Source organism: Mobula birostris, chromosome 32, assembly GCF_030028105.1.
Source record: "Mobula birostris isolate sMobBir1 chromosome 32, sMobBir1.hap1, whole genome shotgun sequence".
Classification (NCBI taxonomy): Eukaryota; Metazoa; Chordata; class Chondrichthyes; order Myliobatiformes; family Myliobatidae; genus Mobula; species Mobula birostris.
The window spans coordinates 5,891,159-6,015,523 of record NC_092401.1 but is presented as its reverse complement, the minus strand read 5'-3'; the positions used below and the strand labels follow the sequence as shown (position 1 = coordinate 6,015,523).

The following is a 124,365-nucleotide window of genomic DNA, read 5'->3' as shown; positions in this document are numbered from 1 at the left end:
AAATGGTGTATCTGTCTTCCAGAGGGCAATGGACCGGATGGTGGACCAGTGCCAACTAAAGGCCACGTTCCCATATCTGGATAACATCACCACCTGCGGCCACAACCGGCAGGATCACAACAACAACCTCCGAAAATTTCTCCAAACGGCGAAAGCTTTCAATCTCACTTATAACAAGGACAAGTGTGTGTTCGGAACCACCTGACTTGCTATCCTTGGGTGTGTCGTGGAGAATGGAGTCATTGGCCCTGACCCCGACCGTATGCGCCCCCTGTTGGAACTCCCTCTTCCCAACACCCTCAGAGCCCTCAAAAGGTGCCTGGGCTTCTTTTCATATTATGCCCAATGGGTCTCTAACTACACAGACAAGGCTCGCCCCTGGTCAAGTCCGCCACATTCCCCCTCTCAGCTGAGACCCGCGCAGCCTTCAGCCGCATAAAAGGGGACATTGCCAAGGCAGCAATGCATGCGGTGGATGAGGCCATTCCCTTCCAAGCAGAGAGTGATGCCTCCGACTTTGCGCTGGCTGCTACCCTCAACCAGGCGGGAAGACCGGTGGCGTTCTTCTCCCGTACCCTTCAAGGCCCTGAAATACGGCATTCCGCAGTAGAGAAAGAGGCCCAGGCTATAGTGGAAGCTATTAGGCACTGGAGGCACTATCTCGCCGGCAAAAAGTTCACCCTGCTGAGTGACCAGCGCTCAGTCGCATTCATGTTTAGCAACCAACAGCGAGGCCAAATCAAAAATGATAAAATTCTGAGGTGGAGAATCGAACTCTCCACCTACAACTATGACATCATGTACAGGCCTGGGAAGCTCAACGAGCCCTCCAATGCCCTATCCCGGGGAACGTGCATCAGCGCGCAGGTCGACTGGCTATACGCCCTACATGTAGATCTTTGCCACCCAGCTTTTCCACTTCGTGAAAGCCCGGAACCTGCCTTACTCCCTTGAGGAGATCAGGACGATGACCAGGGACTGCCAAGTCTGCACAGAGTGCAAACCGCACTTCTACTGACCTGAAAAGGCACAACTAATCAAAGCCACCCGCCCTTTAGAGCGACTGAGCGTCGACTTTAATGGCCCCCTTCCCTCTACCGACCGCAATGTATACTTTCTTAACATTATCGACGAGTACTCGCAGTTCCTCTTCGCCATCCCCTGCCCCGACACCACTACCACTTTGGATACCCATGCTATATCCACAGTGACAGAGGGTCCTCGTTTATGAGTGACGAGCTGTGCCAATACCTGCTGGCTAGGGGAATTGCAACTAGTAGGACCACGAGCTATAGTCCCCGGGGGAATGGACAGGTAGGGAAGGAGAATGGCACGGTGTGGAAAGCCACACTCTTAGCCCTCAGGTCAAAGGGTCTGCTGGTCTCCCGCTGGCAGGAGGTCCTTCCCGAGGCACTCCACTCCATCCGCTCCCTGTTATGCACGGCCACCAATGCCACCCCTCATGAGCGGCTCTTTCTTTTCCCAGAAAGTCGACCACTGGGACCACCCTACCAACTTGGCTGACGTCCCTGGGGCCAGTGCTGCTCCAGAAACATGCGAGGAGCAATAAATACTCCCCGATAGTCAAGAGGGTTCACTTACTTCATGCGAACCCTCAGTATACCTATGTAGTTTTACCTGATGGGCGGGAGGACACGGTCTCCATCTGCGACCTGGCGCCCGCAGGAGCTCCGGGCCCCTACCCTGAACACTCCGTGGTGACTATTAACCCCGTACCCACCAATGTATGTACCCGCGAGACACCGCGCACTCCAAACCCCACACAGACACCACACGACACTCCCATACCGGGCGCGACGCACACGCACGAGGGATTACCGACGCCTAATGTGCTGGCACCTGAAGTCAGGCCGGAGCCAGCACAACCACCATCGCCGGTGCAATCACCGCCGGTGCTACGTAGATCACAGCGACGGACTCAACCGCCTCATAGACTTGACCTGTAAATATACTTGTTTTTAAATATTGTCAGTCACTTCACCCAGCGGGACTCTTTTTTTAGAAAAGGAGGGGTGAATGTGGTAAACCATGTATATAGGTTGTAACTCGGTTACCTGTCTGGACACGCCCCTCTGCTTACTGCCCCTGTGGCTCCTCCCACAGACCCCTGAATAAAGGCAATTGTGTCACTGCTCCTCCCTCAGTCCAGGACAGACATACAACATGGACGTGGATCCATTTTACTGTTAATAAAAGCCTTTCAGTATTTACCCTACTTCCAGTCTTTTGGAGTAATTGATAGTGCATCAATTTCCTCGAAGAATTCCAACAGATTTGTCAGGCCAGATTTTCCCTTGAGGAAACCATGCTGACTTTGGCCTATTTTATCAAGCACCTCCAAGTATCCTGAGACTTCATCCTTAACAATGGACTCCAATATCTACCCAAACACTGAAATCCGGCTGACTGGTTTATAATTTCCTTTTGTCTGCCTCCCTCCCTTCTTAAAGAGTGGAGTGACATTTGCAATTTTCCAGTCCTCTGGAACTAGTGTAGAAATTAGTGATACTTGAAAGATCATTTCTAATGCGTCCACAATCCCTTGTGCTCTTTCAGAACCCCTGGGTGTAGTCCATCTGGTCCAGGTGACTTACCTACCTTCAGACTTTTCATCTTCCCAAGAACTCTCTCATTAGTAATAGCAACTTCACTCACTCCTGCCCCCTGACACTCTTGAATTTCTGGTGTAAGGGTTGCTTCTTTTATGTTACTGCTAAGGTGAATAAAATGGCTTCTCTGTACTGTTAACTGCTGAGACAGTGGTTCTCTATAGCAGTATGTTTGGATTATAATTAGTGATAACGGGACTTGTATTCATTTGTGAACCAATTGGGATAGATGTTATTCTTTCTGTCTGTGTGAAAGCTGTTAGTTCACAGGGGCTTCAGGGGAGAAGAGAATGAAGAGAGGAAACATGGCTCGAGTAGACGGTTGCCGGACCGTCTGGGCCTGGCCTCAGGGCGGGAGCCCAGGGGTCGACGACGAGCGAAGGAGGATCAGCGAAAGGGACTCCATGAGCTCCAACGTTTGTGCACTGGACATGTTTATGAGATTATCGGCGCCTTTTATTTGTTTTCCTTTTCTTCTGTTCTCTACTAACCCCATACTTAAATATAAAATCTTAAATCATTTAACCACACATTGTGGCCTGAATGTTATTTCGGGCTACTCATGTTACACAGGGGACACAACACACAGCATCCACCCAAACTTGATTACCCAGTTTGGCGGGGCCGAAGGCTGCTCCCCCCAGACGGAAGCGAGCTGAGCGAGCCTGAGGCTTACCAGGGGGCTACGCTGGCATAACTGCTCGTGTCTTCCACAGTGAAGACTGACACAAAATACTTGTTAAGTTTGTCCCCCAATACTACCTCTCCAACATCATTTTCCAGTGGTCTGACATCCACTCTCGCCTCTCTTATCCTTATAGAATACAAAGCATCACAGCAGAGTAGAGGCCCTCCGCCTCACGATGTTGCACTGACCTTTGACCCTAATTCATGATCTGAACAGCCTGTGCTGTTCTATAAACACCCAAGTAGCGTTGTAAAGGTGGTGAGGGTATCTGCTGATATTACCCTTCCAGGCAGTGAAAACCAGATGTCTGGTTGCAAACAAAGGTTTCTCAGTCCTTCCCACCCTCCCCCTTGTTTCTTCCACCAATAACATCAAAGCCCCCCTTCCCCCAGCCCACCCCACCCTGTTATTTGAATCCTCTGTGTAATGCAGTAGCTTGTTCACAGTTCAAAATCTTGAAGTGAATTTATGATCAAAGTATGTGTGTGTCACCCTATGCTACCCCGAGATCCACTTTCTTGTGGGCATTCACAGGAGAACAGGGAAGTGCGACAGGATCTATGAAAAATTGATGGCCAAAGACTGATAAACAACTGATCATGCAGCAGAAGGCAAGCTATGGAAGTACAAAAAGTAAATAAATAATACTGGGAAGATGAGTTGTAGTGTCGTTGAAAGTGAGTCGGTTCAGAGTCGAGGTGAGTGAAGTTGTCCATGCGTCCCTGTCAACCTCGCCAATGTCTCTCACAAAGTCTCCCTTCAGGCTCCTTTCCTCACAATTACAATTTTCCAACCCTTCACCCTTACCAGTGCAGTCCCGACTTTGACCAGAACCGTGTGGCCTGTCTGGTGCTATTTCCTGTTCTAATTTATCCTCCCAGTTTCTGTGTACGTTGCCTCATCTAACAAAATAAAACCTCACACATGACTTTTAAACCACTTACCAATCTGTTCTGTTAAACTGAAGGTGCTCTGGAAAAATGCTCCAAGCTCTCTCCATTTCTCCACATCTCTCAATATCCTGCTGTTTAATTTGGAAACCCCCAGAAAGTGTGACCTTGTGCTTTATAAGCACAAGAGATTCTGGAAATGCTGGAAGTCTTGAGCAACATACATAAAATCAGCAAGTCAGGTAGCATCTATGGAGGGGTAGACGTTTTGGGTCGAGACCCTTCGTCTCTTTTGTCTGGATTAAGTTCCCTTTCCCCAGACCTTCTTCCTGTTCACTGTCTCTTTTCTTCTCACTGCCAGCTCCGTGCCCAATTGCTATCTCACCTGCAAACTTACAGTGCCTGTAAAAAGTATTCAACCCTCTTCCCGCCTCCCACCCCAGAAGTTTTCATGTTTTATTATTTTACAACATTGAATCTCAGTGGATTTAACTTGGCTTTTTTGACACTGATCAACAGAAAATGATTCTTTCATGTCAAAGTGAAAACAGATCTCTAAATTAATTACAAATATAAAACACAAAATAATTGATTACATAAGTATTCAACCCCACATGAAATCTTCACTGGTGCAGCCAATTGGTTTTAGAAGTCACATAATTAGTCAAATGGAGATGACCTGTATGCAGTCAAGGTGTTTCAATTGATTGTACCAAAAGGTAGATAGATATACTTTATTGATCCCGAGGGAAATTGGGTTTCGTTACAGCCGCACCAACCAAGAATAGAGCGTAAATATAGCAATACAAAAACCACAAACAATCAATCAACAAAATGCAAACTATGCCAGATGGAAATAAGTCCAGGACCAGTCTATTGGCTCAGGGTGTCTGACCCTCCACGGGAGGAGCTGCAAAGTTCGATGGTCACAGGCAGGAACAACCTCCCGTGACGCCCAGTGTTGTATCTCGGTGGAATATGGCCGGAGTCCAACAGTAAAAAGTTCAATATCCGGTCTACAAACACGTTCCTCGATCGTAATATGACCAGGGTTGCACCATCCGTTGTTAACCAGAACAGTAAGCACCCAACTCCTTTACGCTTACCGCTCTCAGTGCACTTCCGGTCAGCCAGAACGGTCTGGAAACCGTCCATGGAGAAGTTTTGATTGGGTATGTCCTCGTGCAGCCCTGTTTCAGTAAAACACATAACCCTGCACTCCCGAAATGTTCTCTGACGCCTGGCTAGCACCGTCAACTCGTCCATTTTATTACCCACCAAACTCCTCTTCTCCATAAGTCTCTGTTGTCTCGACCCGGTCCTATGACAACTCTGTAGGAGTTAGAAACTTCAGTGGCTGAGATGGGAGAGTGTGCATTCAACAACTGTTGCCCGGGTGCTTCACCAGTCACAGCTTTATGGGAGAGTGGCAAAGAGAAAGCCACTGTTGAAAAATTCACATGAAATCTCAGCTAGAGTTTGCCAGAGGACATGTGAGAGACTCTGAAATCAGCTGGAAAAGGTTCTATGGTCCTTTTTGGCCATCAGACCAAACACCGCACATCATCGAAAATACACGATCCGTACCGTGAAGCATGGTGGTGGCTGCATCATGCTGTGGGGGTGTTTCACTGCAGCAGACCCTGGAGGGCTTGTGAAGGTAGACGGTAAAATGAATGCAGCAAAATACAGGGAAATCCTGGAAGAAAACCTGATGCAGTCTGCAAGAGAACTGTGACTTGGGAGAAGATTTGTTCTCCAGCAAGACAATGACCCCCAGCATAAAGCCAAAACTACACAGGAAAGGCTTAAAAACAACAAAGTTAATGTCCTGGAGTAGCCAAGCAGAGTCTAGACCTTAATTCAACTGAGAATTTGTGGTCAGACTTGAAAAGGGCTGTTCACTCACGATCCCAATGCAGTCTGACAGAGCTTGAGCAGTTTTGTAAAGAATGGGGAAAAATTGCAGTGTCCAGATGTGCAAAGCTGATAGAGACCGTAATTGCTGCCAAATACTGACTTGAAGAGGGTGAATACTTATGAAATCAATTATTTGTGTTTTATATTTGTAATTAATTTAGATCATTTTGTAGAGATCTGTTTTCACTTTGACACGAAAGGGTCTTTTTCTATTAATTAGTGTCAAAAAATTCAATATTGTAAAACAATAAAACATGAAAACTTCCAAGAGGAGTGAATACTGTTTATAGGGACCGTATAATTATAAAAATCTGAATTATTCACATGTACCACAAAAGTCGGGGGCTGAGCTCTGAGCCCAGTCAAACCTCGTTGGTTACAACCTTACTGTTCTGAGACATTCTTCTGAATACTTAGCCTGACTGCTTGAACGGGCTTACATAAGAAACAGGAGCAGGAGTCGGCCATCTGGCCCATCGAACCTGCTCTGCCATTCAATAAGATCGTGGCTGATCTGACCATGGACTCATTTCTGATCATGGCTTCTATTGGTGCACATTGCTCTGGCTTTGAGAAGGCACTGTACGCATCTCGTTAATATAGAACATAGAAGAATACAGCACAGGAACAGGCCATTCAGCCCACAATGTTGTGCTGAACCAGCTAAAAAGAAAATCAAAAGCACTTCACACCTACACAGTGTCCGTATCTCTCCATCTTCCTCACATCCATATGCCTATCCAAACGTCTCTTAAAAGCCTCGAACACCAGACCAGGCATCTATCACTCTGAGTAAAATAACTTACCCGTCACATCCCCCTTGATCCTGTCTCTCTTACCTTTAATGCATGCCCACTGGTATTAGACATTTTAACCCTGGAAAACAGATACTCTGCCTCTCACAGTCTGATAAACCTCTACCAGATCTCCCCTTGGCCCTCGGCGCTCCAGAAAAAGCAACCCAGGTTTACCTAGCCTCCTCATGATAGTACCTGCCCGCTAAACCAGGCAGTATCCTGGTAAACCTCTTCTGCCCCCTCTCCAAAGCCTCAACATCCTTCCTATAGTGGGGCAGCCAGAACTGTATGCACTACTGCAGATGTAGCCTAACCAGAGTCAGAATCAGAATCAGGTTTATTATCACCGGCATGTGAAATTTGTTAACTTAGCAGCCGCAGTTCAATGCAATACATAATCCAGCAGAGAGAGAAAAAAAAGTAATAGAATAAAACATAATAATAAATAAACAAGTAAATCAATTACATGTATTGAATAGATTATTAAAAATGTGCAAAAACAGAAATACTGTATATTAAATAAAGTGAGGTAGTGTCCAAAGATTCAATGTCCATTTAGGGATCGGATGGCAGAGGGGATGAATCTGTTCCTGAATCACTGAGTGTGTGCCTTCAGGCTTCTGTACCTCCTGCCTGATGGTAACAGTGAGAAAAGGGCATGCCCTGGGTGCTGGAGGTCCTTAATAATGGACGCTGCCTTTCTGAGACACCGCTCCCTAAAGATGTCCTGGGTACTTTGTAGGCTAGTGCCCAAGATGGAGCTGACTAGATTTACAACCTTCTACAGCTTCTTTCGGTCCTGTGCAGTAGCCCCTCCATACCAAACAGTGATGCAGTCTGTCAGAATGCTCTCCACAGTACAACTATAGAAGTTTTTGAGTGTATTTGTTGACATGCCAAATCGCTTCAAACTCCTAATAAAGTACAGCAGCTGTCTTACCTTCTTTATGACTAGATCGATATGTTGGGACCAGGTTAGATCCTCAGAGAACTTGACACCCAGGAACCTGAAGCTGCTCACTCTCTCAACTTCTGATCCCTCTATGAGGATTGGTATGTGTTCCTTCGTCTTACCCTTCCTGAGTTTTATAAAGTTGCAACATAACTCCTTGACTTTTGAACTCACTGCCTTAGCTAATAAAAGATGGTATTCCATAAACCTTATTGACCTGAGTAGCCACTTTCAAGAAACTATGAACTTGGATCCCAAAATCTCTCTGCTCAGCAACATTATTAAGGATCTTGCACGTAACAGTGTACTGCCTCCTTGCATTTGCCCCGCTAAGATGCAACTCCTCACAATTATCTAGGTTAAACTCTAGCTGACTTCCTTTGCCCATATCTGCAACTGATCTGTAATGCACTGTATTCTTTGCGGTTCTTCTGCACTATCTATAACTCTACCATTCTTTGTGCCATTCTTGGTTCGGGCTGACCAGAAATGCACTTAGAGCGGTAAGTGTCAAGGAGTTGGGCGTTTGCAGTTCTGGTTAACAACAGATGGTACAATCCAGGTCATATTACGATCGAGGAATGTGTTTGTAGCCCGGATATTGAACTTTTTGCTGTTGGACTCCGGCCATATTCCACCGAGATACAACACTGGGCGTCATGGGAGGTTGTTCCTGCCTGTGGCCATCGAACTTTGCAGCTCCTCCCGTGGAGGGTCAGACACCCTGAGCCAATAGGCTGGTCCTGGACTTATTTGCATCTGGCATAGTTTGCATATTGTTGTTTGATTGTTTGTAGTTTTTGTATTTCTATATTTATGCTCTATTCTCAGTTGGTGCAGCTGTAACGAAACTCAATTTCCCTCGGGATCAATAAAGTATGTCTATGTCTATGTCATTCACAATCTCACTAATCCACCCATCTACATTTTCATCTAGGTCATTTATATACATCAGAAGCAGCAAAGGTGCCAGCTCAGATCCCTGCGAAACATCACTAATTATAGACCTCCAGTTCGAATAAGTCCCCTGAGCCACTACTTCTATGTACAAGCAACACACATCAAAGTTGCTGGTGAACGCAGCAGGCCAGGCAGCACCTCTAGGAAGAGGTACAGTTGACGTTTCGGACCGAGACCCTTCGTCAGGACTAACTGAAGGAAGAGCTAGTAAGAGATTTGAGAGTGGGAGGGGGAGGGGAGATCCAAAATGATAGAAGAAGACAGGAGGGGGAGGGATGGAGCCAAGAGCTGGAAAGTTGATTGGCAAAAGGGATATGAGATGATCATGGGATGGACGGGAGGCCTAGGGAGAAAGAAAGGGGGAGGGGGGAAGCCCAGAGGATGGACAAGGAGTGTAGTGAGAGGGACAGAGGGAGAAAAAGGAGAGAGAGAAAAGAATTTCCTAAAAACAAGCCAGGCCCCCATTTCCCAACTTGTACAACTAATCTCTCAGGAACAGGGAAGACATCACACAATGGTTGGATTATTTCACGAATGAGAAGATAGACTGCAGTATCTCTATGTGTCTGTGACTCTTTGAAATGTTCTCTTGAGAGAACTGATATCATGTGGAAGATTAAGGATCCCCACCACCCAGGACGTGCCCTCTTCTCATTGCTACCATCAAGGACGGGGTACAGCAGCCTGAAGACAAACACCCAGTGATTCAGGAACAGCTTCTTCCCCTCTACCATCAGATTTCTGAATGGCCCATGAAACCATGAACACTACTTCAGGTATTTTTTAATTCCTCTCTTTTTGCACTACTTAAATTTATTTTTATACCAATTGATTGTAACTTACAGTTTTCCTTATTATGTCTTGCAATATACTGCTCCTACAAAACAAAACATTTCATGGAATTTGCCAGTGATATTAAACCTGATTCTGAAAATCATGAGGGGCATAGACAGAGTGAATGCACACAGCCCTTTTCCCAGGACTGGGGAATCAAACAGTAGAGAGCATGGGCTTAGGACGGGAGGGGAAGATTTAATGGGAATGGGAGGGGATATCCTTTTCACCCACAGAGTGGTCAGCATATGGAATGAGCCACCACAGAAGGTGCTGGAGGAAGATACACAACGTTTAAAAGGCACTTGGAAGGATATATCAGTAGGAAAGGTTTAGAGGGATATGGGCCAAACGTGGTGAATAGGCTAGCTTAGATTGGAGCCTTGGCTGATGCACCAGTTGGGCTGATGGGTGTGTTTCTGTTCTGCGTGACTCAGTGACTCTCTCACTCTCCTGAAAGATAGCGCCTCTGATTGAGAAGTCTGGTTTAAGAGCTGAGCGCAGAGATACAAGCAATGGCGAAAAGAAAATGGAATTGGAACGCGAATCAAGTAAGACACGCAAAATGCTGGTGGGACCTTTCTGGCTGAGGCCCTTCATCGGGACTGAAAAGGAAGGGGGGGAGAAGCCAGAATAAGAAGCTGGGGAGGGGAGAAGAAGCTGGCAGGTGACAGGTGAGACCAGATGAGGGATAAGGTAGGTGTGGGTGGGGGAGGGATGGAGGATGAAGCTGGGAACTGATAGGTGGAAATGGTAAAGGGCTGAAAAAGAAGCAATGTGATAGAAACATAGAAAACCTACAGCACAATACAGGCTCTTCGGCCCACAAAGTTGTGCCGAACATGTCCCTACCTTAGAAATTACTGGGGTTACCCGTAGCCCTCTATTTTCCTAAGCTCCATGTACCTATGCAAAAGTCTCTTAAAAGACCCTATCATATCCACCTCCACCACTGTTGCCGGCAGCTCATTCCACGCACTCACCACTCTCTGAGTAAAAAACTTACCCTTGACGTCTCCTCTGTACCTACTTCCAAGCACCTTAAAACTGTGCCCTCTCGTGCTAGCCACTTCAGCCCTGGGAAAAAGCCTCTGACTATCCACACGATCAATGCCTCTCATCATCTTATACACCTCTATCAGGTCACCTCTCATCCTCTGTCACTCCAAGGAGAAAAGGCCGAGTTCACTCAACCTATTCTCATAAGACATGCTCCCCAATCCAGGCAACATCCTTGTAAATCTCCTTTTTATGGTTTCCACATCCTTCCTGTAGTGAGGCGACCAGAACTGAGCACAGTACTCCAAGTGGGGTCTGACCAGGGTCCTACTTAGCTGCAACATTACCTCTCGGCTCCTAAATTCAATTCCACGATTGATGAAGGCCAATACATCGTATGCCTTCTTAACCACAGAGTCAATCTGCATAGCACATTTGAGTGTCCTATGGATTCGGACCCCAAGATCCCTCTGATCCTCCACACTGCCAAGAGTCTTACCATTAATACTATATTCTGCCATCATATTTGACCTACCAAAATGAACCACTTCATTGAACTCCATCTACCACTTCCCAGCCCAGTTTTGCATCCTATCAATGTCCCGCTGTAACCTCTGACAGCCCTCCAGACTATCCACAGCACCCCAAATCTTTGCGTCATCAGCAAATTTACTAAACCATCCCTCCACTTCCTCATCCAGGTCATTTATAAAAATCACGAAGAGTAGGGGTCCCAGAACAGATCCCTGAGGCATACCACTAGTCATCGACTTCCATGCAGAATATGACCCATCTACAACCACTCTTTGCCTTCTGTCGGCAAGCCAGTTCTGGATCCACAAAGCAATGTCCCCTTGGATCCCATGTCTCCTTACATGCTTCCTGAGGTTCTGATCCTTATTCCCATTTTGTATTTTCCCCACATCACATGGGCCAAAGACCTGTTTCTGCAGTAGGTGAGAAGAGTGGACCATGGGAGAAAGGGAAGGAAGTGGGGCACCAGAGGGAGGTGATAGACAGGTGAGGAGAAGAGGAGGGACAAGACGGGAGCCAGAATTAGATTAGATTAGATTAGATTCAACTTTATTGTCATTGTGCCGAGTATAGATACAAAGCCAATGAAATGCATCTGACCAGAAATACAAAGAATAGTGTTATTTACAAAATAACTGCAGAATGAGGAATTAAGAAAGAGAGAAGGTGGAGGGGGAAGAAATTATGAAAAGTTAGTGAAACCGATATTCATACCATCAAGTTGGAGGTGCTGGAGATGGAATCAAATAAAGTATTGAAAGATCATTATGACGTGGAACCTGATCTTGCAAAGCTGAGAGTCAGTGAGGATTTTGGGAAGATAATTGGATGATACTTGAACCAAAATACTAGCTGATCTGTCAGGAAATTGGTTTACAACAAGCTGGCATGGACACAATTAGCTCCTTTAATCATTCTAAGTTTTCAGCACAACATTTGGGGCAGTGTATGCTTCCATATGTTAGATTAAAAGCACCAGGTTCACCACTTTCTTGCTACCAGGTGAAAAGAATCGATTTGGCTCAGAATCCTCAGCTATCAAAATCAGAATCAGGTTTAATATCACTGGCGTATGTCGTAAAATCTGTTAACATTGCAGCAGCAGTACAATGAAGAGGGGAAGAAGCTGTTCCTGAATTGCTGAGTGTGTGCCTTCAGGCTTCTGTACCTCTTCCTGATGGTAGCAATGAGAAGAGGGCATGTCTTGGGTGATGGGAGTCCTTAATCATGGGCATTGCCTTTCTGAGGCACCGCTCCTTAAAGATGTCTTGGATACTACGGAGGCTATTACCCACGATGGAGCTAATTTTACAACTCTTTGCTGCTTCCTTCAATCCTGTCCATTACTCCCTCCACCCCATACCAGATGGTGATGCAGCCAGTTAGAATGCTCTCCACGGCACATCTATTGAAACTTGTGAGTGTTTTGGAGACATACCAAATCTCGTCAAACTCTTAATGAACTACAACCGCTGTCTTACCTTCTTTGTAGCTGTTTCAGTATGTTGAGTCCAAGTTACGTCCTCAGTGATATTGACACCCAGGAACTTAAAACTGCTCACTCTCTCCACTTCTGATTCCTCGGTGAAGACTGGTAGCTCGTGTCTGGATCTCCAGGAGAAGCTAAGGTGGATCATCTACTCACTTGGCTGGCTGAAGATGGCTGCCAGCGTTCCAGCCTGAACACTGATACTTACTTTAGCCACACTGACAAGGGGGGATGTTCTCAGAGACTCCTCTATCCCCCTTCTGCCTTAACCAGGTGTGGCTGCACTGCAGAGCTTTGATTCGATCGACGGTTGTGGATTCTGCCTACGATGCATGTGGACCTGTGTTGAAACTACGCCATGTTGTCCTTATCCCAGTGCTTCTCCCTCCATCCCTGCAGCTGCCTCAGGCATCCGCCTGCACTCGTCTCTGAGCTGAGGTTGATCCTCTGGTCTGAGGGTAAGGATAGAGGGAGGGATATGGATTGTGATTGTGTACATTTTTACTGCTCTGCACCATAGACAGAACAGTCCCGTAGAAGTTTCTCAGCCTGAGACGTTGACCGTCTATTCATTTCCATAGATGCTGCCTGACCTGCTGAGTCCCTCCAGCATTTTGTGTGTGTTTCTTTGCAACTGGAATTGCTTTATTATTGTCACATGTACCGAGATATAGTGAAAAGCTGGTCTTGCAAGCTGTCCCTACAGATCAAATCGCTACACCTCGCATTGAGCTAGATAACAAGGCAGAATAAAGTCAGACATCCCACCTCTCCCGGAAGTTCTTGGAGTCTCCTGCATATTGATAGCGGCTCCCTGACACCCGCAAATTATATACAATATCCCGGAAATCGATTTTTTTGAGAGGGGGAGTGGGAGCGAGAGTGCAAGCGAGCATCCTGATTGGTCTCTCTTTGTGCTAAGTAGACCTATCCGTTTTCTCTGTGGGCGGGCTTTACAGTCGACCTCTGTCTCTCTTTCATTGTCCATCAGTTCAGTTTAGTGTCCTGCACCGCCAAGGCAGAGTGTTTCAAAAAAAGGAACTATAAAACGCACTTCATCCCAGACTATACTAAAGTGTACCCCTGTCTAATAGGGGTCAAAAATAATGACAGTGTTGCTCGCTGCACTGTTTGCAACAGTGACTTTTCTATTGCTCATGGTGGGTTAAATGACTGTAAAAGACATGTTGAGGTGAGTCCTGGATTATGTCTCAACTAACCTTGAAGGACTGGTGCCAAACTACAAAAGTTTGCCAGTTGATGAGTTCTGGGGGAAGCTGTGCAAAGTAAAATCTGTGAGCACAGGCCAATTGAGATTCATAGAGTTCTGTCAGTTGATGAAGCTGCTTTCGGTGCTGCCAAATTCTAATTGTGATGTAGCAAGGGCATTCAGCATGGTGCGTCACATCAAGATAGAATTCAGAGGTCAGCTGTCTCACAAAACACTTGCGAATCTGATGTCTTGCGAAATTAACAAATTCATTGACGCAGACTGCTATGGGGTTGAGACTTCCGGTTGAGACCTCCTTGAAATGAGTTTTTGCAGGGTGGGATGTCTGTGAAGTGTAAAAGCTCCCGATAACGAGGTGGATTGTGAGGTCAAGAGTCCATTTTGTGATACAAGAGGTCTGTTCAAGGATCTGAAAACAGTGGGTTAATTGGCTGCTGTAAGTGTATAGGAGAAGGATAGAATCAGTAGAGTTGAGGGCAGTTGATAGGAATAGAGCCATAGAGGAGTACAGCACAGAAACAGGTCTTGGCCAATGCGATGTGGGGAAAATACAAAATGGGATGTAGGATCGGAACCTCAAGAAGCATGTAAATACTCAAGAATCTTTCATTAGTCTGAAATCTCAACCCTATTTCTCCCTCCACACACTTGAAATGATTAGTATTTCCAGTATTTTCTTGTTTGACAGTTCATATTTCTGTCTTCAAGAGTTGACTCCATCCTTTAAGAAAACTTTGGTTAGGTACATGGATGGTAGGGGTATGGAGGGCTATGGTCGATGGGAGAAGGCCAGTTAAATGGCTTGGCGTGGACTAGATGGGCTGAAGGGCCTGTTTTTGTGCTGTACTTTTCTATGACTCTATGACTCTTTCGGTTTTTTGGTTGCCGGAAGAACCGAGTCTCCGCATTTTCTCCTACATTTGCGGGTAGCGCTGTTAAGCCGGATCACTTGATCCTCCCCGCGGGGCGCTGTATCCCTCGGTCCTCCAAGTTTGAGGGCGCTGTATAACTCGGTGTTGTAAGCCTTCCTTTCAACGAGGGGGCGCTGTATCCCTCGGTCCTCCCGTTTTGCGGCGGCGCTGTATCCCTCGGACCTCCCGGCTTGCGGCGGCGCTGTATCCTTCGGTCCTCCCGGCTTGCGGCGGCGCTCTATCCCTCGGTCCTCCCGGCTTGCGGCGGCGCTCTATCCCTCGGTCCTCCCGGTTTGCGGTGGCGCTGTAGTCGGCAGCCTGCCCTCTCTGTCCTGGACCAGCGGTGGTACCGGGTGTGTGTGGCGGCCGGACTGCCGTTGTTGGATGCCGCCAATGGATTTTGAGTGAGTGCTGTGGTCTGGGAAGGCGGGCCAGGGGTTCGATTTGCCCTGGCTTCACTAACGGCTGCCCCTTTTTTCTTCTTCTTCGCAGCTCGAAGCCCAGCTGGGCCGATCAAGTGGAGGAGGAGGGAGACGAGGGTAAGGAGCAGGCCGCAGGCCGGGGCCTGGCCCGGCACATGGGACCCGGAGGGTGGGGGTGGCAGGGGAGGGCCTGAGCCGGCAGCACTCCCGGCCGCTCTACTTTGAACACGCTTACCCTACCTGCCAGCTGCTAATTTGTTTAAATATGGCATCTCCCCATCGCTTCCCCAGAGAGGGCTACCGCCATCATCCCCCATCCCCCGGGTTTGTATCGCCCATTTCTGTTAAACTGGGTGTATTACTGGCCAGGAATTGAATCTAGAGGCACCTTGTACTTCAATAAATTAGTCACGTTGGTGGGTTTAAGTTTTCTCAACGAAAACACTGTCTGCATCTGTACAGCTCCAACAGGGAAAGGGTTTTTAATTGCTTCGATGGTTTATTATCAGAAGGAGTTGTATAGATTTTGGAGAATTTTAAAATCTTGTTTCAATTTCTCCTCCCTCTGCCATCTCCTGCGGTTGTGATGTCTGGAAGTTTTATGGATGAATTGAGAGCACGTAAAAGTAGGATGGATAACATGTCATCATGGATTGAGAGACTGCAGGTGCTGAATGGAAGCAACAGTCTGCTGGAGGAACTGAAGCAGCATCAGTTCCTGATGCAGGGTTTCATCTGAAATACTGACAGTTTCTTTCCTCACGTAGATGTTGCTTACTCACCAAGCCCTGCCAGCAGATTGGAATCAAAAAATCGGAATAAGTGGGCTGGCAGGCTGATTTGCTGATCAAATTCTGCAGGGACCAGTGCCCCAACTATTCTCAGTCTATCATGATGATTTCACTGAGGGACCAAGTATATTATTTCTAAGTTTGCTAATTATACAAAGCAGCAGGAATGTGAGTTATTTAGGATATAAAGAGTTTAAAAGCTAGAAACAAGGTGAGTGGGTAGAGATGTAGATAGTGCACAACTTTAAGATAAGTGACATTTCGAGGGGGTTTGAAATCTGGAGTGCACTGGCTAAGTGATTGGTGGATGTGGTTTCTCATGTTTATGATGGGGGGACTTGTCACATGAGGTCATATTGAGTAGGGTGGGCTTCTATTCTCTGAGATTTGGGAGAATAGCTGACTGCATTGAAGCATACATGGAGAGCTCGACGGATATGTTCCCTGTGGCTAAGGAGTCTAGAACTAGGGATCATGGTCTCAGAATAAGAAGTAGATCATTCAGAAAAGAAAATGGTGGTGATCTGTCTTGAACTACAGAAAGTCACCCCTCTGGGAGGAGCTGATATGTTTCATCACCAGCCTGTCAAAAGACTTTGTCACTGAGGATGTAAATTCAACTGGGTGACATCTGTAACTTCGGTGAACATCTATAGATGTGTAGTAGAGAGTGTATTAGACTGGCTGCATCATGTCCTGGTATGGGAACACCAACGCCTTTGAATGGAAAATCCTACACAAGGTAGTGGACTCGTCCCAATCCATCACGGGTAAAGCCCTCCCAACCATAGAGCACATCGACATGAAACACTGTCGTAGAAAAGCAGCATCCATCATCAAAAATCCCCACCCCTCAGCTCATGTTCTCTTCTCACTGCCGCCGTCAGGTAGAAGGTACAAGAGTCTCATGACTCGCACCACCAGGTTCAGGAATAGTTATTACCCCTCAACCATCAGGCTGGTGAATAAAAGGGGATAACTATACGCACTTACAACATCATTAAGGTGTTCTCACAACCAGTGATCTCACTTGTAAGGGCTCTTTGTCTCATTATCTTGTGTTCTTGCTATTTATTACTATTTATTTATATTTGCTTTTTCACAGCTTGTTGCCTTCTGCACTCTGGCTGATCTTTGATCCTGTTATAGTTACTATTTTTAGATTTGCTGTGTATGCCTGCAGGAAAATGAATCTCAGAGTTGTATATGGTGATGTATATGTACTTAACTAATGAAGTGAGCGAAAGTGCTTTAACAGTGCTGGTTAGGAGGGAGTTGCACAATTCCAATGTAGCTACAATGAAGGAATGGCTTTATTAATCGGGGGGGGGAATTACACACATGTTTTTAGGCTTGTGTATCTTGGTGGTAGAGGTCAATGATTTGAGAGGGTTGTTGAAACTATTCTAACTGGCTGCATCACCCTCCGCACAGGATCAAAATAAGCTGTAGGAAGTTGTAAAATTAGTCAGCTCCATCATGACAATAGCCTCGTAGTATCCTCCACGGTGCCTCAGAAGGGCAGCGTCCATCATTAAGGACCCCCACCACCCAGGACATGCCCTTTTCTGATTGCTACCATCAGGAAGGATGTACAGGAGCCTGAAGGCACACACTCAGTGATTCAGGAGCAGCTTCCTCTCTGCCATCTGATTTCTGAATGGATATTGAACCATGAACACTACCTCACTACTTTAATTTCTACTTTTGCACTAATTTAATTTTACTGTATAATATGTTTACTGTAATTCATGTTTTCCCCTTCTGTTACTATGGGTTTCATTGTACTGCGGCTGCAAAGTTAACAAATTTCACAACACATGCTAGTGATATTAAATCTGATTCCGATTACACTGCAGTCAGTCGGTGAAGACCGTAAACGTTTGAGCTGACGAATGGAGTGTGGGCTGGTGGACTGCTCTATCCTAATGGCGATGAACTAAAATAACTGTTGCAGCTAGGCAGGAGGCGAGAGATTCCAGTGCAGTTCCTACCTTCTGTAGAAGTTGCAGAGGCTTTGTGGAGAGCGAAGAGAAGTGACTTGGCTCAGTAAATAAAGCTATTGAGCTGTTCTTATAGCTGCAACATTTCTGAGGTCCAGTTCAGCTTTGCACTCCTGCGTTCAGACTGTCCCATATTTCCCTACAGCTTGGGAGCAGGTCATTTCAATACATTGTGACTGTGCTGGCCCACAGAACATTACCATTCTCCACTCATTTCTCTGTAAGCTAGTCTCCGCAAATTCCCATCAACTCCCTCAGAATTATAACACTTGTCAATGCAGTTAAACTACCAACTCACACATCTTGGAATATGATAGGAAAGCAGAGGACTCAAGAAATCCATGCATTCCCAGGGAGAACAAAAAGGAGAGGTCAGAGTTGGGACTGTGAGGCAAAAGCACTAACATTGCCACTGTATTACCCTTTTCAGTGGTGGTCATGGCCTGGCATATACATGGTATTAATATAACTTACCAGGCTGTACCTGGATGGCAAACGAGAAAATCTGCAGATGCTGGAAATCCAAGTAACACACACACAAAATGCTGGAGGAACTCAGCAGACCAGGCAGCATCTGTGGAAAAGAGTACAGTCGCCATTTTGGACTGAGACCCTTCAGCAGGGTGTGAAGGAGTTGAGAGATGCTATGCTCCATCCTCCACTTGCACTGGAGTCATACTGATATACCAGGGTGAAGGCTAGCCCTTCTCGTGCGTACCGACCTGAGTTAGTTCCTTTGGGCAAGCACGAGCTACTACAAGGAGAAGCTCAGACAAAAGACAAGGGGCCGTGATCGATTACATTTCTCCCTGATTAAAGCATCAAGGAAGATTGAAACATCAAGGCATATGCTGAGGAGAGTGAGAGGTTCTCAAAGAGACTGCTGGGTTTGAGTCGCTTCCCTTGAGGCTACTGGGTTCATGACCCTTCTGTGGGGCCTCTGGTTCGTGACCCTTCCCTCGGTGGGGCCTCTGGTTCGTGACCCTTCCCTCGGTGGGGCCTCTGGTTCGTGACCCTTCCCTCGGTGGGGCCGCCGGTTCGTGACCCTTCCCTCGGAGGGGCCGCCGGTTCGTGACCCTTCCCTCGGTGGGGCCGCCGGTTCGTGACCCTTCCCTCGGTGGGGCCGCTGGTTCGTGACCCTTCCCTCGGTGGGGCCGCCGGTTCGTGACCCTTCCCTCGGTGGGGCCGCCGGTTTGTGACCCTTTCCTCGGTGGGGCCGCCGCTTCGTGACCCTTCCCTCGGTGGGGCCGCCGCTTCGTGACCCTTCCCTCGGTGGGGCCTCCGGTTCGTGACCCTTCCCTTGGTGGGGGCGCCGGTCGTGACCCTTCCCTCGGTGGGGCCGCTGGTTCGTGACCCTTCCCTCGGTGGGGCCGCCGGTTCGTGACCCTTCCCTCGGTGGGGCCTCCGGTTCGTGACCCTTCCCTTGGTGGGGCCTCCGGTTCGTGACCCTTCCCTCGGTGGGGGCGCCTGTCGTGACCCTTCCCTCGGTGGGGCCGCCGGTTCGTGACCCTTCCCTCGGTGGGGCCGCCGCTTCGTGACCCTTCCCTCGGTGGGGCCTCCGGTTCGTGACCCTTTCCTTGGTGGGGGCGCCGGTCGTGACCCTTCCCTCGGTGGGGCCGCTGGTTCGTGACCCTTCCCTCGGTGGGGCCGCCGGTTCGTGACCCTTCCCTCGGTGGGGCCTCCGGTTCGTGACCCTTCCCTTGGTGGGGCCTCCGGTTCGTGACCCTTCCCTCGGTGGGGGCGCCTGTCGTGACCCTTCCCTCAGTGGGGCCGCCGGTTCGTGACCCTTTCCTCAGAGGGGCCGCCGGTTCGTGACCCTTTCCTCGGAGGGGCCGCCGGTTCGTGACCCTTCCCTCGGTGGGGCCTCCGGTTCGTGACCCTTCCCTCGGTGGGGCCTCCGGTTCGTGACCCTTCCCTCAGTGGGGCCGCCGGTTCGTGACCCTTTCCTCGGAGGGGCCGCCGGTTCGTGACCCTTTCCTCGGAGGGGCCGCCGCTTCGTGACCCTTCCCTCGGAGGGGCCGCCGGTTCCTGTCTCTGCTGTCAGAGATGTTATTGAAACTTTGGTATTTTTGGATTAGACTGTACTGCATATCAGTCTCTTTCAGTTCTATGTTTTTTTTTGTGTCTCGCCCATTGCCGATTGGCAGGCTGTGGGTTTGATGTTCTTGCTGTTGTTTCTAATCTGTTTTTGTGCGAGAGGGGTTGGGGCGGGTTTGAGGTTTGCGAGTTTTTACTTCTTTTTCTTTTCATGCGAGGTGGGGTCGATTACAACTAAAGGGTGAGGGGGTAGTGATGTCTTTCAACTTCTCTGGTTTTCTGTATTTTAAGGCTATCTGGAGAAGATAAATCTGAGTTGTATTCTGCATACATACTTTGAGAATAAAATGAACCTTTGGGCTTCTGTAAGCTTTTGGTGCCTGTCCTTGAAGTTCTCAGTGTTAGAGTGAATGTTGCTTTGCTAGCTTGAATGTTCTTGAACCAGAGATTTTCTGGAATCACTGGCGATAGTTGCACTTTATTCAAGGAAATTTTGGGAAGATCTTTTTCTCAGCCAGATTACCAGGGCTTGGAAAAGGGTGTGATGTTGGGAGTGTGTGATTGGGCCTGCCCAGTGAAACAGACTATATAATCAGGGCTTCAGTGTAGAGATGTTGGCCTGAGAGAGGCTGGAGACATTGGTTTGCTTACTCTCTTAGAGGATGTGGAGGGTTCTGCAGAAACAGCTTTCCTGTGTGGTGATCACTAGAAAATAGAAGCAGAAGTTGATCCACTTGGCTCCTCATTCTTGGTTGTAAATTGCTGGTCCATTATTTTGAATCTCTGTTCCCTTGTTAGTGACTCTCCTAACAGTGCTAGCTGTAGGTAATTCAAGTCGCCGCGGCATTTGGAAGGCAGGGAACGCGATGGTCAGTGGACCACAGAGTCTGGTGATCTGACCACTCAAAGACTACACTGGTTCACTAAAGAGAGGTAAAGAAATGGCTTGGTAGGTCACACTTAGCCAGCCATCAGGGTTCAGTTCCCGTCTCTGTAAGGTATGTTTTCGTGATGAGTACGTTTTCTCTCAGTGTGGTTTCCCTCACAGTCCAAAGACGTATGAGTAAGGTTAGTAAGTTGGAGGCGTGTTGCTGCCGGAAGCATGGTGTCCCCACTACGTCCTTAGATTGTTGGTCATTGATACAAACGACACGTTTCACTGTATGTGTAACAAATAAACCTAATCTTTAATCTTTGGAATTAATCATCAGTATCTGCCTCTGAGTGCTGTATCCTGTGATATAGAAAGTGGCAACAGACATCAAAGTTGCTGGTGAACGCAGCAGGCCAGGCAGCATCTCTAGGAAGAGGTGCAGTTGACGTTTCAGGCCGAGACCCCTCGTCAGGACTCCTATATAGAAAGTGGTCACTTTTTCCAGAATCTTGTGGACCGTTGGCATTAAACAGGATGTTGACTCACACGGAGTTTGGAAGAGGATATGGATTATAAGGCCTGTGTTCATGTACACGTTGGTGAAGGTAGTGGAATTCGGCCTCTAAAACTGCACAAATGCAAGTGGTGTCAGCGTAATGTAGAGAGGTTGTTCATTTTGGGTGACCTTGGTTCCGGACTGCATGCGGTGGAAGAGGTTGCCATTAGTTTTGTAGATCAGGTTCACTCCAACTGGTATCATCGAGGTGTACCATTGCAGGGGGAAAGAAGGAAATATTGGACTTGCCTGATGCTGGGCTGCACTGAGATTGGGTGTGTTGTGGATCCAGTGTTTAAGGTTACAGCTTAAAGAGATGAAGTCTGTGGGCAATGAACAGTGTGGGTTTCCCTCATATTTGTCATATTGCTTAAAATCATAAAGATAATGATTAGCTTTATTGTCACATACATCAAAACATACAGTGAAATTCTTCATTTTGTGTCAACGACTGACACAGTTTGAGGTTTGCTAGGGGCAGTCACACTTCTGGTGCCAACATAGCATGCCCACAACTCACTAACTGTAACAGTTACTGTACGTCTTTGGAATGTGGGAGGAAACTGGAGCACCCGGATGAAAGCCCAGATGATCACGGGGAGAATGTGCAAACTCGTTACAGACTGTGGCGAGGATCGACCACTGTGCTGCAATGCCACAATGCCTCCAGTTGAACAGCATCCACCCTTCAATTTGGGTCCTAACTGCTCCTCATTAGTTTGATCGAGGCATGCAGATCTGGACAGTCGTTGGCCACCTTGGATTTGTCCCGGGTTCTGCAAACTCACCACCCTGGTCATTGCTTGTGGCTTATCCACTCAACACTGCTAGTTGAAGATGTTGCATACTTAGTGTTGTATGTGAACAAAATCACTGGAGAGACACAGCTGGTAGATCTAAAGTAGTCTTTTATTCAACAAAATGAGACTGTAAATGTAACTTTGCTGGATCAAATAATGACAGCACAAAAAGATCGTTACTTATCTTTTCACCCATTTATTTCTTTGAGCTCAGCTGGCGAGTGAACTTGGACCCGACATCAGGGAGAGACTCTTTCTGATCTCCCCAGCGGTTCTACAAGTTCCCTGCCGATGTCAGAGTCGTCAGAAGTTATAAGGCCACCGATACAAAAGAACAATCAGTTTGATAACCATTCCAGTCAAGTCAATGGATTATTGATACAGAGAACATCAGTTTGATAACCATTCCGGTCAAGTCAATGGACTATTGATTCAGAGAACAATCAGTTTGAGATAACTATTCCGGCCAAGTCAATGGACTATTGATACAAAAGTACAATCAATTTGATAGACTTTTCCAGCCACCTTAATTAAAGAAAAGAATGTCCTACCTGGTTTGCTGGAGCCACAACTTAATTACAAAGACAAGAACATCTGACAAATTTATGCTTGAATTAAGAAAGGAATGTTCTGTCTAAATTCCATCAGGTACTGCTTTTTGTCAAAATCAAAAGGTGTGAAAAGCCCAGCGACATCTATGTGGATCTGGGCGAACTTCAATCATCTTACTCCAAAGGAAGCAGCTGTGAGACATTATTCAAGCACACTGCAGTCACAGACATAGTCAGTACTTAATCCATTGTTTACAGGAATCTGAGAATCCCCCATTCCCTTAAACTTTATCAGACAAACTCTAGAGGAAGAGGCCTGTTCAACCCAATATTACATGGCAATTTATATGCCAAAAATCAAAGGATAATTCTATATTTACAATGTATCTACCGTGCTTCCTTTGAATTGGATATAATTTCCACACCTTTTTCGCACCCACACTCCAGACACCCGAAATAAATATTAATGAGCATTGTCTGGTTTTTCAATTAACTGCTGTCCACAGCTCCAGGAATTTATTTTCAGGGCTGCATTTTAAATTTAATCTACAATCTACGTTCAGGCCTGAAGATTGGTTGCTGAAGTTAATGTTTTGTCATATGTCAACACTTAGTCCTTGGCATTTGTACAGTGGGTATTATCACCATGGAGAGTGCTGATGGTTTTGGAACTCGCTGTCTCCGTGTGGTCCTGGCTGTGACTTTTCATGGTCGGCAGATCACTTTCAGATGCATCTGGTGGTACTCCCCACTTCCCAAAGCTGGTGCTGGTTCTACACGGGTGTGGTAGGCCACTGGGTTCCAGTTTAATTCCTGTAGTTACAGAGTTTAAAAACCACTACAGCACAAAACAGGCCTGTTGGTCTATCTAGTCCACGCTAGTCTGTTTTTGTACCTAGTCCATCTACCTGCACCTGGACCTTTGTTCTCCAGGATTGGAGGGTTGCAGATGTTGTTCCCTTATTCAAGGAGATAGCCCAGGAAATTATAGACCAGTGAGTCTTACTTCAGTGGTTGGTAAATTGATGGAGAAGATCCTGAGGGGCAGGATTTATGAACATTTGGAGAGGCATAATATCATTAGGAATAGTCAGCATGGCTTTGTGAAAGGCAGGTTGTGCCTTACGAGCCTGATTGAATTTTTTGAGGATGTGGCTAAACACATTGATGAAGGAAGAGTAGTAGATGTAGTGTATATGGATTTCAGCAAGGCATTTGATAAGGTACCCTATGCAAGGCTTATTGAGAAAGTAAGGAGGCATGGGATCCAAGGGGACATTGCTTTGTGGATCCAGAACTGTCTTGCTCACAGAAGGGAAAGAGTGGTTGTAGACGGGTCATATTCTGCATGAAGGTTGGTGGGCAGTGGTGTGCCTTAGGGATCTTTTTTAGGATGCAAAACTAGGCTGAGAAGTGGCAGATGGAGTTCAACCCATATAAGAGTGAGGTGGTTCATTTTGGTAGGTCAAATATGATGGCAGAATATAGTATTAATGGTAAGACTCTTGGCAGTGTGGAGGATCAGAGGGACCTTGGGATCCGAGTCCATAAGACACTCAAAGCTGCTGCGCAGGTTGACTGTGGTTAAGAAAGCATACAGTGGATTGGCCTTTATTGGGATTGAATTTATGAGCCGAGAGCTCATGTTGCCACTATATAGGACCCTGGTCAGACCTCACTTTGTGTACTATGTTTAGTTCTGGTCGCCTCACTAAGGATATGGAAACCATAGAAAGGGTGCAGGGTAGATTTACAAGGATGTTACCTGGATTGGGGAGCATGCCTTATGAGGATAGGTTGAGTGAACTTGGCCTTTTTTCCTTGGAGCGATGGAGAATGAGAGGTGACCTGATAGAGGCGTATAAGATGATGAGAGGCATTGATCGTGTGGATAGTCAGAGGCTTTTTCCCAGGGCTGAAATGGCTATCATGAGAGGGCACAGTTTTAAGGTGCTTGGAAGTAGGTACAGAGGAGATGTCGGGGGTAAGTTTTTTACGCAGGGAGTGGTGAGTGTGTGGAATGGGCTGCTGGCAACGGTGGTGGAGGCGGATATGATAGGGTCTTTTAAGAGAATCCTGGACAGGTACGTGGAGCTTAAGAAAAATAGAGGGCTATGGGTAACCCTAGATACTTTCTAAGGTAAGGACATGTTTGGCACTGCTTTGTGGGCCGAAGGGCCTGTATTGTGCTGTAAGTTTTCTATGTTTCTGTAGCCCTCCTGTGCATGTGCTAATGTAATTGAGCCTGTATCCATCACTTCCACTGGCAGCTCATTCCACACTCACGCCACCCTCGGGTTCCCCTTAAATATTTCACCCTTCACCCTTCACCCTTAATCCATGACCTCTAATTCTAGTCTCACCCAGTCTCAGTGGAAAAAGCTTGCTTGCATTCACCATATCTTTACCCCTCATAATTTTGTACACCCCTGTCAAATCTCCAGGGAATATTCTCCTACGTTCCAGGGAATAAAGTCCAAACATATTCAACCTTTCCCTTTAACTCTGGCCCTCGAGTTCCAGCAACATCCCAGTAAGTTTTCTCTGCACTAGTTGTGGCACGGGTGGTGTGTGGTAATCTCATGGTTTGGAGAACAGATTGAAGGAGCCTGGCCCAGAGTGTGTTGGAATGGTTGAGGGTTTTGAAATAAATTGACACCAAGTGGGTGGAGTTGGCTGATAAAACAGAACATAGCTGTTTAAGTGATGGTATGGAATCGTAGTCTGAAGCTTATTGAGGAGGTGAGACGTAAAGGATGAGAGCAGCCTGGTTTACTCTTAGTTGCAGAACAAGGGGGATGGACCTGTGGCAGAGACTTCATTCTTCCCCGTTTCTTTGGGGAAGGTGGTTGGGATTTTAACAGAAGGTAAAGGTTCCTCTGTGTTTTAAGTCTGGCTGAAGTGGCAAGCGGGAACAGGATTTGATTCACATGGTTTTGAATTGTTACATTGAAATACAGTGGTTGTGTGCTTCAATAAAATAGCAGGGAACTTCTCCAAAAGTTGATCTGTTTTAGTAGCACCACTTATCAATCTCTATTCCTATATGTATTGTGGGATCATTGGAAAAGAGGTTGGGAGAGAATGTTGCAGACTTCACTGAGCACTGATTTGCTGTAATAATAGAGCCTTGTGGTGGGTATGCTGAGTTATGTGCACTATGCTTCATGCTCCAAATGATAAATTAGCCTCACTTTTTTTTCTTTCCAAGTAGCTAGTGACATTGGTAAGGCCATCATAACAACTGGTGAAGTAGTGATAGTGTGTGTTTATAATTAATATGCTCTCATTCATTTGGGGTTATTTTAATGTTAGACTTATTTCTTCCAGTAATAACTGTAATAATGGGCAGTGTATCAATAGTTTAACTACTGTGGGAGTTTACTTTCACTTCAAACAATTGTTGCTGTTGAACCTGCCCTGTACAGTGTGATGCGCGGTCCCATCCTGCAGTTCTTTAACCACTTTGCTGTTCCAGATAAAAATACTGAAAGTACGTTTGAAGGAGATAACGATGGATCAAGGCAGAAAGGTAGGCAGCAAAGATATACAATAGTTAATTAAATCAGTTAAGGTGGTTCACACTTCTACCAATCTTGCAACCATGCACATCTTTATCATGGATAGGTTTTAAACCCCTGGATTGAGTGGCTGGTCTGATTGTAGAACTTGGGTGTATTCTGTCAGCAGATCGAGCTAAACTAATTTAGGAATGTTTCTGGTGGTTGATCAGCTGTGGGTAGGGTGGAAGCATCCTCTGCACAGCCCTGCATTCACCTGTGAAGGCTAGGTGGGGATCAGTGGTTTGCATTGTATATCTCATTGAGAAGGTTGTGGATTCGATCCTCACAGCTTTGTACTAGTTAATTCTATAGTGCAGAAACAAGGAGGTACTTGTTTTTTTTTTGAGTTGACTGAAGACCTCGTTGCCTGGTACTTCTGTTGTGTGAATATTGCTAGCTGTGTATCAGCTACACATGAACGTTGTCTAAGGCGACACGGTAGTGTAGTGGCTAGCACAACACTGTACAGTTAGGCAACCTAGGTTCATTTCCCAATGCTGTCTGTAAGAGATTTGTACATTCTCGCCGTGACCATGTGGGTCTCCTCCCGCAGTTCAAGGGCGTACTGGTTGGTAGGTTAATCGGTCTTTGTAATTGTTCTGTGATTAGGCTCAGATTAGATTGGGGGTTGCTGGTTGGTGTGACTCAGAGGGCCTACTCTGTGCTCTGTCTCAATAAATAAATCCTGCTGAATGCAGCTGTGGTCTGGCTCATTTCAATGGACTCAGGAGTTGTAACTGGACTTGGTTGTAACAAGTATCTTCATTTCTGACCTTATGGGTGGAAGGTCATTAACAGAAGCAGCTGGAGATGGATGGGAATAGGACACTGCCCTGACAAAATCCTTGGCTTGGAGAATTTAGCTCCAACAGCTGAAATAATGTTTCTTTTATGGATGTGACTCCAACCATTTCACCTTGGACCTTAGTATCTACCCATTCATTTTGCTTGTCCTCCTTGATGTACTAGTCATTCAGATGTTATCTTGATATCAAGGAAATAACTCTTGCCTCTGGAATTTAGCTCTTTGATCCATGTTAGCCCCAAAGCACGGTGGCCCTTATAGGACCCACACTTAGCAGCCTGTTGTTGAGTAAGTGTGTCTTTATACACTGACAATTCCATCGCTCGCTGCTTATTGAAATAGTGCATGGTCTGATTGGATATGCCCTGCTTTATTTTGTGTGGATATAACACACATAGCCAAGCATGTGTGAACAGCTTGAATTGGAGATGCAGCTGGTTCTGCAGGTCTAGAACTCTGTACTGAAGCCAGAATGTTATCTGGTTCCATGGTCTTTGCTACATCCAGCACCCAGAGTTGTATGGGACAGAAACATTCCTTCAACCCGCCATCTCCATGTCAGCTTTATTGCCTGTCAATCTAATTCCAGGTGCCAGCACATGGTGTTCTGTTCCTTGACTATTAGTACCTGTTTAGATGTGTCTTTAATATAGAGATTATATTTGATTCCACTACTACCTCTGGCAGTGAACTCAAGCTATTACTCACTCTGTTTTAAAAAAAAACTTTCCTTCAAGAGGCATAAATAGAGTGGACAGTGAGTATCTGTTTCCCAGGGGTGAAATGTCTAATACCAGAGGGCATGCATTGAAAGTGAGAGAGGGTGGGTACAAAGGAGATGTGTGTGGTGGATGCCTGGGATGTGCTGTCCGGTATGGTGGTAGAGGCAAACACGTTAGAGGCTTTTAAGAGATATTTAGAAAGGCACATGGATGTAAAGGAGATGGAGAAGTGGACATTGTAGGTAGGAGAGATTACTTCTTAGCTGGTTCGTTACAACATTGTGGGCCATAGGGCATCTTCCTATGCTGTACAGTTCATATTCTGTGTTCTAAATCTCATTTAAAACTCCTTCCTCTCTCTTTAAAATAAATCCGTCTCCTTGCATTTGTTGGGAGAAAATTTCAAAGTGCCAACACCTTTTGGATCAGCCATCCAGTTGGGATCTTGTTAAATGCCTTAATAAAGTCCATACGGACAGCTTCTACTACTTTGCCGCCTTTAATCTTCTTATCTTCCTCCTCAACAAAATGAACCAAATCAGTAAAACAAGATTTCCCCTGCACAAAGCCATGCTGACAATCTCTGATCAGCCCCTTCCTTTCCACAAGTACATAAATGCTATACCTTAGTATTTTGCCCAGTGAGTTACCTGCCTTAACCCTGCTGCCCTTCTTAAATAAAGGAACGCCATGCAGCAGCAAAGGGTCTCGATGCAGAGCGTTGGACTGGCCATCTCCCTAAATAGGCTGTGCCTGACCTGCGGAGTCCCTTTAGCATTTTGTGTATTGTTTCAGATTTCCAGTCTCTGCAGTGTTTTTTCTGACATTAACTATCCTTTAGTTTTTCTGGCACCTCAGCTGTGGCTGAAGAAAATGCAAAAATCTATCAGGGCCACAGCTTATCAAACCTTGTGTCTCATGACCTAATACTTCCTCCTTCCTAATATCGATTTGCATCAGATTATTGCATTACTCCTCCATGAATGCATCGTCTTCCACGTCTTAACCCTTGCTGATACACAATATATTTAGGAACTCGTCCGTATTGACTGACTCCAATGCAGATTATCCTTGTGTCCTTGAGGGGACCCACTCTTTCCCTGTATACCATTTTACTCTCAGCTGTCTTTTGCTGTGACATGGAGTGATTTGAATTGGCTGCAAGTTGATTGAGGTAGAAAGCTGAGATGGACTACCTGTTTGACACTTCTGCCTGAACATGGTTATAAATGCCTCAGCCTTGCCTCCCACGCTAAACCCTGTGTTTCTGAGGTGTCCTTGGAGTTGCCTCCTCTTGTGAGATGTTTAAGTGTCTCGTACCGTTCACCACCGTTGGTGATGAGTTTGCTTATCTCTCTCTATGGAGCTTAATCCTGTATTGTATATTCATAAGGCTGGAGTGTCATGTTGCTCCCAGCAAGCTGTCCTGTACTCTGAGCCAGGGTTGATCCCCTTACCGTTGAAATGATGGTAAATGGCTTGACCAATATTATGTCCGTGTTCAGAAATGTGCCTCATAAGTGCCCAATTCAGAGCTGCTCTGATGCCATCAAATGAACACAATGACAGCAATGGGTTTCCTCAGTATGAAGTTGGGACTTTGTGTCCTCGTGGACTGTATAATGATTATCTTTCCCACTGCTGTACCTGGTACAGCTGGATTGATGAGGGTGAGGTCCAGTTGGCATAACACACAGCCAGTCTAGTAACTATGCTGTTTGGGTCCTGACCAACTTGGGACAAAAAGAAGTCACTCTTGGTGATGGACAGTAAAATTCCCCGCCATGAGTACTTTTTATGCCCGTGTTATCAGTGCTGCTTCTGCTTGTTGTTCAAAATGGAGGAGTGCTGTTTCATCAGCTGAGGGAGGACAGTGAGCACTGTGATCAGGTTTCTTATTTGTGTTTGAATTCTTGCCGTGGTATTTCACGGGGAGCGGAGTCTCTGAAGACTTCACCTGGGACTAACCCAGAGATTGTGATGGAGGAGCTGGCACGTTTTCAGTAAGGTATGATTCTCTGAACAAATCCATATCTGGATGTGGGAGACAACTCTCCTGGTTTAGGTGCCGGGGATGTGAGGACGACTTCACAATGTTGATTGGGCTGGGGAAAAGACTTTTCCATGTCCCAGATGTGGCATTGTGGTTGACCGATCTGGATTTGTTGTTCCTCTGTTTGAACACAGAAGAAATCTGAATCCCTTGCTGTGCCAGGTCAGGAGTGTTTGAGAGTTGCGTATAGTTTAGACTAGGTAAGGATGGTCGATTTCCTTCCCCGAAGGATGTTAGAGAACCAGATGCTGTTGTGGCTATCTTTATAGAGAGTTTTTCCTAATTCTCAATTATATTGGGACATAGAACATTACCAACTAAATTTAAATTCCACTAGTGTCTTGTTAGAAATTGAACTCTGGTTTCTCAGTTACCTCTGGGTGGATAACAGTACCGGATTAGTATTGGGGAAAGGATAGAATCTGAGACTGAAAACTACCAGGAGACATTGCTTTTCTTAGCAAGTGTGTGTGTTTGTGTTTGTAGCAGGTTCTGTCAAACCTTCGGTGAAGCAGGGCAGGGAAAAGCACGGGCTGTGTTACTGGTCTGAGATTAAAACAGGGTGAGGTGGGAAGGGCAGGATTCACACTGAACAATGATTTAATAAGGTGGGCACTAGGTTGGTACAGGGACATGGGAGGGAACAGAACTATGAGGTACACAGGGCTGTAAGAATTAACAGGGTGTGATTACTTGGGTATCCATACAAAACTGTGGGTTTAATTAGATACTGTACATATCTTTGGAGAGAGTGGGGCAGTGATGTTGGTTCAGTAATTTTACAAAGCTATGGGCAGAGGGTGGGATTAGTTTAGGATTGGCACTGTGCTGTTGGGAGAAAATGGAGCAGTGGGATTAGATTGGGATGGATACATAGCTGTGGAATGAGTGTGGAGCAGGGGGGAGAGTTAGTTAAGGATTAATAGTAGTGGAGAGAGAGTGGAGCACGGGGATTAATTGGGCATTGGTACCTGGATATGAGGGAGGCAGTGAAATGAGTTTGGGCTCAGTACAGAGCTGAAGGGTGAGTGCAGAAGGGGGTTTAGTTTTATGTTTCTCTGGAGAAAGGCGTGGATATGTTTTGTGTTGAAAGGCTTGTGAGTTGTGTGTAAATGTGCTGAGTTGCTGAGTATGGAATTGAGATAAAGAAGGCCTCTTTGTTTTGACACTGCCAGCTTTACCTTAATCTCTTCACAGCAGTGCAACAATATGGTTTTGTTAATTTTGATCTTTTCTCAATCTTTAGGTCCTCTGCCTTCACCCAAGGAATTGATCAAAGGAAATATTAAAACTGTCATCGAGTACAAAATTGATGAGGACGGGAAGAAATTTAAGGTGAGGTTCCTCCTGCCTTGGAGATCGAGTCCAGGAAAACCTCCCTTTAACTTGCCCTTTGTACGTTCATTAACCGGTTGGCATTGTGATCAGACTAAGGGGGCTCCAGGTTGAGACTAACTCCTGTACGTACGTGCAAATCATCTGCCACACTCCTGTTTTGCAATATGTCTGACAGAAGGAAGGCAGTTGTTTAAATCTTTTACTTACACCTGGAAACGGTTCGTAATTTTCTCCCATTGTACTGGCTGGACCCGTAACTTGAAATCAGACTTGCCTTTCAGTCGGTGTTGTCAAACCATGAAACCTCGGGTTTTGTGTTGAAGCTGCTTGACCAGTGCCCGTGCCCGTAGGAGAAGGAATCCTGCAGTCATTCCGCACCAGAATGGCCCGTGAGGCTTACCACTATTTTCTTGGTGTTAATATTGATAGGAAATGCAGGCAAAGATCACACTTTGAGAATTAATTTTCTTAAACTGTTCCTTCCCGTCAGTGGAGAAGCAGAAATTGTGTGTCTCTATTGACTTGGATTCAGGTACATGGGTAGGATACCCTTTTGGCTGCAGAGTAATACTGTGTATAAGGTATAACATAGCAAAATCCTATCTAACAGCAGCTCAGACAGTTCCTCAGTGATAGGCCTGTCATTCTGCTGGGCTTTTGCTTCCACCACACTTAGGAGAGTTGATCTCTGTTCAGCTGTTGATATAGCTCTGTCCTGTTAGTCTCCAGGGTTTACTCCTGTGATCGTACCCCTGGGTTTAGATTAGATTAGATTATGAGGACACTCAGTCCTCGTTTATTGTCATTTACAAATGCATGCATTAAAAAAATGATACAATGTTCGTCCGGTGTGATATCACAGAAACACAAGACAGACCAAGACTAAAACTGACAAAAACCACATAATTATAACATATAGTTACAACAGTGCAAAGCAATACTATAATTTGATAAGAGCAGACCATGGGCATGGTAAAAAAAAAGTCTCGAAGTCCCGATAGCCCCAACATCTCACGCAGACGGTAGAAGGGAGAAACTCTCCCTGCCATGAGCTTCCAGCGCCGCAAACTTGCTGATGCAGCATCCTGGAAGCATCCCACCACAGTCCGACTCTGAGTCCATCCGAAAACTCCGAGCCTCCAACCAGCCCTCCGACACCAAGCACTGAGCACCATCTCTACCGAGCGCTTTGACCCCGGCCCTGGCCGCCAAACAACAGGCAAAGCCGAGGATTTGGGGCCTTCCTGTCTGCAGATTTCGGATCACACAGTAGCAGCGGCAGCGAAGCAGGCAATTCAGAAGTTTCACCAGATGTTCCTCCGTACTCTCACGTCTGCCTCCATCAAATCAGAATTGTGCACAGCCTCCTACTTGACGGATATTCATCACTGGAGAGGCCGTGCGCGATGTGTCGCATCGCCATCTTCTCCTCCATCCGACAACAGTTCCAGTAATAGGCTGGCTGGCTGTCCATTTCCCTGCTTGCTGATTGCAGAAAGCAGTGAGTCTGGATAGAGAGCACCCATTCTTCTGTAGATCTTGCTGTATAGATTGTTTGTCTAAACTGGTCCTCCCACCGCTCTTCCACGGATCTGTTTTTTTCTCTGTCCTGTTTGTTCGGCCCCTCTTGGACTATTTAATGCATATGCAGGCCCTTCAGCCCACTGAGTGTGTGCCAGCTGTCAAACACTCATTTACACCAATCCTGCATTAATCTCAGTCTTCATCCTCCCCACGCTGTCATTAAATTCCACCCCCCGCCACTCACCTACATACTAGAGACAGCTTTCAGCAGGCAGTTAACCTACCAACCCTGGTTCTTTGGGATGTTGGGGAAAACTCACCTGGTCACAGGGAGAATGTGGAAACTCCTCACCGACAGCAACAGAAGTTAGGATTCAACGTGCTTACTCAAGTGAAATAAAATGGTTTGTTGAAAAAGACAAATTTTGATCTTTCTGCAGATTATCCGTACATTCCGAATTGAAACCAGGAAGGCTTCCAAAGCTGTGGCCAGGAGAAAAGTGAGTATCTTTTTGAGCCAACATCCTTGCAGAATAATTGCATTAAACAAGGAGTTTTAAAATTTGTGTTCTTTGCAGTGAGCTGTTGTTAAAGGGTTTGCTTGACGAGAACAGATAAAGTTATTTTGTGTGCGTGTTTATATACACACTTTTCCTTTGTATGCATTCACACCCATACTTCTGTAACTCCTGGACGAGTTATTCCTGCTGTCTTCCCTCACTTCTCTCTGAGGTCCCCTGAAATTCTGCTGTGCACTAATGAGCACCAGGATCCACCCTCTGCTTGGCAATGCATACTGGCTTCTGGTTAATCAGCACTCTTAACATTAGCATCATTGTTTTAAATCCTTCCACGCCTCGTGTTTCTGATTTTCTCCAGCCCTCCAGCTGTCCGAGAGTCTTTGTGCTGAAGCTTTGGGAGTGGGACTTGGACTCTGAGAGTGTGGTCGAGTGAGCCATGACTCTCACTGCAGGAGAAGGGTGTGTCCAATCGCACTCAAACTCAGACTGGCTTTTATCTGTTTGCAGAACTGGAAGAAATTTGGAACGTCGGAGTATGACCCACCTGGTCCTAACGTTGCCACAACAACGGTCAGTGATGACGTGTATATGACCTTCATCACCAACAAAGAGGTGAGACAGGAAGTATCGTGTGACTAGTACTTGGCAAGTTAAAGACCAGTGATTACTTGCCAGAGCTTAAGGCTACTTAGCTAATCTTTGTGTATTAGCCTGTAGAAAACCTATTCTTACATGAGGTGTTTTCAGGTAGTGTCCTAAATCACAATTCACAGTGTTGAAACATTTCCTTCATATTCCCCATGGTTCTTTTGACCAAAACCTAAAATCCAGCTTCTTAACCCTTTAGATTTTCTTATCAAATTTGTAAACAATTTTTGTATGTATTCAATCTCCCCCTCCCCCCCCCCACCCCAGTCTTATTTCTAAAGCAGAATATCCAGTGTTCCCCTCATCACTTTAGTCCCATTACTGGGATTATTTCTGGTAAACCTCTGCACCCTCTTCAATACCATAATACATAGGAATGGAATTAGGCCATTCGGACCATCAAATCTCTCTACCATTCCATCGTGGCTGGTTTATTTTCCCATTCTGTGCCTTGTCCCTGTAGCCTTTGAATCACTTATTAATGACGAACCTATTAACATCCACTTTAAATATACCCTAAGACATGACCTCCACAGCCGTCTGTGGCAACGAATTGCACAGATTCACCATCCTCTGGCTAATCTCTATCTTGAATGGGCCTCCTCCTGTTATGAGGCTGTGCCCTCTAGTCGGAGACATCCCCACTGTAGAAAACATCCTCTCCATCTCCAGTCTCTCGAGGCCTTTCAGTATTCGACAAGTTTCAATGCGATTCCCCCCCCCCCCCATTCTTCTAAACTTCAGTGAGTACAGACTGAGAGCCATCAAACACTCCTCGTAAATAAACTCTTTCATCCCTGGGATCATTCTCATAAACCTCCTCTGGAACCCTGTCCAATGCCAGCACGCCTTTTCTTTGGCACGTGGCTCAAAGCTGCTCTCCAGATGTGGTCTGACCAGTGTCTTATGAAGCTCGTCCTTGCCCTGCTGTGGATGCAGCCTGCAGCTGAGAGGTGACATTGCAGCAAAGCACTTCTTCTGTGGGCAGCATTTCCTGTGTCCGACCTGACCTCCTGTGATGGGCTGTAAATGCCCACCGACAACGTATCATCTCTGTGCTGCTCCCTTCAGTGTGTTGGTTCAAAAGACTCAAGCATCTGTAGGAAGTAGCCAGCATAGTTAAAGACCCCACTCACCCGGACACTCTCTCTTCTTTCCTCTTCCTTTGGGCAGAAAATACAAAAGTCTGAATGCACATTCCAACAAGATCAAGGACAGTTCTATCCTGCTGTTATAAAACTATTGAAATGTACCCCATTGTCTATTGATCTTATTACCTACCCCGTTATGGTCTTGCATCTTCTCCCTGCACTGCGCTTCCTCTGGAGCTGTTGGACTTTATTCTGTTAGTGTTTTACCTTGTACTACCTCAGTGCGCTTGTGTAATGATTTGATCTGTGTGAACAGTATGCACGGCAAACTTCAGAGTACCCCGGTACATGTGACAATAAAACCAATTTCAGTTCCAATAACAACAACATGCATTCAGGAGTTTAATACCCCAGGCTGATTCACAGGAGTAGCATCAGTGAATGCAGAAACTGCAGCATGGAGCTATTGGGCTGGGTGGCCAGAGTTTGGTCAGGGAGGTAGGGCTTAAGGAGGAAAAAATAAATAATCCCCCAGTGAACTCAGTGGTTGAGCTGTATCTGTGGGATAAGGGGTGCGGGGAGGAATTGTTGATGTTTGGGGTTGGAACCCTACATTTTCAAAGATTGAATTTACATTTATTATCAAAGTGAATACAGTATACAACCCTGAGATTCTTACCCACAGACGCCATGAAACAGAAAACTGTGGAACCTGTTTACAGGAAAATATCAAACCCCTCCCAACCCCCATGTGCCAAAACAAAACAAATCGCACAAACAGACCAGATACAAGTTCTCCAGGTTTCAGCATCTGTCTCTCTGTTTTAAGGAGCAGGGAAAGGGTTGAGAAGGGGCTGAGAGGGGCTCAGCAGCAGCAGAATTAATTTGAGGAGTAGAGTGCTCTTCAGGGGTTGAGGACTGATTGTAGAGAAGGAACGAGGTCAGAGGAATTTGGAAATAAATGCACTCTTAAAGTCAAGGCTTTATGTGAAACCACCTGGTTTCCCTGGCTGTTTAAGTCTAGGGAATACACACTCTGGTCCTGCCGAACCTGTGAGACTGCGACAGCTCTCCCACCCAAAACCCCGGTTTATGTGGATGCTGTGCCAATTCAGTGCCAAGAAATAACAGACAGCACACTGCGTACGATTAAAGGAATTATATTTATGACTCTTACTTAACTAAAGGATTAGTAAAGAAAAGAAGGAAAAAAACACAAAGGGCCCGTTATAATTAAACAGTCAAATGTGCACAAGTTGGATCTCAGCTTGAACTTCTCTATCACTCACGCGCTGGGCCCTCGGTCAACGTGAAAGCACCCACCACCCTCCGAACATCGCTCACAATCCATCTCAGACTGGTCTCCCACCAGGTCGTATCCTACAACCGGTTCTCCCCAGTGTCTCCCACCAAACAAAAAGGACCCAGCTCGCACCGGTGTCAGGCACACAACACAAAAACACTCTCCCCTCATTGAATGGCACTCCTAATCTCTAACTATAACCCAAGCACTGCTTCTGCAGAAAGACCATTACTTTAGCAGTGAAATCTTTCCCAGGGTGTTACATAACTGGGAGCTGGTGATAGTGTAGGGATTACATTAAGCTTCAAACATCCTCCAGAAGCATAGTCATTGGGAGAGGATGTCCGTCCGGTGTGGCGGTATGTCATGTGGTACATGGGGCACCGCCGTGGGTGATTTGAGGTGAAGATGAACGATGTCGGCTCACGGTCATAGGACAGACTCTGGGGTAAGATGACTGTGTGGTCTCTTGTTCCAGGAAATAAGTTACAGGTGAAGCTGATAATTTCAAATTTGTGGAGTGGTTTTCTCAGGCTCTGTCTAATTGAGGGTTTGATTCTGTCAGTGCTGGGGTACCTCTGATCGATCAACTGACCCTTTGAAACCTCTCTATAGGACCTAAATAACACAGAGGAGGATGACCCAATGGCCAAACTCAAAGGCCAGAAGATCGTGTCGTGCCGAATCTGTAAAGGCGACCACTGGACCACACGCTGTCCGTATAAAGACACCCTGGGACCCATGCAGAAGGAGCTGGCTGAGCAGCTGGGCCTTACAACAGCCGAGAAGGAAAAGGGTTCAGGTACTGTGGCTCTTGTGTGCACATCACATGCAGGGAGCTGTACTAAATATCCTGAGACCTGACCATCCCCACCTTGGCAACCACAGCCGTTTGTGGCAACAAATCCCACAGATTCACCACTCTTTGGCTAAGAAAACTCCTTCTCATCTCCATTCTAAAGGAGGCCTCTCTATTCTGAGGCTGTGTCCTCTGGTCATGGGAAGCATTGTCTCCACATCCACTGTATCTATCAAGGCCTTTGAGCATTCGATAAGTTTCAATTAGGTCACCCCTCATTCTTCTGAATTCCCGTGAATGCAGGCCCAGAGCCATCTTTATATGACAAGCCTTTTAATCACAGAATCACTTTTGTGAACTTCCTTTGAACCCTCTCTAATGTCAGCACATCCTTTCTTAGATAAGGAGCCCAAATCTGATCACAATTCTCCAAGTGAGGTCTCACCAGTTTTTTATAAAGCCTCAATGTGACATCTTTGCTTTTATGTTTAGTCCTCTCAAAATGAATGCTAACATTGCATTTGCCTTCCTCACCACTGACTCAGCCTGCAATTTAACCTTTAGTGAGGATTCCCAAGTTCCTTTGCATCTCAGATTTTCTCACCATTTAAATAAATAGTCTACTCTATCATTAATAAAAAATGATCTAGATTATTAATGTCCAGTAAGGAAAAAAATCTGCTGACCTATTTGTGACAGCAGACTTCTAATGTAAGAAGTAGGAGCAGGAGTAGGCCATCTGGCTCATCGAGCCTGCCCCGCCATTCAGTAAGAACATGGCTGATCTGTCCGTAAACTCAGCTCCATCTACCTGCCTTTTCCCCATAACCCTTAATTCCCCTACTATGTAAAAATCTATCTAACTGTATCTTAAATATATTTAGTGAAGAAGCCTCAACTGCTTCCACGGGCAGAGATTCACCACTCTCTGGGAAAAACAGTTTCTCCTCATCTCCGTCCTAAATCTTCTTCCCTGAATCTTGAGGCAATGCCCCCTAGTTCTAGTCTCACTTAGCAATGGAAGCAATTTTCCTACTTCTATCATTTCTATCCCCTTCAAAATATTGTATGTTTCTATAAGATCCCCTCTCATTCTTCTAAATTTCAGAGAGTATAGTCCCAGACGACTCAATCGCTCCTCATAGGTTACCCCCTTCATCCTTGCAATCAACCTGGTGAACCTCCTCTGCACCGTCTCCAAAGCCAATATATCCTTCCTCAAGTATGGAGACCAGAACTGCACACAGTACTCCAGATGCGGCCTCACCAGTACCCTGTATAGTTGCAGCATGACCTCCCTACTCTTGAATTCAATCCCTCTAGCAATAAAGGCCAACATTCCGTTTGCCTTCTTAATAACCTGTTGTACCTGCAAGCCAACTTTCTGTGATTCATGAACAAGCACTCCCAAGTCCCTCTGCACAACAGCATGCTGCAATCTTTCACCAATTAAATTATAATCTGCTCTTCTATTATTCCTTCCAAAGTGGATGATCTCGCATTTACCAATGTTGTATTCCATCTGCCAGACCTTTGCCCACTCACTTAACCTATCTATAGCCCTCTGCAGACTCTCCACATCTTCTCTACAATTTGCTTTTCCATTCAGTTTAGTGTCATCAGCAAATTTTGCTACGCTACACTCAGTCCCCTCTTCCAAATCATCAATGTAAATGGTAAACAGCTGCGGGCCCAGCACCGACCCCTGTAGCACCCCACTCACCACAGACTGCCAACCGGAGAAACACTTCTATTGGTTAACCAGTCCACTATCCATGCCAATACACTTCCTCGGACTCCATGCATCTGTATCTTATTTATAAGTCTCTTGTGTGGCACGTTATCGAATGCCTTCTGGGAAGTCAAGTATATGACATCCACCTGTTCCCCTCTATCCAATGCACTCATTATGTCCTCAAAGAACTCCAGTAAGTAAGTTTGTCAAACAGGACCTGCCCTTTCTGAATCCATGCTGCGTCTGTCTAATGGAACCACTCCTTTCTAAATGTTTCGCTATTTCTTCCTTAATGACGGCTTCAAACATTTTCCCGACTACAGATGTTAAGCTAACTGACTTATAGTTGCCTATCTTTTGCCTACATCCTTTTTTAAAAAAAGTAGCATGACATTTGCTGTTTTCCAGTCCACCGAGACCTGCCCAGAGTCTAGAGAGTTTTGATAAATGATTACCAACACGTCTACTATAACCTCTGCCAATTCCCTCAGCACCCTGGGATGCATCCCATCAGGACCAGGGGACTTATCTACCTTCAGGCCCCCTAGTTTGCTCATCACTATCTCTTTAGTGACACTGATTTTATCGAGGTCCTCACCTCCTATTTCGTCCATAACATCCTTCTTTGGCATATTAGACGTGTCCTCCACCGTGGAGACCGACACAAAATAGTCGTTCAATGCCTCAGCCATTTCCTTATCACCCAATATCAATTTCCCCTTATCGTCTTCCAAGGGACCTACGCTGACTTTAGCCACCCTCTTCCGTTTTATATATTTATAAAAACTTCTGTTTTTATATTTTGTGCTAATTTACTTTCATACTCTATCTTCCCTTATTTCTTGTCTAGTTGTTCTTTGTTGCTTTTTAAATTGTTCTCAATCCTCCAGTCTTTGCAACCTTGTACACATGAGCTTTTAATTTGATGCTATCTTTTATTTCCTTAGTTATCCAAGGCTGGCTCTCCCCACACATACTGTCCGTACTTTTGACTGGAATATACTTTTGTTGAGCACTGTGAAAAATCTCTTTGGAAGTTCCTCAACTGTCCTACCAAATAGCCTGTGCTCCCAATCCACATTAGCCAACTCCTTCCTCTTCCCATTGTAGTCTCCCTTGTTCAAGCATAATATACTAGTTTTAGATCCAACTATTTCATCCTCCATATGTACGCAAAATTCAATCATACTATGATCACTCTTTCCAAGAGGATCCCTGACTATAAGATGGTTAATCTTACCTGTCTCACTGCACATGACTAGATCTAAGATAGTATTTTCCCTTGTAGGTTCACTAACATGCTGCTCAAGAAAGCTATCACAGATGCATTCTATGAAGTCCTCAAGATTTCCTTGACCAATCTGATTCACCCAATCTATGTGGAAGTTAAAATCTCCCATGACAACTGCCATTCTGTTCTTTACAAGCTTCAGTTATTTCCTGGTTAATCGCCTCTGCCACTGCAGTATTTTTATTAGGTGGCCTATAGACCACTCCCACCAGTGATTTTTCCCCTTACTATTCTTAATCTCTACCCAGATGGACTCAACATTCTGCTCCGTAGATCTTATATCGTCTCTCACAATCGTCCTGATCTCATCCCTAATCAAGAGCACCACCCCACCTCCTCTGCCTTCCGGCCTATATTTCCGTATTACCTGATACCCTTGGATATTTAATTCCCAGTCATCTCCACCTTGCAACCAGGTTTCTGTAATGGCCACTAAATCATATGCCTTGGTACTGATCTGTGCTACAAGTTCACTAACCTTGTTTCTAATACTATGGGCGTTTAGATAAAGTGCTCTTGTCCTTTTAGAATCTAGTGACCTATGCGATTTTTGCTTTTTACTTTTATGCACTCTACTCTTACTTTTTTCTTCACTAACTCTAGCTTTGGTCTCTGCATCACTTCATCCTTCTTCTCTGTGTGGGTTCCCATCCCCCTGCCATATTAGCTTAAAACTCCCCAACAGCACTAACAACAATCTCCCTAGGACATTGATCCCAGCCCTGCCCAGATGTAGACTGTCCGGCTGGTACTGGTCCCACCTACCCCAGAAGCGGTTCCAATGCCCCAAGAATCTGAAACCCTCCCTCCTGCACCACCACTCAAGCCACATATTCATTCTAGCTATCCTGCTATTCCAACTCTGGCTAGCACGTGGCACCGGTAATAATCCTGAGATTATTACCTTTGAGGTCCTACTCTTTAATTTATCTCCTGGCTCCCTAAATTCAGCTTGTAGGGCCTCATCCAGCTTTCTTCCTATATTGTTAGTACCTACATGCACCACGACAGCTGGCTGCTCACCCTCCCCTTTCAGAATGCCCTACAGCCTCTCCGAGACATCTCTGACCCTTGCACCCGGGAGGCAACACACCATACGGGAGTCCCGTTTGCAGCCACAGAAGCCCCTCTCTATTCCCCTTACCATGGAATCCCCTACCACAACAGCTCCGCCACTCTTTTTCTTGCCCTCTTGTGGAGCAGAGCCACCCACGGTGCCATGATCCTGGCTACTGCTGCCCTCACCTGATGAGCCATCGACCGACCGCAGGAGACTCCTGCACTATCCTACTACTACTCTTCCGGTTGGTCACCCATTCCTTATCTTCCCTTAGATCCTTAAACTGCGGTGTGACCAACTCACTAAATGTGCTATCTACAACATTCTCAGCATCTCTGATGCTCCAAAGTGAGTCCATGCGCAGCTCCAGTGCCGCCATGCGGTCTATCAGGAGCTGCATCTGGACACACTTCCTGCACACGTAGTCTTCAGGGACACTGTCAGCCTCCCTGAGTTCCCACATGTCGCAGGAGGAACATGGCACGGGTCTAAGCTCACTTGCCGTGTCGGATGTTAGCAGAAGAGGACCACAGGGGAAAGGGAAGAGCCTGCTGGGGAAGTCGAAGGCTGTTATCTGTGAATCAGTTCTTCGCCTTGACCCTTCTGCACCAAAGCCCCATTTGAGCCAAAGTCCTCTCACTCTGCTTCCCGCTCTCTACTGGCTGATGTCATGCCTCTGTGCAGTCTTGCCTCTCTTTACCCAGAGTGGTAAAACGCCTTCTCTCCAAAAATCCTTTCAGACGTTCCACTCGCAGCCTTCTTGCTTCTAGTTTCATAGAAGCAGGCCCTTTAGCCCTGAGTCGGTACTGTCCCATCATCGATCCATTTATGCTGGATAGATAGCATACCTAGTTTCATTGTGCCACTGACTCAGCAGCTCACCCATATTTTGCTATTCATCTGCACTCTAGGAGCAGTTTTCAGCAGCCTGTTACCGTGTCAGTGGGATGTGGGAGGACACTGAGCACCCAAGGGAAACCTAACGGGTTACAGGAATGTTGAGACTCCAGGTTGGAGATGAGCATTGAACCTGGGTCTCTGGCGGTGAGATGCAGTGGCTCTAGCTCTGCCAGCTGCTTTCCTGTTATCTGATCAGTCAGGTTTCACTGATGCCTAGATTCTGCGGATGAGTATGAAGATTTTCTCCTTCTGTAACTACATCACAACATCAATTACGTTGATGGGTGATTTAGTTCTCTCGAGTTTACTCTCATACTATAGTTGGTTCCTTGGTGACACAACAGGGTGTTCTTCCATTTTTGGGTTTTAGGCAAAGGAGGCTTTGCTGGACAAATCATTGTCCTTGGAGACCTTGGCCAACTTCCTCTATTTGTCTCCAGGGGAATTAAATCATCACCTTTGTTTGACCATATTCCCAGCTTCATCACTGACAGCTAAATCCCTCGTTCTGAGCATAATCCACTGTGTTTAAGTCCATGTCATTTCATATGCTTTCCTACTGTTCTCAGTCTGTGAGCCCAGAGTTGACTTACATTCCCATAACATCTCTGGACCTGTCAGTCACAGGAAAGCTTTCCCTGCAGCATTCGGTGCAGTACTACCAGCAACCAAGAGATGGTAGCAGTGCCCCATGGTGCACATTGAACTTTTATTCCTTTTGCTAGAGTAGCTGTGAGGTGACTGAGGGATACATTTTTGTCAGGAAGAGGACCCCACCCCTCAACTTGCCTTCATACTAATGCCATGAATATTTCTGTGCCCATATGAGAGCAAATGGGATTTAGGTATATGGTCATGCAGTTTGGGAAAGAAAGTGGAAAGGCAGTCAATTATCTGAGTGCTGAGAGATTTCTAAGGAATGGGATGTACAGGGGTCAAGACATTCTCGTGCATGAAATTTGCAGACAGGTGCAGTAATAGGTCAAATGGCATTTACTGTAAGGCATTTGGAGTTTCCTAACAGAAAGACTGTTAAAATTGTACAGGGTGTTGGTTGGGCCACACCTGGAGTACTGTGCAGTTTTAGTTCCCTTCCTCAAAGAACAAACTAGCATTGGAGGCAGTCTAAAAGAGGTTCACTTAGTATCTCAGGATGATGACACAAAAGTTGTGGGTGTTGTGGATAGTCTGGACGTTTGTCAGAGGTTACAGCGCAACATTGATAGGATGCAGAGCAGGGCTGAGAAGTGGCAGATGGAGTTCAGCCCAAATAAGTGCAAAGTGGTTCATATCGGTAGGTCAAATTTGAAGACAAATTTGACCTACTGATATGAACCACTTACTCTCACTATATGAACTCTTACTCTCACCTAGTCCCATCTACCATATTTTGTAGCTGGGACTAGGTGAGAGTAAGAGTTCGGCACGGACTAGAAGGGCAGAGATGGCCTGTTTCCGTGCTGTAATTGTTATATGGTTATAATATTCATTAAGACTCTTGGCAGTATGGAGGATCAGCGAGATCTTGGAGTTCATGTCCACAGTGTTGTTAAGAAGGCTTATGGTGTGTAGGCCTTCATCAACCGTGGGATTGAGTTCAAGAGGTAATGTTACAGCTATGTTAGACCCCATTTGGAGTACTGTGTTCAATTCTGGTCAACTCGTTACAGGAAGGATGTGGATATTACAGAGAGAGTGCAGAGGAGATTTACAAGGATGTTGCCTGGATTAGAAAGCATGCCTTATAAGAATAGGTTGAGTGAACTCGGCCTTTTCTCCTTGGAGCGACGGAGGATGAGAGGTGACCTGATAGAGCTGTACAAGACAATGAGAGGCATTGATTGTGTGGATAGCCAGAGGCTTTTTCCCAGTGCTGAACTGGCTAACACATGGGGGTATAGTTTTAAGGTGCTTGGAAGTAGGTACAAGGGGGATGTCAGAGGTTAAGTTTTTCACACACAGAATGGTGGGTGTGTGGAATACACTGCCAGTGAAGGTGGTGGAGGTGGATACAATAGGGTATTTTAAGAGACTATTAGATAGGTACATGGAGCTTGGAAAATAGAAGGCTGTGCAGTAAGGAAATTCTAGGCCGTTTCTAGAGTAAGTTACAGGGTTGGCACAACATTGTGGGCTGAAGGGCCTGTACAGTACTGCAGGTTTCAATAGTTGCCCTATCATAGTCAGGTAAAGACATTAGATTCATGCCTGTCACGTTTTGAACAAGTGAGGATCCCATGGAAACGCTCCATAGTAGGAAGCGTAGCAGTTAGTGTGACGCTGTTACAACTCTGAGCGGAGTTCAGTTCCGATGCCGCCTGTAAGGATTCTCTGTATGTTTTTCCTGGGTGCTCTGGTTTCATCCCCATCCACAGACATAGGTTAATTGGTCATTGTAAATTTTCCCATGAGTAAGTTAAGGTCGATTGATGTTGCTGGGCAGCGTGGCTCAGAGGGCCAGTGGGGCCATTTTCATGCTGTATTGCTAAATAAATAAGAGAGCAAGACAGGGTGGACATTAAGATGTTTTCATCAGGTCCAAATAAGGAGGTATAATTGCTAGATAAAGTGTTTTCTTGCAGAGGGCAGTGAATCTCCGGAATTCTGTACCTCGAAAGTCTAGATCACTGGATGGTTTTACTGAGGTGGATAAACTTTTGAAAGGTTGATGAATTGAAGATTATGGAGAACTGGCACTGAGAAGGAGTGGACAGCAGATCAAGCACGATCGTACTTAGAAGGGCTGAGTTCAAAGCAATTTATTTCAAAGTATGTACATGTCCCCATATATGTACACCTTGCGATTAAATTTTACAGTAAGATATAGAAATTCAATAGAATTTGAAAAAAAGTACTTATTAGTTAAAAGTAAATAATGTTGAGTTGAAGAATGCTCGAAAGTGAGTCTCTAGCTTGTGAAGTTGTGAGGTGAGTGAACTGGTCCACACTGGTTCAGGAGCTTGCTGGTTGTAGGGTAATAACAGTTCTTGAACCTGATGATGTGGGACTTCAGGCTCTTGTAGCTTCTTCCTGATGGTTATAACGAGAACATAACTTGGATGATGGAAGTGCTTGACGATGTTTGTTGTAAGTGTCTTAACCTCTTGCACATGAGGCGGCACCTTCTGGAGTGCAGCGCTCCCCCAGTTCCCTCAGCCTGGGTTTCTGTGCTCAGGAATGTAACTTGAATCCTGAACCTCCCAACACATTGAGGTGTGTGCCCCAACCGCTTCAAGACAGTTTCCTGTGATAAAGCTAGTGGTCTCTGTGAGTCTTTTTAAAGTTTTGTTCCTTGTCTCCAGATCCTGAACCAGTCCAACCAGCACAGAGTAAAACTGGGAAGTATGTGCCACCCAGTCTACGAGATGGAGCCAATCGACGGGGAGAGTCCATGCAGACAAACCGCAGAGGTGAGAGAGCTCTGTCGGACGGGGTTAAAACATTGCACTGTGTTTCAAATATTACACACCCACAAGATTTGCTATGTTTACCCCATGCTGCCCCATATCACAGAGAACATTGAGACCCCTGACATGGTGAGCTTTGTCCACTGAAAAGCCCTTGGCTCACCCATGCCATGCAATAAATCAGGAGGGTGAGCAAGTTCGATTTTCTTTAACCCGAGTCTGACTCCCAGAGACTTTTGGGTGTAGTTCTGACACTGCTGTCTTGTTCCCCAGCGGATGACAATGCCACAATCCGTGTCACCAACCTCTCAGAGGACACACGAGAGACTGACCTGCAGGAACTCTTCAGACCTTTTGGTTCCATTTCTAGGATCTACCTGGCTAAGGATAAGAACACGGGTCAATCCAAGGTAATGCTGCTAATGTCTTCACTTGGGTTAGCCTTGTGTTCGCCTTGAGGTTTGAAGTGCTGGTTTGTATTCAGAGCGATTTGTTTTTTTCCCTCCCCCATCTTCAGGGTTTTGCCTTCATCAGTTTCCATCGGCGTGAAGATGCTGCCAGAGCCATTGCTGGCGTGTCTGGATTTGGTTATGATCATTTAATCCTGAACGTGGAATGGGCCAAGTAAGTGTTTATAATTTGCTTTGCTACAAAGGTCTCCTGGCAGTTGCTGCTGGTGACTGGTCAGACTTCAGTCTTTGTTGGAGGTCAATCGTCCATGTACAAATATGTGCAACTTCGTATAATGAGACCCAGTAGGACACATCAGATGATTTATTAATAGCACATAAACCCATTGACCACCATGTGGAAATCTTTGGCAATTCACACAAGGTGGAATAATAGATATGGAAATAGTTTAAAATTAATTGTAGCATTCAATACCAGTTAACAAAAAAAAGCGCAAACACTGTTTGGTTATTTTCTTATGCTTTTCCTTCTATACTTGGGGATTGTTCTGACCAGTTTAAGAATCCTAGGAAGGTTTTTTATCATTTTGACTTATACAAGCTTTCTGTTTTTTTTAGGCCATCAAACAACTAAAGGTCATGTCAGCTGAGCAAATCAATTTCAAACTCGAGTCGGTTATTAACATCAAATAAAGTATCTGGATCAGACATTTACTATGCCTGATGCAAGTCACTGAAAATGAATCCTGGAGTGTCAAGTTGTTCTTCATACTCAAACGACTTCTCACCGAAATTCATTCCAGCATTGCAGATTAGCGTCACAACAGGTTGTTCTACTGCCTTGTTTATGCACTAACTGACCCCTGTACCAGTAGTTTAATGCTACTGTAAAACTACCTTTGTAGGTAAGTAGCAAAAATAAAAGGAGTAAGTGATTCTACTCTTTTCCCTAATTTCCACCCACTACGTTCCTTCATCTTATTTTTTTTGGTGCAGTGGAAATGGAGTGGTGAGATTGCCTACAAGGGAGTCAGCCTAAACCCGATGGCTTCTGAATTTGTATTACAAGTAGTTTTTTTGCACTAAGCGTGACTGAATGCAAAATTAATGAGGATTTTTCATTGGATGGTGTAAGGAGTCAGTCCTCAGGTACTGTGTGACCTGAGTATTTCAGTCCCTTATTTTACAGTTCAGAATCTTGGATGCTTATTTCTTTAAGTCTACGTTCAGCTCCTAGATTCCTAATTTTGTTGTCACAAGACAGTGTTCAAAAGACACTACAATTTTTAGCCTTTAGCAGTAGAAGTTAGAAGCAGTCAAATTGCAGATACTAAAGTGCCATTTAAATTTCTTAGTCACTAATCTGGAATGAAAATAGTGACCACAATTTTGTTATTGAAAACAAGTGGTTTACTGTCTTCCAGGAAATCAGCCACCCTTAAACTTAGTTTCCTGATCCATTGTGGCTAATTTCTCAGCTGTTTCCCTGCAAGTCACTAAGAGGCATTTAGAGATGTTTAAATATTTGCATCATAAATAACTAGATAATTACTTCTGTGCAATTGCTATTTGAGACCAAAGGGGGAACAAAAAGAACAATCAAACTGAATAGGTATTCAGCACATCATTCCACTCAAGATATTTATTGAAATATTACAACATATAAAACTACAAGTTTATTAAACATATGAATTACCACTGCAGAAAGTGGGCAATTATTCAAATACTGTGCATTTAAAAACCACATTAAAATCCACAATGCATGACAGCACTGCACAATCAAGAGAAAATATTCATGAACTAAAAACAATATTACATCTTCAGTGGCTGCTTCACATCAGCCAGTTAAAAAGGGACATTGGTTCATCGAACAGTCACAGGAATCCCATCTTTCCTTCCTCCTGCCCTCGAATGTAGTGCACGAAGATCTCAAGTTGAAGATCTATCAGTCGCTTGTGTCCATAGTCTCGAGTTTGATGGTCTCTGTTGGAAGAGTAGCAGGGTATTGAATTTTGTAACTAATCCAGCATTATGCCCCAATCAAAACAACTGGTCACTTCACACTGGAAAATCTTGTTCAGTATTCAAATGAGAAATCCAGTTTCAAAAGTACAACTTCTGACATGACACACATTTATAGAAGATATTTCTGAATAGCAAGGAATACTGAAGGGAAGTAGGATCAGTTTCCCCTGGCACTGTAGAGACAAAGGCAACATCCGTGAAACTTTTGGGTATATTTGTAGAAGTGTGTACAGTTACTTTGTTATTGACAGTCCTAAAATGTCGATAATGCAAAAACTCAAAAGTCCAGAGTGGTTGTTGAGTTAGCACCTAAGCACAAGATTCCACATGAATTCCTCTAGATTACATTGATTAACCAATGCCATTAGACAAATAACATCCACGCATCACCAAAATGGAGCTGAATGTTTAATACTGGAGTTCTAAGTACCTGATTCAGAAGTCAGAACTTGAGATAGAAATTATTCCTCCCTAGTTGCACACAACTTCACTTCAACTAGAGCTATATCCATAAATCCTACTCCCAGCCCTGGCCAAAGATTCATTGCAAAACTACAAGGGTTCAAGAGATCTCACCACAATCCTCTTGGCAATAAATGCCTCATCTCATGACAATGGTACATAATGTATTTTTCGAATGATACTAAAGGATGTGATGAACCAGAAATGGACAGAAAACCTCTTCCACTTATCATAGGTAAAAATTCAACCCATGAAACCTTGCTGGAGATCTATACAGCTGTTACCATAACAATTTTTAAAAATTTTTTCTTATGGGGCAGTAGTCCAATTTTAACATAACTGATTAGCACCCCAAACACCATCCTGATTCAGAAGTATATACTGGTCCTAGATTATTGCTGCATTTCAAGTCCTGGACCACCCTATTCAGCAAGCAGACAGCTCACATTCACTTCCACAATGGCAGTCATGACTACGAAATAAATGCTGGGCTTGCCAGCAGCAATTTCCAAATAATTAATAAATAGAGAATAGAAGCCCAAAAGGATTTGAAGGCAAGTTATAAAATAGTTGTACATTTTCAAATTCCACCTCATTTACCTGTGTTCCCTTTCTTCCTTTCAAGTGCACAGATTTTAATTTCCAGTCCGATAGCTTTAGCCAGAGGAGGTGGTACTGCATTGCCAACCTGTCAATTTTAAAAACAGTAATTATATAGGACCTTGGTGAGGAAGTTTCTGAAAGAGGTGTCAGTAAAACTAGACTCTTAAGTAAACAGTATTTCAACAGATCTGCCAGGCGAAGAATGTCTTGGTTATTTAACACATCCACCTTTTGGTTCACCAATGAACCAAAGGCCGGTCAAAAGGGCAACGTTATGGGAGATTTTAACATGCAGGTCGATTGGGAAAATCAGGTTGGTAATGGATCGCAAGAGAGTGAGTTTGTTGAATGCTTAAGAGATGGCTTTTTAGAAAAGATTGTCGTTGAGCCTACTAGGGGATCTGCTATACTGGATTGGGTGTTATGTATTGAACTGGAGGTAATTAGGGAGCTTGCAGGGCAGCAATGGCATGCGTTTCTGGGAAAAATGAGGAAGGTGCAGGATATGTGTATTCCAAAAATGAAGAAATACTCAAGTGGTAAAAATAGTATAACTGTGGCTGACAAGCTAAGTCAAAGCAATTGTAAAAGCAAGAGAAAGGGCATACAACAAAGCAAAAATTAGTGGGAAGACAGAGGATTGGGACGATTTTAAAAAACTACAGAGAACAACTTTAAAAAAATCATTAGAAGGGAAAAGATGAAATATAAAAGCAAGCTAGCAAAATAATATCAAACTGGAAAAAGGACCATTAGAAAATGAGGCAGGAAAAATAATAACGGGGGACAAGGAGATGGCTGCTGAACTAAGTGAGTATTTTGTGTCAGTCTTCACTGTGGAAGACACTAGCAGTATGCCTGATATTGCAGTGTGTGAAGGAAGTGAAGTGTGTGCAGTCACACAAGAGAGAAGGTGCTCAAAAAGCTGAAGGACCTAAAAGTACATAAGTCACCCGGACCAGAGGAACTACACCCTAGAGTTCTGAAAGAGATAGTGTTAGAGATTGTGGTGGCATTAGAAATGATCTTTCAAAAATCATTGGACTCGGCATGGTGCCAGAGGACTGGAAAATTGTAAACATTAATCCTCTCTTTAAGAAAGGAGGAAGGCAGCTGAAAAGAAATTATAGCCCAGTTGGCCTGACCTCAGTGGTTGGGAAGATGTTAGTGTCCATTGTTAAGGATGAGCTGATGGAGTACTTGGTGACACAGGACAAGATAGGGCAAAGTTTCCTTCAGGGAAAATCCTGCCTGACAAACCTGTTAAGATTCTTTGAGGAGATTACAAGTCGGATAGATAAAGGGGAAGCAGTGGATGTTGTATATTTGTACTGTGACAAGGTGCCACACATGAGGCTGCTTACCAAAAGCCCATGGTATTATAGGAAAGTTACTGGCATAGTTAGAGTACTGGCTGATTGGCAGGAGGTAGTGAGTGGGAATAAAATTTTCTTTTCTGGTTGGCTGCCTGTGACAAGGTGTTCCGCAGAGGTCAGTGTTAGGACCACTTTTTATGCTGTATACAAATGATTTTAGATGATGAGATAGATGGCTTTGTTGTCAGGTTTGCAGATGATACGAAGATTGGTGGGGGGCAGGTAGTGTTGAGGAAACAGGTAGGATGCAGAAGAACTTAAGACAGATCAGGAGAATGGGTAAGAAAGTGGTAAATAAAATACAATGTTGGAAAATGCACGGTTAGGCACTTTGGTAGTAGAAATAAATGAGCGGACAATTTTGTAAACGGGGAGAAAATGCAGAGGGACTTGGGAGTCCTTGTGCAGAACACCCTGAAGGTTAACTTGCAGGTTGAGTCGGTGGTGAGGAAGGCAAATACCATGTTAGCATTCGTTTCAAGAGGTCTGGAATACAAGAGCAAGGATGTGATGCTGAGGCTTTATAAGGCATTGGTTGGTGGGGGGGGGAGCGGGGTAGGGATCTCATTGAAACCTTTCGAATGTTGAAAGGCCTAGACAGAGTAGATGTGGAAAGGATGTTCCCCATGGTGGGAGAGTATAGGACGTGAGAGTAGCCCTTTGAAAACATGCGGAAAATTTCTTTAGCCAAAGGGTGGTGAATTTGTTGCCACATGTAGCTGTGGAGGCCAAGTTGTTGGGTGTATTTAAGGCAGAAATTGATAGGTTCTTGATTGGTCATGGCATCAAAGATTACAGGGAGAAGGCCAGGAACTGAGGTTGAGGAAGACACAGAAAAAAGGATCAGCCATGATTGAATAGCGGAGCAGACGGCCCAATTCTGCTCCTGTGTCTTATGGTCTTTTTCAAACAGACAGAATGAAAGAAAGAATCAGCAACACGCACCTGTCTGTGTTTGTCTAAGACGTTCCCAAAAAGCCTGTACGTATCTGGGAATCCCTGGGAACGTGCACACTCTCGTACACTCACCACACGGTGCTGCTCAGGGTGCAGAACACGACCCTAAAAACATGCAACATTAGATATCTTAGTAAATACAATTTATACACTTGTCCCTTCTGATTGCCCCTCATGAGGTTGCTTTGTGCCTGTAAAATAAATCTCCCAGCAATCTTTAGCATGAGAGCCCATACAATAAACTTTTCACCAAAAAGTTATTCCTCATCATTTGTTGGATCAAAGAATGATGGATTTTTGATATGAAAATTATTAATGGATTTCAGATAAAGGGACTAAATAGCTGCCTTAACACAAGATTCTGTAGATACTGGAAGAGTTCAGGAAGCCAGGCAGCATCTATGTAGAGGAAATAAATAGCTGTCTTTTCCTTGAGTTACTTTTAAAAAAAATAGCCACGTCTATTCCCCTTTTAGCAACAGTCCCCCCACATTTTAGCAGGAGGCAGTTGACATCAAATAGAATACTATACTAGCTATTGCCTTCCCCCTGAACTCACATTCCAACTACAACAACCCAGTCAATGTCAGACAACAAATCCAAGAATTTTCTGGTCTTTACAACGGCCCCTGGCTTTAATGAAGAAAATGAACAGGCAACAAAAAAAAGTCAAGCGGGAGATCACAAAGTGTTCATGAGGAGACTGATGCCATTGTGAATTACGTGTAACAAATTAGCTAGTGCGGTGTAAATAAACCATAACGGTTGCATTCCAAACTGAGACTTTCTAAACAATAGCCCAAACAACACCAGTGTCATGTTACATACAAACCAGCCCAGCTTAACACACCGTCTATTCTTTTCCCAAACTCTAAATCTTCCTTGAGTAGCTCCCTCACACTTAGCGTGGCAACAATAGTTTGTTAATTTCATTTACTATCCTGTTGAGCCATCTTACCTGTTTCCCCATCGGCTCAGGATTAGTGACAGTTGTGCTGAAAAATCCATCCCATTCCAGCCGACCGTACAGGCCAGCCCAGTGATTGTGCCTGTTCCCAGTATGGGGCAAACACCATGGAATGAGTGTGTTGAACTGTCTGTCAGCTGGATCACATTGCTTACCTACAAACCAAAACAGCAGCTATAAATTATTCTGTTCCAAAATTCTTCCTGAACTTGATGATAGGGACAGTCGTCTCAACATTTGTGATGTCAAAAAAAATCCCATTAAAATTAGCCATAACATCAGTAATGTGATAGCCAAGAACAGGTTAATGGTAAATTTAAATCTAAGCACGTTCTCCTGGAAGATAAATTGACCAAACTTTGCATCTTTCACATGTTAATAAAGATGCCACAATTATAAAATCTAAAAAAATTAAGTCCATGACATGTTAGTTGGTTTTCAAAAAACTGTTCTTGTTAACCTTGCTTCTGTCTAATCTCCCAGGTAAGCCCATGCATAGACACTTAACGTTTTGGAGCTCTGATTCGCATTGGTCATCCCTGGGTGACCAGGCTGTCAAGTGCTATTCGATCCAGAGCCGTGTACCCTTCCCTACAAGAACATTACAAATAATTGTCTCTTGTGGCCTTTAATATTGAAAGGGGAATTTAGATATTGGATTGGCCAAAATTTTAATTAAACAATGTAACTGGTTCAGGAACAATCTAGAATTCTATTCATTCCTTGAATATGCTCCATAGCTTGAGAACTTGAGTGGAGAATTTAAAAATTTCACACTATCAGAACATATTTCTCCAAATCACAGTACTAGGTGGCTGACTCTTTCCCAGAGTGGCACAAATTCCACAGCAAAGAGCAGTATCCAGCTGTAATCTTACCAAGGCCACATAACTATATTATCAATTATGTTTGTAAATCTCCATTACAAAGGCTTGTTTACTCAATGTCCACAGAAGTCCAGCTCTATCCCCACTCCAATCCACTGTCAAAAGGCTTGTTTAGTCCCAATAATTACCTGACCTTCTGTTAAATTAAAGCTGCTTCATATTCTGATCAACAAAGCACTTCCAAGTTCTTCCTTGTCCAATCCCCCAAACTCATTTATCTATCCAACACCCATGTTAAAAATCACAATCTCATTTTTATCTTTCAGTCAGCTCCCCCACTAAATCCTAAACGACACTTTTTCTACTGAAGAACCCATCTCTTTACCAAATTTAACACTTTACTGCTACTAGCAATTAATTCTTTGGCTTGGTATACAAATTTTAATTATATTTGATGAAATAGATGTTGTATAGTTTTTTTAAAATTGTGGTATTCAGTTCTTTTCTTTCCCATTTCTCCACTGATGGAATACTTTCTCCAATAATCTGTAGCCTGAGCCAACTCGACCTTTTCACAACTCATTCTCAGCCAGTATTTCAGAGCTATGCAAATTTAACTCTTTCAGTCCCTCAATTTTGGGAACAGGACCCTCAGTGTCTATTCATTTTATTCTACTGCGAACTTTGCTTTGTCAAACATTCATCCTTATCTTCACCAAAAAGGAAAATAGGATTACTCCCATTAAAACCCCTCAAGATTTTCAGCTACCAAATCTTCCCCTAACACTGCTCAATAATGATCCTTGTATCTCCACACAACAATCTCATTCTATAAAATCTCTGCACCCTTCCCAGGTTCTTGCCATCCTTCTTGAATCATGGAGCTATGAATTTAATATTCCAGATATGGTACATAGATTTGAAAGTAAGCATCATAATCCTCTTCTTTGTGTTTGTTACCTTGTCTGGGCACCTTTAGGGATTTTGATGCTTGCTAGACTGGTTGATTTGTCACCTCTCTTTATTCCTTCTTTCTTAAAGCGGTACTGTACAAAGGTACACAAATGTATATGGAAACAACCATCTCCATGAAGTACTTTCTCCACTAACCTTCTGCGCAAGAGCAAACTCCACGTACAGCACCTGTGCTGCTATGTCCGTTCTTTTTGTCACGATGAGTGTACCTCAGCTTTTTCGTCATGGTGCCATCGGAGAGCCGCACCTCAATATTTGGAAGGTCACGCCAGTCAGACCCTGGGGCAAGGGGAATGTGACGCATTCTGCCTGCAACCAAGGCACTCATATCCTGTAGAGGGGGAGGGGAAAAATGGGGATTAGGTTGGGGAGTGGGTGGTGGTGGTGAAGAAAGAAAGAATAATCCGAACAGTTTACATATAGTGATAGGAGAGGCCTTCAGAAATTTGGCATGAGAAATGACTGAAGTCAATGAAGCCAGAGAATTACTTGGCTTCATAATTGTGTGAATATACAAATATGAAAAATATATATTAAGGACAGACCAATATTTCTACAGCATCTTTCAGAATACCCTTTGCATTCAAGGAAAGACATTTGAAACTTCATTAATGTGTAATGACAAATACAGCAGCTAGTTTGCAGTCAGAGCTCCCTACAAATGTAATAGTCATCAGATAATATTTTATAGTTGACAAATAAATATTAGCACCATGGACTCTGATGTTTTATCCAAAAAGAACTCCCTCAACATTGCACCAGGACATTAGCCCGTATTTGTGCTCAAAAATTAAAACTGAAACCACACCTTCAGTCTTGGAGGCAACAGTGCAAGTTACAATTACACAAAACGTTTGTGAGTTAGTCACACTGGTAAAGACTGAAGATGATGAAAAATCTGGAGATAAACAAAGCTGAATTGATTTTAGCTGTTGGCCCAGACTTCACTTCCAACTTGTGCCTGGCCAACAAAGATTGCAAGCTTCTGTAAGTGATACTAATCCTGCAGGAAACTACTGAGATTGTATAAAGCCCTCCTACCTTACAGATATGGTCCCGCAGAATGGGCTGGTATTGTGTGCCCCGAATCTGCCGCTGAAACCAGGACTGCGGTTCTCCATTGTACGAGATTTCCAACGCTGATGCCCCATTGCGAATTTCAGGCAAATCAGACATAGTATCTCTTACAGTGATGGTTCTGTATGGAGCAGACTTCGTCCTGTGAAAGATTAATTTCTAATGTCATTTCACATCAGCTATAATATTAGATAAAGCTCCCACAGTTCATTTGGTATCTGCATCATATGGCCTGGTACTGGACCCTTCAAATCACAAGATCTCAGGTGCAACTAGCATCCAAGGTTAAAATCAATCATCTTCAGCCAAGAGACAGTGAATCGTACAATAGGAGTTCCAGGAGGTAATAATGTGATGTTACATATTTGCAGAATAGAAGTTGTTCAAATATATTGCATTTTCTAAAAGATTACATTTCCTTTTTTAAAGTTCAAAGTAAATTATCTTAGTTTGCACAGTGCCTATAATAAGTACTCACCACCCCACTGGAAGTTTTTATGTTTTAATATATTACAACACTGAATCACTGTGGATTTAATTTGGCTTTTTTTGAGACTGATCAACAGAAAAAGACTCTTCATGTTGAAGTGTAAGTCACATAATTAGTTAAATGGAGATCACCTGTGTGCAGTCAAGGTGTTTCAATTGATTGTAGTAAAAATACACCTGGATCTGCACGATCCAACTGCTGGTGAGTCAGTATCCTGGCGTGAAGTCAAAAGAACACTCCAAGCAACTTCGTGAAAAGGTTATTGAAAAGCACAAGTCAGGAGCTGAACACTAGAACATTTCCAAGTCACTGAATATCCCTTGCAGTACAGTTAAATCAATCATCAAGAAATGAAAAGAACATGGCACAGCTGTAGATCTGCCTAGAGCAGGCCGTCCTCAAAAACCGAGTGTCCATGCAAGAAGGTGACTAGTGAGGAAGGCCACCACCGATAACTTTGGAGTTACAGGATTCAATGGCTAAGATGGGAGAGACTGCACATACAATTGTTGCTCAGGTGCTTCACCAGACACAGGTTTATGGGAGAGTGGTAAAGACAAAGCCGCTATTGAAAAAACTCACATGAAATCTCGGTTGGTTTGTTGCAAGGCATGTGGGAGACTCTGAGGTCAGCTGGAAGAATGTTCCATGGTCTGATGAAACCGAAATTGAGCTTTTTAGCCATCAGACTAAATGCTATGTTTTGCATAAGCCAAACACCACACATCATCAAAAACACACCACTCCTGTGATGCATGGTGATGGCTGCATCATACTGTGGAGATACTTCACTACAGCAGGCCCTGGAAGGCTTGTGAAGGTAGAGGGTAAAATGAATGCAGCAAATTACAGGAAAAATCTGATGGAGCCTTCAAGAGAACTGTGACTTGGACGATTTGTTTTCCAGCAAGACTGACCCCAAGCATAAAGCCAAAGCTACAGGGGTTTTAAAAACAATAAAGTTATTGTCCTGAAGTGGCTGAGTCAGAGTTCAAACCAAAATCCCATTGCAAATTTCTGGCTGGATTTGATAAGGACTGTTTATTCACGATCCCCCTGCAATCTGACAGAGCTTGAGCAGTTTTGTAAAAGAATGGGGAAAAATTGCAGTGTCCAGATGTGTAAGGCTGATAGAGACCCATCCACACAGACTCAAGACTATAATTGCTGCTAAATACTGACAAAGAGGAGTGAATACTTATGCAATTATTTTGTGCTTTATATTTGTAATTAATTTAAATCACTTTGTAGAGATCTGTTTTCACTGACACAACTCTTTTCTGTTTGATCAGTGTCAAAAAGCCACTGTGATTCAATGTAGTAAAACAATAAGATCATGAAAACTTATTTCCAAGGGGGCCAATACTTTGTACATGCACTGTAGGTTATCATATACCACCCTGAGTGATTAATTTTTTTGCTGGCAATCACAGTAAATACAAGAAACACAATAGAATTCATGAACCCAACAGGGCTGACAACAAACAATGTGCAAAAAAGGAGAAACAAAATAAATAATAAGCAATAACTGTCAAGAACACGAGATGAAGACTCCTTGAAACTGAGACAATAGGTTGTGGGAACAATTAAGTGATGAGGGCAAGTGATGTTGAGTGAAGTTATCCTGTCTGGTTCAAGGCTAAAGGAGTCAGCAGGTTGGAAGAATGCAAGGTTATCTTATGAAAAGAAATTGAGGTGGGTTAATAGCATAAGAGTTATTTACACCGATGGGTAGTGGTGAGAGGGGATGAAAACCTAAGGTTAAATCTCAGATATTAAATGTATTCAAGCCTAAGATTTTTAAACTATAGTGAATTCAGGGTTTGTGGGCTCTGTGTAAGAAGTAGTGTTGATGCCAAAGATCAGAACAACCATCTTATTGAAAAGCAGAACACGTTTGCCCTTTTTTATGTCTGCCAGTTAACCCCCTACTGAAAAAGTGTGCATTGATAAGTCGCACCTAACTAAGTGCAGTTGAACTGCCTTTAATGTTCACCATCAAGATGAATAAAAATTGGCTTGTTGGAGTAGTAAATGAAAGGCGAGTACCACTAAAGGTAATTTAAGAGCAAGTAGCAGCATCTTTGAGAGGGGAACAGTAATGGCCAAATGAACAAAGATTCAGCAGAGTACATATTAGAGAGTGCAGAGGATGTGGTCAGGGCTGGAGAAGTTTAGAAAGGTTAACTAAATTGGATATGACTACTTTGGAATAGAAACAACTATAAGGAGGATTAAATGGATGTATGTAAGATCACAAGAGCCTAAAGAGGTGTCAGTAACCAAGGCCATAGATTAATATCGCCTGTAGAAGAAACAGAAAAAAATCATCTTGTTCAGAGAATTATGGGGGGGGGCGGGGGGGGTCTGGAATTCACTGCCTTACCGGATAGGTAAGAAAACTCATCACATTCAATAAGAATTCCATTGAGCAGTTGATGAACCATGACCTATGGGTGAGCAGGCAGGGGGTGCATGGATTAAAGAGATGTGAAACAAGATGTCTCTTTAGAGATGACATGATTTTACCTGGTAATGTTGCTGACAAACTTCTTATCATCCACTGCAACACTGAGCTGGCAGGCTCTTGGAGCAAATACATGCAAAGGTTCTGGGAAGAGTGGCAGCTTTTCTCCAGGGGCAGCGGCCAGAACGATAGCTCTCCGACGGGTCTGGGCAACTCCATACTGACCAGCCTGATCAAATAAAAAACATTAGGGAGAGGTCAAAGAGAAGCAGTTTAATTATTGAGAACTTCTAAAACGCTCAGCATCACCGAGCTTCAACAATTGTATTCAGAGAGGGGATTAACCCACACCCTCCTATTCCACAGGAGTCAAGCTGCTACACAATATAAAAAGAACTACTCAGAATAACAAGGACAGGCAGGGTCTGTAAACATAGACATGGGTAAGATCCCCACTTTTAAGCATCTCAAGGATTAGACAGCCCCCAGGTTATCCAAGGATTCAGCAGTCTGTAATCTGATTTTTCTGTATTTCTTTATAGTGAGCAACATCTCATTCTAAAGTACTTACTACAATTCATATTAAAATCGATGAATAATTATTATTGTTACCCATAATTAAGCGAATGGAACATGTACTGCTTCCAGTCATTAATGATCACCTGAAACATTTTATCACTGGCTTGAAAAATGCTTTAGAAGTGTATGGGAGAATGTGTGTTAAGACAGTTTTCATACCTCATTTGTAACCCGAGGAGCCCCTGTACATTCATTCACAGGATGACAGAATTTATTGTCCATCCCTAATTGCCACGGAGTTAATTAGCTTGTTGGGTGATTTCAAAGGCAATTAAAAATCAAGCACATTAATGGGTCAGACCAGCCAAGAATGTCAGATTTCTTTTACTAAGGCTAGTCCACACTACGCCGGATAATTTTGAAAACGCTGGTTTCGAGTAAAAATGACAGGTGTCCACACTAAGCGTTTTGCAAAATATCACTGTCCACATTAGACGGCTATTTGGGCAAATCTCCTCCTACTGGGCATGCGCAGGACACACAGAAAACAAGCAAAGAAGAAACAGTATACTTGGTGCGCATTTGTCCAGTTACAGAGTAGAAAAACTTAAAAGGAATTGCTCATGGCTCTCGTGCAGGAGGACTTAAAACTAAAAAAAAACAAATACTGGAGTGTATGGAGGCAACCAACAGGGGGTTCACGGACAGTATGACCCGGCTGACGACGAACATTGAAAAACTGACTAACTCTGTTGCATTAATAAAGCACCTTGTTAAATATATAAAACATGTCTGCATCAGTGTTATCGTATTTCCATACAATGTTACATTAGGCTGTTACACATCTATTGTCAAAGTACTTGCATAAATAAGTAAACCATCTTCACACAAGCAAGGACAGAAAACAGGGCAAAGTGAGAATACTTATTTATTCAGTAAGCTATGGGTCAAAGTATTTGGTGAGTACATTTCTAACTCTTCTGGCTTCAGTCTCATTGCCGTCTGTTCTGAAATCGTTAGGTTCTGCGAAGCACAGAATCAAATATCGCTGTGATGATTGTATGCTCTAGTATCAATTGTTTGGCGACAATAAAGTAGTAATAATAATAAGAAGAAAACAATGAAATGCTGGGCTGCTGCCATCTGTTCTGGCACGTCATGACAGCGGTCTTAAAAAGCTCCGGTTACCCCGTACACACGGCAACAGACATTAGGCATTTTCAAATATATTCATTCTGGAGACAGTTTCTGAAAATCTCCATTTTCGGGGGATGAAAACGCCATTTTAGTGTGGACAGAGAGTCAAAACGAAGAGAAAAGGCTTCGTTTTCAAAATTATCCGGCGTAGTGTGGACGTAGCCTAAGGCACTGATGAATATGGGATTTTACAGCAATCTGGTTGTCTCATGGACGCAGTGACATTGTGATTAAGTCACAAAGTTATTTTAGTGTACAGTGGATTTCCATTAATTGGGACACATTGGAACCAGTACATTTTGGTCCACTTAGCCAAAGTTTCATGGAAATAGATAAAAAGGTATAAAAAAAAGACAAACTGAGTAATAAATTTGTATGTAAATGAAATACAGAACAAACAAACACCAATAGCATTACAGTACTATAAAACTCTGTACAAGTTCCTGATAGTTGTCAATGGAGCAATTCATCCAATATACACAATGAACAAAATCAACACACATCCAGTGTCGATAATGGGCTGCCTTCATATAATGTTATCAATGACTGTATCCTCTAGATATTGATTTTCACTGTAACATTCAAGATGACTGTCGATACCTTCAAATTTGAAATTCCTAACTTGTAGTAAAATCATTTCTATTTCACTCCCAGCCAATTCTTGAAACTCCTCAAAGCCTGACCACTAGAAACTGCAGTGAGCAAAGCAGTTCTGAACTGTCTTGCTGTTGATCTCTTGCCAACTATTATTGACAAAAATCACTGCTCTGCTTTATAACACCAACACTCGCAACTGATGCCAGTTAGACCTTGTTTGGCAACAGTCTCCTGTTCCAAATAAGCACAGCACTGATTAACTGGAATCCACTTAAATTATTAATTTAATTAATAATTAAATTAATTATTTAATTTAAATTGTTAGCATGTGGTTTGATCCCACAGTCCCAGAGCACTTGACCACAATGGGCAAATATGCACATGAAGAGATGGTATCCAAAATTAGAATTAGAATTATTGATTTTGTGTTAGAACATACTCATAACATTGGACAGACAAGAAGCGTCTTGCTATTTTCTAGGCTCGCCAATGAAGGAGCAACACTGGCGCTGTGGAAGTGCAGCTCAACAGGAAAGTGCAATAACCACAGTGATAGGAATCCTTGTCAAACAGCACACCAGATCAAACAGATCATCTTACTCAGTGACAAATACCCGAATAATTCAAGAACATATGTTTTCAATTCACTTTTTTTAGTCCAGTACACGCAAGGGAATTTCAGAAATGCAAAATCAGTAATTTAACAGTCTCACACTGGGAAACATCATATTTAAGTTACTGGGTATGAATGGGTTCTGTAAAAAAAACATTCTGCTAGTACATAGGCAGAAAAAGAGAAGCTCACCTGCAGCACACCAAACGTGCACTGGTAGCCCATTCGCACAAGACACCGTAGAGTTAGCTTCAAAACCATAGAGCGCTTGAATGATACAAAGTTCCTCACATTTTCCAGAAGGAAAAACCTGGGCCGGTAATAGTCACAATAGCTGTAAGATGCAAAAATAAATGCGATTTTAAAAGTTGAGTACAAGAAACAAGTCTGAAAGTAAACCACCTCAGTAATCACCCAAGGAGGATGAAAAGAAATATGTCAGCTCTTAGCTTCCATTTCTGAAAATTAGGCAAAAACAAGCAAGTTCTTTTTATCAGAAGTGGTTGCACTGTGGGGGAACTAAGATGACAATAATATCTTCAACAACGTATTAAATAACAAGAATACAGTCAACCAACCAAGTTTTCTTTTTACAAAATCAAATCTGATCCAACTAATACTCCAGTCATTGTAGCTTTCCAGAACAGAGTACAAGGTTGAAAAAGAGCCTTAGAAGTCATTTCCTTGCAAACACTTTCCCAATTGATCCTTTAAATAATTTATGACCTCAGAAACATAGCCCAAAACTTGCAATTGATTTATATACCAAAATAAGGTGCATCATTCTGTAATTAATAAAAAGTCATTTCTATTGCCCCTTTGAAGAGATCCCAGGATCTAATAAATTTTTTAAAAATGTGATTGTGTAATACCTGTATAACAATTTCCTCAGCAGTTTCAAACAAACAGCAAATTATATCAGCCAGAAGTGCAAGGAATAAATATTAGCCAACAGACATTGTGCAGTGGGATCCCTGGAGATCAGAGGGGGAGTCTCAGCTTTATTGTGTCATCAGAAAAGCAACGCTTCCATCAGTGGAATAACTCAGCACTGTACAAGTCAAGAGCCTGGACAATGGGACCCCAACCCAACTTCTGATTCTGCTAGGAGTGCTGCCTACCGACCCATGATTTACATTGATCTGCTTGACTGGTTAATCAATGAATAATGGAGATTACTGAAACAAACGTTCCATTAGATATACATAGGTCCATCAACTAGTACACTGACCTGAGATAAGAGACTACAAGGGAATTCTTGAATTTAGAGTATGTGCGAGAATTGAAGCGATTCATTCCACTAAAGCCCTGGCACGGAGGGCCACCACAAAGCAATTCCACATCGCCCTTTTGTGGCAGTTTCTGTCCCAGTGAGTTGGTCTTCTCCCCAGCCATGACAAGTTTCAAGAGAACGTTGCAGTCCTCAGTGAAGACGGTTGCACCAGGATTGTTCAAGCGGAAGGCTTGGGCTGCTGGATCCCACATCTCAATGGCCCAAAGGGTTTCTGACAGACCTGTGCACAAAGGACAATTATTTTCATGCTGTATTTTATGATTAAAGAACATCAGTGCACATGAAGTGGCCATTTACTTACTCTACACACAGTAACTTAAGAGCTGAACTGCAAAAGTTCACATATACATTGATTGGCTTCAGCAATGTTAATTTCCAGGTTGAGTTATTCTAAATCCTGTTTTCAGTATCCAAGTGTGTGGGGTAGGGTGCTTTACAAATTATCAGGTCTACTAAGATTTACAATCTAAAACTGGGCAGCAGTGTGCTGTGCAATTAGAATGCAAAGAATTGAATATAGGTAAGAGTGTGAAGAATGGAATATAATGTGGTTAAACAAAAGTTTTTAAAAAAAACGATGTGACTGAAGTATACAAAATAAGTGACCAAGTACATCAAGTAATTAGGAACAGAAAAAGTGTGTTGGCCTTTTTGCTGGATGATTACAAGAGCAGACATCTTGCTCCAATTATATAAAACCATGATGTGACCACATCTGGAAATACTGTGTACATAGGTTTGGTTGGCCATAGAAAAAAAAATAAACTTGGAATATATAAAATGCACCCAAAGTTCAACAGACTGATTCCTGGATGGTGTATTTGTCATACAAAGACAGACACAGATGACTCAGGGTAACCCTTGTATTCTCAAGATTAGGAGAATGAGAGACGATCTCAATAAAGTGTAAAAAAATTCTTATGGAACTTGGGAAGGTAGATTTTTGTTGGCCTTTCTTCTGGTTGAGATGTCTAAAACCAGGGATCAAAGTTGCAACAGAGTGTTTAGGCCAATCAGGGTTGAGGTAAAAAAAAATGTCCTCACCAAGAGGGCAGTCAACTTTGGAATTTCACTACTTAGATAACTGTGGTGATTACATACCTGCTGAATAGAAATTTGATTAGCCTTTTGATATTAAGGGAATCATGAGACATGGGGTTAGTTCACTTCATCCTTGCTAAACGAACCTGCCTGATGGAATCCTTCGGACAGCCCACCACAGCCTGAGAAAACATCAAGGCTGCGAAGTTTCTCAAATTTGTTGTCTATAACTTCTGGTTCAGTTTGTTCAGATTCTGTTGTAGATTTTGCCTTTCCTTTGCCTGTAAACAAACAGAAGTAAACAGCTGCTTTTGATAAAATCCTACAGATGCAACCTTAATTATCCCGGATTTCTGAGTCCAATCAGTACAGGATGACTTACCCCTCTCTACAATCCATCACGAGTCATTCACATTAATTGTTACTTCAACCAAATCACTATTCCCAAAAGGTGAACTTGTACTGAAGATATGTCAGATTATTTAATTATAGGGATATTGAACACAGGCAATTGCAATGTCTTCAATCTCCACAAAACCAAAAGCAGTAATTAGCCGGGTTAATCTCTTGCCATTGTGCACTATAGGTATATGTCCAACCATCACACCAAAACTAACACCCAGGATTAGTCAGCAGCACAGACAGAAATAAACTTGACATTCTAAACTTGATTCCCAATTGAAGTCTCTGCACAAACTAGAAATCAGGCAAATAAGCAAAATTAAAGTTGAAGTTTGAAATAAAATTAGAAAATGCTGGAAAAACTTAGGTCAAATGTGTAATTTCTCATTAGATCATCTTCCTCTCCCATTATCATTCCACAGAGAATGCTTTATCTATGGCATTCTGGTCCAGTCATTCATTTCCTCATCACCCTACCCTTCCACCTTCGTCCTCCTCATTGTACCTTCCCACACAAAATGTAACATTTATTCTTAAATTTCCTCCCTTCCCACCACCATGACCAAAACTCTCCATCCCAGTTTAAGTCGGTGTAGTCAATACTAATGAATTGCATTGAACTGCTGCTGCTAAGTTAACAAATTTCATGTCACATGCTGGTGATAATAAACCCTATTCTGATGTTTTCCTTTGCATTAGGAAAAGCAAATGCAGATGAGAGTTACTTCTGTAGAACACCTGTGTTCAGTTTGCAAGGCAAACACAAGCTTCCAGTTGTCTATCACTTTAACTCTCGACTTCTTCCTTTGGCCTCCCTCAACTTTTCCAAGAAAGTTAAGCACAAACTTGAGTAACAGCAACTGGTATTCCAATTTTGCATATCACGTCCTTGAGTCATACAGCACTACTACACAGAAGAGGCCTTTCAGCTGATCTAGTGCTGAATATTCTGCCTAGTCCCATCCACAGCCCTCCATACCCCTACCATCCATACACTTAACCTAACTTACCTTAAATGTTCCAGTTGAACCAGCATCCTACACTTCTGCTGGCAGCTCATTCCACACTCTCACCACCCCGAGTGAAGAAGCTCCCTCTTAAATATTTCACCTTCCGCCTTAACCTATGACCTCTAGTTCGAGTCTCACCCAACCTCAGTGAAAAAAAGTCCATTTGCATTCAATTTTTGTCCATGAAACACCTCAATTTTTCATACCTCTATCAAATCTTCCCTCATTCTCCTATGCTTCATGGAATCTATTCTATCCTAATCTATTCAACCTTTCCCGATAACTCAGATCCTCACGTCCCAACATCCTTGTAAATTTTCTCTGCACTCTTTCAATCTTATTGATCTCTTTCCTGTAGGTAGGTGACCAGAATTACACACGATACTCCAATGTCCCCAGATCCCTTTGTTTTAATGCACTCCTCAATGCCCTACCATTCACTGTGCAAGTTCTACCCTGATTTGTCCTCCCAAAGTAGAACACCTCACACTTGTCTGCATTAAATTCAATCTGCCATTTTTCAATCCGGTCCAGATCCTGCTGAAAGCTTTGAAAGCCTTCCCAGCTGCCCACTACACCCTTAATCTAGGTATCATCTGCAACTGCCAATCTAATTTACCACATTATCATCCAGATGTGGATTAGGGATTCAGCAATAAATAAAATTTAATCAGCCATTCCAGTATCACCCGTCATTCTAATACTCTCCTCTTCAGATTTACACTTCCTCCAAACAACTTTTATCAAATTCTTTCAACCAGCATAATCACCACCATTTGTATCATTTAATCTCTCCTGGTCTTTGCCCCTACAGACTTACACTGCGACATAAAACTTGTTTCGTGTTTTATTTTAAACTTTTCACAGTACTGATGGAAGTGCATCAACCTGCAAGATTACATTTGTAAAGTCACTAATCAGTAATATTGCAAATGACCAGCAAGCTCCAAACACCTTACCTTTGCCTTTCCCTTTACCCTTGCCTTTGTTGGCTGAGCTGCGGGCATGGTTTGGGGGATCTTCAAAGGATTTCATCTTTGCATTGTAGGCCTGTGAATTAACGACAAGTAGATGTTTTGATATCCATGTCTACCTAAAATGGACACCAATTTAGCACAAGATGATATGATGTTGACCAGAAAATAGAACTTTGTCTAAAATACACCATGATACATAGTAATGGGAGATGGTATACTATGAACATCTAGAAGTGGATTTGCATTGTGTTGAATGCAGCGATATGAAGGGAGTTATTAGCACAACCTGTGTAACCATTTTTCACATACCAGGCATCTTTTAGATGATCAGCATTCAGCATCTACGCAAATTGATTACAGAGGCAACTTATTTATAATTAGCACCTAGTCAGACCTCTGGATATTTCAAGGCACTTTACAGCCAATCCAGTAGTTCTGATATGTATTCACTGTTAAAATGTTGGAAAGGTGCAGGGCAATCTCTTCACAAATCCTCACCAGCATCAATTAAGTAACAAAAAAGGTGATCATTTATTCCTTAACCAACATATCTTTAAAGTTACTGGAATAGCAGCAGTGGGTTTTATTTTGAAAGGCAACCAAACTTCAGTTTGTCTCATATGTGAAAGCCAAGCAGTTGCTAAAATAAGATGAGGATACAACACAATGGGAATGAAGCAATACCACAAAGCAGGTTTTGTTTTTGTACTTATGGGTAATTCTGAATTATGGAATCCAACAGAATACAAAGTTCAATTTGACATAAGGAACGTTATTTTCAAAAATTCCAGTGTTAATTGTATTGTTTTCCTGCCACCTGTATCGACAACCATTAAAAAATGAATTATATATCTAATCAAAATATTTTCTATTAGATCTTACTTCTAAGAAATAGAATCTGTCTGGGCCTCCAGCACAGTATTCCTGAATGGACATAGAGAGATCTTCACCATATTCTACAGTACAACGTCCTTGGATATCTTTGAAGTCCACAGTAACTTGTTCATCACTCCAGTACAACAGGTTGATATCAGTGTGGTAACTAGCTTTAAGGCCCTTGTGTGTGTTCTCAGCCCTGTAAGAAAAACCATCAATCAATGCACCCTAACTCTCCAAGAAATGCAAAGTTCAAAGTAAATTTACTTTCAAAGTACAATAACATCACCATATACGACCCTGAGATTCATTTTCTTGCAGGCATACTGCCTAAGTCCCTAACAGTGGGCTCGTTGGACTGTAAAGCCTGTTACTGTGCTGTATCTCTAAATAAAAACCAGCCATGACTGAGTGGCAGAGTAGACTCGATGGGCAAATGGCCCAGTTCTGCTCCTTAGTCTCACGGCCTTACGAAACTGATTGATTAGTTAACAAAACGAACAGAGAATGCAAACAGAATTACTTGCTGCAGGCTGGTACCGAGGAGTTCTACTCACCTATAGAATTTATTGATTCGTAGCTTAATATCCGCTTCATTGGGCTTTCCGTTGCTACGCTTGAGACAGAAGATTTCTTGAATGCGGCCAATTCGGAACGGTTCGGGAATATCAAGGTTGCTGCCTTTGATATAATCAGATGACTTGCGATAGTACTCAGGGTAAAGGTCCTCATCCACATCATCTTTTTTTATTGGTCGCTTGCCAGGACTGGATGGTTTAACACTGAAGACAAGACACCCATAGTGGATAGTTATTACAGATGAACCATTAATGGAGACAAAGAACGGGGAGAAACTGATTTGCGTATGAAATTCCTTCCTTGGTCATGCTTGCTTGTTTGTACGCTTTGGTCTTGTTATTCATGCAGGGTGGGGCAAGGACCTCCCACATAACAAACCCCCCCCCCCCACAAATAAAGGTATTTAATACATTGCACTCAACACATCCTTAATATGCCCCATAATCTAAAAATATTAACACATTTCTTGATAACGATATTGGCTAGGCACACTACTTCCATTGAAACTTAAGCATTGATGTGTTTTGAAATCACAAGGTTAAGCAGTACAAGCACAGTGCTCTCTATTAGAACACTGCAACAAGATATTGATAAAATTTATCTGCATTTTCAAGACTATGACTAAGAATGGTGAATGTTTGCGTACACATACTTGGGATAACTATTGTTTGCAGGGGCGCCGTGGTAGTGTAGCAGTCAGCACAATGCTATCACACCTCGGGATGGAGTTCAATCCCAGCATCCTCCAATCCCCCCCCTTCCCCCCACCTGCGGAGGCTCCAGTTTCCTCTCACAGTCCAAAGCCGTACTAGGCAGGTTAACTGGTCATTGTAAATTGTCCTGTAATTAGGTTGGAGTTAAACTAGAGATGCCGGGTGGCGTGGCTTGAACAGCCAGAAAGGCTCATCCCGTATCTCTAAATAAAATAACAAATCAACATGAAAACAGAAATGGACAAGAAAACTCAGTAGGCCACACAGCATCTATGGACAGAATCAATTTGTATTACTGATTTTTCATGACAAGTTAGAACTTAACTGAGACAAAAATGAAAGGATATAAAAGAAATGTGTGATAGCATAGAAAACCAGAGAATCATTGGATGATGCTATGAGATGAAAGGGATACAGAAAAAAAAATTACCTCGGGGTTGCAAATTAAAATGGTAGAATAATAAAGAATCATGAGAAACCCAACAGAGGAAGTATCATCCATAATATGAATGTGTATGGATTTAACTGCTAATCATTGAAAAAGATCCACTTGGTAGAAAACTTCTTAGTTATAAACTTCATAATGTCAAAGAAATGATGTCCCTTAAGAATATATTTTTCATAATACAAGTATTTTAGTCTACCAAGTAATAAGAGTTACCTGAGGACATAAGAACATGCGAGTCAGTGGGAAACCATGAGGATGGCAGAATGGAACATTAAAATACAGAGGGCAATGCAGACATTGGTTAAATGCAGTTTATTAGAAATTTAAATATTTCAAAACGATCTCCAAATCAAATTAAAACTTGGGGTGGCATGGTATAGCACAAACGCTTTATAGTAATTGGACCGGGTTCAAACCCACCGCTGCCTGTAAAGAGTGTGTACGTCCTCTCCACGACTCTATGGGTTTTCTCCCACAATATAACGGATGGTAGGTTAATTGGCTATTGTAAACTGTCCCAGCATTAGGCTAGGGTTTAATTGGGAGTTGCTGGGTAGCGTGTCTCGATGGGCTGGAAAGACCGATTCCATGTTGTATCTCAATAAAAAAAAAACAGATTATTAATCTAATCCCAAATCACGCAATACTAAAACATGTATTTACTTGGTCACTCCAATTAATCATTTTAGTTTCTTTAAAAATACAAAGTTTTGATCCATAAATTAAAATCACTAACTGCTTCCAGATTAATTGGTCAGAAGTACTAAATTTCTCATTTGATGTGAACTTCCCACCACTGAGTTAGTCCAGTTGTATAGCGTTAGAGTACGATTAGAATACAAGTCTATAGCACCTAACATCAAATAAGTACTGGAGAAATACATTAGAGACACAAAGTATTGCAGATGCTGGAATCTGAAGAAAAATCCAAACCAGCTGGAGGAATTCAGCAGGCTAAGCAGGAACTGTGGTCTGTGCAAAGGGAGGGTTTCACATTGAAACCCTACATTAGTATAAAGCCAGTAAAGGGTACATAGCCAGTATAAAAGGGAGGTGAGAGGAAGGGGCAAAGGTGGTAGATGCCAGGTGGAACCATGTGGGGAAAAGGAATGGGGAGATTTAGAGTCATGGGCTGAAAGGTGATAGCTGACATATAAGGACAAGCAAATGGGCAATAGGAATAGGGTGAAGAGAGAAGAGAGAGTAGGTATCAAAAAGTATGAAGTGGAACCAGATAAGGTTAGTATATTACCTGAATGAGAATGCATCTTGTAGAAGGTAAACACCATCTCCAACTTTATATTGCGTTCCATTCTTAGAAGCCAATGAGTAGAAAACCTTTGAATCGTCCTTTACCTCTAGTGGTTCCAGCACCCGTGGCATTTCTCGCTGTCTGATTTCAGCTAACCGAGCACAGCTGTCACAGAATCTAAGCACCCCGTGCCCCAGAAGAACACAGTTTAAAAAAAGTATAATGGTAATCAATTTAAAAATCTGCATTACAAAATATTTGCAATCAGTAGAACATCTTAAAAGAAATTTTAGTATCTCCATCTAATGCTAGTACAATCTTACGCAAAATACTTGATCAAAGTTATCTTTTCCACCTCAACAATAGGGCTGAGGAAGAGCTTTAAAGGGGATCTGAGAGTTGTTTTTTATTTAAAATATGCATTGATTGGTATCTGGATTCAAGCAAGGTACTTAAGCAGGCAAATGGGATCAATGTAGACGGGCAAAAGTTCAGCATGGAAGTGGTGAGCCTTCTGTGCCGCATTGCTATAACGAGCACAAGTTAGAATTGGAAATAATCTTATCATACAGAAGACAAGTGCACAAATTCAGGAGGTATAAATCATTCATACAAAAACAGAGTCAGGAGTTGTATTGTATTATTTATTTGATAATTAATCCTGGACTGTCACATCAAGACTTCAATATTCTTTGGTCAAATATCTGAACTGAAGTCACCTGTACATTGTGTTTTATAGGACTGCTTTTATATTTATTATGTTTTTTTTATGTTTATTGGGCTATTTTAAGTTGCTTTGGATCTAGAGTAACACTAAACAATTGTGAAGCTTCCACTCTGACCATATTTTGATTTGAGTGGTAAAAGAAACCTCGAGACAATCAAGAGAGTGATTTAAAGAAAGGAAATCAAACCATTTAAGGATTTAACAAGGTCACTGCTGGGAATTGAAGTATTTTGAGCCACTTGGCTAAGTAATGCCCAATCACTGTGTAGATGAAATCCAGGTAAAGAAGCAGACATTTCAAGAACCCTTCAGAATTCTTGCATGAGAACAAACAGAGCATACAGGTATAGCAATCAATCTGGAAAGCAAAAGGGATATTGGGCTTTCCTGTAAGGGGAGTGAAGTACATAAACAGGGAAATACTGCTGCAACTACACAGAGCTTAATGAGGCTGCACTAGGAATACTTACAGTTTTGTGTAATTTAAGAAAGATGTATTTGCCTTGAAAGAAATGCACCGAAGGTTCACTAGAATGAATTTTTAAGGATTAATAGGTTATCTAACAATGGATGAACAGACTGGGATCATGCTTTGAATAAGGGGAAATAATCTCAAGGTAAAGGGTTCGCCTTTAAAGGCTGTGATGAAGAGATATTTCTTCACTCTAACTATGGTGAATCTTTGGAAGCCTCTAATTCCAGAAGACTATGGAAGCAAGAAGAAATCAGTTAAATTTAAGAATGAGATTATGTTTTTGGACTACAATGGGAATCAGATAGGAAACTAGCACAAATGTCAATTTGAGGCCAAACATCAGATCAACCATGTTCTTATTTCAGAATATGTTCAACTCCAGATGTTTTCGTATATTCACCAACACTGCTGATCTCAATGAACCCATAAATGGATTTAGAAAAGAAACTTTATTTCATAAACTCTTGTCTTTAAAGCTCTTGGTATGACATATCCTTAATTAGTTTCTCATCCTTTTCAGTACAACTAGTTTTGGAGAATTAGCTTCCAACATGCTAATTCTAACATGCACTTGCACTCTAAAAGCATTGCAGGGATTGGAAAGGACCATATGATTTCAGCTTAAAGAGCAGAGTTTAAGAAAAAATATGGTTACTAATGAAGGGTCTCCTCAAAACCGCAAAAGAACAATTTTCCTGACTTAAAAATGTGGATCCAAGTTTCAAGACAGACTTGAGAACTGAAATTGAGCTGAATGTTTAAATATACAGTACTGTGCATAAGTCTTGGGCACATAAATAGCTAGGGTGCCTCAGACTTTTACACAGTATATTCGCTCTTTACAGTTACCAAATAAAACTTAATACTACTATGCTAATATATAGCTAAGTCCTCTTATTTCTGTTTTCCAACCTGCTTTTAACCAATAGACAGTCCTGGGTACCCTAGCTATATATGCCAAAAGCTTTTGCACAGTACCGTAGTTCTGAGGAGTGCTGCACTGTTGGAACCACTATTCTTTGAATAATACATTAAATGCGTCCTCCTATTGTCAGGTGACCACAGAAGAGCCCCATGGTACCATTTTAAAGAAATAGGGGAGGCTAGGGTGGGAGCACTTGATCAATCAATATCTTGGGTCTGTATTTATTTCTAATTAACACTGAAATTGAAGATCAGTCATCACTAGATTGCTGTCCCTGCAAGCTTACAGCATGCAAATATCTTGCATTACAAGAGCGGCCATTACACTTCAAAAAGATGCAGAGTTGGAGAGCATTTTTAGACACAATGAAAGTGACTGCAGAATTGTAAGTCTCACTTTACTTACTTGTACTTATTCTCCTCTGTTGATTCAAAGCTAGGAGGAATTTGGAATCGTGAATATTCTGGATCATACCACATCTGGTAGAAGTAGGTCTTTCCATCATCTTCAACCATTTTCAGCTCGAAATCAATATCTATTCCACCCTAGGATGTACAAGAATGAATTTCCCACTTCAGAGGGTACTAAATGTCACTTAGTACTTATACCTGCAAAAGACTAATACTGAAGGTGGCAGTGCTCAATGTTATTCTGTGCTCCAAGTTGTTTAAACTCTAGTTTGTCAATTAAGTCATTTCTTTGTAAAATTTTGTTGCAGGATTTCTTTAACTGCACCATTTTTGGGGATCAATAGATGAATTAAATCATGCACCTGTATTAAATAATAAATTATATTTCTGAAGTTCAGTTAAAGAAGTAGTGAGAAGGGCGAGGCAGATACCCATTCCTCACCAATTACTATAGTATGTCACACTCTTGCCTCCAAGCCAGAATGTCAAGAGTTCAATTACCAGTCTAAAGAATTAACCACAAAAACAATGGCTGGCACCCAGTGGGAGTGTTACAATTTGTTCTTGTAGAGTGATGGTAAACCAAGGCTTGGACTGGTTTCTCATGTGAACCCAAAAATATTCTACAGCACTATTTTGAAGAACACTAGTAGTGTTGTGTCCAGGATTTTTAAAAAAATCTAGTTTTGTATATTTTCACATGCTATTATGGAGAACTTGCCAAGTAATATTTTTTCTATTTTCTTACATGTAATACAGTCTATAATGCAAAGCACTAAGATAACCTAATATAAATGGTAATTTTAAAAATCAGTACCATTCTAGTAAAAGGAAGTTCCAGGATAATCTTTCCTTACTTTTTTGGCAAGTTATGCTTTACAGTCTACTAGCTAAGACACTGCAAGGCCAAGAAAGAAAGATTATGAACTGTGTCTTTTTTTTCCATTGATGATATCAAAAGCATCCAAGTACAGAAATAACAGATTGATTCATCTGAAGGCTTTAAGATGTCCAATATAAAAAAGAAAAGATTTTTAAAAAGCAGAAAGTAAATCAAGTACCACTTGAAACAGCCTAATAGTAACTTGGGTGACATAAGTACATAGGTAATTGGAAATTACATGAGCAAAGTTTGAAAAGCCAGCCTCAAAGACATTGTAGAACCATACTTATGCATAAAAACAATTTGCAATTTATAGAACTCAAGCTGTACATCTAATTTGGCTCCATGTAATCACTTAGACAGAAAGCTAATGATTTGGTTTTCATTTTCAGTTTCCTCACCTCTAACGCCCAGTTTTCTGAGGCAGCCTTGTGGATAACTTTAACTTTGCTGTCTACGTAAGATAACTGCATGTCTTCGCACTCATCCACTAGAAAGAGCTCAAGTGGATCTGAGGTCTCACCTAGCACCGTATCTGTGCCACGGCAAAACCAATTTGCATGGAACATCTTCCCACCAACATCTTCCCACATTGATGTAATTCTGTAGAAAATTGTAAAAATACTATTATTTACCTGAACCAATCTCATTTCAAAAGGTGCTCAATTATAATTTTTTGGAACATCGAAACAGCTTGGATGATACATGTGCCAAAAAAGCTAACCTGTCATCTGATCACAGGCCAGCCGATCACCTGAATACAGTGCATTTCTTGTTAAATCAATAACATCAGTGTAAAATCAACCCACAGGAACTGGAGGACAGCTTAAAAGACTAATGTGTAATCATCTTCTAACATTTCAGTGAACCTCATAGGGGACTCCAGCTCTGCAAATGCAATAAAATTGAACCCCACCCATTCTCTGGAATGGCTACATTGTGATTTTCAGAAAGCTCTGGACAGCAGATGAAGGGTCTCGACCTAGAACGCTGACCGTCTATTTCCCCATTAGGATGCTGGTTGACCTGCTGAGTTCCCAAAGTGCTTTGTGTTACCTCAAATATAAACTTCTGAGCACAGACTTGAAAGTATTAGCATGATGAACACATAGAACAAGAAACCAAAGGTTTGCGAAAACCCAGTGTCCTCAGTTGTCATTCTGGGTTTGTTACAAAATCCTATAATTAAAAAAAAATACCAACCTTGCTAAGTAAAGGGGCTTGGTGGGGTCATCTGGGCTGACTGCCACACAGTCATTGATTGTCAAAGTTTCATCATCAACAGACACTTTCTGGTAGTAGGTTTTCCTTCCATCAGACTGAAAATCATCAGAGCATCAGACAATGGAGTTTATTGTCTACTTACACGTTCAAAACATTCCATTAAACATCACTTCTATTTCAATACTCCACTGAAATCCATTAAACTGGTACTACACTGTCACAAGGAGCTGCATTGATAGGAGACCAGCAGTCACTCATTTGGCTGATTTGTTCACTACAGAGGGGGAAAATGTAAACATGTACACAGGAAAGTGTAGTGTAAACAGGTGTGAGCGAAAACTACTATTTCCCCAATGTAGCAAGGCCATGAGCTTATGCAACAGTTTCCCTCCAAACCGCAAATGTGTGCATCAGGGTAGGGCAGTGAAGGAAATGCTCTTTTAAAATGTCTTTTTTTTGGCATTTAAACCAATTTCTCTCATCACACAATTAATGAGCAAGTAAATGTTGAACAAGTGCTATTTTTTCAGCGGTTTCATCGGGGCACGACTGAGCAAGCGCGTGGACGTCAGCCCCAGTGAGAACAGTGAGAAGAGTTTAAAAGCAGGCACCTTATAGAGCGCGCGACAGAGTAGAACGGCTTTGGCTCAATGGGGCTTCAGCAATGATGGGTCGAGGCGAGGTAGGTTATCTGTGTAGAATATAGACAGGAAGAAAGTCTGTGAGGCCAGTGTTCTATGCTCGGTGTCCAACATGGGAAGTTCCAGAGACTTCCAGCCTCCCGGACGGCCAAATCTGCAACAGGTGTGTCGAGCTGTAACTCCTTAGGGACTGTGTTAGGGAACTGGAGATCTGGAGATGCAGCTCAATGACCTTTGTCTGGTCAGGGAGAGCGAGGAGGTGATAGAGAGGAGCTATAGGCAGGTAATCACATCAGGGCCTGGGGAGACAGAGAAGTGGGTAACAGTCAGGAGAGGGAAGGACAGGAGTCAGAACTAGAAAGCACCCCTGTGGCTGTACCCCTTGACAATAAGTACTCATGCTTGAGTACTGTTGGGGGGGGGGGGGCAGATGGCCTACCTGGGGGAAGCAACAGTGGCCACGCCTCTGGCAGAGTCTGGCCCTGTGGCTCAGACTCTGTAGGGAAAGGAAGAGGATGGCAGCAGTGACAGGGGCCTCTATAGTTAGGGGGTCAGACAGGCAATTCTGTGGATGCAGGAGAGAAGCAAGGATGGTAGTTTGCCTCCCAGGTGCTGGGGTCCGGGATGTTTCTGATCGCATCCACGATATCCTGAAGTGGGAAGAAGAACAGCCAGAGGTCGTGGTACATATTAGTACCAAGGACATTGGCAGGAAAAGGGAGGAGGTCCTGAAACCAGACTACAGGGAGTTAGGAAGTGGAGAAGCAAGACCACAAAGGTAGTCATCTCAGGATTACTGCCTGTACCACGTGCCAGTGAGTACAGGAATAGAGTGAGGTGGAGGATAAATACGTGGCTGAGGGATTGGAGCAAGAGGCAGGGATTCAGATTTCTAGACCATTGGGACCTCTTTTGGGGCAAGAGTGACCTGTACAAAAAGGACAGGTTGCACATAAATCCTGGGGTGGGCGGGGGGGGGGGGGGGGGGAGCAATATCCTGGCGGAGACATTGCTAAGGCTATTGGGGTGAGTTTAAACTAGGATTGCTGGGGGTGGGAACCAAACTGAAGAGATGAAGGAAGAGACAGTTGGTTGATAAAAAGAGAAAGCTTGGAGACAGTGCGAGAGGGAGGATAGGCAGGTGATAGAGAAGGGACACGTTCAGACTGATGGTTTGAGATGTGTCTATTTTAATGCAAGGAGTATTAGGAACAAAGCAGACAAGCTTAGAGTGTGGATCAGTACTTGGAGCTATGATGTTGCAGCCATTCCAGAGACATGGATGGCTCAGAGGCAAGAATGATTACTTCAAGTGCCAGGCTTTAGATGTTTCAGAAAGGACAGGGAGGGAGGCAAAAGAGGTGGGGGCGTGGCAATGTTGATCAGAGATAGTGTTACGGCTGCAGAAAAGGAGGAAGACATGGAGGGATCTCTGTGGGTGAAAGTTAGGAACAGGAAGGGGTCAATAACTCTACTGGGTATTTTTCATAGACCTGTTACAGGAACAGAGGGGCAGATAGGGAGATAGATTCTGGAAAGGTGTAATAACAGGGTTGTCGTGATGGGAGATTTTAATTTCCTAAATATCAAATAGCATGGCCCTCGAGCAAGGGGTTTAGGTGGGGTGGAGTTTGTTGGTGCGTTCAGGAAGGTTTCTTGACACCATATGTAGATAAGCCTACAAGAGGAGAGGCTGTACTTGATCTGGTATTGGGAAATGAACCTGGTCAGCTGTCAGATCTCTCAGTGGGAGAGCATTTTGGAGATAGTGATCACAATTCTATCTCCTTTACCATTGCATTGGAGAGGGATAGGAACAGACAAAGTGTTTAATTGGAAAGTGTTTAATTGGAATAAGGGGAAATATGAGGCTATCAGGCAAGAATTTGGAAGCATAAATTGAGAACAGATGTTCTCAGGGAAATGTACGGAAGAAATGAGACAGATGTTCTGGGGATATTTGCATGGAGTTCTGCATAGGTACATTCCAATGAGACAGGGCAAGGATGGTAGGGTACAGGAACCGTGGTGTAGAAAGCTTAAGAAAGAAATTAGGAGAACCAGAAGGGGCCATGAGAAGGCCTTGGCGGACAGGATTAAGGAAAACTCCAAGGCATTCTACAAGTATGTGAAAAGCAAGAGGATAAGGCGTGAGAGAATAGGACCAATCAAGTGTGACAGTGGAAAATTGTGTATGGAACCGGACGAGACAGCAGAGGTACTTTGTTTCAGTATTCACTACGGAAAAAGATCTTGGGGATTGTACGGATGACTTACATCACTTATTGTGGAAACCATAGAAAGAATGCAGAGGAGATTTACAAGGATGTTGCCTGGATTGGGGAGCACGCCTTATAGAATAGGCTGAGTGAACTTGGCCTTCTTACCTTGGAGTGATGGAGGATGGGAGGTGACCTGATAGAGGTGTATAAGATGATGAGAGGCATTGATCATGTGAATAGTCTGAGGCTTTTTCCCAGGGCTGAAATGGCTAGCATGAGAGAGCACAGTTTTAAGGTGCTTGGAAGTAGGTACAGAGATGTCAGCAGTAAGTTTTTTATGCAGAGAGTGCTGAGTGCGTGGAATGGGCAGCCGGTGACGGTGGTGGAGGCAGAAACGATAGAGTCTTTTAAGAGACTCTTGGACAGGTACACAGAACTCAGAAAAATAGAGGGCTTATGGGTAACACTAGATAATTTCTAAGGTAAGGACATGTTCAGCACAGCTTTGTGGGCCGAAGGGCCTGTATTGTGCTGTAAGTTTTCTATGTTTCTATGTTAAATGTTCTACTAGCTTCACTCCAGGTTAAATTCAGACTCGGGTTACCAAGTTAGAATGTTACTTGATTTGAGTATTTTCTAAATTGTTACCCCACTGTTAATGAAGAAATCCGTTGCACTATCAAAGGTACTGTTTTAATGATTCATTAAACTAAGGCTCAAAGGATTAAATGGGTTTAAATGCATAAACAATGGATAGTGCTACTTAATCCTGGGAATACGACCAGAACTGTGGTCAATGTTTGTTCCTAATTAATAGTTAAATTAACTTGTTGTTCTTAAAGAAACTGTTATTTTGGCAGTGATTTTAATTACAGCATAACCTTTAGAATGCCTATTACTGATAACTGGAACTTGCACGTGCAGTCATGCTGCTCCACCACCAGCGATCATCTTTTTGCACATTACTGTCACTGTAAAATCTGCTGTACATTTAATGACACATGACTGAGATTTTAACTGTACACCAGCTATAGCTAAATACCCGATTATTTGGGAGTTGTAGAAGTGGAATTTCCGCAAAATAAGATTTGAAAATTCAATGTGTTATAAAATGTAATTCTCAAACTTATCTTAATGCCATAAGTATGTTCTAATTTGTATAAAAATGTCATAAAAAAAAAAAAAGCTGCCTGTGAGCATTAATCTCTACCCTCACCTGCGTGGTACTCAGAGAGCCTGATGCTTGGCATTAGACACCATGGCGACTCCTCACAGCAAATGGTATCAGAAAAGTGTAAATCTATACCACAGATACCACAAGATTTGCAAGCTTGTTACTCAGAGGCTAGTGGCAAGTACTATTCTATTATAGTTGATTGAAAGTCTGCACAAATTCAATGTACATTAATTACACCGGGGACATTTGAAAGGCACGAAGCCATCATAAATCAGAGCTCTTTGTGGTTTCAAGACTCCACTAAAGCAGAAGCAGAGAAACTCCTCACTCAAATGAAACACAGAGTACAGAATTGAGTAGGTGGAAGTCCAAGTGTCCGGCTTCACACCAATATTGTGAATTAAACACGGTTTACCTTGATTGGCTCTCCAATCCAAGAGATGCGGCTTTTTGACTGTTTCTTTTTTCTACCCTGCAACATTCTTTTAGGAGAAGCTTTGTCCATTATCTCAGAATCATCCTCATCATTCTCATCATCATCAGCCTCCTTCACAGCCAGATTTGGACACCTTTAAAAAAAAACATACAGCACTTATTCACACTTTCACACTGCATGGTCAAGCAGAGCTTTCGTCTTTAAAGGAGCTGCTTTCCATCAGTTTTACACAGTGCACCACTATTAGTTGATTGAACACATTTATATCTTATTCACCCTCCACTTATAACCCATCAACGTCTCCAAAACCAGCAAACGAACTGCAACAAACTCCTTGTCTGTGAACTTCGGTTGCAGCTTGCCCGTTTCTTTGACCATGAAAGTACACCTCAAAAGGTAGAAACGATATTATAGCCACAAAATCAATTCTATGAAAACCACTGATTCAGATATTCCTTAATGTTTAGAAAATTATTAAGTCTATATGAATCATCAGTAACCAAAGCCATTAAAGTCTCTAGCAGAAAAACGTCCCTTCATTCATACGACACTAATTTAATATCCTATAATGAAACAAGTTATTTTTACCTTCTTTGTAAGCAGGCTTGTTTGTTACGACCCGAGCCCCCAAACTTCACCATATCCTTACAAGCTTTGCACTTCCCACAGTCAGGCTGTTGACAAACCTATTTCAAAATAATTCAAAACAATGCTGTGTAATGGAGCAAACAATAAATGGCTATATTCTTTGAGTCCTCTTAATTCTTCTTTAAAATTACAGCCTCATATGTCAACATCACTACCGATGGAAGGAGATAAGAGATCCCTCCCCCAGTTACATGTCATACAGGATACTACAGCTTATATTCACATAAATATGACTGGCCCGCAACAATTTTTCTGCAATGAGTATTTGATGGACAGGCTGACACCAATGACAACAGAGGCCCCTGTTAATTTCTTACTTCATGATCTCAAAGTGAAAGTTGCTTTTGGATACAGCAACACACATCAAAGTTGCTGGTGAACGCAGCAGGCCAGGCAGCATCTCTAGGAAGAGGTACAAGTCGACGTTTCAGGCCGAGACACTTCGTCAGGACTAACTAAAGGAAGAGTTAGTAAGAGATTTGAAAGTGGGAGGGGGAGGGGGAGATCCAAAATGATAGGAGAAGACAGGAGGGGGAGGGATGGAGCCAAGAGCTGAACAGATGATTGGCAAAAGGGATATGAGAAGATCATGGGACAGGAGGTCTGGGAAGAAAGACAAGGGGGGGGGGGAACCCAGAGGATGGGCAAAGGGTATAGTCAGAGGGACAGAGGGAGAAAAAGGAGAGAGAGAGAAAAAGAATGTGTGTATAAAATAAATAACGGATGGGGTACGAGGGGAAGGTGGGGCATTAGCGGAAGTTAGAGAAGTCGATATTTATGCTATCAGGTTGGAGGCTACCCAGACGGAATATGAGGTGTTGTTCCTCTAACCTGAGTGTGGCTTCATCTTTACAGTAGAGGAGGCCGTGGATAGACATGTCAGAATGGGAATGGGATGTGGAATTAAAATGTGTGGCCACTGGGAGATCCTGCTTTCTCTGGCGGACAGAGCGTAGGTGTTCAGCAAAACGATCTCCCAGTCTGTGTCAGGTCTCGCCAGTATATAGAAGGCCACATCGGGAGCACTGGACACAGTATATCACCCCAGCCAACTCACAGGTGAAGTGTCGCCTCACCTGGAAGGACTGTCTGGGGCCCTGAATGGTGGTAAGGGAGGAAGTGTAAGGGCATGTGTAGCACTTGTTCCGGTTACAAGGATAAGTGCCAGGAGGGAGATCAGTGGGGATGGATGGGGGGGACGAATGGACAAGGGAGTTCAAGGGAGTTGCGTAGGGAGCGATCCCTGTAGAAAGCGGGGGGGGGGGGGGGAGGGAAAGATGTGCTTAGTGGTGGGATCCCGTTGGAGGTGGCGGAAGTTACGGAGAATAATATGTTGGACCCGGAGGCTGGTGGGGTGGTAGGTGAGGACCAGGGGAACCCTATTCCTAGTGGGGTGGCGAGAGGATGGAGTGAGAGCAGATGTACGTGAAATGAGGGAGATGCGTTTGAGAGCAGAGTTGTTAGTGGAGGAAGGGAAGCCCCTTTCTTTAAAAAAGGAGGACATCGTTTGTGTTGTTGTTTGTTTTGGATACAGTCTAGCTTTCCAATAAACTCCTCATAAATACCACTAATCTGTAAAATGGTCATAGACTGTTCTACCAAATATAATACACCCCAAGCAACAACATTGATTCACACAGCACATACCTCACACACTCCACAGCGCCTGCGCTTTGAAACAGTATCTTTGTCATTCTGTTCAATTTCTTCAGAGAAGAAGGTATCAAATATCTGATATACCAACTTAGTGGTAGTGGCTTTTGTAGGCCCCTTGTCCTTATCGATCTTGGTAGGGTGACGTATAGCTTGTCGTCTTGCTGCTCGTCTATAAACAAAACAGCCGAAGTGAAGGCGATTCTCAAAGACCTGTGTATCCCATCTCTTCAGACTAAAATACTTCCTATGTGGCTATGATAAGCAAACATCTAGTCAAGTACTACTGCCTTGAATGGCAAGTAGAGGCACAACGGAAAGGATGACATCAATTGCATCATGGCAAAAATTTGATAAGCAGTTGACAGGCAAGGGCAGTATTTCCAAAAGGATTCTATCAACGTAGATCTAATGAGGTAAGTCAACCAATCAGAACTCACCTTTTGCTAACCCTCAGTATCAGGAAGCACCCACCCATTGTGGGATGGAAAAAATAGCTGGGTTGGGGTCTTGAATTCTGCTTGGATCATCCCATTTCTCTACTGCCATGTATCTCTCCAATGTTTTGGACACGATTTTGTTTCTCCAGCTCAAGAAATCAAATATTTTAGGTCTCAGATATATTGGATTTTGCTCCTTTAATATTTTTCCCCCAGACTTCTAATCAAAGTAATTACCTTTTTCCAAGAGTGACACCAGCCAGCTTGATCAGATCTCTCATACAAGGAGTTATAATAATTGGCTGTTCGTCAGCGTCACCAGCTTCATCATAGCTCTCCACTTGTTCCACAACAAACTGAGCGTGTCTCAGCAGTGAATCCTCGGTGAAGCGGGAGAAATTCAGTCCAGCGGGAGGCACTGTAGTCTGTCAAAAGAAATTTTGGATTTAATCACAGCAAGTTGCCACTGTTTTGAAAGTACGTGGATTTAATTATGGAGAAGCCCAGACAGCATAGGAAGGTCCTATCTTAGAAGTTATCAAAAACTAATGGACATGGATTTAGATAACAGGGGCAAGAGGAGGAGGAAAAATACACTGACAAAGGAAACTGAGTGTATAACTCCACATCAGAAATGGCTGAAGGCAAAACTACTCACTATTTTAAAAGTCCTTGGAGGAACACTTTCTGAGCTGTAACTTACACCAATTAAGAGGGTGGTTAATCTTTCTTGACTGGGTTGATTATAACAGGTCTCACAGCACATTTTTCTGCTGGTTTTTGTTGAAATTAAATTAGCGCAGTACTTACTTCTATCTTGTTTAGCAGGTCTTCATAAGTGGAATCAGGATTATTCTGTAGAAACTCTATAACAATTTTACTTATGTGGATTTTCTCTTGCATCACAGCAAAGATGGTTGCATATTCATCACTAGGATCCATTAATATATAATCGGCAAATGCTAGAAATGGAAGAAAAACGTCGATGTTATCAGATCACCCAAAATACTCCTTAACTATTACTGCCCATTACTAAAATAAAGGAGGCGCTCAAGGAAGCTAAATTTGTTTTCAACATCCCTTAGCTTAACTATTCAGTGACACAGTTGTAGACCCCCCCCCAACCTTGCTTAAATTGGTGTTGATGTAAATCCAAACAAATGTGCCAGTACCTTTACATTAAAAGGGTAGAAATCAGGTGGCAGTGAAAGGTGCCGCTAAGTTTAGGCTCAGCAATGCAGTATAAGCATGTAATACCGCACACTAGTAATGAAAATATTAACACAAAGTTCTTAAATTACTGCAGAGAAAATAAACCTATCACCCAGTGCGTGCAGATATGATGAACCAATGATCTGCAGAGAAGACAAAATTTGACCAGCTAATAAGTGAAGCCCAGACCAGGTTAAATATCCATTTGTACCATATTCCTCTCTTAGCAGAGCATCACATCAGCAAGAAACTGCAACTCACACCAGTTACAACAATGGTTAACAATCAGCCAGGGATTACCATTTTTTATTCCAATCACCAGAAACTCTCTACAGACAAGGCAAGAAATCATGTACAACAATTGCCATCACACTAGGACATCTAATACTCTTCAAAGTAGAACATTTAGTGCATGGCTGAAAGTGACCTCTGTAAGACAGTCCAACTTTGAAATGTTTGAGAAGAAAGCAAGCAAGATGGAATCACCAACTCCAAAGAAGAAACAAAACATTTTCTGCAAAAACACAGCCAAACTTTGCTGGCAGCAAATGAAACTACTAACAATTTGACTAAATATACTTCCTCCGGACTGCGATCACTGCAATCCTCAGCCTGTAATTTCCTGCTGGGAGGTGTTCTGCGGTACCCTGAAATTTTGAGAATGCAGGTACGGCTGAGGCAGCTGTTGCTGGCATGGGTCCAGGACTGGACTGAAGCGATGGGGCCTGGGCTCAAGGGCGGACAATGAGTTGACGTTTGACCGATTTAAGCCTCGAACCAGATTTAAAAGATTAAGATGTTGAGGCAGAGGACAGACTAGTGTTCTGCTCGCTACTCTGGCTCAGCACGCAGCCTGGCTCCTGGCTCGCTGAACTGATTACATGGCTGTAGACTTATTTTACAGGATCTGTGGTTCATGTTCTGTGAATTGTTTGCTTTTTTTTTTCATTGTTTACACAATGTCTTTTTCTTTTTCGCACATTGGATGCATAATTTATTTGTGGTGTGGGGGTTTGTTTTTATGAATTTTACTGTTTCTTTGTTTTACAGCTGACTGCAAGATGAATCTCAAGTTTATATATGGTATACATATTTTGATAATAACTGTACCTTGAAATAAAGATACAGCTAGGATTACAACTAAACCAACCAGCACTTAACTCGTATCATGAATTCTTGCCCTAGCCAACTTCACTGTGGCTCACACTGCCTCACCTGAGCTCACTGAATGGATCCACAACCCTGTCAAACACTTTAATCTGCTGCACAAATAGCCAGACACAAGTCATAAAACTTGCAGCAGATGCCTGAAGGAAAACACCAAAAAAATAATCTAATCGTTGTTGCAAATTCCTCATCTTTCAAATCTGCTACACAATGCTGCACAAATCAAAACTATATGCTTTAGATCAGAACCAAAACTGAAGCATTAATGGCCCTACTGTTTCCTTACCTGTTGTAAACCCAATCAAAGCCTTTTCTCCACCATCAAAACCGGTTATCCACCAGGCATTTATTGGTCCTAGTTTTTTGGCTCTGACTCCACCTGTGTAAGAGGGAACAAACAAAAAAAAAGACTAATTTCCCACTGTGCATTATCATACCACACCACGTTTCCATGAATGGAAGCACTCTAATGAACCCAATATTGGTTACACTCCACAAACAGCCAACAGGATAGAGGTAAGCATATGGAAGCAAGTCAAACTTCAAAACCACCAAGGAGATGTTAACCCTAGCATTTCAGTCAGGCATAATGCCTACTCTGATTTTGGAAAATAGTCACCTCGTGAAAAGACAGGAACGGTGTGGTCGCTTCCAATATTTGGTTTCATTTAAAGTGTTATTTAAAAATCGAAAGAAACACTTCCCAGGAAGTGTACTGCACAACACTTTAGTGGACAGAGTTCCCTCTTTCAGCACTCATCCAAGGCAGGGGTTCCCAACCTTTTTATGCAATGTGCACCTACCATTAACTGAGCAGCCCATGGAACCCAAGTTGGGAACTGCTGCTCCAAAGTATAGTAACTGTAACAGCAACTAAACTATTGTTCTACTAATCCAGAGGACCAGACATGGTCAAAGCTGGATTGTAATTAAAATCCATCTGATTCAACAAATCACATTGGGAAGAAAACTTAAGAATTTGATTAAGATTTTTGCCTGTATCCAACTTCAGACCACAGCAAGGTGATTAACTATTAATGGTCCTCAAAAATGATTAAGTTATAACAAGCTATCATCACTGTCAGAGTGTCTGCACAACAGAAACTCGTGGCAAAAAGCTCATTACTCAAGAGCTATTAGAACGAAGTTTTAAACCATATCTTACCAATTGCATCAACATACTAAACAAGATAAAAGCCCAGATCAAAGCGAGATAAGGAAATGTACTTCATAGCAACACATTACAGATAAGGAGGAATTCATATTAGAATTCCCCCTTTAAATGACATGGTAGTAACTAAGTAGGCTCATTCTAGAAGTACATTTGCTAACTAATTCAGCATTAAAAGATAAACTTATTCCTTGTATTGGGGCTGAAGTACCTGGAGCAAGTCCATATTGTATAAAGCATCAACGGGTCAGGCATCTGAAAGTAAACTCACTCACCATCCAGGCTAGGGTTATCATCATAGATCGGCTTTACAACACCACTGAAGTACAGCTCCACATTCTTTTCGATCAAGCCAGTATCAAAAGGACACAAGTGGCCTTTCCGATCATAAATACTGAAAAGACAATAGCCATTTAAAAAAAAACAATTAACACCTTATTAGAAAGCTGGAATGAAAGTGCAAACTTAAAAAAACTTTTTTTAATAATATAATTCATTGGTCTTCCTTGTGCTACTGATCTATAAATCAAATATTACTTCATTGTACATGCATTAACTATGCTGCTTCACATTATAAAACAATTTCACCCAAAGTGGTCTGAGGTTACACCACTGGGTGATCTGACAGTTGCATTATATCATCACTGTCACCCTTACTGACCTGAAGAAAGTAACTTTATGTTGAGGCAAGTCATCATAACTTTCAAAACCTTCATCGTTTGTTCCTTCAAATAGTGACAAACGCTCATTAGTCAACATCTCGGGCTCTTCCAACTGTTGAATCAATAAGATTTTGCACGGCATTAATTTATTTCCAATTGATGCTGTGGAAACTTATCACCATCCAAACAGTTCAGAGAACCAACCAACTCCGAAGCACTTTTTCAAATACTACATACTAGTGGCCATGCACAAGAATCGTGTAAGCAGCGGCCTTCTTCAATTCCAAAAGCACTACTTCTGGTTTCTTCCTACTCCTTAACATGTAATAGTATATTCCTTGAGCACTTTTAGCACTGCAGTGTTATATAATGTCTGAATCACAAAGAGGACAAAGGCAGATGACCAAATGTTTTTTTGACCAGTGACATGTATAGAGCAGTGACTTTAACGAGGGGAGGTGGGAGGAGCAAAGAGATTTGTAGATAGGATCCCAGGACTAAGAGCCTTAGCAGCCAAGGGCACTATCACCAGTATAGTAATGAAGTTCACTGATAATCAAGGAGCAATAATTAGGCAAGTTAGTGAGGCATGTGAAAGTTCAGGGCTCTGCCCAAGCAATCTGTGGGGGTCAATGAGCATACAGATCTGTGGGTCATTGCGCAAAACAGAACATGATCAACAGGTTAGAATTCCCCTAAAATTGTGCAGTCACAAGAGATTCATTGGAATAGTCAAGTTTACAGACATCAATGGCATGGAAAGATTATCAATAGATACTGTAGAGTAAAATGAAATGCAAATTGCTCTGCCTCAACCTCACGTATCGCAGAACATCAAACCTCCACTTTACCAGAGATTCAAATCAGCCCTGATATAAGCCAACAGCTTCACAGACTCATAAGGTCTCAATTCTGTTCTCCACCCCCGCCATAGGTCAGAGATAATGACATTGAACAAAGACAGTTCAAGTACTTCTCTATTGCGTTCAAATAAGGTTATTCATCTCCAACAGATCATTCTCTTTTCAACCATAAATTGGAAATCTTTTCTATCAGAACAAAAAGGCCCTTCTGTAGATGATATCGGAGTCCTAAGAGGGCCTTTAACTAACCACTAGCAACCAGCTTAACAGAAATATTTACTGAATACAAGATAGGCTCATAGCTTCATTTTATTAGACAAGGAGTAATACTGATAGATAGAAATTTCATTACATAAGAAAATGGTCAGGTGTGCATTACTTCCCCACTTAATACTCAGTGAACTTGGACATACTTGAGTTGTAGAAATTTATGCCCAGTTAGTCTATAATACAATAAATCAATTAAACTATGCATCAATGGCTGTCGATTACTAGGATTTCTAACTGAACTCAAACCCCCCTAAGCTACTTTGAGATCTGCTGCAGATTGCTACCCAGTGACTCAACAGAAAACGATTGTATGTGGACATCACACAATGGTCTTTCCAGAGAAGAACATTCCCTTGATATTTGGGGGTCAAATATGACAAATACATATTACTCACTGCATCATCAGGATCCCCCTGGAAGTATTTGAGATCTGCATCATCCAAGAGCTGCTTGCAATCTGTGCACTTGGGAGGTGGTGTCTGCAAAAATAGTGAGTGAGAACATAACAGCAGAAGTAATCCCCTCAGCCCCTTGCTGCTACGTCATTCAAGAAATTCACAGCTAGCCCTTCACCTCAGCATAATTTCACACGCCTCATTTCCATTAACCCAGCAGTGCCTCACTTTACGAAATAGATACACACATTTCTAAAGCAAAATGTCATTATTTGAAATGACTAGGTAAAGCACATTACTGATATTTCAGTACATTTCATTTCTATGCATGGAATGTGGCTTGCTGTTTGTTTTTAACAACAGAAATTGAAGATGTAACCTAATGTGTTAATGACATTAGTGAAACCATTCATAAAGTGAGAGGAAGTACTTCATGCAAAAAATCTATCAATCTACATTTTGTATATATTCCACAAGGTGCTGGTTTTCAAAGGCACCTGGAAAAAGTTGAACATGATAATCCACTACTCGACTATTCAGAAATCCAATGATTCAGTTTATCAGGTGACAGTTCAATTTCCATTCAGCAGGGCCCCATCCCCATTCATTCGTGGTTCTGTTGGCCACACTATCTAGAAACTTTTCTGACTGTTTCCTGCATTCCCTTTAAATTTACTGAACTAACTGAAAACTTATCATGTAAAATCTTTAAAATTAAAAATGTATTAGAATATTAATAGAATAACACATCATCTGGAAAAATCAGCTAGTCCATTTAATAGAGATTAATAGAGTTTAATAGATCTTTGTTCCTTAAGGTTGTTATAGCTGGGAGTAGTAGTGGGGACAAGTTTCTGCTACCTATTAAAAGCACCCAGTGACATGCGACTCAATAGCCTCTGACAACCAAGTCCAGCTCCTTACCTTCACGTGTGGCTTAGCTACTAAGTCCGGTGGGAAAAATTTGGAGCTGGAGTCCCCAAGGACTCCAGTGTTGACTGGCAACTCCTGAGACACTGCTGGTGCCAACCTGTATTGGTCTCTGCCCTTCCTTTGGATTCATCAGATGCATGGAAAGGGGGAACTTGCTACATGGGCAACATATTGTACTGCCCTGCCTTGCGTATCTAGACAGCTAGGACACAACATCCATGGATGGCCCTAACCAGAGGAGGCCTAATAAGCTAGGTCTTTGTACACACAGCTACTGTAAATAAACTTGCAAGTACAACAGTTGGAAGACAAAGAGTATGCAGGCCTTTTTCTGAAAGGGGATTTATTTCATGTTTTGATACAGAGGGTAAACCATACTTAAAATGATTGTATTCAAGTCTGGTTGAGACTGAAGGATACATCTGCAATTGTTGATGTGCAGCAAAAGTTCACTTTACTGATTCCCGGAATAGCAGGCTTTCGTTTAGAAGGAGAAGGGCAATCTCAATGAAATTTTCAAAATTTTTCTGGATCTTTTCAAGGTAGATGCAGAGATAATGTGTTCCTTGACTAGGATACAGTCTCAAAAAAATTAGGCTTTATAGCTTCCAAAGGTTCATCACCAAGTTTCTTCACCAAGGCAGTGATTCATTGGAAGTTCCTATCTAACGGGTGCCATGGAGTCTCAAGTAGATAAACAATTGATTTTTTATTTTAAAAAAAAAGGGAATTAAGGTCAATTGGATTTGTACAGAAGAGGCACTGATGTAAAAGATCAACAATGAATGTTATGAGGTGGTGTAGAGCGGAATTCTGCTTCAATTTCCTATACAACCTAAAACTGGCATACTTATTTCAGATTTTCCCATTAACAACTCCTCAGTCCATATCTGTACATTATTTCATGTACAATTCCACGTGCTCTAGTTTAATAAACACCTCTCAAAGACATTACAAAAGTTCAAATATAAGGTATTCTTCTGCTTCCCTATTATCTATCCTGTTAATTACAACCTCATAAAATAGCAGATTTGTTCAAACTTGACTTTCATAAACACAGCTCTCTCAAAACCCTGGGAATCATTAGCTTAGTGTTCTCTAATACTTAAAAAAAAAATTCATTCACCTGCACAATCACACCAAACCTGCAGTTCTCTGACAGGCTTTCTATGGTTTCTTCCTCAAGGGCAAAGTTTGCATAGGACACCTCTTTCCTAACCTTGTAATTTCCTTTTCATGTACTTATAAAAGCAATTACATGTTTTTAATATTTCTTGCTATACATTTTCTTTTTTTTTCTTATCAAATATTTTGGTCCTCCTTTGAAATCTGAACTTCTCCCAATTCTCAAGCTTGCAGCTTATTTTAGCAACGGTTAAATATTTTCCTTTGATCTGCTACCATTAACTATCTTGTCTGCCCCAGCTGGACTTTCATGACTGGGGTTTTATGCCTATAAAAATAATAAATATTCAATGTAAATTATAGTGTTCCAATGCACCTCAAATGCAATTCATACTTTTCCAGTTTCTTTAGTTTAGATTTAAGACCCTGATTTCAGATTGAATTAGCATTTGAATCCTAAATGCTAAACCCAAATCCACCATCAAATGCATAGCAGACAACAAAAAAAAACTTTATTTGAAGACATATTTTCAAAGGCAAAAATTGGTTCTGCTGTGCTGCTGATATCGCAACATGGGTGTGGACATGCAAATGTTATTTATTACCTGTAAATAGTTATTGCAGCCCCTCAACACAATAAAACAACTGCATAAAAAGTGCACTAAGTTTGTGGTCCCAAGAATTTCGAAGGTCAAGGAGCAAATTGATTGAAATTTTCAAGATATTAAGGAACTGATGAGGTAAATAATCATTACACCGTTTGAGTTCAGTTTTTCTACACATTCAAGGTTTTTATTAGGAGCGAAGATAACCCTTCAGGAAGCAAAAAGCTGATTAAAGTTGAAAGATTTTCCCAAAACATGTGACCCTAGGTGATCATTTATTTAAAATCTGTGTTTGTGACCTAATTTCATATACCTACGTTTCCCCAATTCTCTTTTTAAAGGAGGTTGGAGAAATGGTAAGTTTAAGGAACCGGGTCAGAGATCAGAGATAGCCATGATCTTATTGATCAGAAAAACAGGTTTATGAAACTGAACTGTCTCCTGTCTCTATGAAAATATCCAGAAACAATTAGGTTCTTCTGACATAGGACTCATTTCAGATGAAGCATGTGTTTAAATTATTGAGCTTTACGAGAGATAATGTTGCAGCTATATAGGACCCTGGTCAGACTCCACTTGGAGTACTGTGCTCAGTTCTGGTCGCCTCCATGGAAGAATGTGGAAACCATAGAAAGGGTGTAGAGGAGATTCACAAGGATGTTGCCTGGATTGGGGAGTATACTGTATAAGAACAGGTTATGTGAACTCTGCCTTTCCTTCTTGGAGCGACAGAGGATGAGAGGTGACCTGATAGAGGTGTACAAGATGAGAGGCATTGATCATGTGGATAGTCAAAGGCTTTTTCCCAGGGCTGAAATGGCTAGCATGAGAGGGCACAGTTTTAAAGTGCTTGGAAGTAGATACAGAGGAGACGTCAGGTGTACGTTTTTTTTTTTAAAAACACAGAGAGTGGTGAGTGCGTGGAATGGGGTGCTGACGATGGTGGTGGAGGTGGAAATGATAGGGTCTTTTAAGAGACCCCTGGATAGGTACATAGAAAATTAGAGGACCAAGGGTAGCTCTAGGTAATTTCTAAGGTAAGGACATGGTCAGCACAGCTTTGTGGGCCAAAAGGCTTGTATTGTGCTGCAGGGTTTCTATGTTTACCTTATTCTAAGGTGTAATTACTTGACTGAAAGTCCTTCCCCCCAGGTACTAATCCCATCTTTGATCCTACTCACCTTAGGAGTTTGTTCACTTTTGGGTTTGCAGTCAGAGGTAGCCTCAATCCCACTAAACAGCCTGGAAAATAAATACTTGTTCATGCTCCTATGATGAGGCAGCATTTCTCACCATCATTAATACAATTTTCATCCCTTTTACAGCAGAGATAAAATATTATTTGAAGATGGGTTGCTTCCAACTTAAACCTGCATACTTTTCTTTCTGGATTACAAGAGATCCATGACATCAGGGCAATTACTTTCAAATCCCACTCATTAATTCGCGCTACTCCCTGCCCCAGTATTCTCACCTAAATCATACTCTCCTCACCCTACTGTCTATTGTTTCTGGAAAATTTTTAGATTTCCAACTACCTGGCTTTAGTTCCTCGGCAATGTTCCCTCAGTTCCACCAAGTAGGTCTTTTCCTTCATCAAAGCATCTTGCTGCTCTCTCCCCTGGGTTATCCCTTATGCTTACAATTCCAAAAGGTGATTTCATAATGAGTCTAAAATGGCCCTTCAACAATGCATAAAGTGCACCAAATATCACCATTCTCATATCATCAAAAATACTTACTACCCCTTCTTGGAGGGAAGACCCAGACCTAATCCCTTCTCATCACATTACACACTTCTGCCCGATCCTACTTGAAGCGTGAGTATTTATTCATGTCTCGCTCCCAGCCAGGCCACTTTCTAAACAGCCACTTTAAAACTCACATTGAAACAACTATAGATAATCACCATTCCAGAGTTATAGCTCACTTCCAGCATTCACTGTTTTTGTTTCCTCCTGGTAGTATTTCCCCCTACTATGCCTCTCCAGAAATAGCTTGTGTTATTCATCTTTACTGTTGTCATTCAAAGCCTACCGTTTAATCTACCACAGAACTTCCCATGTTTTCCCTACACTGCCCGATGCGTTTCTCAAAATCTTAAACATTTTATCCCTAACTTTTTCTAACTGATGAATGGTAATCAACATAAAAACTTTAAATTCTGTTTCTCAGAAGATGACTAGCATTTTGTTTCACTTTACAACATGCGACTATAATAAAGTCATTGCTAAATTCTGTATAAACTGATAAAAAAAGAAAACAAAAACAAGACACTCACATTTGTTCTGATTCAACTTTTATTTTCTTTTCCTCTTGCTCCTAAAAACGGAGAACACCCCAAAACAGTAAGACCTTCAACAAGAAATCTTCAGATGAGCACTTCCATTATTCACATGCAATATATTAAAACTATAGTAACACACACAAAATGCTGAAGGAACTCAGGGAAGTCGGCAGCATCTATGGAAATGAAGAGAATTGACATTTCAGGCTGACTGCATCAGGACTGGAAAGGAAGAGGGAAGAAGCTAGAATGAAAGGTGGGGCAGTGGAAGGAGTACAAGCTAGCATGAGATAGGTGAAACTATGTGAGGGGGCGAAGGTAGGTTGGTGAGGAGGAGGGAAGGAAACAAAGTGAGAAGTTGATACATGATAGATGGAAAAGGTAAAGAACCAAGGAACAAGGAATTTGATAGGAGAGGAGAGTGCACCATCTGAGAAGGGGAAGAAGGAAGGGCACCAGAGGGAGGTGACAGGCAGGCGAGGAGGAGGCAGAAATTACCAGAAAATAGAGAAATCAATTACATCAGGTTGGAGATTAACCAGACGAATTATGAGGTGTTGCTCCCTAACCTGACAGTGGCCTCATCTTGGCAGTAGAGATCATGGACTGACATATCAGAATAAGAATGGGCAGTTGAATTAAAATGGTCAGCCACTGGGAAATCCTGCTTGTTGCTGATAGGGTGACAAAACTGGTAATTCTGATTACAAAAAGATGAAATGTAATCTCATCTAGAATTACCAGGCAAATAGGACAATACTTTAATGGAAATTCTTTAAAGCACGTGACTAGCTTGTTGAATCACTGCAGGAAAGTTAGTTTTTCATGTAAAAGGGCCAGAAGTGACTTGATGAAATATTGAACAATATGCTGCAGTGTCCTCTTTATCAAACTTATTTAGCCTTGATTGTCAGCACTCTCAATTTAAAATAGTCTACCTAGACTAGCACTAGCTAAATCTATGAATTTTCCAAATGGATGGTGTGGCACTAGACATTGTATTAAAATCTTTTTATATCAAATATGTACTTCTTTCAGCACCTTCTAAATTCCATGGCAATAGATATTCTTGTGCGACAGATTAGATATGGCAAAGTTATTTCCCATGGTAGGGGAGTCCAGGTCAAGAGGGCACGATTTCAGGATTGAAGGACATCTCAGTTCTAAATGGATGTGGAGATATTACTTTAGTCAGAGAGTGGTAAATCTGTGGAATTTGTTGCCACGAGTGGCTGTGGGGGCCAAGTCACTGGGTGTATTTAAGGCTGAGATAGATAGGTTCTTGATTAGCCAGGGCATCAAAGGGTATGGGGAGAAGGCAGGGGAGAGAGGATGATTGGATGAATTGGGTCAGCCCATGACTGAATGGCAGAGCAGACTCGATGGGCCAAGTGGCCTGCTTCTTATGGTCTTATACCCTACACTCCCTAATAGCAAAGGAATAGTATTAATGGAACAGTTGGTGTAACATTCAAAAGGCCTTTGAAATCAGCACCAAGAAGTTTTGAATCATGTCTATATGCAGTCAGTAGCCATGGTTCAACTGTTAATTGTGCTCAGTGACTGATCTCCCATAACAACTAGCAGTAACTTTGATGGGTGCGATTTTCCTCTGACATCCCCAGCATTCAGCACTTTTCAGTGTAACGCTACAACATGGATTGCCAGCAAGAGTCAACAGGCAACTAAAAGGAATAAGGAAAAGCAAGGAAAATGAAAACTATACATTGTTTCACTTGTAAAACTTAATACCATTACCTGCTCATTATCACATTCTTCTGCAGCAGTATTTTTTGATTCAACTTCATTTAGGTCCTCTGATTTGCGTTTGTTTGCTCTGGAACAAAACAATATCAAAAACTCATGCTTAGAACATCTCCCATTTATGCAATCCATTTGGTACATTGGCTAATGGAATATAGTTTTGCAGGTTTGAGTTTAACTGGCATTAAACCAAGTGTCTTGCAAAGATATTTCAGCAGGACATGGGTCTGGAGTTGTATATATCACATCGGGCTAGGATATTAACTTTCCTGAAGGGCACTGGGTAACAAGATTGTTTTAAAAATAAACTGGTAGCTTCATAGACACCAGTATTAATGCTAGCTTTGTGAAATTTCAGATTCTCATTAAAATGATTTAAATATTTCCCACCTGTAGTGTTAAATTTATGATTTAGCTTACTAGCCCAGTAACAAGAGCCATCTCAGGAGCAATTAATTCATCCTGTTGCCCCTTAATAGGAACCCCTGTAACTTTAAATATGCCAAAATCAGATTTTTCCCTTAAAGATCAAATAGAACTAAATGTAATCCCATTTTTCTAACACTGACACTTTCCAGCATAGCATGGTACTCTTGAATGTTTCCATGCACAACATCAAGTATTCTCACAGCAGCACTATACTTATTCCAATTCTTGTACAGATAACAGACTGGCATTCCTAAAATTGGATAGCTCAGAATCAGAATCAGGTTTATTATCGCCAGTACGTGTCGTGAAATTTGTTAACTTAGCAGCTGCAGTCCAATGTAACACATAATCTAGCAGAGAAAGAAAAAAAATAATAAACAAGTAAATCAATTACATATATTGAATAGATTTTTTAAAAAGTGCAAACACTGAAATACTGTATATTTTTAAAAAAGTGAGGTCGTGTCCAAAGATTCAGCGCCCATTTAGGAATCAGATGGCAGAGGGGAAGAAGCTGTTCCGGAATTACTGAGTGTATGCCTTCAGGCTTCTGTACCTCCTTCCTGATGGCAACAGTGAGAAAAGGGCATGCCCTGGGTGCTGGAGGTCCTTAATAATAGATGCTGCCTTTCTGAGACACCACTCCCTAAAGATGTCCTGGGTACTTTGTAGGCTAGTACCCAAGATGGAGCTGACTAGGTTTACAACTTCCTGCAGCTTCTTTCGGTCCTGTGCAGTAGCCCCTCCATACCAGCGATGCAGCCTGTCGGAATGCTCTCCACAGTACAACTATAGAAGTTTTTCAGTGTATTTGTTGACATGCCAAATATCTTCAAACTCCTAAGTATAGCCGCTGCCTCGCCTTCTTTATAACTACATCGATATATTGGGACCAGGTCAGATCCTCAAAACTGCTCACTCTCTCCACTTCTGATATCTCTATAAAGATTGGTATGTGTTCCTTCATCTTACCCTTCCTGAAGTCCACAATCAGCTCTTTCGTCTTACTGATGTTGAGTGCCAGATTGTTGCTGCGACACCACTCCACTAGTCGTCATACAGCACTCCTGTACGCCCTCTCGTCACCCCCTGAGATTCTACCACCAATGGTTGTATCGTCAGCAAATTTAAACATGGTATTTGAGCTATGCCTAGCCACACAGTCATGTGTACATAGAGAGCAGAGCAGTGGGTTAAGCACACATCCCTGAGGTGTGCCAATGTTGATCGTCAGCAAGGAGGATATGTTATCACCAATCCGCACAGATTGTGGTCTTCTGGTTAGGAAGTCGAGGATCCAATTGCAGAGGGATGTACAGAGGCCTAGGTTCTGCAATTTCTCAATCAGGATTGTGGGAATGATAGTATTAAATGCTGAGCTAGAGTTGACGAACAGCAACAGTAGGTGTTCGTGTTGTCCAGGTGGTCTAAAGCCGTGTGGAGAGCCACTGAGATTGCGTCTGCCATTGACCTGTTGTGGCATTAGGCAAAGTGCAATGGATCCAGGTCCTTGCTGAGGCAGGAGTTCAGCCGAGTCATGACCAATCTCTCAAAGCATTTCATGTAGATGTGAGTGCTACCGGGCGATAGTCATTAAGGCAGCTCACATTATTCTTCTTAGGCACTGATATAGTTGTTGCCTTTTTGAAGCAAGTGGGAACTTCTGCCCCTAGCAGTGAGAGGTTGAAAATGTCCTTGAATACTCCTGCTAGTTGGTTGGCACAGGTTTTCAGAGCCTTACCAGGTACTCCATCGGGACCTTCCACCTTGCAAGGGTTCACTCTTTTTTAAAAACAGCCTGACATTGGCGTCTGAGACAGAGATCAAGGTGACTTGGTCTCATAAGTTACTATTACCGTGGCAAACAATCACTTATCAATAGTGATTGAAAGCCAGTTTTTACTTGACTCATTTTGGGGCAATTCAGATATTATGATTGTTTAGCAGAGAAGACACTTTGTACAAGTTAATAAAACACTTTGGAAGGTGCATCAACATTTGTACTCTACGATCAACTAAAACAAGGTTAACAATCACAATAATACCTACACATTCATATTTGCCAATTGGCACCCACATTTTATTATTAATCTGTCCTCCCACTCCCCTCAACCTATGGACTCTTGCATTTACAACCAAATGCAATATATCAGTACACCATGCACAAGACCCCCTTTGCAAAAGCCACATCTTTCACAAAAACATAGAAAACCTACAGCATAATACAGGCTCTTCGACCCACAAAGCTGTGCTGAAAATGTCCTTACCTTAGAAATTACCAAGGTTTACCCAAAGCCTTCTATTTTTCTGAGCTTGTCCACGAGTCTCTTAAAAGACCCTATTATATTGGCCTCCATCACTGTCGTCAGCAGCCCATTCCACGTACTCATCACTCTCTATGTAAAAAAACTTACCCGACATCTCCTCTGTACTTACTTCCAAGCACCTTAAAACTGTGCCCTCTCGTGCCAGCCATTTCAGCCCTGGAAAAAAGCCTCTGACTATCCACACAATCAATGCCTCTCATCATCTTATACACCTCTATCAGGTCACCTCTCATCTTCTGTCGCTCCAAGGATAAAAGGCCAAATTCACTCAACCTATTCTCATAATGCATGCTCCCCAATCCAGGCAACATCCTTGTAAGTCTCATCTGCACCCTTTCTATGGTTTCCACATCCTTCCTATAGTGAGGCGACCAGAACTAAGCACAGTACTCCAAGTGGGGAATGACCAGGGTCCTATATAGCTGCAACATTACCTCTCGGCTCCTAAACTCAATCCCACGATTGATGAAGGCCAATGCACCGTATGCTTTTTTTTTGTGTGTGCCTGCATGCGTGCGAGTCTGTGCATCTGCGTGCGTGCATCCATGATGATGGATTTTTCATGGCTTTTTCCAAGGCGGGGGGGTGGTGGGGAGGAGGCAGGCAGACACACACACACACACACACACACACACACAGTGTGGCGCGCCACTCCTCACACAGACATTTTCGCAGTATTTTCACTTTGTTTTACAAGGTCGAGTTGCCATCTCAACACTCAACCCAGCACAGATGGAGAGCATGCTCGGGGGCAGACCCGATGTTGTTGCGCCACCGGCCGGCCCCCATATGCTTTCTTAACCACAGAGTCAACCAGCACAGCAGCTTTGAGTGTCTTATGGACTCGGGCCTCAAAATCCCTCTGATCCTCCACACTGCCAAGAGTCTTACCATTAATACTACATATTCCGTCATCATATTTGACCTACCAAAATGAACCACCTCACACTTATATGGGTTGAACTCCACCTGCCATTTCTCAGCCTAGTTTTGCATCCTATCCATGTCCCGCTGTAACCTCTGACAGCCCTCCAGACTAGCCACAACACCCCTAACCTTTGTGTCATCAGAAAATTTACTAACCCATCCCTTCACTTCCTCATCCAGGTCATTTATAAAAATCACGAAGAGTAGGAGTCCCAGAACAGATCCCTGAGGCACACCACTGGTCACCGACCTCCATGCAGAATATGACCCGTCTACAACCATTTTTTGCCTTCTGTGGGCAAGCCAGTTCTGGATCCACAAAGCAATGTCCCCTTGGATCCCATGTCTCCTTACTTTCTCAATAAGCCTTGCATGGGGTACCTTGTCAAATGCCTTGCTGAAATCCATATACACTACATCTACTGCTCTACCTTCATCAATGTGTTTAGTCACATCATCAAAAAATTCAATCTGCCTTTTACAAAGCAATGCTGGCTATTCCTAATCATATTACATCTCTCCAAATGTTCATAACTCCTGCCTCTCAGGATCTTCTCAATCAACTTACCAACCACTGAAGTAAGACTCACTGGTCTATAATTTTCTGGACTAACTCTACTTCCTTTTTTTGAATAATGGAACAACATCTGCAACCATCCAATCCTCTGGAACCTCTCTCGTCCCCATTGATCATGCAAAGATCATCGCCAGAGTCTCAGCAATCTCCTCCTTCACCTCCCACAGTGGCCTGGGGTACATCTCGTCTGGTGCCAGTGACTTATCCAACTTGATGCTTTCCAAAAGCTCCAGCACATCCTCTTTCCTAATATCTACATGCTTAAGCTTTTGAGTCTGCTGTAAGTCATCCCTACAATCGCCAAGATCCTTTTCCGTAGTGAATACTGAAGCACAGTACCCATTAAGTACCTCTGCTATCTCCTCCAGTTCCATACACACTCTTCCACTGTCACACTTGATTGGTCCTATTCTCTCACATCTTATCCTCTTGCTCTGCACATACTCATAGAAGGCCTACGGGTTTTCCTTAATCCTGTCCACCAAGGCCTTCTCATGGCCCCTTCTGGCTCTCCTAATTTCTCTCTTAAGCTCCTTCCTGCTAGCCTTATAATCTTCCAGATCTCTATCATTACCTAGTTTTTCGTACCTTCCGTAAGCTCTTTTCTTTTTGACTAGATTTACAACAGCCTTTGTACACCACAGTTCCTGTACCCTACTATCCTTTCCATCTCATTGGAATGTACCTATGCAGAACTCCACGCAAATATCCCCTGAACATTTTTACATTTCTACCATACAGTTCCCTGAGAACATCTGTTCCCAATTTATGCTTCCAAATTCTTGCCTGATAGCCTCATATTTCCCCTTATTCCAATTAAACACTTTCCTAACTTGTCTGTTCCTATCCCTCTTCAACGCTACGGTAAAGGAGATAGAATTGTGATCATTATCTCCGAAATGCTCTCCCACTGAGAGATCTGACAGCTGACCAGGTTCATTTCCCAATACCAGGTCAAGTACAGCCTCTCCTCTTGTAGGCTTATCTACATATTGTGTCAAGAAACCTTCTTGAACACACCTAACAAACTCCACCCATCTAAACCCCTTGCTCTCGGGACATGCCAATCGATACCCGGGAAATTAAAATCTCCCATCACAACAACCTTATTATTACACCTTTCCAGAATCTATCTCCCTATCTGCTCCTCAATGTCCCTGTTACTGTTGGGCAGTCTATGAAAAACACTCAGTAGAGTTATTGATCCTTTCCTGTTCCTAGCTTCCACCCACAGAGACTCAGTAGACAACCCCTCCATGTCTTCCTCCTCTTCTGCAGCTGTGACACTATCTCTGATCAACAGTGCCACGCCCCCACCTCTTTTGCCTCCCTCCCTGTCCTTTCTGAAACATCTAAAGCTTGACACTTGAAGTAACTATTCCTGCCCCTGAGCCATCCAAGTCTCTGGAATGACCACAACATCATAGCTCCAAGTGCTGATCCACACTCCAGTCTATGTCACTTTGTTCCTAATACTCCTTGCATTAAAATAAGACACATCTCGAACCATCAGTCTGAGTGCGTCCCTTCTCTATCACCTGTCTATCCTCCCTCTCATACTGTCTCCAAGCTTAACCGCCTCTTCCTCCATCTCTTCAGTTTGGTTCCCACCCTCCCAGAGATTCATAGCAAAAGCTGCCAATGATTACAAAATAATAAGTTGATTAGATAATTGCAGACAAGTAAAACGCAGTCAGCAAATCTCTTCAGCTTCACTCTTTCCTTGTGTTACCTATTAGATCACAAGATATAGGGGCAGAAGTAGGCCGTTCAGACCATTGAGTCTGCTCCACCATTCAATCATGGGCTGATCCACTTCATCCAGTCATCCCCACTCCCTGGCCTTCTCCTCATGCCCTGGCTATTCAAGAACCTATCTATCTTTGCCTTAAATGCACCCAATGACTTGGTTTCTACAGCTGCTCGTGGCAACAAATTCCACAGATTTACCACCCTCTGACTATAGTAATTTCTCCACATCTCTATTCTAAATGGACGTCCTTCAATCCTGAAGTCGTACCCTCTTGTCCTAGACTCCCCTACCATGGGAAATAACTTTGCCATATCTAATCTGTTTGGGCCCTTTATCATTTGGAATGTTTCTATGAGAATCCCCCCTCATTCTCCTGAACTCCAGGGAATACAGCCCAAGAGCTGCCAGACGTTCCTCATACGGTAACCCTTTCATTCTTGGAATCATTCTCGTGAACCTTCTCCAATGTCAGTATATCCTTTCTAAAATAAGGAGCCCAAAACTGCACACAATACTCCAAGTGTGGTCTCAGGAGTACCTTATAGAGCCTCAACCTCACATTGCTGCACTTATATTCTATACCTCTAGAAATGAATGCCAACATTGCATTTGCCTTCTTCACAATTGACTCAACCTGGAGGTTAACCTCCAGGGTATCCTGCACAAGGACTCCCAAGTCCTTTTGCACCTCTGCATTTTGAATTCTGTCCCCACCTAAGTAATAGCCAGCCTGTTTATTTCTTCAACCAAAGTGCACAACCATACACTTTCCAACATTGTATATCATTTGCCACTTCTTTGTCCATTCCCCTAAACTATCTAAGTCTCTCTGCAGGCGCTCTGTTTCCTCAACACTACCCGCTCCTCCATCTATTTTTGTATTAATTGTCAAATTTAGACACAAATCCATTAATCCCATAGTCCAAATCATTGACATACATCATAAAAAGCAGAGGTCCCAATACTGACCCCTGTGGAACTCCACTGGTAACCAGCAGCCAGCCAGAATAGGATCCCGTTATTCCCACTCTCTGTTTACTACCAATCAGCCAATGCTCCACGCATGCTAGTAACTCCCCTGTAGTTCCATGGGCTTTTATCTTGCTAAGCAGCCTCATGTGCAGCACCTTGTCAAAGGCCTTCTGGGAATCCAAGTACAGCATATCTATTGTATCTTAGTCTACCCTGCTTGCAATTTCCTCAAAAAATTGCAGGAGGTTAGTCAGGCAGGATTTTCCTTTCAGGAAACCACGCTGGCTTTGTCCCATCTTGCCATGTGCCTTCAGGTATTCCGTAATCTCATCCCTAACAATAGATTCCAACAACTTCCCAACCTCTGATGTCAGGATAACAGGTCTATAGTTTCCTTTCTGCTGTCCACAACTCTTCTTAAATAGCAGTTGTCCAGTCTACCAGTACAATGCCAGAATCTATCGATTCTTGAAAGGTCATTGTTAATGCCTCCGCAATCTCTCCAGGTACTTCAGAACCTGAAGGTGCATTCTATCAGGTCCAGGAGATTTATCCACCCTCAGACCATTAAGCTTCTTGAGCACCTTCTCATTCGTAATTTTCACTGCACATACTTCAGCTCCCTGACACTCTTGAATGTCCGGTATACTGCAGATGTCTTCCACTGTGAAGACTGATGCAAAATACGCATTCAATTCCTCTACTATCTCTGCATCTCCCATTACAATATCTCCAGCGTCATTTTCTACCCTCGACTCTCTTTTACCCTTTATATACTTAAAAGAGCTTTTAGTATCTTCTTTGATATTAGTCACCAGCTTCCTTTCATAATTCATCTTTTCCTTCCTAATGATCTTCTTAGTTTCCTTCTGCAAGTTTTTAAAAGTTTCTCAATCCCCTATCTTCCCTTCTCGTTCTGGCTTAGTTTCATGCCCTCTCTTTTGCTTCGACTCTGACTTCACTTGTCAGCCACGGTAGTCCTTCTTCCCTTTGAAAATGTCTTCTTATTTGGAATATATCTGTCTTGCACTTTCCTCATTTTTCGCAGAAACTCCAGCCACTGCTGCTCTGCTGTCCTTCCTGCTAGTGTCCCTTTCCAGTCAATCTTGGCCAGTTCCCCTGTCATGCCATTGTAATTTCCTTTATTCCACTGAAATACCGACACATTGGAATTTAGTTTCTCCTTCTCAAATTTCAAAGTGAACTTGATCATATTGTGATCACTGTTCCCTAAGGGTTCCTTAACCATAAGCTCTCTTATCACCTCCAGATCATTGCACAACACCCAATTCAGCACAGCTGATCCCCTAGTGGGCTCAACAAAAAGCTGTTCTAAAAAGCCATCCTTCAGACATTCTACAAGTTCTCTCGAGGTCCAGTACTGGCCTGGTTTTCCCAATCCACTTTGTTAAAATCCCCAACGATTACCATGACATTGCCCTTCTGACATGCCTTTTCTATCTTCTGCTGTAATTGTAATCCACATCCCAGTTGCTGTTTGGAGGCCTGTATATAACTGCCATTAGAGTCCTTTTACCCTTGCCATTTCTGAACTCAACCCATAGAGACTCTACACTTTCCGATCCTATGTCATTCCTTTTTAATGATTTAATATTATTTCCTTATACACAGAGCTACACTACCCCCTCTGCTTACTAACCTATCTTTCCAATACACCATATATCCTTGGACATTCCACTCCCAATGGCAGCCATCCTTTAGCCAAGTTTCAGAGATGGCCACAATGTCATACTTGCTAATCTGTAGCTGAATTTCAAGATCATTCATTTTATTTCTTATGCTGTGTGCATTCCAATACAACACTCTCAGTCCAGTATTTGTTGCTTTCTGTTTAAGTGCATCACATCTCTATTGCCCTGTAACTCATCCCACTGGCTATGATTATGCCTCATCTCCTGCCTCTCCTTTCTATCATCTCTGTTGCATGCTATCTTTGATTTATTTCTGTTTTCCCCTTCCTCAACCCTATCACTCCAGTTCCCATCCCCCTACCAAATTAGTTTAAACCCTCCCTAACAGCTCTAGTAAACCTGCCTGCTAGGATACTGGACCCCTTTGGGTTCAAGTGTAACCCGTCCTTTTTGTACAGGTTGTACCTCCCCCAGAAGATGCCCCAATGATCCAGGAACCTGAAGCCCTGCCCCCTACACGTCTCTCAGCCACGCATAATATGCCTGTGATTGATCAACCAGGAAGAGATAGAACACTCACACTTTAGCAAACATGGATATAATTGTAGCTTGTTGCTTTGCTGAGTTCCTAGTGATCCTTGGACTTCCCAATAATCCTAGAATAGACCATACAGAAATTGTTAAATTCAAAAACAGCAAGATCTGGAGAAACTGCAAATGATGGAATCTGGTAAGCCCATTGAAATTTTGGCATAAAAGGTAGACAGAAGGACATCTAAACTGGAATTATTTTAATATGGAAAATCTAGCACAAGGTCCCACAAATAGGTTTTTGGAAGACTCATGAAGTATTCGACACCCACAGCAACAGAAAATGAACCATCACCCAGTACAAAGAGGCAACACAAAAAACCAGCACAGGTTAGTGAACTCAAACTTACGTTTGTTGTCTCCATTGGATTTACTCAGTCGCTTTCCACGACCCTTTGCTGCAGGAAAAACCACCGCATCTGTTTCCATATTGCTCTCCTCTTGGCCATTTGGCTCATCAGGAGCACCGTTATCACTGTCCTTGGCTCCATTTTCTGTGCAACCATTTGAATTAATACCAAGCTCGGAATCTCCATTCCCCATCGAAAGCTCCTGGCTGAGCAATGCTTTCACTTTGGCTAGATAACCCTCCTGGGAAGAAAAATAATTTGCATCAGGGTAAATCTGTCACGTAAGCAGAAAGCAATGATAGATTACTTCTAATTAAGTGAGATGAACAAGTCCAAATGTCAATCCAACTCAGACTACTTTATTTTTATTGAGATACAGCGTAGAATAGGCCCTTCAAGCCACGCTGCCCAGCAATCCCCAATTTAATCATGGGTCAGCTTACAATGAACAATTAACCTACCAACCAGTATGCCTTTGGACTGTGGGAGGAAACCAGAGAACCTAGTGGAAACCCATGTGGTCACGGGTAGAACATCCAAGCCCCTTGCAGGCAGTGGTGGGAATTGAACCTGGGTAGCCTGTACTGTAAAGTGTTCTACTAAACACTATGCTAACAAAGACCCTAAACCTCATTGCCAAGAGCAAACCTATCATCTACTGTAATTATCTCACCACGGCTCACAAATGTGTGACCTTTCTCTGAAAAAAAACACAAGCAAATGGGACCACCACTTGCAGATTCCCTTACCTCACACAGAATAATGTTGTGGTAGTGTAATGTCATTCCTTCAAAAACTCAGAACTCACTAGCTAACAGCATATAACCATATAACAATTACAGCACGGAAACAGGCCATCTCGGCCCTTCTAGTCCGTGCCGAACTCTTACTCTCACCGAGTCCCACCAACATCTTGGAAGTATCTTCAGTACACGTGTTTAATGATTCAAAATGATGGCTCAACTACCACCATCTCAAATGGTATTTAGGAATTGATAATGCTCTTGCCAGTAATGCACTCAGACCCTTAATCTTACAGAAACGAAGTGTGGTATCACAATCAGCAATCGTGTAAACTTACATTTCCTATTGCTGAGGACAAGGAACCACTTTTTGCAAGAACAGCAAGTGAAGAGGCTCACCTAGACAATAAACTGACAGGTTCCACAGTCTGAAATCACCCAATTTCAATATTTCTTGGGTTACTAAACCTGCAAGCTATATGTTAAGGCCACATATCAAATTGTGGGTCAAGGGTAGCATGCTTCCCTACGCATCCAGCCCCCGACATACAATTCTAAAAGACAAGACACGCTCTCCATGACCTTATTTAACCCGACTTCTTTACCAACTTACTTCAGAGAGCTCTTCTTTTTGAAATTTTGTTTCCAGCTCACTGAGGTCATCTTGTGCACCTGATTGTAAGAAGCCATGCAGCAAACTCAGCTTTTCTTTCACACATTCCTGAAAGAGAATTATTATTTTTTTTAAATTTTGTGCTTTGATGACCATTAAAACATGGAAATAAAAACATTACAAAGGAGGAAACAGAATATAGCAAGAAATAAAAAAACAAATAAACTCTTCTCAGCCATCCAGTCAGGTACAGGTATCGATCTTAACCGATGTTTAAAATCATCCCTGATGAAGATGGCAGAGTTTGTCATCGTAACTATGCACTAGGGAAATTCTAGGCAGTCTCGAGAGTAGATTACATAATCGGCACAACATTGTGGGCCAAAGGGCCTGTAATGTGCCGTAAGTTTCTACGTTCTATATGTTCTATGTAACATCGGTTAAAATCGATACCTGTACCTGGCTGGAAGTCCAAGAGTTTATGTGTCATAAAGGTCAGGAAAGTACAAGATCCTTTTTTCAAAAAAAGAAACCTTTACATTTTTTGCACCAAAAACTTGAAACAGATTTGATTTACTAATACTTCTTAAATAATGTAATCAATTTAATACAGAACTGTAACAGCAAAGCAAGACACCCCAAGAGTGCAAAAACAATGCATTTCCCTTCAGAAAAGAGGTCAAAAGGTACCAAAGAGCGAAACAGCATGGTGGCAAGCTCATACTGTAAAGAGAAAGAACTCAATACTTAAAATTCTGAGGTAATAATAATTTGCAGAAGCCGATAGAGGTCCTGCAATACCATAAAATGCAACTGATTGATCACTCTCATCACAGGCAACCAGTATTCAAATTTTATCCATCTGCTCAAATTTTGATTGGTGGATTACTACTGATAAGGATCTTTTAAAACCATTAAAATACAGATTAGAAGACAATACTTAATATTTCAACATACCTTCTCTGTGAGGCCAACTTTATCCTCAAGTGCTTGAAGCCTGAAAAAAAAGGGTCAACGATCAAAGAACATCAGACATATAAAGTAACTGTACCCTCAACATTTAGCAGGATTACTCTCCAATCTTGCCAATCACAGATTTACACCATATTACATAATACACTGAAGGATCTAATGTAGTTTCAGAGGGAACAAGAAAGGTGTTAAAACTTGGACAAGCCATTTAAGCACAACTCTATATTCCCCCCCCCCCACCCTTTCTTGTTACACAGTTCATTGTCCCTAGAAATTTGTTATAATCTATGTAATTTTCAAACTGTCTTTGTAACTAGACTCCAGCAAATAGAAACAGCTCCAAAATGGGAAGCAACTACAGTGCACGTACATTACATATTTTCAAAAAATATTCAGGTGCAAGAACTTACAGTGGAAACAACGGCTTGGAATGAAGAAAAGAATGAATCATTCAATGCCGAGTCTCTTCCCATTCAATAGGTCATGGATATTTCAAACATGCTATTGCCCTACCCCTTCTACAAAAAAAATAAAACATGTCTAAGATTTAAAAGTTTCTAGGGAGCCAGGTAGGGAGTTGAAGAAACATCACCCAGTTTCACCAGTGATTGGTAAGGCTCCAATTCAGCTTATAGTCTGAATTCTCAATCCAGAAGGAATGTTTATCTTATATCCAAGTGTTTATTTTTCAAGTATCCCAATCATCAGATTATAAATCAAATGGGAGATGGCTTGAACAGCACATATTGTAACAATTTTCCATCACAACCACATCACATGATAGCATGATAGTGGGAAATTCATTTGTTGAGTAATTCCCATACTCAGCAACAAGTGATGCAAAGTAAAAGAGAAATGTTGATAATAGCTAGTGGATCCAGCTATCTAGAGAGAGCAAGAGCTTGCAGATCAATGACTTTCCATCAGAACTAGGAAATAACATTAGAAGTCAAATTTATTTCAATTATAGAACAAAGGAAATATCTGTGAAAGGGCAGATCAGCTAAATGGAAGTGGTAAAGATTTCCTTATCACATGTGGGGCCGCTAAGAGTAACTAAAGATATGATAATTACCGTAGGTTTAGAAATCCAAATGAAAGAAATAAAAAGCCTGGAACCACCACAAAACTATTCAGTTGCTGGAAATCTGGAATGAAAATGCTGGAACTACTCAGTGGGCTGGATAGCAGGGAAAAGGATTCATAGAGCAATATTCAAAGGATTCAAAGTACATTTATTATCTATGTATGCAGTATACCACCCTGAGATTCATCTTCCCCACAGTCACGAAACAAAGAAAATCATGGAAGCTATTCAAAGAAAAAAAAAATCTTCTGTGCAAACGACAACTAGAAAGAACAGTAACGAGTGAAAACACAGAATATATGTATTTTTAAAAAACTTAAGAGTCCTTATTCAGGAGGTGACATGACAGGTTGGCAAGGCTTTTATTAGAACTGGCCTGTTCTTAACACTAAATGGAAAGGCTAGAAATCCAAATTAAATTCAAAGTCATTATCTGAGCCATAACATACCTAATCGGAAGATGTTATAAGGGCCTCTTACACTATTCCAATGAAGCACAATGTGGGATGAAGAATTAGATTAGATTCAACTTTATTGTCATTGTGCAGAGTACAGATACAAAGCCAATGAAATGCAGTTAGCATCGAACCAAAAATGCAAATAGTGTTATTTACAAAATAACTGCTAATAAAAAGTAAGTGCCACAAATATAAAAGTACTCAGACAGTACAATACGGATGCAATACTGCTTCGCACTGTGATGAGAGGTTCAGCAGGGTCACAGCCTCAGGGAAGAAGCTCTTCCTGTGCCTGCTGGTGCAGGAGCAGAGGCTCCTGTAGTGCCTACAGGATGGGAGGAGAGTAAAAAGTCCATGGTTAGGGTGAGATGCATCCTTGATAATGCTTTTCGCCCTGCCCAGGTGGCGTTTATGGTAGATGTTCTCAGTGGTGGGCAATTGGATGCCAATAATCCGCTGGAAAGTTTTCATCACATACTGGAGTGCTTTGCGGTCCGATACGGGACAATTGCTATACCACACTGAGATGCAGTTGGTGAGTATGCTCTCAGTGGTACAGCGGTAAAAGTCCGTCAGTATCCTGGGACAGAGGTGAGCTTTCTTGATGCTCCACAGGAAATAAAGGCACCATGTTGATCAGGATGGAGGAGTTCAGGGACCAGGTGAGATCCTCAGAAATGTGGACACCAAGGAATTTGAAGCTTGATACACGTTCCTATACAGCTCCATTGATGTAGATGAGGACGTGAGTGTGGCTCCTAACATGCCTGAAGTCCACAATGATCTCCTTGGTCCTCTGGGTATTAAGGGCCAGGCTGTTGTCGGCACACCACACGGCCAGGTGCTGGACCTCGTCCCTGTAGGCCATCTCGTCATTCCCTCTGATCAGGCCAACCACTGTGGTGTCATCTGCAAACTTGATTATGGAGTTAGAACCATGTACAGGAACGCAGTCACAGGTGAAAGGGGAGTGCAGAAGAGGGCTCAGCACACAGACTTGAGGCACGCCGGTGTTCAGGGTGAGAGTAGAGGAGGAGAGGTTGCCTAACTTAACTGATTGGGGTCTGTTCGTCAGAAAGTGGCAGTAACTGAAGCTTGGGATAATCCTTGCCATCGTCATCGTGGCTATCCCTCAAAGTCGAGGATGATGGTCTTCGTTCTGAAGTGGCCCACAGAGTGAAGACGCCTGTGCGTGTATTTGTTTAACGTGTATATAACGTGTACTTGATGTTGCACTCCAAGAAGCACACGATACTTCACATCTCAACCAACTGATTCCAATGGCATGGAAACCATGATGATTGGAGCTGATGGATTTGTTGCAGCCTTCATCCGCCTTCACAGCCGTTGAGTCTGAAGTAACTTCGTCCACCTGTTCCACCGTTGAGGTCTTGGTTGGATTGTTCTTTGTCAGGGACCTCACCCTCGACCTTACCACCATGGGTGACCCTACCAGGAGCAAAGCCCCAGACGGCATTGCTCTCGGGATCACAGGACCACACAAGCTTCTCCACCACGACAAGGTGACAATCTACGGAGAATCCTTGCATACCATAGGGGAGCTGGTGTGGTAAAACTACAGACTGGTGAGTCTCACGTCACTTGTGGGGAAATTGTTGGAGAAAATGCTTAGGGACAGGACACGAGCATTTGGAAACACTTAGCCCAATTAGGGAGAGCCAGCATGGCTTTGTGTGGGGCAGACTGCGTCTTACAAACTTGATTGAGATTTTTGGACAAGGTGATGAGAGATGATGAGGGTAGGGCAATGGGTGTAGCATACGTGAATTTTAGTAAGGTGTTTGACAAAGTTCCTTATCCAGAAGATTAACATGTATGAGATGTGAGGCAAATTGGCTATTTGGATTCAGAATTGGCTTCTGCATAGAAGACAGAGAGCAGTGGTTGAAGGGTCTTAAATGAGTTAGAGGTCTGCTATTAGTGTGTTCCACAGGGATCTGGTATTTGTGATGTATATAAATGACCTGGATGAAAATGCAGATGGGTGGGTTAGTAAATTTGCAGATGATAGCAAGACTGGTGGAGATGTGGATTGTGTAGAAGACTGGCAAAGAATACAGCATGATATAGATCAGTTACAGATAGACAGAGAAATGGTAGATGGAGTTTAGCCCAGATAAATGTGAGATGTTACAACATGGTAGGTCAAATGCAAGGAGACAGTACACTGTACTTAACAGTGTTGCTGAGCAGAGATCTTGGGATCCAAGTTCATAACTCCTTGAAAGTGGCTACACAGGTTGATAAGGTGTTTAAAAATGTTAATGGAATGCTTGCTTTTATTGGTCAAGACATTGAGTTCAAAAGTCAAGAGGTTATGTTGCAACTTTATAAAACTCTGGCCACATCTGGAGTATTACGTACAATTCCAGTCATCCCACTATAGGAAAGTTGTTGAGGCTTACGAGAGAGTACAGAAGAGGTTTACCAGGTTGCTGCCTGGATTAGAGAAGCTGGATAAACTTGGGTTGCTTTCTCTGGAGTGCCAGAGGCTGACAGGAGATCTGATAGAGGTTTACAAGATTATGAGAGGCATACATATAACAAACACAGAGTATGTTTCCCAGGGTTGAAGTGTCTAATACCAGAGGGTGAGAGGAGGGAGGTTCAAAAGGATGTGAGGGGCAAGTTTTTTTTTATTTAAACGCAGAGGTAAATGCCTGGAATGCACTGCCCAGTATGGTGTTAGAGGCAAATACATTAGAGGCTTTTAAGAGACGTTTGGATAGGCACATGGCATATACTTTTTTTAAGGGGAAAATAAAGTATATAAAGGGGAAAAGAGGATCAAGGGTAGATATAGGACCAATACAAAATGATGCTGGAGAATTGTAATGAGAGATGCAGAGATGACAGAGGAACTGAATGTGTACTTTCCATCAGTCTTCACAGTGGAAGATGTCTGCAGTATACCGGACATTCAAGAATGCCAGGGAAGTGAGGTTTGTGTAGTGAAAATTACGACTGAGAAGGTGCTCAGGAAGCGTAATGGTCTGAGGGTGGATAAATCTCCTGGACCTGATGGAATGCACCCTCGGGTTCTGAAGGAAGTAGCGGGAGCGGTTGCGGAGACGTTAACGATGATCCTTCAAGAATTGATAGATTCTGGCATTGTACCAGATGACCGGAAAATTGCAATGTTACTCTGCTATTTAAGAAGGGTGGGAGGCAGCAGAAAGGAAACTACAGACCTGTTGGCCTGACATCAGTGGTTGGGAAGTTGCTGGAACCGATTAGGGATGAGATTATGGAATACCTGGAGGCACATGACAAGATAGGCCAAAAGCCAGCACGGTTTCCTGAAAGGAAGATCCTGCCTGACAAACCTACTGCAATTCTTTGAGGTAATTACATGCAGGGTAGACAAAGGAGATGCAGTATATGTGCTGTACTTGAATTTTCAGAAGACATCGGACATGGTGCCGCACATGAGGCTGCTTAGCAAGGTAAGAGCCCATGGAATTACAGGGAAGTTACTAGCGTGGGTGGAACATTGGCTGGTCATCAGAAAACAGAGTGGGAATAAAGGGATCCTAATTGGGAGCGCTGCTTTTTATGATTTATGTCAATGATTTGGACTACGGTATTTAGGGATTTGTGGCTAAATTTGCCGATGATACAAAGATAGGTGGAGGAGCGGGTAGCGCTGAGAAAACAGACAGCCTGCATGGAGACCTAGACAGCTTAGAGGAATGGGCAAAGAGTGGCAAATGAACTACCATGTTGGAAAGTGTATGGTCATGCACTTTGATGGAAGAAATAAACGAGCAGACTATTATTTAGATGGAGAGAGATTTCAAAATGCAGAGATGCAAAGGGACTGGGAGTCCTTGTACAAGATACCCTAGAAGGTTAACATCCAGGTTGAGTCAGTTGTGAAGAAAGCGAATGCAATGTTGGCATTCAGTTCTAGAGGTATAGAACACAAGAACTGGGATGTGATGTTAAGGCTCTGTAAGGCACTCGTGAGACCACACTTGGAGTATTGTGTGCAGTTTTGAGCTCCTTATTTTAGAAGGGATATACTGACATTGGAGAGAGTTCAAAGATTCACGAGAATGTTTCCAAGAATGAGAGGGTTACCGTATGAGGAACTTCAGCAGCTCTTGGGCTGTATTCCCTGGAGTTCAGGCGAATGAGGGGGGGGATCTCATAGAAACATTCCAAATGTTAAAAGGCCTGAACAGATTAGATATGGCAAAATAATTTCCCATGATAGGAGATTCTAGGGCAAGAGGGCACGACTTCAAGATTGAAGGATGTCCGCTTAGAACTGAAATGTGGAGAAATTACTTTAGTCAGAGGGTAGTAAATCTGTGGAATTTGTTACCACGAGCGGCTGTGGAGGCCAAGTCATTGGGTGTATTTAAGGTAGAAATAGATAGGTTCTTGATTAGCCAGGGCATCAAAGGGTATAGGGTGAAGGCAGGGGAGTGGGGATGACTGGATGAAGAGGACCAGCCCATGATTGAATGGTGGAGCAGACTCAATGGGCCGAATGGCCTACTTCTGCTCCTAAATCTTATGGTCCTGTGGAAGTAAGGAAGATGGAGGGATAATGCTATGGTGTAGGTAGGAGGAACTAGTGTTTGGGTGTTTTTGATTTGCTTTTTAGATGGTTCACCAAAACACTATGGTCTGAATAACCTTTTCCTGTGCTATACTGTTCCATATTCTATGTGAAGACACCACTCAGCTTGCATTGGAGCTCTCCAAAATACATATATGAATGTATAACCAAACTGAAGGTAATACTGAACTGCTGCTTCAACTGAAACAAGTGTTTGGAAACCCAGTTTGTGGGAAGGATGGAAGCAAGAGGACAGATGATGCATTTCCTGAGGTTTCACTGGAAGCTTTCATGGGAAGAGGTAGGTGTTGACGTGGATGTGAAAATGAACAGGAAGCACCATTGTAAACGCCACTTTGCTGGATCAAATAACGACAGTACAGAAAGATTGTTACTTATCTTTTCACTCGTTTATTTCTTCACGCTCAGCCGGTGAGTGAACTTGGACCCGGCATCAGGAAGAGACCCTTTCTCATCTCCCCGGCGGTTCTACAAGTTCACTGCCCGATGTCAGAATTGTCAGAAGTTATAAGGCCACCAATACAAAAGAACAATCAGTTTGATAACCATTCCGGTCAAGTCAATAGACTATTGATTCAGAGAACAATCAGTTTGATAACTATTCCGGCCAAGTCAATGGACTATTGATACAAAAGTACAATCAATTTGATAGACTCTCCAGCCACCTTAATTAAAGAAAAGAATGTCCTACCTGGTTTGCTGGAGCCACAACTTAATTACAAAGACAAGAACATCTGACAAATTTATGCTTGAATTAAGAAAGGGATGCTCTGTCTAAATTCCATCAGGTACTGCTTTTTGTCAAAATCAAAAGGTGTGAAAAGCCCAGAGACATCTATGTGGATCTGGGCGAACTTCAATCATCTTGCTCCAAAGGAAGCAGCTGTGAAACATTATTCAAACACACTGCAGTCACAGACATAGTCAGTACTTAATCCATTGTTTACAGGAATCTGAGAATCCCCCATTCCCTTAAACTTTATCACAGTGAAATGCTTAAAGGTGAAAGGTGGAGAAGATGTGTCTGGTGGGATACAAGGTGAGAAAAGCAGGTACGGTAGTGTCACAGTTAGCATGTTACTACCAACCTTATAGGTTAAATTGCTCCCTCCACAACTGCTATATAGCCTGGTGAATATGTTGGACATTTAATGCCCATTTCCAGAACTTAAAAAAAACTTTAAGAACTCTGAAATGTTTTGCCATGATACAAGGAACAACAATACCAATATATATATGCTGGTCTGAAAGTTAGCTGTCAAAGTGTGCTCATCCCACACTTTTCTCAACAGACAGCACTTACACAACAATGAAGCTCTCAGTCTGTGATTATGTGGGTTGTTCAGACTGGCAGTCGGAAAATCTTTAGTCTGCACCCAGCATGCAGAAGTAGAAGTTTGAATCAGACGGATTGGTGCCAGTATATAAATCTGGCTAAATTCATTGGCTATGTGATATTTTTTGGTGCTTACATTATAACTTAACACTTTAACGTGTGAGCTGTGTTAAAGTGTTAAGTTATAAAGAAACAATAAAAAACAAAATAAATCGAACAGTTGAGAAAATATTTTAGATCAGCTAGATACTCAACTTGTTCACAAGCAATGATGTGTTTGAGCTGGTTTTAACTTGTGCACTGGATTTTCTGTGTCAAAACAGTGAGACATTTATTCAGTCTAATGCACATCAAAAATATATCCTTTCGCTAAATTTCTGTTTTTAGAAATAGACTCAGGGTGCAAACTTAGTGAAGCTAAATCCTGTGTTGAAACCACAAAAAGCAAACAATGGCGAACAAGAGAGAATAAACTGACTGACTACCATGTATTGGAATGAAAAAATAAACTTCCAGGATGATGGAATGTGCTAGAAAATGGGACTGTCTATAGCTTTTACATAGGCCCAGTGGATTAAATCGTTTGCTACACAATATTAATTCAGATTTTATTTTTGAAAGGGGAAATCCTTCAAAATATTATCAATTGAATCAACAATTAAAGTCAGTAACGCACCTATAGATTTTGTGGGATATGTGCACCAGCTTTTGTTTCAGTTCCAGTTGGATCTCCTCCCTCAACACCCCCACCCCCAAGTAAGCACTTTATTACTCTTGTTACCCATTTCCTCCCTGCTGTAACCCTCACAGTCACCTCTCTGGATTGAGGGATAGACAGACTCAACTGTCTGGTCTTTGCTTCTGCTCACCCTGCCTCCTGCAGGAACTCCATTCATTCTCCCCGTTCTTCCATCTCCATTAAATTTGCAACTCACAAAATGCTGGAGGAACTCAGCAGCCCAGGCAGCATCTATGGAAAAGAGCACAGTCGACATTTGGGGCCAAGACCCTTTGGAAAGACTGGATTTCCAGCATCTGCAGATTTTCTCGTTAGTAATTCCATTAAATTTGCTATGATGACTCGACTTTTCACACAGGAAACTGCAATGTCCTTCTTTCTCCTGAACCATGGCTATTGTTAACAGCACCTCACATTTCCCACTCCTCACACCCGCCTTGTACAAAGCTGCAGTAGAACTCCCATCTTCACTGAACTCCACCTCCTTCACATTCAACAGGTCATCAGTCACCATTTCCACCAAAAAAAAAGTCTTACTTGCCTTCCTAAACATTCTAAAGGGACCATACCCATTGAGAATCTGTGCTTTTCCATCCTCACCAACCACTGCCCTTCTTTTGGCAGTTTTCCATACACCCACCTTTCCTTCTGCTTTTTCCATCATCCAGGGACAATCCTTCCAAAAGCAGCATCAACTCACTTAATCTTTTTACTGTTTTCAGTGTGAAATGTGGTCTCTTATTGAGAAATCAAACACATATTGCGTGACTGCTTTGTGGAACATTCAGCCAGGCGGGACCTGCCAGCAAGCTACATCACAAGCTTTAGGACAGCAGCTCACCTTCAATTTTGGTTATTTGCAACCTACCATACCAGGTTATTTATCAAGTAGGGGCCATGGACAATTCTGATTTGATGGAGACAGATGTGAAAGCACAGCGGAACATCTGGAGAAATTTCTGAAATGCCAGTCCGCTGCCGCTCTTACTGTGCGATTGAGAATCTTCCGAGGGAAGGCCTCAAAATCCTCGGCTTTGCCTGCTGCTGGTGACCGAGATTGAGGTCGAATCGTTCGGAGAGAGATGGCGCTCGGTACTTGGTGTCGGAGAGCTGACCGGAGGCTCGAAGTTTTCCGACGACTCAGATTCGGACTGTGGTCGGGCATGGCAGGGAGAGTTTTCTTCCTTCTCCCGTCTGCTTGAGATGTGGGACATTTGAGAGACTTTGAATTTTTTTACTGTGCCATGGACTGTTCTTCATCAAGTTATGGCATTGCTGCACTGTTGTAACTATATGTTATAATTATGTGGTTTTGTTAGTTTTTTCAGTCTTGGTCTGTCCTGTGTTTTGTGATATCACACTGGAGGAAATATTGTATCATTTCTTAATGCATGCATTACTAAATGACAATAAAAGAGGACTGCGTGTCTTCATAATCTAAAAAAAAATTCTAGATAATTAATTTTGTGTTTTTGTACTGCTTGGTTTTCCCCCTTACCTATTAGCACCTGACCCATGAGGCATGTCCTACTTCTCTGCATATTGCAATGTTTATGTTCTTGCGCTCTGTCAACAATGTATAGCTTTTATCACCAGTCCTAAAACGTCCACGCTGCCTGACTTGCTGGGTTCCCCCAGCACTTTGTGCAGGTTGCTCAAGATTTCCAGCTCCTGTGTTTATAATCTTTTATACGTTCCTTTCTTCAGATTCTCTCTGACGGCCCCCTTTCAGTTCACTGACTGAATGACTGTTTATATTTATCCCCATGGCAACTTGAAATGTGGTAAAGAATGGGTTAAATTTGTTCCTCTTTATACGCTAAAATGAGCAGTACAAAATGGAAGTTAAGGCAAAATGGTGCGAGTATATTTTGAGAAAGTAGTAAGGGAACCAGTCCACAGCCATGTTTTGAGAACTTAGTGCAAGTATCAGTCTACAGCCTTGAGGGCAGATAATGGTGAAAAACATGTTTGTCTGGATGAGTACTGGGGTAAATGTTAGAGATCTTGAAGGGTAATTGAATGGGCAATTTCTTTATGCAAATAGGAATTTTCTGAGGCTGGGAGGTATGAATTGGAGATAAGAGACAGGGAGAGTAAGAGATAGAGCATGAGAAAAAGAGCTGTTGGGCACCTGTGGATCCCTCTGGCGGTATATTGTGTGGAGTGGCTTAGTGATTGGCTGATGTGTTATTTTGTCTCCCTTACTACTTTATTAGCCACTTTCTTTGAACTGGAACATCAACTCAATGTCTCTTTCCACTGATGTCTAACGTGCAGTGAAAGCTAGAACTTTCCTTTTATTTTGCATTTCCAGCATCTGTAGATCTTACATTACATTTTCAAAGCACCCTCATTATTTCACATGCCAATTTACTAATTAATTTCTGGGAAACATTTCCTAAAGCTCCACGTTGAGTTCACTACCAACACTTCATATATTGCTCCAGAATTACACACCTAATTCAAAATCCACGTGGTGCAATCACTTGTAAAAGACAATGATTTTGTGGCATCCACATGCACAATATAGTTCCATCAATTTTAAGTCACCTGTCCAAATTCAATAAAAATTTAGAATAAATATTTAAATTCAGAGGTTTTACTTGCATTATAGTAGGAAAAAAAGAGAAACTTAAAACACATCCACTGCCCAAATTATTTTTGACCTGCTTACTAAACTTTCCACTGAAGAGTCTAACAGTCAAATGAATACCTCTCTAATAGTATCAGAATACTACAATTTCCTCCTAACACTCACAATACAGCAGGCTGCCCGACCTGCTGAGTTCCTCCAGCGTATTGTGAGTGTTGCTTTAGCCCCAGCATCTGCAGAGTATTTTCTGTTTACAACTTCATCGTAATTTGTACATTGATAAATTAACCTATCATTCCTCTGCTTGCTACTGGTCCATCAAAAGCTTGTGTTTTAAATTCACCCACTTTGTGTCCAGGTCACTCCATGCACTCAGCATCCTTTACCATTGTAAGCATTTCAGAATTGTACATTAATTCAACATTGGCCTTGGTCACATTCTGACACCACCAAATCTTTCGAATTCCCTGCCTAATTCTCTCCAGACTCACGGACAGCTTTTGTCCCACTATTACATATTTATTTAGCAAAGTAGCCCTCCGAGTAGCAATCCCCCACCACCCCCATTTAACCCTAACCGAAGCACGGGACGATTTATAATGACCAGAATGTCTTTAGACTGTGGGAAGAAACTGGAACACCCATTCATTCCAAAGAGAGTACGTACAGAGACTCCTTACAGAGGACATGAGGATTGAACTCTGACACCCCAAGCTGTAAAAACATCATGTTAACCACCACGCCACCATGGTGCTCAAATTATTAAACTCATGAACAGACTTCTCATACACTATAAAATCAACTCCTGATCTCCCTATTTACCTCATCATGGTGTTTGCACTTAATTCTATATTTTGCATTCTGACTTTTTTTTATGTACTTATGTATGGAGAGCGCTGACTGGATAGCACTCAAACAGAAGGTCACAAGGAGAAATTGGACAAACTGACTGTTCTTTCTCTCCTTCCCATTCCCCCTTACCTCCCGCACCCCCCCCCCAAGGAAAGGTGGTCAAATTGCGATCTTATAGTGGTTTATACAATTATGAGAGACAATTGGTATAATAGATAGTTAGTCTTTTACCCTCAGAGTGTAAGAATCTAAAACTCGAGGGGATAGGTCTAAGGTGAGACAGCAAAGATTCAAAGGTGATCTGAGGGACTGGTGCAGTGGAGCCAACCGAGGAATGGTAGCGGCAGGTAAAATGACAATGTTTGGACAGGTACATGAATAAGGTTTGGAGGTATGGGTGCAGGTGGGGGGTGGGAACAGGCAAGTGGGATTAGTATCGATAGGGATTGTGGTCGACACGAAAAGTGGAGGTGAAGGGCCTATTCCCATGCTGCATCTGTCAATTTGCAACTTTTTACATCATTTACACCAGAAAAACAGAATTAATTTGCAGTTTCCTGTAGCATGGATCTTTGCAAGAGCTTTGTAATCAACTGTCATCAAGAATGCAAGATGGGAAAGCACATTGCACCAAAATGTAAAACTGACAGAAGAAACTGTATTCACAAACTTTGCAGTGCTGCACACCTTTAAAAATAAATCAAGGGAACAGATCTTTTTTTTAAAAGAGGCAAATTTAATAGGAGGCTGAACTGCATACATAGAGCAGTACAGTGCAAAAACAAGACTTTCAGCCCAACATGGATACGCCACTTATTTACGTCAATCTTGTTGCATTTCCTTCCACAAAATGCATTAGTACACAGCACTTCTAATAGCACCTTGCACCATGTAAGGACATGCTGAAAATTATTCACAGCCAGTAAATGTAGTTCTAAAGTGTGGTCACAGTTACCATGTAGGAAAGTAAAAGTGATGCTGTTCAGATATCTATACACAATATTCCCTTTAATATTAAATGAGGTGAAAATGGGCCTCGGGCCATTTCTTACAAAGTAAGGCCAAGTTTCTTTGACATACTGTATACCCAAGCAAGCAGATGGATCATCTTAAACACATCTCATTCAACAGGAAACTCAATGTCTCTGCAACAAATAATCTGCTGGAGAAAGTGAGGGAAAGGAATTTGACATTTCAGGTCAAACCCCTGCATCAGCACAGATGCCACAACCTGCTCAGGTCCCCCGCATTCAGTATCTACATTCCCATGTCCTCGATGTCACGGATCTGCACAGGAGCTAGTCTGGATTTCTGCCTTGTCTCCACAGTGGGATTTGAACTTATCTGAGTCATTCGTAAGTGTGACCCTCTGCAAAACCAAAATCCACCCTGGATATTTCAATCATTCACTTTCTCGTGTGAGGAATCAATAACCCGTGCCTGGGTGGCTCTCCCTCTGACTTTTAATTCAAAAGGCTCCCAATCTAAAAACAAAATTCACCCTGCACCCTAGAGAAAGTACAACACTCCCTTAAGTTTAAACCTCTGCACCTTGGGGCAAGAAGCCACACAGCCCCAGTAAAGGGGGGAGGGAGGAAAGGCCATTTCGACCCAGCAAACTATGGGCTCTTGCTGTGTACCAACTGGGAAAATGCGGGCTGCGGCTGCGAGCCCAGACATCCTTTGGCGACAGTGGAATGGCTTTGTGGTGGAGGGGCCGGGGAAGGCGCCACAGCAACACAACTACCCTTCCCTCTCCAACCCCCGCCCCCTCCCGAATTTGGCGCCAAAACGCTTCAGATCCATTGGGCTGGTAAATAAAGCGCCTGGTCTGTTATTAGTAACATAAACATGCCATAAATAGAGGGCAGGGGTGTCGATAAGCATCGGGCGGAGGGGGGGAGAAGAGTTTAACCCTCAGATCGGCAGCCGTGGCAACGGGCACGGTTAAACAAAAACCGGCGGGAGGCCTCAGGCCCCGGGGACTCCATCAGCTAGAACTCACCGCTTCTTGACGTCGTCGGGCAGGGGGCAGGAAGAGGATTTCCGGGTCCTGCCGGGCATGGTGGCGGTGGCGGTGTCGGTAGGGGGCCGGGGTGGTGCGGGGAGAAACCGCCGACACCCGCCGCTGGGCACAAACCGACCGGCAGGCAGGCAGGCGCGAGCGAGCGGGCGAGCGCGCGGGTTTGGCGCGCGAGCTCGGACCCGGCACCAAGGCGGCCGCACGGAGGGGTGTGACAGACAACCGACCTCCTCTAAACTGCACCAATCCTCATCGACAATCAGAGCGCTCTGTCTTACAACATCTCTATATATTGTACTACACAAAGAACACGAAAGATTATCTTAGTTTATGTCAAAATTGCAACCGTTTACAAATCTATTTCTTCTGTGCCCCCTCATCGTTCCGATTTAGTACATTCCGGACTATTAATCGGCAGACCCGCAAGTTAACGAAGGGGGGGAGAGGTTTACACTAATCAACAATGTTCACTAATCTATTCGTTTTATCGTTGGGAGTATAATTAGTTATTTTGTAAAATTCATATTAATATTAAATTTCTTGCGAAAACCACATAGGTTATAGCATAATATTTGACGGTTGGTGTTGTTGTTTGAGAGTTCCCCTTTTAAGAAATGGATTCGCTCACACAAAAGATGAATGGGACAGAAGAGGGAACGACCATGATATGGTGTAGAGGAGTCCTAATGTTAATATTTGTGTTAACTAGGCTGAAATCTTCCGGACCATGCAGTCTTTAATATAATTAAAATTAATTTAACCAAATATTGTTCTTGTTTGAACCAACCTACCTTATTCCGCTCTATATGTTAATTTCGATGTCGTACTTCAGCAATTTTCCCTCCATGGCATTTGAACAAATCCACAAATTGGGAGCCACCATGGTCTTCCAATGACGTCATACGGGGAAAACCGAAAATCCCTCTGTCGTTGCAGCAAGTGTCAGAACTGGTATATGTTGTTTAAGCTTACAAAAATAATTCATTTCATTGCAACTGTTTTTTTTTGTTTTGCATCCTTCCTCTCCTCGCGCATAATGGATCGTTCACGGACACATTCTTACTGATTTGAATATCTCAGCCGCAGAGGAAAACAAATAGGAGTACTCTAAAGAGGTTGACTGTTTTTCTTCTCTGCAAGGTTTGTTACAATGTGAAATGCACCCGCAGGAAAATCAGTAGCAACAGAGTGCGTGCTGTTAAAACGAGTTCGTTAAATATAAAAAAATGTAAACAGAAAGTGGTGCTTCTTTTTAAAGGTAAAAAGTATCAGGAAAGTGTCAGACATGGGTCACTGGATAGACGTAGTTATAGAGTAATTATTGTGGAGCGGAAATTTGCTCATGGGTGGTTTCTCTTGTGTGGGTCTAGTGACTGTAAAAGCCATGCTCCGCGGCGGGGGTATTGATGATGCTTGGCACCGAGCTCCCAAAACAGACCCGAGTGTGAAAACAAACACGAGAAAATCTGCAGATGCTGGAAATTTGAGCAACACGTGCAACATAGTGAAGGGACTCAGCAGGCCAAGAACGATCTATGGAAAAGAATAGACAGTCGACGTTTTGGGCTGAGACCCTTCATCTGGGCCGAAAAGTCGACAGTTTATTCCTTTCCATAGATGCTGCATGACCTGCTGAGTTCCTCCAGTATGTTGTGTGTGTTGCTACTCGAGTGTGAATTCTGTTGCAGGAAAAAATACCTGGTGGGCAGAAGAAATAATTCAAGAATGGGCTAGAAAAAAATCGCAGCATCTTCTGATCCCTGACAATACCCCGTCCGTGACGGCACTGAAAACATCGAGTTTGGAAGAACAAAAGCCCCACGTAAACAGCAAGAGTGTAAGACCTCATGAACAATCAATTTGACTGCCCCGTCTGCCCTCTCCTGGCCCATCCGTCGAAGAACCTGAGGTTCCTTCATTAGCTTCATTAGACACCCCAGAACTGGAGTGGAAGAAAAATCATCCTGCATACTTCTAAGAAAAATGTAGTTAATATTTTCCCAATACAACTTATTTCTTGCACGACGTTAATTCACTTGCTGGATTCCTGCAATTACGATATTGCAGGAAACATTGAGACGTGTCAAAAATTGTAACCACACGTTAAAATTTGAAAACCAGAAGGTATTTGACTATGAACAGCACAACCATTGTCCATTCTGACCGTGTAGAAACTTTAGCAGGAAATGTACTCATTGCTTTCCCTTGATGAAATCTCTGTTATGCTTTGTGTGAACAATATTCCACCCAACTACACTCTTTATAATTATTGAAACGAGATTTTCAAGAATGTTGTGGAATAGCAGAAGGTTATTTAAAGACCTGGACCAATGGAGTGGCGACATGCATTCAGATTCCCAGTAGGGACACTCCTAACTCCCACGGGGCAGAAGATACAAAAGCCTAAAACCATGTACCACCAGGCTCAAGGGCTGATTTTAGCCCATTGTTATAAGATTATTGAATGGTCTGAAGTCGGAAGATGGACTTTTAAAAATGTTATTTATTGCGATAACAGTGCTGAATAAGTCCTTCGAGGCATGCCGCCCCACAATGCCCCAGTTTGATCTGAGCCTAATTACGGAACAATTCACAATGACCTAGCAATCAATACATCTTTGGACTATGGGAGGAACCCGGAGCACCTGGAAGAAACCCACGCAGTCACGGGGAGAACGTACAAACTCCTTACAGGCAGCAGCAGGAGTTGAACCCAGGCCAATTGTACTGTATAGTGTTGTGCTAACCACAATGCTACCATTTAACTTCAGAATCCACCTCATGATCTTGCATCGTATTGTCTATCTGCATTGCACTTTCTGTGTACCTGTTAATTTTTTTTTGCATTCTGCTACTGCTTTATCTTATACTACCTCAATGCGCAGTGTAATGATTTGACCTGTATGAACAGCATACTGATTTTCACTGAACCTTGGTACATGTGACAATAACAAAGCAACTCCAGGTTTTGTTATTTGCACAAGTACCTGCATTCATTGCACCATCAAATCAACAGCATTCAGAAAGAAAAACTATTAGAAATAAATTATATACAATTGCACATTAAAATATTTTAGAACAAAGTTCATTTTAGTGCAAAGTGACCAAAGAGGTCATAGCGGTGATTAGTGTTGTGCAGGCTGGTTCAAGAACTGAATGCTTGAAGGGAATTAACTGTTCCTAGTGAAGCATTCGGATGAATAAAATAACAATTCAAAATGAGAATGGTGGGTATCACCGGCCACGGCTGGGAGAATTCTATTTCTGGGAAAGAATTGACAATCACTCATTGTTACCTGTAACTCTCCAAGACCCAGTTACAGTAAGTCTTACCATGGATAAGCCTTCAATATGCTGATGAGCTGTAACTCCCAGGAAGCATCAGTACTGCACACATATTTGCTGTGAAATTCTATGAGCTTTGCTTCATTTCCATTGCTTGAAAATTGATTCATTTATTTGCTTAAGAAAAACAACATTGGTGCCTCTTACTCCAGTGATCTGGGTTGCTCTTGACCTTGGGTGCTGTCTGCATGGAGTTTACAGGTTCCTTGTCTGGTTCTCCTACATTCTCTGGTTGTTTTTTCATTGAGAATGGCCCGTCCAGCACTTCGAACCATGCCACCCAGCAAACCCCAATTTAATCCGAGTCTAATCACGGGACAATTTACAATGACCAATTGACCTACCAATCGATATGTCTTTGGACTGTGGGAGGAAATTAGAGCACCTGGAGGAGACACGTAGTCACAAGGAGAATGTACAAGCGGCAGTGGGAATTGAACCTGGGTCACCTGTAATGTAAAGCATTGTGCTAACTACTACACTACCTGCCACCTCACACCCCCTAAGGATATGGTTAATATGAGAGGAGATAATTTGAAAGTGATTGAAGGAAAGCATAGAGGACTGACAGAGGTAGCTTCCACCCCCCCCCCCCCGGGCCACCCACTGAGTGGAGGGTGCGTGGAACACGCCGCCAAAGGTGCTGGTAGCTGCAGATACATTAGGGACATTTAGAAGACTCTTAGATAGGCACATGGATGAAAGAAGAATGGAGGGTTATGCTGGAAGGAAGCATTAGATTGGTCTTTGCATAGGTTAGAGGGTTGGCACACAATCATGTGTAGTACTATACTGCACTGTTCTATGTGTTAAAATGTAGGCTAACTGCCACTGTCAATTGTCTCCAGTATAGGCAGGTGAAAGAATTAGGGCTAATAGACATGGGTGAGGAAGTGTTCATGGGTTCATTATCCATTCAGAGATCTGCTGGTGGAGGGGAAGCTGTTATTGAAACGTTGCGTGTGCGTCTTCAGGCTTTTGTACCTCCTCCTTGATGGTAATAATGAGAAGAGAGTAGATCAGGGGCCAAATGGGTACCTTGAAAGTTGATTTCCTGAACTCTGCAACCCGTATCCTAACACCGACCAACTCCATTCAAGTCTCTGTCGAGTTTATTGTCATGTGCACAAGTATGGTGAGGTACAGGCACCGTTGAGGAACTTACACAGCCCACTACTGACACACAACTGTACACTTGATGCAGCTCAGCCACCAACAGTATACAATCAGCAAACTTGTATATGGTGTTGGAGTTGTACTTAGCCACACAAGCATAAATGTAAAGCACGTAGAGGAGGGGGCCAAGTACCATC

General features: G+C 42.7%; 2 protein-coding genes across 3 annotated transcripts; one reads left to right on the top strand and one right to left on the bottom strand.

Annotated features, from left to right (window-relative positions):
- Positions 1 to 15,130: 15,130 nt before the first annotated feature.
- Positions 15,131 to 46,783, top strand: eif3g (eukaryotic translation initiation factor 3, subunit G). 2 transcript variants are annotated; one of them, XM_072248551.1, is made up of 11 exons: positions 15,131 to 15,239; positions 15,328 to 15,374; positions 26,348 to 26,401; positions 31,259 to 31,347; positions 33,315 to 33,374; positions 33,903 to 34,007; positions 37,053 to 37,239; positions 45,525 to 45,632; positions 45,903 to 46,039; positions 46,147 to 46,253; positions 46,658 to 46,783. In XM_072248551.1, the coding sequence occupies exons 1-11, from the start codon at positions 15,220 to 15,222 to the stop codon at positions 46,671 to 46,673; spliced, it is 930 nt and encodes a 309-aa protein (XP_072104652.1). In that variant the 5' UTR covers positions 15,131 to 15,219; the 3' UTR covers positions 46,674 to 46,783. The 2 variants fall into 2 exon arrangements, with proteins under 2 accessions (XP_072104652.1, XP_072104653.1); XM_072248552.1 differs by lacking the exon at positions 26,348 to 26,401.
- Positions 46,784 to 47,654: 871 nt separating this feature from the next.
- dnmt1 (DNA (cytosine-5-)-methyltransferase 1) lies at positions 47,655 to 119,877 on the bottom strand. Its single transcript, XM_072248550.1, has 34 exons — positions 119,690 to 119,877; positions 105,990 to 106,029; positions 105,033 to 105,140; positions 103,677 to 103,917; positions 103,316 to 103,391; positions 94,093 to 94,171; positions 92,329 to 92,369; positions 91,229 to 91,289; positions 87,385 to 87,468; positions 85,856 to 85,968; positions 85,470 to 85,588; positions 84,310 to 84,402; positions 82,455 to 82,606; positions 81,882 to 82,069; positions 81,199 to 81,376; positions 79,492 to 79,589; positions 78,883 to 79,036; positions 74,407 to 74,522; positions 73,605 to 73,806; positions 72,316 to 72,455; positions 69,784 to 69,960; positions 67,349 to 67,573; positions 66,798 to 66,990; positions 65,898 to 65,988; positions 63,673 to 63,807; positions 62,423 to 62,705; positions 61,384 to 61,525; positions 58,328 to 58,494; positions 55,273 to 55,450; positions 54,367 to 54,562; positions 52,421 to 52,584; positions 51,451 to 51,567; positions 49,127 to 49,214; positions 47,655 to 48,022 (listed from the first exon to the last, which is right to left on the bottom strand). Exons 1-34 carry the CDS (start codon positions 119,746 to 119,748, stop codon positions 47,985 to 47,987), a joined length of 4,536 nt encoding a protein of 1,511 aa, XP_072104651.1. The 5' UTR covers positions 119,749 to 119,877; the 3' UTR covers positions 47,655 to 47,984.
- Positions 119,878 to 124,365: the final 4,488 nt, after the last annotated feature.

Bases quoted from the DNA above. Each gene is read 5' to 3' on its own strand.
- dnmt1 (XM_072248550.1), bottom strand. From the start codon at position 119,748: ATGCCCGGCAGGACCCGGAAATCCTCTTCCTGCCCCCTGCCCGACGAC. The intron at 65,989-66,797 runs GTAAGATCTAAT...GTTAATTCACAG, and splicing joins ACAGATTCTATTTCTTAGAA to GCCTACAATGCAAAGATGAA. The intron at 52,585-54,366 runs GTTAGTGGAGAA...TTTGGTTTGTAG, and splicing joins AGTTTGCTCTTGCGCAGAAG to GTAAGCAATGTGATCCAGCT.
- eif3g (XM_072248551.1), top strand. From the start codon at position 15,220: ATGCCGCCAATGGATTTTGA. The intron at 26,402-31,258 runs GTAGGCAGCAAA...CTCAATCTTTAG, and splicing joins CGATGGATCAAGGCAGAAAG to GTCCTCTGCCTTCACCCAAG. The intron at 33,375-33,902 runs GTGAGTATCTTT...ATCTGTTTGCAG, and splicing joins AAGCTGTGGCCAGGAGAAAA to AACTGGAAGAAATTTGGAAC.